At 40.2% G+C, this 112,803-nt stretch overlaps 2 protein-coding genes across 3 annotated transcripts; one reads left to right on the forward strand and one right to left on the reverse strand.

Moving 5' to 3' along the window:
• The first annotated feature begins 1,946 nt into the window (after positions 1–1,946).
• Positions 1,947–2,582, forward strand: cldng (claudin g). The gene has a single exon (XM_063009433.1). It carries the CDS (start codon positions 1,953–1,955, stop codon positions 2,580–2,582), a length of 630 nt encoding a protein of 209 aa, XP_062865503.1. The 5' UTR covers positions 1,947–1,952.
• Positions 2,583–7,836: 5,254 nt separating this feature from the next.
• htr1fb (5-hydroxytryptamine (serotonin) receptor 1Fb) lies at positions 7,837–61,664 on the reverse strand. Of its 2 annotated transcripts, none has more exons than XM_063009785.1 (2): positions 61,597–61,664; positions 7,837–9,292 (listed from the first exon to the last, which is right to left on the reverse strand). In XM_063009785.1, exon 2 carries the CDS (start codon positions 9,263–9,265, stop codon positions 8,162–8,164), a length of 1,104 nt encoding a protein of 367 aa, XP_062865855.1. In that variant the 5' UTR covers positions 9,266–9,292; positions 61,597–61,664; the 3' UTR covers positions 7,837–8,161. The 2 variants fall into 2 exon arrangements, with proteins under 2 accessions (XP_062865855.1, XP_062865856.1); XM_063009786.1 differs by lacking the exon at positions 61,597–61,664 and adding an exon at positions 11,441–11,484.
• Positions 61,665–112,803: the final 51,139 nt, after the last annotated feature.

Genomic DNA, 112,803 nt, shown 5'->3' on the forward strand with positions numbered 1-112,803 from the left:
CCCATGTGTTAGTAAAATTGCACAATCCCATGTATAAGACATGCAAAAATATAAATAAATACAAGGCAGAAATGCAAAAAGCAGCTGATTTATACGTTTCTGTATAATTGTGTATTTCTGCCTTGTACTTATTTATTTATTTGTAATTATATTTTGTGAATACTTTATGTTTACATGTATACATATACGCACATTTATTTTTTTCATTATATTTTGTATTTAAGCATTTTTGTCACATTTGCTTATTTATAAACTATATACATATTAGTGTACACACGGACGTCTAAATAAATATGTATTTAAATAAATACATTAATAAATACATGTGTACATAAAAAATACATTTAATACATAAATCCAAGAAAAAAAAGCGTGTAACAAAATTTTGTAATAGACACTGTGGCTTTATATACTTTTATTTATTTGTTGTTTGTATCTGTTATTTTGTCTTATTTATTTATTTATTTATTCATTACTGTTCCATACTTTTTTTTTTTGCTTATTTAGGCTAAACAAATTAGCACATTAGTTGCTTATTATATTAATGTATTTATTTATTATGAACATTTTGATATTTTTTGTCATGCCTCGTATTTGCTTATTTATTTAACATTTCTGTCGTGTTTTCTGTTTTTATATAAATGTATTAATTTATAGGTATACACCTAATCATTTCAAAGCAGCAAATTTATCTTTTGCATGTTTTTGGCAGACATGGGAAACGTATTCCAAACCTTTTTCAGACTGTCTGTTGGAACGGCTTGTGTTTAAATAAATAATGTATTGTAGAGTATCTATATATTACTTAAAATAAATTATTGCAAGGTAAATTTTTTCTTAAATTCTTGCACCCAGTGCTAACAACTTTTCTACTAACACTGATGTGTATAAGAGTCTGTCGTTTAACAATCAACCAATCACAGATCATATGACGTCAGCAACTGAGCTGCTATTGGCTGTTTATTGAGCCCATGTACTAATTGAGCCTATATAACAGGTGTGTAAGGACTCGAGGTGGTGAAAGGGTTTATTTTTTCATTATTAATGTACTGTGTAGTCATTATATAGTGTGTTTTTCAGTACTTCTATTCCCTTTAAGACTGGTTTTGTTTTTACTGCACCCCAGGTCTTTAAAAGCCTTTCGGTAAGTTTTAAACTTCAAATGACATTCATATTATTGCTTCATATTGTTTCTTGATTTATATGTACATGTTACTTTACTCTTGCACTAATACTAAGCATTGAATACTTTTTAAAGCTTGTCACTTTATGGTAATACCTTTTGAGCCTTAATTTCTGTGCTCAGTTCAGAATGTAGAAATGTACTCTAGAATTACTGCTTTATTGGTGGAACAATAATTCAGATTGCCTTCCTAAGGTTAAAAATACACATACAGCACACCTAACATTTGGTTATATGCCCGTTGCCTCATTTTACACCTCTTCTTGGCCACAAACAAGCTCCTGGCACATTGATTTGAATCTTTAATCACTTGGCCTGGGTTCTGGGGACCTGTGTTTACTCTTCTGTCTGATTATTAGAAAATATGCCTGAATTATCATATATATAATCCAAAAACCTTAAACTAGAAATGCCCTGAGGTAGAAGCTCTTTGAGCATGAATAACAATGTCCTGTCAAGTGAGTTTAGTGTTGCCATAGGCCTAAAGGCTGCTATGCAAGCAACAAGCCTTTGTTAATCAATTTAAGTGCCCACAGCCTTTTAAATGTTGCTGTTGCATTGTGACATGATGTACACAAATATGGCTGTTAAGTCTCTATGCTGCATACTTAGAAATATGGCTGGATTGGCTCATCTTTCTTCAAAATGCTGGAAATTCATGTTCCCATGCTGGATAAGATCTGCTTTAAAGTAGGCTTTGATTAAAGACATGCCACGTATACTACTCATAAACCCACTTATTCTATTCTTCTTTCAGGTCAAAGCTGCTATGTCTGCAGGGCTACAGATTCTCGGTACAGCACTGGGAGTGCTCGGGTGGCTGGGCACTATCGTCGCCTGTGCGCTCCCAGTATGGCGCGTGACCGCTTTTGTTGGCAGCAACATTGTGACTGCGCAGGTAGTCTGGGAGGGCCTGTGGATGAGCTGTGTGGTTCAGAGCACTGGCCAAATGCAGTGCAAGGTTTTCGACTCCATGTTGGCCCTACCTTCAGACCTACAGGCATCTCGGGCTATCCTCGTCATCGCCCTGCTGGTCGCGTTGATTGCCATATTTGCTAGCAGCGCGGGGGGCGAGTGCACAAATTGCCTGGACTCGGGCTCTGCCAAATCCAGAGTGGCTACAGCAGCTGGGGTCTTCTTCGTCGTCGCAGGGGTTCTGAGTCTTGTGCCACCCAGCTGGACGGCCAACGTGGTGATCGGGGACTTCTACAACCCATTGGTGGCCCAGGGGCAGAAGAGGGAGCTGGGTGCGTCTATTTTTATCTGCTGGGGTTCAGCCGTCCTCATGCTGATCGGCGGAGGGCTGCTGTGTACCTCTTGGCACAGAGGTGGGGAAAAACGAGCAGGCCATTATAAACCAGCATCTCAAACCAGTAGAGAGCGCTCTGCTTATGTCTAAGCTGTTCAGTGATCGCTTGTCTGGCTTTTAAATAATTATGATTTTTATTTCTGTAAATAAATGCTTTTTATTACATTGTGTTTGTGCTTTTATGCTGAACGTAGTAGTACTATGCAGTAGATGGGTGGAAATGGTTTAAAATTAAGGTAGCATGAGCTTTTGGAAATGCAATGACTGGGACAGTGTTTAAGTGAACCTACTTGACATCTGTAATTTCAGTAATGCCGAAACTCGCATACTAAAATGCATTTGAATGTGCCTTAACACATTTGGCTTTGAAAGGGGATGAGATGCTTGGTCTTAGCTTCTATCAAAGAAAAATGAAACCAATCTAGACCCAATACATTGCTAAGAATTTTTGGTGGGTGGTGGGTAGGTATCTTAATATCTGCTTTAGTGTGTGCAAGATGATCTTATCCATGCTATTACAAAACCGTGAAACACTAGTGTTCCCCACCCCATTTGTAGCTGTTGAGCCACCACACATCTGGGGAGGTTTTCCACAATTTAGTCATTTCCAGTTTCCTAATTGTACCTGCTATGGCCAGAGCTGCAGTCCATCACGTGGCTCCTCTGTTGTGTGCACTCCTAGTTCTTTTTACCTGTCAGCGGTAGAGCCTCACAGTCTTATCAGGTACAGTCATGCTTTGCCCTTCCATGACTCATGCACCCCTCTTGCATGTGCCTTGATCAGCCAGAAGAGGTCGTATTTGCATCAGTGACGAGCGCCTCTGTCGAGCATTTGTCAGGCACTGGATGTTAAAGGCCTGAGCTCTACAGTATATTGGACACAGAATTTTCCTCACACAAGCCATTAACAACCATGTCTTTGTTAGATGGTTTACAGCACTTCATATGATCTTTAAAATACTGCTTATGGTTAGACAAGTTTTTATTAGGTTTTTCCCCTTGGTTTAACTGTCCTACAGTCTTTTGGCCACAGGACAATTTTTGATCAATTTGAAACCCTGGAGCAGACGCTGCTTAATCTCTTATAGCAAATTATAAAATGTAATTTGAGTAAGTAGACATTCAGGTGGTAAAGTATGCTAGCCCACGACTGCTGAACTCTGAGGTTTGAATCTCAGCGGGGCATCCAAACTGCTGTGGCAACCCCTAAATATGGTCGCAGCCAACTAAGTTGTCCCCATAAATTCCTTAATTTTTCAATTACAGGCAATAAGACCCTCGAGTCTGATTCAGCTCAAATAAACTGCCAGTTGTAGCCTAGTGGTTAAGGTACTGGACTAGTAAGCAGAAGGTCACTGGTTCAAACCCCACCACTGCCAGGTTGCCACGGTTGGGCCCTTGAGCAAGGCCCTTAACCCTCAATTGCTCAGACTATGTAAGTCGCTTTGGATAAAAGCGTCTGCTAAATGCCAAAAATGTAAATAAACATTATGGAAAAAACTGGATGCATGATGGCGACGTAGTAGGTAGCACTGTTGCCTCACAGCAAGAAGGTCTGGGTGGCCGGTGTCCATTCTGTGTCCATGTGGGTTTCCTCAGGTGCTCAGGGTTTTTCTCCCACAGTCCAAAGACATGCAGTCAGGTTAATTGAAAATACCAACATTGCCCTAAGTGTGTGTGTGTGTGTGTGTTTGCACGGTGATGGAACGATGACCTGTCCAGGGTGTTTCTTTTTCATGCTGTTCTTCAATGGTCAGGACCCCCACAGGACCACCACAGAGAAGGTATTATTTAGGTGGTGGATCGTTCTCAGCACTGCAGTGACACTGACATGATGGTGGTGTGTTAGTGTGTGTTGTGCTGGTATCAGTGGATCAGACAGCTGCGCTGATGGAGTTTTTAAACACCCCACTCTCCCTCCTGGACTGAGAATAGTCCACCAACCAAAAATATATACAGCCAACAGCGCCCCATGGGCAGCGTCCTGTGACCACTGATGAAGGTCTTAAAGATGACCAACTCAAACAGCAGCAATAGATGAGCGATCGTCTCTGACTTTACATCTACAATGTGAACCAACTAGGTAGGAGTGTCTAACACACCACCACCATGCCATTGTCAGTGCAGTGCTGAGAATGATCCACCACCTAAATAATACCTGCTCTGTGGTGGTCCTGTGGGGGTCCTGACCATTAAAGAACAGGGTGAAGGCAAGTTAAAAAAGGTATGTAGAGAAACCGATGGACTACAGTCAGTAATTGTTGAACTACAAAGTGCTTCTATATGGTTAATGGAGCTGATAAAATAGACAGTAAGTGTAGAAACAATGAGGTGGTTTTAATGTTATGGCTGATATATTAAAAAGTAAAAGTATGTTCTTATTTATTGTCTTGAATATAATAATTGTACGCATTGCAAACTTATTTATTTCTGCTGTTTACGGTGATTAACATTTAACCTCCACTGGGTGGCGCTGAAGGTATGGACAGAAATATCAATTAAACAAAAAAAATGCGTTTTTATTAAATACCTAGCTGCATGATCATGGTTCAGTAGTCTCAGCAGAGAAAGCAGTGTTAGAACCAAAAACAGAATTTAAATCGCCACAGGGAAGGCCAAAAACAATGACATACTGCCAAACGGTTATTATAAATTATTTATATTTAACTCAGTGGCTCTAAAAATGTCTAATACACAGGATTTAAAAACTGACCAGTGACCTCAGGACCTGACGGAATCATTGCTCTAAAATTCACTGCCTTTGACGTGTAAAAATACAACTGTGAAGATTGATATTTATAACCTAGTTTGGTTCATGGCGCTCGAGTGGTGCTGTGGTCTATGACGCCAGCTCACCACAGCTGAGATCCGGGTCCAAATCCCAGTGGTGCTATCGCTGGCCGTCTACACAGACATGATTTGGTATGTCTTATTGGGGGAAAGGATGACAATGGCCAAAGCCCTGTCGTGGATTGGCGCCCTGTCCTGGCTATATCTGCCTTGCACCTATTTTTTACAATTAAAACAGACCCACTGAGACCATGACAAGGATACAGCCGTTGATACCATATGGTACCATATGGCCATCCTATAATAGCAGACTTGCCCTCTGACTGACAGTTATAAACAAATGGGAATTTAGTATCAGATTTGTGTGCATCACTTTATTTAATAGCATTCAGATCTGTCAAAATCAAATATATTGCCAAAATTATGTGGATACCTTTTAAAATGATCAATCAGGTTGTTCAGGTGTTTCAGCCACAATCACTGGTATATAAAATCAATGATATGAATTATAAGTCCAAGCGGTGCTCATTAGACACACGGCTATGTCTGAGGGAGGGAGGAGTCAGAGAGAGCTGCAACAGCGACTCCTGCTGTCTGATTGAGGCATGTCAGAAGGTTGAAAGGAGATGGCTCACTTAGATGCGGTCAGTGGCTTTATGCATGTTTGAGGTGGCTTATTTTAGTCTGCAGTCCTTCTGCAGCCAGCACATGAATATAAATAAATACAATGCTTCCAACCTTGTGGCAACGGTTTAGAAAAGGCAATTTGTGTATCACAAAGGTCCATGAAGACATGAAGAGTCTCCAGTGGTGCGCACAAAGCCCTGAACTTAACCCTACTCAACAAACACCTTTGGGATAAACTGAACATTTTTTAATGCAGTGGGGCAGTAGTAGCTTAGTAGTTAAGGAACTGGACAAGTGATCAGATGGCCGCTGAGGTTGCCAGTGTTGGGCCCCTGAGACATGCACATCACCCTCAATTGCAGTCATTTTATTTTTCATAGTTGTAGGTTGCTTCGGATAAAAGTGGCAGCTAAATTCCATTTATGTGTAAAGTTGTGGGAGAAGCCTTCCAGAAGAGTGAAGGCTATTAAAGAATGAGATGTACAACAGGCTTATGGTAGGGTGTCCACAAATTTTTGCCAAGTAGCATCGTTTACAATATTTGCCAAAAAGTTAATTCAGCAATATAGTGCCACATAGAATGTCACATAGTCAGTACAATAGTAGGGGACACATACCGTATGCAACCTCTGCAACTGTGCTTTCTCTGTGACTGAAAAATTATGTATTTAATATGCTGGGTCAAAAATATACATACAGCAACTCTTTATTGGATTATTTCTTTATTGGTGTATAGTTATGCTTTATTTTTATTTTTTTGCATGGTCTCTTAATTCTGCAGTTGTTAGTTATTATGATTATGACTACAGCTGGTGATTTCTCTGTGCCCATATCAATAGTGATAGGGATAGATTGACTGCACCCATTGAAATGGACATGGAATAGTGGTTTCTTGCCAAGAGCAGATGACATCACATTTTGCTGAGAGGAAATGCATCCGGATGGTCAGGGTGCTGGAGTAGGTGACACTGTCCACATGTTTACATTGCTGTGGGCTTAGAGGCTGATGCTTTAAAAACCCTGCTTTAAAATTAGCATTTTAACATGTAACTGAATTTTGGTGTTGATAGTTGCTAAGTGGGCGCAACTTCATATTGCCAGTGTTTGGTTTTGGACTAGGATGTCCAACGAGCACATTTAGGAAGCCACATATGTTTGACTTTTGATGTACTGTATAGTGTATTCCATTGTAACAAAAAGATGTTATGGCGGTACGATCAACACACACCAACTGGAGCAACTTGCATTAGTTACAGGCAGAAAATATCTGGACATGATTTTTGGAGTCTTAATAAACATTTTCTGGCAGTTTTCCTTAATAATATAACAAAAATGCCCCCAATTCTGCACTATAATGCTCAATGCTTGGGAAAAGTGTGAAGCCTGTAGCCCAAAGCGAACTTCATAAAGACGTAGTTTGACAGGTTTGGAGGTTGGGGTTGGAACTTTGGAGTGGAGAAACCTTTTGGATGAACTGGAATGTTGATTGAAAAGGCATGAATTCCCACAGAGTGACCCTTCAAAGTCGTGTAATATTCCTTCCCAGAAAAGAAAAGCCTGTTATAGCTGCTAAGTGGGTGCAACTTCATATTGCCAGCCTTTGATTTTGGACTAGGATGTCCAATGAGCACATTTAGGAAGCCACATACGTTTGACTTTTGACGTATAGTGTATTCCGTTATAACAAAAAGATGTTATGGAGGTACAATCAACACACACCAACTGGGGCAGCTTGCATTAGTTACAGGCAGAAAATATCGGGACATGATTTTTGGAGTCTTAATAAACGTTTTCTGGCAGTTCTTTTGATGATATGACAAAAATGGTCCCAATTCTGCACTATAAAGTTTGAAGTCTATATTCTACATTTCTTAATGATGGTTTTTGTAGCTAAATAGTTCTTTTACTTATAAATAAATTTGTCCTTTATTTTTTATTGTACAATCCAAGAGAAACTGAAATTGTCCAGCATTAAATGTCTCCACATAATTAATTCGTAATTAATTGAGTCGTAGTCTATCCAGATTCTAATGAAACACCTGGTACAAAATAAAATTTGAAATGTTCATGACATTTGTACAACATGAACCTCCACTGATAAACTGGTTTCCATTCCCAGTGGCACTAATAAGTCTTTTGAGCTGAGCGTTTAAGAATAAATTCCATTTACTCTTGGTCAGTTTGATCTCAAGTCTTCATAGGAAATCATTCACCCAAAAGAATCCAAATCATTCAGACCTACAAAAATGTCTTTATCGGTACTGGGTACAACAACATGGGAGAAGTTTCTTAAAGGCTTTTTTGAAGTCCTCATTAAAGATGGTGTATATGAGCGGGTTGATGAAGGAGTTCAGATAGCCCAGCCAGGTCAGCAAGTCCGCGAGGAAAGCTGGGGTATTGCAAGAAGAACACGTGTTCATGATCACCTCTTTTAGAAAGAACGGCAGCCAGCAGATCACGAAGGCCCCTAGAATGAGGCCGAGAGTAAGGGCCGCCCGCCTTTCCCTGGCGGCGGGATTTCGGCGGCTCCTGAACACCCTTCCGGTGGTGGGAGCGATCCTGACTCGTTCGCAATCCGTAGAAGGGTCAGAGAAGGACTTCTCGGTTGGGCTGAGCGTGTCCGGACTGAGAGGAGGAACTTCCCGTTCTGAACTTAACACCACACTGTTGACCGTCTGCTGCGTCAGGCGGCTGCTCCCTCGGCGGATGCGCAGCGTCTGCGCCACTCGGTAGATCTTATAGTAGAGCACCAGGATGAGCACCAGGGGGATGTAAAAGGCGCCGAAAGTGGAGTAAACGGTAAATGCGACATGGTCGTGCTCGATCAGGCAATGCGTAACTGCGACGTCCTGACTTGCATCGGGATGCTTCCTCCACACCAGAGGAGGCAGCGAGACGAGCACAGAGATTACCCAGAGTGCCGTGATGGTTATGAACGCTCTCTGAGAAGTGCGTTTCTGCGAATAGGCCACAGCGTCCGTGATGGCCCGGTAGCGATCGTGAGCTATGGCGGCTAGGTGCAAAATGGAGCAGGTGCAACAGGTGACGTCCAGACCCAGCCACAGGTGGCAGACGGCCTGTCCCAGTACCCACGCCTCCTCCACGATGTAGACGATGCCGACCGGCATCACCAGCGCGGCCACCAGGAGGTCGGTGACGGCCAGCGAGCAGATCAGGTAGTTGGCAGGTTGATGGAGTTTGCGAGTGACCAGGATGGCTGTGATCACCAGTGAGTTGATGATCGTAGTGGCCACAGCTAGGATGGAGAGCATGAGGCAGAGCATGACCTTGCTGCCACTGATCCCACCATCCGCAGCACCGTAGGGCTCCAGTGAGGAGCAGTTTACGTGATCCATGCTTTAGAATAAGTCAGCAGAGGTGACCTGAGGGAAAAATGAAAGAAAGAAATAATGCAGACGCACAAATGACCAGCATTTAAAATAGATACAAATTATTAGTATTTAATAGATTTAGTCCAATATTGGTGGTTGACTTTGGGGGAAATAAGTGTCTGTAAATCGTAATTCAGTATTAGCACATTATTTCATGATGAGCCCCAGACGTCCTCACAGGAGCTCTTTAATGCATATCGTTTTGTATGCCGCTGGCATTTATTGTGACAATGAAATGGGGTTTTTAATAGAATAAAAGCTTTTTTTGTCCTTTCACTCAGCCTTTCAGTGCATTTCGACCACTTTGAAAGAAGCACTGTTCACTTCACACAAATACATTTCTAATTATTTTTTGGACGCTTTCCAAACCTATTACTGTAAACTGTAAAAAATAAATGTAATATTTCCTTTGTCAGTACTTACAGGGGTTGGACAAAATAACTGAAACACCTGTCATTTTAGTGTGGGAGGTTTCATGGCTAAATTGGACCAGTCTGGTGGCCAATCTTCATTAATTGCACATTGCACCAGTAAGAGCAGAGTGTGAAGGTTCAATTAGCAGGGTAAGAGCACAGTTTTGCTCAAAATATTGCAATGCACACAACATTATGGGTGACATACCAGAGTTCAAAAGAGGACAAATTGTTGGTGCACGTCTTGCTGGCGCATCTGTGACCAAGACAGCAAGTCTTTGTGATGTATCAAGAGCCACGGTATCCAGGGTAATGTCAGCATACCACCAAGAAGGACAAACCACATCCAACAGGATTAACTGTGGACGCAAGAGGAAGCTGTCTGAAAGGGATGTTCGGGTGCTAACCCGGATTGTATCCAAAAAACATAAAACCACGGCTGCCCAAATCACGGCAGAATTAAATGTGCACCTCAACTCTCCTGTTTCCACCAGAACTGTCCGTCGGGAGCTCCACAGGGTCAATATACACGGCCGGGCTGCTATAGCCAAACCTTTGGTCACTTGTGCCGATGCCAAACGTCGGTTTCAATGGTGCAAGGAGCGCAAATCTTGGGCTGTGGACAATGTGAAACATGTATTGTTCTCTGATGAGTCCACCTTTACTGTTTTCCCCACATCCGGGAGAGTTACGGTGTGGAGAAGCCCCAAAGAAGCGTACCACCCAGACTGTTGCATGCCCAGAGTGAAGCATGGGGGTGGATCAGTGATGGTTTGGGCTGCCATATCATGGCATTCCCTTGGCCCAATACTTGTGCTAGATGGGCGCGTCACTGCCAAGGACTACCGAACCATTCTGGAGGACCATGTGCATCCAATGGCGGTGCCGTGTATCAGGATGACAATGCACCAATACACACAGCAAGACTGGTGAAAGATTGGTTTGATGAACATGAAAGTGTTCATCTCCCATGGCCTGCACAGTCACCAGATCTAAATATTATTGATCCACTTTGGGGTGTTTTGGAGAAGCGAGTCAGGAAACGTTTTCCTCCACCAGCATCACGTAGTGACCTGGCCACTATCCTGCAAGAAGAATGGCTTAAAATCCCTCTGACCACTGTGCAGGACTTGTATATGTCATTTCCAAGACGAATTGACGCTGTATTGGCCGCAAAAGGAGGCCCTACACCATACTAATAAATTATTGTGGTCTAAAACCAGGTGTTTCAGTTATTTTGTTCAACCCCTGTATATCAGCCTAGCGGGAGCAGCCGAAAGGAATCATCATCATCTTGCTACTTATATCAACTGGTGAGCTTCACAACATAAACTAACCACCCTTAGAATAAATAGAAAAGAATGCCTTTATTTGTCATATACACCAATCAGGCATAACATTAAAACCACCTCCTTGTTTCTACACTCACTGTCCATTTTATCAGCTCCAATTACCACATAGAAGCACTTTGTAGTTCTACAATTACTGACTGTAGTCCATCTGTTTCTCTACATACTTTTTTAACCTGCTTTCACCCCGTCCTTCAATGGTCAGGACCCCCACAGGACCACCACAAGGCAGGTATTATTTAGGTGGTGGATCATTCTCAGCACTGCAATGACACTGACATGGTGGTGGTGTGTTAGTGTGTGTTGTGCTGGTATGAGTGAATCAGAGTTTTTAAATACCGTGTCCACTCACTGTCCACTCTATTAGACACTCCTACCTAACTGGTCCACCTTGTAGATGTGAAGTCAGAGACGATCGCTCATCTATTGCTGCTGTTTGAGTTGATCATCTTCTAGACCTTCATCAGTAGTCACAGGACGCTGCCCATGGGGCGCTGTTGGCTGGATATTTTTGGTTGGTGGACTATTCTCAATCCAGCAGTGACAGTTGAGGTGTTTAAAAACTCCATCAGTGCTGCTGTGTCTAATCCACTCAAACCAGCACAACACACACTAACACACCACCACCATGTCAGTGTCACTGCAGTGCTGAGAATGATCCTCCACCTATATAATACCTGCTCTGTAGTGGTCCTGGGAGAGTCCTGACCATTGAAGAACAGCATGAAAGGGGGCTAAAAAGCATGCAGAGAAACAGATGGACTACAGTCAGTAATTGTAGAACTTCAAAGTGCTTCTATATGGTCAGTGGAGCTCATAAAATGGACAGTGAGTGTAGAAACAAGGTGGTTTTAATGTTATGGCTGATCAGTGTAAATGTAAATGCTTAAACCAGTACCACACCAACACCTTTACTGTCCATGTCTTCATCAACCACGTAAAAAATGGACCTGGAGGTCCATGGGCTTAGAGGCTCTTGCTCTAAAATGAACGTCGTAAGGCTTGAAGGTTTCTTGCTGTACAGACTGACAAAGAAAAAGCAAAAACATGGTTTTATTTTGCAGGACAGCTCTAAGCCCATGGCTACATAAAGCTTAATTGGCTGTGAACTGGCTCAGCTATTTTCTTGCTGCTTCTTCTTCATGGCAAACTTGTTTTATTTTTGTGGTTTTTAAATGACACCCTATCATCTGGAAAAAAAAAATCAGCACAAAACAAACAATACGGCTGAAAGTATTTGGACACCTGACCAACTGACAAACAATTGATATTAAAATACAGTGGTCGCTATGTGATCTTTTCAGCTATAACAACCGGCACTATTCTGAGAAGGCATCTCACAGGTCTTGCAAGTCTGTGGGAATTTGTGCCCATTCGATCAAAAGAGTTCTAGTTCATTCCAGAGCTGTTCAGCGGGGCTGAGGTCAGGACTCAGGACTGTGCAGGTCAGTGGAGTTTCTTTAAACCAAGATTTTCTTCATGTCTGATCAAAGTTTGTTTATTTTGATTTTAACATTGCTTTACGAGGATGAGAACAAAGAGAATAAAAGAAAAAAAAACTTAATCCCCTCCCCCTAAACCATATACAGTGTATCACAAAAGTGAGTACACCCCTCACATTTCTGCAGATATTTAAGTATATCTTTTCATGGGACAACACTGACAAAATGACACTTTGACACAATGAAAAGTAGTCTGTGTGCAGCTTATATAACAGTGTAAATTTATTCTTCCCTCAAAATAACTCAAAATACAGCCATTAATGTCTAAACCACCGGCAACAAAAGTGAGTACACCCCTAAGAGACTACACCCCTAAATGTCCAAATTGAGCACTGCTTGTCATTTTCCCTCCAAAATGTCATGTGATTTGTTAGTGTTACTAGGTCTCAGGTGTGCATAGGGAGCAGGTGTGTTCAATTTAGTAGTACTGCTCTCACACTCTCTCATACTGGTCACTGAAAGTTCCAACATGGCACCTCATGGCAAAGAACTCTCTGAGGATCTTAAAAGACGAATTGTTGCGCTACATGAAGATGGCCAAGGCTACAAGAAGATTGCCAACACCCTGAAACTGAGCTGCAGCACAGTGGCCAAGATCATCCAGCGTTTTAAAAGAGCAGGGTCCACTCACAAAAGACCTCGCGTTGGTCGTCCAAAGAAGCTGAGTGCACGTGCTCAGCGTCACATCCAACTGCTGTCTTTGAAAGATAGGCGCAGGAGTGCTGTCAGCATTGCTGCAGAGATTGAAAAGGTGGGGGGTCAGCCTGTCAGTGCTCAGACCATACGCCGCACACTACATCAAATTGGTCTGCATGGCTGTCACCCCAGAAGGAAGCCTCTTCTGAAGTCTCTACTCAAGAAAGCCCGCAAACAGTTTGCTGAAGACATGTCAACAAAGGACATGGATTACTGGAACCATGTCCTATGGTCTGATAAGACCAAGATTAATTTGTTTGGTTCAGATGGTCTCAAGCATGTGTGGCGGCAATCAGGTGAGGAGTACAAAGATAAGTGTGTCATGCCTACAGTCAAGCATGGTGGTGGGAATGCCATGGTCTGGGACTGCATGAGTGCAGCAGGTGTTGGGGAGTTACATTTCATTGAGGGACACATGAACTCCAATATGTACTGTGAAATACTGAAGCAGAGCATGATCCCCTCCCTCCGGAAACTGGGTCGCAGGGCAGTGTTCCAGCATGATAATGACCCCAAACACACCTCTAAGACGACCACTGCTTTATTGAAGAGGCTGAGGGTAAAGGTGATGGACTGGCCAAGCATGTCTCCAGACCTAAACCCAATAGAACATCTTTGGGGCATCCTCAAGCGGAAGGTGGAGGAGCGCAAAGTCTCGAATATCCGCCAGCTCCGTGATGTCGTCATGGAGGAGTGGAAAAGCATTCCAGTGGCAACCTGTGAAGCTCTGGTAAACTCCATGCCCAGGAGAGTTAAGGCAGTTCTGGGAAATAATGGTGGCCACACAAAATATTGACACTTTAGGAACTTTCACTAAGGGGTGTACTCACTTTTGTTGCCGGTGGTTTAGACATTAATGGCTGTATATTGAGTTATTTTGAGGGAAGAATAAATTTACACTGTTATATAAGCTGCACACAGACTACTTTTCATTGTGTCAAAGTGTCATTTTGTCAGTGTTGTCCCATGAAAAGATATACTTAAATATCTGCAGAAATGTGAGGGGTGTACTCACTTTTGTGATACACTGTATATATATATATATATATACATCAGAGATGGGGAAGCACATAAGTCGTACACACAGCGACTTCAGACTCGACTCTGACTTGTTTCAAATGACTCGGACTCGAAACAACAAGTCCCTAAACAAGACCCTAGTGTCAGAATGTGTTAACGCTCCGGCCGTCTTAACCCGCAACGCACGCAATGGGTAAACGTTACAGCCAGCTTCCGGGGAAGTGATGAAGTGTCGCTCCCTACTCCCTACACAGTTTGAAGTTCACTTAATTTGAACATTTTCGTTACCTTTGGATTGGAATCTTACTTAAAATGGTGAAATACCCTACGTAGTGCACTTTACAGGAACAACTGGGGTGAATGGAACGCTCCTACAGAATTGGCACTGATGGTTGAAAGACAGAAAGCTTTCTGAATCAATCAGACCTTCTGATTTTAATTGTTAGTAAGAAATGCTGTTATCTGCATTTATTCAGTTTGCGTCACACAGATGATGTTAATGAAACGCTTGATTGGCTTTCTAATGAGTTCGTGTTTTACTTCACAACCGGGAAAAGTTTAGAGGTTTTTAATTATAAGCACATTTACAAAATAAGGGATTATATTCCTAATGGGACACACGGTTATAAATTTAATAGCATCTGGAAGAACATAAGCTTAGGTAAGCAGTGGTTATGATTTTTTTCCCGTGTTTTGGATTTTGGCCGCTGTGCCGTGATTTATCGTGCACTTTGGTTTTGAAATGAAAACAAAACTTATCAGTTTGAGCTTTTAACTGGTACCTTCTTGTTACAGAAATTACATTCATTTGCACAATGACTAGGAAAGTAAAGGCACTAAGTAAAACGGCAAAATACAGTCGCTAATCTGTTGTTTTTTATCTGAACTTACATATTATTTGTTTATTTCTATGCTACATTTCCAATATACAGTATGTTTTGTGTATATTATATTGACTCGTGACTTGACTCTAGTCTAAAGACTTGTGCCTTGACTCGGACTCTAGCCTAAAGACTCGTGGCCTGACTCTGTCTCATATTTTGTGACTTGTGAACATCTCTGGCATACATAAACTTAATACAAAGCCAGGATATACTAGGGATGTTCAAAAAGTTTCCACACTTTTTTATTTTGGTAAGAAACAGTGAGGGTAAGAGGAGTAGTGATTGGTCGTGTCTGAGAGACTGAGAGAGAGCTTATAGTCTGAATTTAGCGGCATTTGATTTCCACCTTTTGGATTGCTCAAAGAAGCTTTAAGGGGAAGAAGATGTGATGATGTGAAAGCAGCGGTGCATCAGTGGCTACATGCTCAAGCAAAAACATTTTTTGCTGATGGCATTAAAATGGTATGACGCTGGAAGGTGAAGCAGTGTTAATTTCGTTGACGAATGATTTTCGTCATAGTTTTCGTCAACGAACCTTTTTTCATGACAAAAACGAGACGATAACTGAATAAAAACTACATAAAAGGATAAAAACTATGACGAAATGAATCGACACTTTCGTCAACGAATAAAAACGAGACGAAAATGTTTGGCAGGGACGACATCCAATCAGAACTGATTTAGTTTTGTGGAAGGTAGGGACGAGTTAGAAAGAGATCCAATCATAACTACTTTAGCGTATGTGGAGAGGCGGGACAAGCCGGGTAGCCATCCAATCAGTACTAATCTCTTTTGCAGTACCGCGGTAAGACCACACTTGCACAAATTTGATCTAAACCCGGGAAGACCAGACTAGCCTGTGAACTGTCTTTACTCATGGAACTAGGTTAACTCCACAATGTCAACAGGGAGAAAGAGGAGAGTCGATATCTGGACACATTTCTCATTTGACGTGAAACGAGAAACAAGACGATGTGTGTAAACCATGTGGGGCGACGATCTCGGTTAAAAACACAACAAATCTGAAACATCTGGCACTGCTGGCAGTATAATAGCAACATAATGGCACAGCTGCTTTTATGGTACCCAGTTTTATAAAGAATGTAATATGCAATTTGTTATAAACAATGCATATATTTTTTAGGCAGAGCAGGCCTAAGGTCATTTAAATAAAGATGTTTGAAATAAGTTGAATCTGTTTTTGTGTGTATTGTACATTCAAACATTAATAATATTCCATAACTGGTTAAAAATGTTTCATTTTGTGTAAGTGTATACAATGACTTAAATAATTTAAGGGAACTGATGACAAAGCATTTACGTTTTACACCCTTTATATTTTAGTCGACTGAATCGACTGTAGATTTAGTCTACTATATTATTATAATAATTAGTCGACTAAAACTAGACTAAAACTAAAACAATTAAGATGACTAAATTATGACTAAAACTAGAGATGGGACGATCGATCGGCTATGAATCGGTATCGGCCGATTTTTAATCAAAATATGCTATCGGCGATCGGCGATATTTCCTAAAAGTAGCCGATCCGATCGTGTGATATATAAAGACCATGTTAAGTTAACAGCTCAGTGGATTGATCCAGACTTTGAGCTACGAAGCACCAACCATCACATCACCATTCATCAACCATCGTACAGAAACCACGGTGAAAGCTCTTCATGACCTAAAATAACATCATTAACGTTGTGCATCATACATACGATGTAATTTTGCTGATTGTAATATTTACTTTAAAAAGATAATTCAACCCGGTCACATCTGAGTCGATTCTATCAGCACGTTATATGAACTCCTGGTTCACTTTGGTAAATCGTAAGCGGTTCTTACTTGTGATGTAGATGAGAACAGAAAACGTTACAGAGCCAATCAGAGGCAAAAGTTTCTTCATTACCAAATTCGTTAGTTCAGGATCATCTGCTGAACTTTTAGCTCCTTAGACGGAACGAGTCTGACTCGGTTACAGATCTGTGGTAATAGCAGTTTAATTAAGCTTTTTAATGAAGCTTTTTAATGTAAGAGTCACACAAAATGTTCTGTAGTAGTTGGTGTTTATTTAAAACCACGACATTTAATTAATAACAGTAAACACGGAGAGATAACTGAGAAGAGAAACTTACGCTTCGCGAAAAATGACTCGTGAATCAATGAATCACTTATAGCGATACAGTGAACAAAGCGTCTCTTCTAAAGGCACAAACACACACACACACACACACGCGCGCTGCTCCGGTTTATCTTCACTGTGAGGCTCTTTTTAAGTTTATTTATTTTATTTACTGCTAAACACCCCCCGGTCGCAATCGGCTATCGGCCGATGTCCCTGAAAGGAGATCGGAGATCGGAATCGGTGCCAAAAACCCCGATCGTCCCATCTCTAACTAAAACTAAATGACATTTTAGTCAAAAGACTATGACTAAAACTAAATCAAAATTTGCTGTCAAAATTAACACTGCTATGAAGAAAAGTGATGTAATTTGTTTTTGAATTTCTTAATAAATAGTTTAAAATGTGCGGAAACTTTCTGAAAAACCCTCAAAATAATTATATTGTCCTGCTGTTAGCCCCCATCTTTCTATTATATGCCAAAAAAAGGCTGTCAAAGATTTTCTTCATGTCTATATGGACGGTCTCCCTCCATCATACGAGCCAATCATTGTTCATGTTGGCGCCCACTGAGCGCAAACTCGTGATGTCAGCACTGGTTTGTTTGTTTATTTGGATTTTAACGTCATGTTTTACACTTTGGTTACATTCATGACATGAAACGGTTATTCGTTACACAAGGTTCATCAGTTCACAAGGTTATATCGAACACAGTCATGGACAATTTAGCGTCTCCAATTCACCTCACTTGCACGTCTTTGGACTGTGGGAGGAAACCGGAGCACCCGGAGGAAACCCACGCGGACACGGGGAGAACATGCAAACTCCACACAGAAAGGACCAGGGCCGCGCCACCTGGGGATCGAACCCAGGACCTTCTTGCTGTGAGGCAACAGTGCTACCCACTTAGCCATCGTGCTTCACTGCTGCACCAGATGAGCAGCCAAATTATACTTGGATTTCCCTAATTCCAAAGATTTTCTTACAATCATGTATTATTTACCTCATTACCTCACAAAAACGTAAAAAGATAGAAACATACTTTGGTTTAAAACACAATGTAATAAACAAATGACTCACGCTTGCCACTTCAGAATGTTAATATCTTATTATTTAAAAAAGTCACGCATTAACACACTGACTCACTCTGTCAAATGTACATGGCACTATTCGTTGGAATGCACAATACTTGACATGTGAATTCAACTGACTCACCATCTTCCACCCCCACACTAACCTTCACAAAGTGTTAAAAAAGTCTGTACGCACGATCGCTACTGCTAGCACGAGGCTTCGCTCTGCCAACCGAGATTGCAAACGTTTGCATCAGACCTGTGTGTTTAATTGTTGTTGTCTCGGTTTCTCAGTTTGCTGGAGCGTTTCAATGAATTGCATGAGGAGAAAAGAGCAAGATCTGGGGTGCACCCGGCACTCGATGTGAAACACTTGTTTAAAATTCGTTTCATCAAGTGTTTGTCACTTAGGGAAACTAGACAGTTTGTTTTTAATTACAGTCATTTACACGTGTCATTTTTTCAACCACCTCACCACTTGTGACCATCATTGGTTAACCATTTCAGAGCTGACAAACAAATGCAATGCATTTTGGGAATTCACAAGACGCCTTACAGATACGATTTTGGTTGAAGTCCAAAGCTTACACACGCTTGTTAATATTGTCATCATTTGTGCAACTGTTGTAACACATCCCACAATGCTGTAACACATGCCAGACGGGATGCCCATCCATCATAGGGCCTCGGCAAACACAGACATAGCCAGTCATGTCTCTATGTAGATGCCCGAGTTCGAACCCTGGATCTCTGCAATACCTGAATAGCACGATTGACAGCCGAGTCACATTTCTCTGTAATTAAACAACCAGGGAAGGGCAGCGTCTAAGCCCCCAGAGATGTGACGCTCATTCGACTGTGGACAGTGTCACCTGACAGTTCATACAAGACCTATTTTTGCTGGCTTATTTATTTTTGATTGGAGCTAATATTCAGGCATAACTGCTCTCAGGGGCGGCACAGTGGTTAAGTGGGTAGCACTGTCGCCTCACAGCGAGAAGGTCCTGGGTTCGATCCCCTTGCGGGGCGGTCCAGGTGCTTTCTCTGCGGAGGTTGCATGTTCTCCCGTGTCTGCGTGGGTTTCCTCCGGGGGCTCCGGTTTCCTCCAACAGTCCAAAAATATGCAGTCAGGTTAATTGGAGACACTGAATTGCCCTATAGGTGAATGAGTGTGTGTTTCTGCCCTGCGATGGACTGGCGCCCCGCCCCGTCCAGGGTGTTACTGTGTGCCTTGCGCACATCGAAAAACTGGGATAGGCTCCAGCACCCCCCGCGGCCCTGATTGGACAAGCGGTTCTCTCAGCGTGAGGTCAAGGTTTGCTGTGCAGCACCCTGAGCCGCCCTGCTGTCTTTATGTTGTGTGTTTTATTATCTAGTCTCAGAAAAAGAGCAGCTGGGCGCTCAGGTGGCACAGCCCACTGTAAACTGCGCTAGCCCACTATTGCTGGGATCCAGGGTTCGAATTCACAGCAGTGACATCAGCCGGTCGAGTGTCTACATACAGACATGACTGGCTGTTTCTAGGTTTGCTGAGGACCTACAATGGATGGGCATCCTGTCCGGCATGTGTTACTGCGTTGCGCCAAGTGAATCTAGGACAGCCGGACCCACCGCTGCCCGTTTCAGGATAAAGCGGTGAGAAAAGTTTTAAATCCAATTAAAACAAAGTGAAAGAAATGTGGAACTAATGAGGGAATTAATCAGAGATTCAACAAACATACCAAAAACAATGTGGAAGGACCTCAGCTGAGAAACTCCACAGAGCAGGGCTTCATGGAAGAGTGGTCAGAAGAAAAGCCCTTGTTGAAAAAAATAAGAAAACTGAAGTGGTCCTGACGGAAACCTGATTACCCACCTGATGCTGAAGCCTGCAGGTTGAGACTGCCATGCCAACAATGCATCTAATGCTAGATGTGATGGAAACCTGCCATGTCTGGCACTCACTTTTGACAAACCGGTCCGTGGTGCAAAAAAGGTTGGGGACCGCTGCTGTAACACCATGCACCAGCATTTCTGTTCCAAACTGGAAATCGAAACAGTCCTGAAAATTGCTCAATGAATAATAGTTCTCTGCTTTTTCTCAAATGTGAATAAAACCCTAAGCATTCCACATCGATCGGTGAAGTTCGTAAGAGTTCATCATTCACAGATGCCCACGTTAATCCGTCAATCTGTAGCCCGGCTGCACAGAAGTTTGGAAACTCATTAGATGACACCCTGCAGATACGACCTCACAGGCTAGAAAACGAAAGCGGTGAAGCGACGACAATAGATGCTGAAGCCTGTCACTGTTAATGCTACGCCATGTTAGTTTGTAGGATCATACCAGCGCACCTTCTGCTTTCACTCCCTCTCACCTGCCAATTAAAAAAATATCATTTCCGGAAAAGGCGGCACTATGGGTAGCACTGACGCCTCACAGCAAGAAGGTCCTGGGTTCGATTCCCAAGCGGGGCGGTCCGGGTCCGGGGGCCTATCCCAGCTTTTCAATGGGCGCAAGGCACACAGTAACACCCTGGACGGGGTGCCAGTCCACCGCAGGGCAGACACACACACACACACACATACCCATTAACCTATAGGGCAATTCAGTGTCTCCAGTTAACCTGACTGCATGTTTTTGGACTGTGGGAGGAAACCCACACAGACACGGGGAGAACGTGCAAACTCAGCACAGAAAGAACCCGGACCGCTCCACCTGGGGATCGAACCCAGGACCTTTTTGCTGTGAGGCGACAGTGCTACCCACCGAGCCACTGTTTTGTGGTTTTGATAGCAATTCAGCCAAGATGTTACATTTAAGCTAAACCTCACTTGTAATTAGGGATGTAACGATGCACCACAAGACAGTTAAAAATCGGTGCACATGGGCCACGATTCGAATCGGTTATTCATTTAAGATGAATTGATATTCACTTTAAACAGCAGAGGGCGCTGGTGCTATTTTTTTTTTTTTTTACACAGTGAAACCAGCATTATTTTGCATAGTTTGTACCTACCTCAGAAATAAAAAGGGCATTCATTATTTAAATAAATAAAAGATAAGCACAAATACAGTATTTTATTTTAGAGGGAAATAATAAGAGGAAACTTTGTCATAATTTGTTTTCAATTTCATTTTGTTCAAAAAATCGGAAAAAAATCGCATCGTGGGTAGAGTGTATCGTTACATCCCTACTTGCAATGCTTAAATTTATTTTGGTTTTGCAGGCTATATAAATGTGATTAATAATAATAATAACAATACATTTTATTTATACAGCATCTTTAATGCAGCAGCAATTCAAACTACTTGCCCAGAAACCCTTTCAAAAGCTCTTAACAAGCTAAAATAATATAATTACCGTTGTGCACATCATACATACAATGCAATTTTGCTGATTTAAATATTTACTTCAAAAAGATAATACAGCCCTACCTTATTCAATACGACTGCTAAGCCTGTTTCTGCGAGCACATTATAGAAACTGTGGTTCAATATCAATTACAGTTAGTCGTAGGGATGTAACGATACACTCTACCCACGATGCGATACGATACGATTCACGATACGATTTTTCCCCGATTTTTTAAAACTAAATGAAATTGAAGACAAATTATGACGTTTCCTTTTATTACTTCTATTTAAAATAAAATACTGTATTTGTGCTTAAATTTAATTCATTTAAATAATGAATGTCCTTTTATTTATTAGAATGGTGCAAACTATGCAAAATAATTGCTACACATTTCTCTTATTCTGTAATAAAATATATAGCGCCAGCGCCCTCTGCTGTGTAAAGTGAATATCGATTCATCTTAACCGATTCAAATCGTGGCTCATGCGCACCGATTTTTAACTGTCTTTCGGTGCACCGTTACATCCCTAGTTAGTCGTAAATCCTAAGCGGTACTTGCTTTTAATGTAGAGGCAAAAGTACATCAGTTGCTAATTTCGCCAGTTCACCAATTCAGGATACTCTGCTTTGACTGACAGCCAAAACTCTTGATGTATATCTAGTGGACACTAGTGACACTAGTGAAGTGGAGATTTATCTTCACTGTAAGCTCTGTGTGTAAGTTTTGCTAGCCACCGATCCATTTTTCAGACTGAGCTGGATAACATTAGAGGAATAGTGTGCGTGGTCAGCAAGACTAATCAAACATGCCTCCTGTGGGTGAAAAATGAATTGCTATAGTTTTAGAAGTAAAGAAATCTCGAGCAAAACCCCTGCTTTATAGGACAGAAAATTGCACAGATAAAAAGATAACCCCATACACAGAAATACTTTTGTGAGACCCTATATTCTCACAGATAACCTGTATATGATTTACCTCAGTTCTGAAGAAAAAAAAACTCCCTGTAGGAGGAAAACCAAATCCATGTTGGAGGAAAACTGCTATGTCTAAAACCCTAGACTTGTTTCAGAAGATGCTGATCTATCGTTAGTGTGTGTTGTGCTGGTATGAGTGGATCAGACACAGCAGCGCTGCTGGAATTTTTAAATACCGTGTCCACTCACTGTCCACTCTATTAGACACTCCTACCTGGTTGGTCCACCTTGTAGATGTAAAGTCAGAGACGATCGCTCATCTGTTGCTGCTGTTTGAGTTGGTCATCTTCTAGACCTTCATCAGTGGTCACAGGACGCTGCCCACAGGGTGCTTTTGGCTGGATGTTTTTGGTTGGTGGACTATTCTCAGTCCAGCAGTGACAGTGAGGTGTTTCAAAACTCCATCAGCATTGCTGTGTCTTATCCACTCATACCAGCACAACACACACTAACACACCACCACCATGTCAGTGTCACTGCAGTGCTGAGAATGATCCACCACCTAAATAATACCTGCTCTGTAGTGGTCCTGAGAGAGTCCTGACCATTGAAGAACAGCATGAAAGGGGGCTAACAAAGCATGCAGAGAAACAGATGGACTACAGTCAGTAACTGTAGATTGTAATTGTGGTTTTAATGTAATGGCTGATTGGTGTACATTGGGAATAGGCTTAACATTATACAACACAACAATAAAAGACATTTACACCATCTACTACATCTACACAACTGACCACATACAGTTGCACATCAGTTCATGAACTTGTTGGCCATCAAAATTCAAAATTATTTAATTAATATAAAGTTCCATCAACCTGTTTGGGAAAGTAACAGCCTTCATTTTTCTGGGATGGTTTTTCATGATTATTTAAAGTGTATTTGTAGGAATTCGATGAAAAAATCATAGGTCTGGCTCTAATTCTTAGTAAACACAATGAGATATAGGTCAGACATATACGAATGAATTAGAATGGCTGTTTGCTACGTCTCCGCTGCACTGAAACGTTACCACAGCAAGATCTTCTGAGTGTTTTTTTTCTTAGTTTTCTAACATCACACCTCATTTTCACCCGACATGTGTTTCACTCTGACAGCACAGAGTTATGTAATGGCTCTGCACTCCACAAAACACATGGCACTGTATTTTGCCGAGTTTCCGCTCAATCACTCCATTCATAATGGTCAGGGCCGCAGTGGGTTTGGAACTATGCAGGAACACTGAGCACTTGGAGTAGCCATATATATATATATATATATGGCTCCACTTACCATATAGAAGCACTTTGTAGTTCTACAATTACTGACTGTAGTCCATCTGTTTCTCTGAATGCTTTATTAGCTCCCTTTCATGCTTTTCCTCAATGGTCAGGACTCTCTCAGGACCACTACAGAGCAGGTATTATTTAGGTGGTGGATCATTCTCAGCACTGCAGTGACACTGACATGGTGGTGGTGTGTTAGTGTGTGTTGTGCTGGTATGAGTGGATAAGACACAGCAGCGCTGATGGAGTTTTGAAACACCTCACTGTCACTGCTGGACTGAGAATAGTCCACCAACCAAAAACATCCAGCCAAAAGCACCCTGTGGGCAGCGTCCTGTGACCACTGATGAAGATCTAGAAGATGACCAACTCAAACAGCAGCAACAGATGAGCGATCATCTCTGACTTTACATCTACAAGGTGGACCAACTAGGTAGGAGTGTCTAATAGAGTGGACAGTGAGTGGACACGGTATTTAAAAACTGCAGCGCTGCTGTGCCTGATCCACTCATACCAGTCCCTGTATGAACAACAAGCCAATCGTTGTTTATGTAGGCGCCCAGCCCAGCCGGATGGCAGAGCTGAGTTTTGAACCGATGAGTTCGAAATGTCAGCTCTGATGTGTTAGCATGTTTTACCACCACCTGAGCGCCTTATGCATGCTTTTAGAAAGTGGACGGATACGGAAATATAGTTGGCGCAGGAGGATATTCTGCTAGTGCACCAGAGCTGGGATTCTGAACTTGTCAAGTTCGAATTTTAGCTCTGCTACTGGTCGGCTGAGTGCCCCCCAGCAGGCACAACTGGCAGTGCAGGCAGCAGACAAATTCGGCCGCTAGTCTGCTGGGTCGGGAAAAAACAGACTAAAAAAGGTGGTGGGGTCTTTGACACTTTGTTCCCGGGATACTAACCGGAATAAAAAAGGAGTCTTCGACACTGTGTCCCTGGGCTACTGACCGGACAAAAAAGGGTGTGGAGTCTTAGATACTATGTTTCCAGGCTAGTAACCGGACTAAAAAGGGGGTGGGGTCTTAGATGCTGTGTTCCTGGGCTACTGACCGGGCTAAAAAGGGGGTGGAGTCTTCGACACTGTCCCCAGGTTGCCAACCAGTTTAATAAAGGAAAGGGGTTGTCCTTGGACTACTGACCAGACTAAAGAAGGGGTGGAGTCTTAGATACTGTGTTCCCAGGCTAGTAATCGGACTAAAGAGGGGGTGGGGTTTTAGATTCTGTGTTCCCAGGCTAGTAACTGAACTAAAGAGGGGGTGGGGTCTTAGATGCTGTGTTCCCAGGCTAGTAACTGAACTAAAGAGGGGATGGAGTTTTAGATTCTGTGTTCCTGGTTTAGTAACCAGACTTAAAAGGGGGTGGGGTCTAGGGCTGGGCGATTTTCACGATTAATTCGGTTAATTCGAATGAACGTTTTCACACGATGTTAGAAATGTGACAATCGCGATTGTTTACATACTATATATTAATGAAAATACCAACATGTCATGAGGCAGAAACTGACCAGACGCTCGCGGAATATAAATCAAATAAAGTTTAATACCAAAAGGGCGAAAACAGTGTACAAAATCAGGTTAGAGTACAAAAACAGTAAACGGAAGACAACAAGGATTATACACGGTAACGGTTAGATTCAGTTATAAGGAGCGCAAACACGATCGGCAAAACGAGACACAATCAGAAGAGTTGAATTAAGAGTGAATCAAACACCGCTGAACTGAATCAAAACTCCGGAGCCGATGAGCGCGATCAGGATTGGCTGACCGGGACATGCGATAGTCACGTGACAGTCCGGGGGAGCATGGGAATTGTAGTCCATATAGTTAGAAGCAGACCGTGCCCCCTCCATCCACCCCCCAGTCACAAGAGGACAAAATCAAAGCTGAGCTGAGTGATTACTTGATGCCCCCCAGTGTAGATACTGATACAGACTCACTCAGTGGTGGAAACAGCAGTACAGGCTCGTGTTCCTTTTAAGAAACCTGTAAAGAACTTTTTGTGGTTCTTTTCCTAATGTAAGGAGGTTCTGCTGAACATTATTTAAAATAAGAGATGTTTGTGAGCTATTCTTATAAAGGACATAGATAATTCAGATTTCTATTTTATTTTAATTATTGTTAATTATTGTGATTAGGGGTGGGTTTATAAAATCGATTTTTCGATTTTAATCGATCTTTATTTGAACGATCCGATATCGATTCATATAAATGCGAGATCGATTTTTTAAATACGCCCCTTTTGCACACGGAAATCTATTACTATTGTTACCCCCTTTAATTTCGCGTGACCAGCCACTGTTTTTTCATGCAACGAGATCTGATCTGCACATCAGTTTAGCATGGCAGAAGCTCAAGTTATGACCACTACACAACTTTTTGCACTGATTTTCGCTCGGCTCTGGATTCGGGAGGAACTCGGTGTTCGCTCTGCGATCAAAACTCGGCTCTCAATCAATGTGAGAAACAGCGAGGGGAAACACAGGGGAGAGGTTGGAAACAGGTGGTGGAGCGCAATATAGTTTCTATCAGAATACATCAGCACACGCGAGATCGTTCTCTACAAAACAAAATATTTATTAACCTCCAACTCACTACAGAACGATCCATGCTGCTCGTGTTGCCAAATCCACTCAGATTCATTTATTTCATCAGCGCACAAACTTTGATTGCTCGCTACTTGTTGATGTGCATGTTTGGACGTGGTATCATTAAACCTTTCATCACTTCTCACGTGTGTTTTCGTGACAAAACGTAGTTTTGGAGACCAGAGAAGCTCGCCTGTGATTCCCCATGGTGATGGATGGTGTAGTGTAAAACTCCCCATCGCCGATCAGTCGTGTAGTGTGAACATTACAGTGACCACGTGTTAATCAGAGTGTCGTGTAGTGTAAACTTGGCATAAGCTGTACAACAGCCAGGTGTATGTTTACATTACATTTACAATGTTGTAGCATGTCAGACAAATGAAAGAAAACAGTAACATTCATTTTTTATTATTATTTCATTTGTCTGACATGCTACAACATTGTAAATGTAATGTAAACATACACCTGGCTGTTGAATGTTACTGTTTTCTGTTTTGGATTAATTATTTATGTAAACAAAATACACAAATATTTTTAATAATAAATGTTCTTTGTACAATTATCACATTCGTTCTCTGAACATCTTTACATATTTAAACAAAACCTGTTAATGTAACTCAAATATGCCTAAATGTGTTGAATCGAAATTGAATCGAAAATCGAAGATCGAATCGAATCGGGACCTTGTGAATCGGAATCGAATCGATGCAGGAAATTAGTGGCGATACCCAGCCCTAATTGTGATATCGTTATTGTTATAAAGTTTGAGCCCCTTGAAAGGATAATTATAGGTGGTGCTGGTACTATTTTTGCACTTCTGCAGTCTTTTAAATTACAATGCAAAAAAGAAAAGAAATTTGAGTCTATTTCAATTGCATTATACAAAAAAAAAAAAAAAAAAAATCGAAATCATAATCGAGAATCGGTTATAATTTTAAAATAATCGAGATTTTTTTTGCTAAATCGCCCAGCACTAGTGGGGTCTTAGATACTGTGTTCCCAAACTAGTAATCGGACTAAAAAAGGGGGTGGGGTCTTAGATGGTGTGTTCCCGGGCTAGTAACCGGACTAAAAAGTGGGTGGAGTCTTCGACACTGTGTCCCCTGGTTACCCACCGGACTAATAAAGGGTGTGGGGTCTTTGACACTGTGTCCCCTGGTTACCCACCGGACTAATAAAGGGAATGGGTTTTCAAAGCTGTGTCCTCAGACTACTGACCAGACTAAAAAGGGGGTGGGGTCTTGACACTTTGTCCCCGGGTTACCAACTGGACTAATAAAGGGAAGGGGTTTTCAAAGCTGTGTCCTCAGACTACTGACCAGACTAAAAAGGGGGTGGGGTCTTGACACTTTGTCCCCGGGTTACCAACTGGACTAATAAAGGGAAGGGGTTTTCAAAGCTTTGAAGGCCCCACCCTCACCTGTACAGAAGTGAAGGAACGAGGAAATCAGTGTGTGACTCTTTGTGCACAAGATTATAAGAATAAGAATAGGTTGGTTAACGGCGCACATGTTGGATGGAGCATGTGTCAGGCAAATACACCCTTCCTAATGCAATTGTGGTCCCCAGCTAAAATTGGGGAAAAAAAGATTGAAAATGCTTAAATGAAATACTGTAGTACAAAAGAGCCCAAAACGTGACACTGTAACAGTGGTGTGTGGACGTTTTCTATCCACAGTAGCTGGAGCTTATAAAAGTCTAAGCAAGACTGAGAGCTTCAGAAAAGTGCAGTGTCACTGACCATGAAGTCTCCCAGAAGCCGGAAATTGTTCTTTATTCACGTTTGAATACCCAAGGTCTACCAAGGAACATTATGAATTCATATTCTAGGTATCAAGCTTGAGTTTTTCATTTAAAAGAAATGATAACCAAAGAATCATTTCCGCATCTCATCCAAAAAGCAGATGTACGATAATAACACGTTGCTGATTTCCTTATTCTCAGGGCTTCCAACTCCACATATCTCATCCCGATATGTTTCTCTCTCCTCGCTTTTAAAAGCCACATCTAATTTTCCCTTACGACTTTTAAATCTCCGGCCATGTAGTCTGTCAGACGCAGTCTCTTTGAAGAAGTCTGTGAGTCAGAATGAATAAATAAATTGGCTAAAGCTTGCACCTTCCCCCCCGACTCTCTTGCCGAGCAGAGTTATTTGTTCAATCAGAGAGCACTTATCATCCTGTGGTTTATTCATTGCTGCTTTTGTCCTCTGCCGTGAGCGCTCTGTGGGTTTGGATGTATCAAACATTTGGCCTTCATCACAAATAAATAAGAGTCTCACTTAAGAAAGAAGTAAAGGTGTGAGAAAAAGAAATACTTTTAATAAGGATGTGAAATTTTATGAAGAAATATCCTTCTAGGTGAACCTTGGAGGTTTTGTCAAATCAAACGGATCATTTTCTTCTTTTTCTCTTAATCTATGGAAGAAAAACATACGCCCGCCGAGATCACATTCGCAGCAACAAAGAGGAACCCTATCACCCACCCCCCTCAGACACAGCCAATTGTGCTTGTTGGACACCCGAACAGCTCGAGAGGTCAACATGTCAGTGGTAGTGAGCTACCCCATTAGACCACTGTGCAAACCTAGTGCCGATTTAAGTGAGATTTAAGATGTGCTTCAAGCCACTTTCTGGTGATTAGATTGGCATATTCGTACTAAAGCACCTTTCAACATGACCCTTAAACCATGTCCAATAATTATTTGTCATATTTAAAATGCTAAGACTGGCCTAGGAACATCTGTACCTTAATCATGTATATATAAACCGATCAGCCATAATAGTAAACCACCTCCTTGTTTCTACACTCACTGTCCATTTTATCAGCTCCACTTCCCATATAGAAGCACTTCGTAGTTCTACAATTACTGACTGTAGTCCATCTGTTTCTCTACATATTTTTATTTGATTCTCAGCACTGCAGTGACACCGACATGGTGGTGGTGTGTTAGTGTGTGTTGTGCTGGTATAAGTGGATCAGACACAGCAGCACTGCTGGACATTTTAAATACCCTGTCCACTCACTGTCCACTCTATTAGACACTCCTACCTAGTTGGTCCACCTTGTCGATGTAAAGTCAGAGACGATCGCTCATCTATTGCTGCTGTTTGAGTTGCTCATGAGTAGACCTTCATCAGTGGTCACAGGACGCTGCCCATGGAGCGCTGTTGGCTGTATGTTTTTGATTGGTGGACTATTCTCAGTCCAGCAGTGACAGTGAGGTGTTTAAAAACTCCAGCAATGCTGCTGTGTCTGATCCACTCATTCCAGCACAACACACACTAACACACCACCACCATGTCAGTGTTACGGCAGTGCTGAGAATGGTCCACCGCCTAAATAATATCTGCTCCTGTGGTGGTCCTGACCATTGAAGAACAGCATGAAAGCAGGTTAAAATGTATATAGAGAAACAGATGGACTACAGTCAGTAATTGTAGAACTACAAAGTGCTTTTATATGGTAAGTGGAGCTGATGAAATGGACAGTGAGTGTAGAAACAAGGAGGTGGTTTTAATGTTATGGCTGATCAGTATATTTTAAAACTACAACAATGTAACTTAGTTGGAAAAAGAAAGTGATTTACTCCTTAGAGTGAAATAAAGCCAAAATGTCCATATGTATTATAATGACTATATGTATTATTATTGTTGTTATATTATTATTATATCATTTTAATTATTATTCATTTGTTTACAGTATTAAATTATCAGTTTAGGTACTTGATTAGTAATCAGAAGGCTGCTGGTCCAAGCCCCACCACTGCCAAGATGACACGGTTGGGCCATTAAGACCCTTAGTTCTCAATTAATTGGATTGTATTTTCCACAATGGCAAGCGACTTTAGATAAAGGCATCTGCTAAATAGTGTCAATGTTTAATGCTGATTTAATGTTTGCTTGCTATCTCATCTTTGTTCATAGGGTTTTGTGACTACAAGTTTTAAATTGCGTTCATTCTTCTGTTCTAAATGACCAGGTCACCCATTAAAAATCTGCTTGTCCTTTGTTTTACAAACAGCCCTGTGCCCAAATCTTGCTAAAAGCTAAAAGCATTTTAAACAATAACCCATATTAAATGAATTTAGATTCTGTTGTATTTAATGAACGTAATTTGGGTATTGTGGATTTGTTTAACACTGATGTAAAAAACCTGCTGATTCTGATTGATTTGGCTGTGATGGGCTTTTGTGAGAACTACACAATGATTATTTTTTTGTTGTTTTATTATTGTTAGGTTTTTACAGTGTCAGTGCTATGTATTCAGAGACGTATGTATTTGGTGCCCCGTGTGAGGAATCTCACTATTAGTTATTTTACTTTAATTCTGCTAAAATTGGGGGCAGTTGCAGCCTAGTGGTTAAGATAATGGACTAGTAATAGAAAGGTCGCTGTTTCAAGTCCCATAACTACCCTTAACGCTTAATTGCTTAGACCAGTGGTGTCAAACTCATTTTCACCGAGGGCCACATCTGCATTATGGTGGCCCTCAAAGGGCCGATTGTAACGTGATTGCAGTCTGCCTTTTAAGTCTTGGACAATTTGTTGTTTTTCTTGGAGGCTAAATTCCGTGTTTAAGGTCAAAATGCCAAATTTATACTCTATATTTATAATGTATATCTACATTTATATTGTACTTCTTTACCACAGACATGGCCTCATAACACGAGAGACATACCGGTTTCTCTTCTTAAAGCACAAACTTGTATTCACTTTCCCATCTTTCATTAAATTACCTTCCTTCTGCTTAAATGTTCTCTTCTTGTACATTTTGGGGTTATTTGTAAGTATTTCTCAACATCACTTGTTGGAAAATTTCCTCAGTTAAATGCTGATGTGGAAACACTGCCATCTAGTGGCGAGATGCGGTCACTGTGCGGGTCACAAAATCGGCATGCATTGTGGGAGATGCCGTTTATGTACAGTTTTACAGTGTATTTTAAGACAATCATACATCTTTTAAGCTCTCATGGGTCACATAAAATTACGTGGCCTTGAGTTTGACACATGTGGCTTAGACAATATACATTTACATTTTCAGCATTTAGCAGACGCTTTTATCCAAAGCGACTTACATTACAGTTACAGTATACAGTGTGAGCAATTAAGGGTTAAGGGCCTTGCTCAAGGGCCCAACAGCAGCAACCTGGCAGTGGTGGGGCTTGAACCAGCGACCTTCTGATTACTAGTCCAGTACCTTAACCACTAGGCTACTGCTTGCCCACAGTCACAGTACTGTAAGTCGCTTTGGATAAAAGTGTCTGCTAATTGCTGAAAATGTACACAATTTAATTATGGAACATTAGATCACGTCAGATCATTTTACCTGCACACTGGTGTTACTGGTGTCCTGCTTTGCTCTTTCGTTTTAATGGCTAAAAGAACACTGACACTGTCAGATCATTCAAGGATGCACTAAATAATGTTACACTTGCAGGCACAATTATCATGCTGCATAAACAAAACAAAGAAAAACCTCATGCTTGATCAAGTTCAAGAGATTTATCTGAGATGTCTGAGGGGTGGGAGAGATAAAACATTCTAACGCACAAATAACACATCAGCGATCTTATGTAACACTACCCAAATAATTTTCTGCAAACTCCGGGAAGGAAACTGTGACTTTTGCACTTTATCTGAAAGTCTATTTCACCAACATAACAATCTATAGAAAGAGAATCAGCATTCAGGGTAAAGATCACATCCTGTACACTGGTCTTGATATTTTAGATCAAGTTTGATGTAAGCTATCATGACACTGAATGGTTTTATATCTTCAAGCAAACACACTTTATATAACAGGCTTATGAAGGTCGGGCGATTCTTTTTTGCCTGCTATCAGAGAAGAAAAACAACAAGCTGAAAAAGCAAAGCGTTTGGCCAGATGCACACTAAGGATCTGTCACGCTGAGCCCAGTGACCCTTTGGGTGTTGGGCTGGTGGAAAAGTCACATGCTTTCAGCAGCCTGACTGCAATGAAGTGAAGCTACTCTGAAAGGTTCGTTCCATTAGCCACATGTCAGCTTTTTTATCAGCGTGTGCGCATATACGTGAGTCTTGCCAGAAACCCATTAAACACAGACTTCAGCCGAGACCCTGGGGGGGCTTTGTCTTCACGGCTTCAAAAACGCGACTTAACAAGTTTTAAACAGTGTTATTCTAGCAAAGACACTTTAATTTTGTGAGGTAGTGATTAAAATTTGAATGGAAGACAGTGGGTCTGTCTGAAAACCTAATGAGCTGCCTTGCTGCCTATTGCCTACCTAGGCAGATGCCTAAGTAGAGAGAATTGTAATAAGATGTCGAACTTATGAGGCAGATTATACAGACGAACTACTTAGACAGTAATTACGCCACAGTTTTTGCTTACTAAGCTAACACTGTTCAAGTAAGAGCTGAGGCGGCACAACCCGCTAGCATGCCAGTTAACATCTTCCTCCGTGTACCGAAAAGGGTTAAATTGTCACAGACAGGTCCGAATTTGCAAAAAAATGACACTTGTGCACCTTTATACAAATTAAAAATCAATTCGAGTTTCATCCAACATATTTGTAATTTTTTGGGAGAAAAGTTGTGCCGCACTGAATGCTGGGATTGCCTTTACCGCTAAGGCAGCATTGGGTACACCTTCGTTATTCAGTCAGATTATCACTTAGAATTAAGGCACCTCGGCGCCCAGGTGGGGCAGCGGGATATTCCGCTTGCACACCAGCACCGAGTTTATGAACTCCTCGGTTGCCACTGGGCTGGGCGCAAGCTAGCGGGCATAACTGGCAGTGCCTGCAGCAGATACTAAAAGGACACCGTATCTGCAGGGTGGGTGTGTTCTTCATACACTGTGTAAGGTTGTGTCCTTCAGACACGCAAGTCTCAGCTCGCATCTCAGCATGTCTGCGAGATATCTCACAATGGATGTCGGCTCATCATCTAAAACTTAATCCCAGCAAGACAGAGATGGTGCTCATTCCTGGAGATCAGTCTCCAACCCAGGACCTAGTAATTTCTCTGGATGACTCCCAGATCAGACCATCTGATAAGGTAAGAAGTCTTGGTGTTGTCCTTGATAACCAGCTGACATTCTCTCCTCATATAGCCAACATGACAAGAGCGTGTCGGTTCCTCCTGTACAACATCAGGAAGATTCGTCCATTTCTCTCCAGGGAAGCTACCCAGATTCTGGTGCAATCACTTGTAATCTCACGGTTGGACTACTGCAACTCCCTTCTGGCTGGTGCTCCCATGTCCACGATTAAACCCTTACAGCTCATTCAAAATGCAGCTGCACGTCTGGTTTTTAACCAACCCAAACACTGCCACATCACCCCACTGCTACGTTCTCTTCACTGGCTTCCTGTAGCTGCACGCATTCAGTTTAAAACGCTGACGCTCGCCTACAAAGCCAAAAATGGACCAGCCCCAAGCTACCTTCGTGGCCTAATCAAACCCCGCTCTGTACCACGCAACCTCCGAGCCACTAGTCTCGCTCGACTTGAGCCCCCATCCAGGACTAAAGGAAGACAAGCATCAAGGCTGTTCTCTGTTCTAGCGCCGAAGTGGTGGAATGAACTTCCTCTGTCTGTCCGAACATCTGAGTCTCTTGCTGTCTTTAAAAAACGATTAAAAACCCACCTTACTAAACACTTAGGCTGACTTGTACTTATTTACTAACATTTTGTTCCATTCTTTTCCAAAAAAAAAGGCACTTTGGTTCTAACAGGTTTTAGCAGATTTGTGTTCTTTGACTGTTGTTTTCCTAAACTTGAGAAATGAAATGTTCACTATAGAAGCACTTCTGTAAGTCGCTCTGGATAAGAGCGTCTGCTAAATGCTGAAAATGTAAATGTAAATGTGTAAGGACCCTGATTGGCGGAAGAGACGCCTGTGCAGAATGCAGGGGCGAGAAGAGGAGGGCTGTGTGCGTGTCGGAAGAGGCGTGTACAGTGACGTGCTCTCCTTGGATGCAATCTGGTATCTCTCAGCAGCGGAAGACAAAAATTGAGTGTGCTAAATCGGGAGGAAAATGGGGAGAAAATGCAGAGAAGAATTAAGGCACCTCAGTAGGCAGCATTTAAAGGTGTCTAAGAATTTAGATATGCCTTCTAATCGAAAGTGCAAGAAGGATAAAGTGAAATGTTGGCTACGTAGAGAGCTCACTAGGTTTTCAGACAGACCCAGTGTATCGCCAAACATGGCAGTTGTAGTAGAGAGATTTTTAACCCTAAATAAAAAAAACAGCCTGTGCTGAGCAAAATTTATTCCTCTTTTTTTAATCCTGGTTCCTTTCAAGGTTTTTTCTTGCACCTCTAAAGGGTTTTTTTTCATGCCAGTGTCACCTATTCTTCTCCTTTCGGCTGTTCTCGTTAGGGGGGCGCCACAGCGACTAATTTGTCTCCATCTTACCCTGTCCTAGAGATCCTTGTTTGTCATACCAACCACCTGCTCACCACTCTCACCGCGTCCATCCCTTTCTCTCTCCTCACCACTGTGACCTCTAGCTTTCTGATTTTGGACTTAGACCTTAATCACTGTAAAGCTGATTTGTCTACTGTTTAAATCAGTGGTCCCCAACCTTTTTCACACCATGGACTGGTTTCATATAAGATATAATTTCATGGACCGGGAGGATTTAAAATAAAAATATACGACGAGCATAATAAAAAAAGTGCATAACAATACTACTCGCCAATGATGGGAAATCAGTCTGAACCCTGAGCTTTTTTTTGTTGCTCATTTTAGCTAGCTTCTGGGCTTCATTTTTTGGTATCACATGAAATAGGTACTTGTCAAACGTGTCCAAAGGAACAGAGAGATGTTATTAAAAGAGAATCCAGTTTTTCTAAATGAAACATCTTTCAGAGTGTAATTGACAATAATACATATAAACTGATACGCCATAACATTAAAACAACCTTCTTGTTTCTACACTCAATGTGCATTTAATCAGCTCCACTTACCATATAGAAGCACTTTGTAGTTCTACAATTACTGACTGTAGTCCATCTGTTTCTCTGCATGCTTTGTTAGCCCCCTTTTATGCTGTTCTTCAATGGTCAGAACTCTTACAGGACCACCACAGAGCAGGTATTATTTAGGTGGTGGATGATTCTCAGCACAGCAGTGACACTGACATGGTGGTGTGTTAGTGTGTGTTGTGCTGGTATGAGTGGATAAGACACATCAGTGCTAATGGAGTTTTTAAACACCTCACTGTCACTGCTAGACTGAGAATAGTCCACCAACCAAAAACATCCAGCCAACAACACCCCCCGGGCAGCGTCCTGTGACCACTGATGAAGGTCTAGAAGATGACCAACTCAAACAGCAGCAATAGATGAGCGATCGTCTCTGACTTTACATCTACAAGAGGGTGGCACGGTGGCTAAGTGGGTAGCACTGTCGCCTCACAGCAAGAAGGTCCTGGGTTCGATCCCCAGGTGGGGCGGTCTGGGTCCTTTCTGTGTGAAGTTTGCATGTTCTCCCCGTGTCTGCGTGGGGTTAATCCGGGAGCTCAGGTTTCCTCCCACAGTCCAAAAACATGCAAGTGAGGTGAATTGGAGACACTAAATTGTCCGCGACTGTGTTCGATATAACCTTGTGAACTGAAGAACCTTGTGTGAAGATAAACTACCGTTTCCTGTCATGAATGTAACCAAAAGTGTAAAACATGACGTTAAAATCCTAATAAACAAACAAACAAACATCTACAAGGTGGACCAACTAGGTAGGAGTGTCTAATAGGGTGGACAGTGAGTGGACACTGTATTTAAAAACTCCAGCAGCGCTGCTGTGTCTGATCCACTCATACCAGCACAACACACACTAACACACCACCACCATGTCAGTGTCACTGCAGTGCTGAGAATGATCCACCACCTAAATAATACCTGCTCTGTAGTGGTCCTGTGGGGGTCCTGACCATTGAAGAACAGGGTGAAAGTAAAAATGTATTTAGAGAAATAGATGGACTACAGTCAGTAATTGTAGAACTACAAAGTGCTTCTGGGGAAGTGGAGCTGATAAAATGGACAGTGAGTGTAGAAACAAGGAGGTGGTTTTAATGTTATGGATGATCGGTGTATATAAAAAACTGTTCGTTATCACTGCATTTTTCTTCTATACTTTGAAAAAATGCAGTAGCTGGCATTCGGGGGTGGAATCTCAGTAGAGTCATCAACCAGGTCTAGGGTCCAACAAACATAACTGGCTTAGTTCGTGGCAGCTGGAAAGTCTGCAATGGAGAAACTGTGATATACAGCAAAACTTCCACCTGGAGCAAATTAGTACTTACAAGGCTCAGGTGAATGTTAATTAAGAGAAACTGGCACATCAATTATCTGTGCCTCCATGCTGCCTCTGCCACCCAAATGGCAACACATGGACACTCTTACCGTAGCTTACTGCCGAACTACTTTCAAATTTAATTTATAGAAAATAATTACCAAAATTAAATTTTCAATTTACCAAATGCAAATGAGGTTTAATTAGACTATAATAATACTAGATACATCCAGGCTTGATTCTTGCCAGACCAGTTCAATCCTAACATAAATAATAAATAAAAAGTGTTTACTTCATATTACCTTAAAAAGTGTTTCTAAGCTTTTTCTAAAGCTCTGTGATTCCAGTAGACCACAGTGAGAGTCATTGTCTCTCCAGGACCCCGAAGCTGTGAGCCACCCACACCTGCTGCACCACCAGAACATTTTTACATAAAGACCAAAGTATGTAATGTTTGTTTTTTCACAACATGCATAATAATCTAATTCTGGCTTTAACCGACCAGACAAACATCTCAAAGCTATTACGCTACTTAACTGAACAGCTTTCAGAGGGCACAACCTAAGCTATCATGATGGCCGAAAATATCTACAACACTATCAAACCACCACGCACCCTCAACAAAGGCTATAAGGCCAGCATTTTGAGTTCCATCACATGTTGTTTTTTCAAAAATATTTATTATAGTTTTATTATGTATTCTGTATAAATCTGTGCCTCAGCAAGAGTACCAATGTGTTAAACCAGGGCCTGGGTCTGATTTCCCAGCCAGGCGGCCAGAGTCTTTTCTGTGTGGAGTTAGCATGTTCTCCCTGTGTCAGCTTGGGTTTCTTCCAGATGCTCCGGTCCAAATACGTGCAGACAGGCCAGCTGGATACAACAAATTACTACAAAGTGTAAGAGTATGTGTTAATGTGTGTGTGTGTTTGGGTCATGTGATAACCTGTTGACCCTTCCAGGCTGTTTCCTATTTTTCGCCCAATGAATCAGACCCACCGTGACCCTAAACCAAGATGAAACGGTGGTAAAACAGTCAATGAATGAATGAATGAATGAATGTATATATACACAGACGAGGCATAACATTATGACCACTGACAGGTGAAGTGAATAACACTGATTATATCTTCATCACGGCACCTGTTAGTGGGTGGGATATATTAGGCTGCAGGTGAACATTTTATCCTCAAAGTTGATGTGTTAGAAGCAGGAAAATTGGGCAAGTGTCAGAATTTGAGCGAGTTTGTCTAGCCCATGTCCAACAGACGAGCTACTGTGCAAATTGCTGAAGAAGTGAATGCTGGTCCTGATAGGAAGGTGTCAGAATACACAATGCATCGCAACTTGTTGTGTATGGGGCTGCACAGCCGCAGACCAGTCAGGGTGCCCATGCTGACCCTGTCCACTGCCGAAAGCGCCAACAATGGGAACGTGAGCATCGGAACTGAACCACGGAGCAATGGAAGAAGGTGGCCTGGTCTGAAAAATCACGTTTTCTTTTACGTCACGTGGATGGCCGGGTGCGTGTGCGTCGCATACCTGGGGAACACATGGCACCAGGATGCACTATGGGAAGAAGGCAAGCCGGAGAAGGCTGTGTTGATGCTTTGGGCAATGTTCTGCTGGGAAACCTTGGGTTCTGACATCCAATGGTTTGAGGAGCACAACAATGAGTTTGAGGTGTTGACTTGGCCTCCAAATTCCCCAGGTCTCAATCCAATCGAGCATCTGTGGGATGTGCTGGACAAACAAGTCTGATCCATGGAGGCCCCACCTCACAACTTACAGGAGTTAAAGGATCTGCTGCTAACAACTTGGTGCCAGATACCACAGCACACCTTCAGGGGACTGGTGGAGTCCGTGCCTCGACGAGTCAGCGCTGTTGTGGCAGCAAAAGGGGGACCAACACAATATCAGGAAGGTGGTCATAATGTTATGCCTAATTGGTATATACAGTGTATCACTATAGACATGAAACTTGGATATAACTTAGAGTAGTCAGTGTACAGCTTGTATAGCAGTGTAGATTTACTGTCTTCTGAAATAACTCAACACACAGCCATTAATGTCTAAATAGCTGGCAACATAAGTGAGTACACCCCACAGTGAACATGTCCAAATTGTGCCCAAATGTGTCGTTGTCCCTCCCTGGTGTCATGTGTCAAGATCCCAGGTGTAAATGGGGAGCAGGGCTGTTAAATTTGGTGTTTTGGGTACAATTCTCTCATACTGGCCACTGGATATTCAACATGGCACCTCATGGCAAAGAACTCTCTGAGGATGTGAGAAATAGAATTGTTGCTCTCCACAAAGATGGCCTGGGCTATAAGAAGATTGCTAACACCCTGAAACTGAGCTACAGCATGGTGGCCAAGGTCATACAGCGGTTTTCCAGGACAGGTTCCACTCGGAACAGGCTTCGCCAGGGTCGACCAAAGAAGTTGAGTCCACGTGTTCGGCGTCATATCCAGAGGTTGGCTTTAAAAAATAGACACATGAGTGCTGCCAGCATTGCTGCAGAGGTTGAAGACGTGGGAGGTCAGCCTGTCAGTGCTCAGACCATACGTCGCACACTGCATCAACTCGGTCTGCATGGTCGTCATCCCAGAAGGAAGCTGAGGCACAAGAAAGCCCGCAAACAGTTTGCTGAAGACAAGCAGTCCAAGAACATGGATTACTGGAATGTCCTGTGGTCTGACGAGACCCTGATGATCCCCTCCCTTCGAAAACTGGGCCTCATGGCAGTTTTCCAACAGGATAACGACCCCAAACACAACCTCCAAGATGACAACTGCCTTGCTGAGGAAGCTGAAGGTAAAGGTGATGGACTAAACCCAATTGAGCACCTGTGGCGCATCCTCAAGTGGAAGGTGGAGGAGTTCAAGGTGTCTAACATCCACCAGCTCCGTGATGTCATCATGGAGGAGTGGAAGAGGATTCCAGTAGCAACCTGTGCAGCTCTGGTGAATTCCATGCCCAGGAGGGTTAAGGCAGTGCTGGATAATAATGGTGGTCACACAAAATATTGACACTTTGGGCACAATTTGGACATGTTCACTGTGGGGTGTACTCACTTATGTTGCCAGCCATTTAGACATTAATGGCTGTGTGTTGAGTTATTTTCAGAAGACAGTAAATCTACACTGCTATACAAGTTGTACACTGACTACTCTAAGTTATATCCAAGTTTTATTTCTATAGTGCTGTCCCATGAAAAGATATAATAAAATATTTGCAGAAATGTGAGGGGTGTACTCACTTTTGTGATACACTGTATATATATATATATATATACAGTATATATACAAACGAAGGTTCTTCAAAAAGTTTCTGCACAATTTTAACTAATTTCAAAAACAAATGACATACATTTTCTGCATAGTCACCATCCATTGCAATGCATTTTTCCAAGCATTGTACCAACTTTTTAATGCTATCAGCAAAAAATGTTTTAGGTTAAGAGCCTAGGCACTGATGCACCGCTGCTGTCACATCATCATCAACTATTAGAGTTGCCATGGTGATGGTGGACGCTGGCGCATTTGGCTGCCGCTACCGTTACCGTATTTTACCGTATTTTATTGTATTTTTATCGTTTTTCGTTTTCATCTTTTTACACACCTTGTGGATCTATTTCTTTTATGTTACTTTTGATACTTTTATTTGTGCTTTTGATACTTTTTGTTCTTTCTACTGTACATCGCGTCTGCGGCCGGTGGTGAACGGTGGATGAGTTTTCCTGGGATCGGCACGATGTTGAACTATTCCGTTGACCAGCTGAGGAAGTTCAACAACTGCACTACTCCATCGTGTATTTCAGTCATCAAACAGCTTGGACTCCTTCGCCGGCCTCGTTATATTCACAGGGGCTCCCGGAGAAAGCTTGTTTATCTTCGAAACGGTAACGCTATTCCATCCTTCTGGTCAGCCGTGCGCACTGTCGCTCCGCAAACACGTCATCAGAGCGCTGCTGCCTTGCACACCAGTAGCGGTGTAGTCTCCATGACAACGCTGTCCACGGAGTGGGATGGGAAACGCGGAGTGGACTTAGCAAATCTCCGTTCTCTTCCTCGTTCCTCACAGCCAACTACACAACAATACCACTTGAAAATGGCATTGCTTAATGTTCGTTCACTCAACACAAAAAGTACTGTACTTAGTGAATTTATATCTGACAGTGAACTAGACTTTTTCTGTCTCACTGAAACTTGGCATAAACCCTTGGATTATTTTACGTTAAATCAGACCACGCCAATGGGATACTCGTATATTGATGAACCTCGTATGGAAGGGCGAGGTGGTGGTGTTGCTGCAGTCTATAGGGATGATATTAAAATAACCACTTTGTCTTTTCCTGCTGCTCTTTCTTTTGAACACCTGGCTTTCAAGTTGTCAGGGCCTACTCCTCTGGTCACTGCTGTAGTTTATCGTCCGCCAAAGCCAAACGCTTCCTTTCTCTCTGATTTTTCAGATTTTTTAACCCAGCTTAGTGCCCTCTCATCCTCTGTACTGCTTATGGGTGATTTTAACATCCATATTGATGACAACAACTGTAAATTTGCCAGGGAATTTTTGGAATTGTTACAGTGTTTTAATTTCACACAACATATACATTTTCCAACTCATAAAAAAGGTCATACTCTTGACCTTGTCTGCTCTACTGGTGTCCTAGTTCATCAGCCGTCCAGCCATGACCTTACTGTCTCTGATCATTTGACAATCATCATGGACATTGAGGTCACTAGGCCCATCACTAGAGCTAAACGTAAAATATCCTTCAGGAATCTTCAATATATCTCTCCCTCTGCTTTCTCAGATTCTCTTGTTAAAAAGATGTCTGTCTGTCCTGTACTGTCTAGTAATTCATCTGACCTTGTCGATTACTATAATGACATACTCGCCTCATGTCTTGATGAGCTGGCTCCTTTGAGAACCAAATTTGTTTCATTTAGTCATTCTGCACCATGGTACACAATTGAGCTTCACCAAATGAAATCCCGTAAACGCCAGCTTGAAAGACTTTATAAGAAAACCGGTCTAACAGTACATTATCAGATTTATTCTGATTATCTTCAACATTACAAAGACGCTCTTACGGCAGCCCGATCCACTTACTATTCCGAACTCATACATGCTGGATCAACAAATCCTAAGACTCTCTTTTCCACAATAAATAAACTTCTCAAACCAGTTGACAATACTACCAATTCCTTTACAGTTGACAAGTGTAACTCTTACCTCTCATTTTTTCAAACAAAAGTTGAGAATATCCACAATTTTCTGACAGTTTCCCCTGTCATCTCTGTTTCTCCGCCTATCTCATCTCAATTTATTACCCAGCCTCTGTCTCAGTTCTCACCTGTGTCTCTTTTGGACCTATCTGAGATCTTAACAGGGATGCGAAGCTCCACTTGTGTTTTGGATCCTGCTCCATCAAAACTTGTTAAGGGTTGTTTTCCAGTTATCTCATCACTTATCACAGAGATAATCAATTCCTCTCTTAGTTCTGGCTCAGTCCCTCAATCACTCAAATTGGCTGCTGTTACTCCCATACTTAAAAAACCTGGACTTGACTCTAACATTATGAGTAACTTTCGGCCCATTTCCAATCTTCCATTTCTGTCGAAAATACTGGAACGTGTTGTTGCCTCACAGCTCAAAGATCACCTAAATTCCAATAATCTATTTGAATCATTTCAGTCTGGTTTCTGCCCCCAGCACAGCACTGAGTCAGCCCTCCTCAAAGTCACAAATGACCTTCTTCTTTCCTCAGACTCTGGACAAATTAATATTCTCGTCCTCCTTGATCTTACTGCAGCTTTTGACACCATTAATCACTCCATTCTTCTGTCCCGCCTTGAATCCTCTGTCAACATCACTGGTACTGCCCTTTTGTGGTTAAGGTCATATCTCGTAAACAGACAACAGTTTGTTAATATCAACAATTGTAGTTCTGCCATTGCTCCACTGTCCCAAGGCGTTCCCCAAGGCTCAGTGTTAGGTCCCCTTTTGTTTATTCTTTATATGCTCCCCCTTGGTGACATCATACGTCGGCATGGTTTACATTTCCACTGCTATGCTGATGATATTCAGCTTTACATCTCCTCCAAATCCATTAATACTGAACTTCACTCCACTCTGACAAATTGCATCACTGAAATGAAATTGTGGATGAAAGCTAATTTCCTCAAATTAAACTGTGAAAAATCAGATATGATCATCGTAGGTCCTACAACCCTGGCAAAAACCACAAAAAATTTTCAAATAACCATTGATAATGACACTTTGTCTCCGTCTTCTAACATCCGAAATCTTGGTGTAATTTTTGATAGCAACCTCTCTTTTGACCGCCATGTAAATCACATCACCAAAACTGCTTTCTTTCATCTAAAAAACATAGCACGTCTACGTCCATCACTCTCCTTTTCTGCCGCCGAAACCTTGATTCATGCTTTTATTACATCCAGAATTGATTATTGCAATAGCATCCTTTATGGTACATCTAACAAAATCCTAAAAAAACTTCAGTATATCCAGAATTCAGCTGCTCGCCTCCTTACTCATACTCGCTCCCGTGATCATATTACACCTGTTCTACAAAAACTTCATTGGCTTCCCGTTGCTCAACGCATTCAATTCAAAATTCTTCTATTCACTCACAAAGCTCTCCATAATCAGGCCCCATCCTACCTCACCGACCTGCTCCATCAGCACATTCCCTCCCGTAGCCTTCGCTCTTCTGAGGCTAACCTACTGTCCATACCCTCTAGGACCAAGCACCGGACCTGGGGTGACAGGGCCTTTTCCATAGCTGCTCCATCTTTATGGAATGCTCTCCCCAAACACCTACGAGATTGTCCTGACCTGTCCAAATTCAAGTCACTTCTCAAAACTCATCTATTCAATATGGCATTTAACTTGTAACAACACGAAATAAATGCTTTTATTTTTGCTATTCTTTTTAATAGTTTTTATACTTAGATCACGACAGAAATGTGAAGTCCTAGATCCTAAAACTTGTAAAGTTTTCAGTTTCCTGATTGCATGTAAATCTGTCCTGTTTCTGTCTAATTTTAAGAAATTGTTCTATATTTGTTGTTCTCTCTCATAATTTAGCTAATTTTTAATGAACTGTCTTATGCTGCTCTCTTTGTTTTTATCTTAATTATTCTTGATGTTGATGTACTATTTTGATTTTGTACTATGATTTGATTTGTATGGTGTATGTACGTATTTGTTTTGATTATTTGTCTTATGTAAAGCGTCTTTGAGTATCTTGAAAAGCGCTATATAAATAAAATGTATTATTATTATTATCATCACATGAAAATCTTCTTTCCCTTAAAGCTTCTTTAAGTGGCCAAAAGTTGGAAATCAGATGCACTAAATCCGGACTATAAGCTATATATATATACGTATATATACTGTATATAAGCTTTGGGTATTAGCATTATTTGGAAATATTTTAAAACTGGGATTGGGATAGTCCTGCAGGTAAATCTGATTCACTGTTATTTTGTATTCATTTCACACAGCTATTAGACTGACAGGCTCATCTACCCCCCTTTAAAATTAGAATTTGATTAAATTGGCTCTTGACCTTCAACTTCAAAAAAATCGAAGACGCTTTGGTCATCACTATTATAAACACCACCTCTACTTAGCTGCAGTAACTCTCTAATAATGTCCAGTTTAAGTATGAGTTTGTGTTTAAAACTGTTGGAATCATTTATGGGCACTGACGTCACACAGATAACCATGTAAGGTACAGCTGTTTTGTAAAAACACTCTTTTACATGAAGCTGGCTTTGATGATGAGAAATAGTGTGCTAATAACATTTTAAAGGCAGATACTGACCGACTGCTGTTTGTCTTTTGGCATAATTGCAAATTCTAAATACACCGATCAGCCATAACATTAAAACCACCTCCTTGTTTCTACACTCACTGTCCATTTTATCAGCTCCACTTACCATATAGGAGCACTTTGTAGTTCTACAATTACTGACTGTAGTCCATCTGTTTCTCTGCATACCTTTTTAATCTGCTTTTACCCTGTTCTTCAATGGTCAGGACCCCCACAGGACCACCACAGAGCAGGTATTATTTAGGTGGTAGATCATTCTCAGTACTACAGTGACAATGACATGGTGGTGGTGTGTTTGTGTGTTGTGCTGGTATGAGTGGATTAGACACAGCAGCGCTGCTGGAGTTTTTAAATTCCGTGTCCACTCACTGTCCACTCTATTAGACACTCCTACCTAGTTGGTCCACCTTGTAGATGTAAAGTCAGAGACGATCGTTCATCTATTGTTGCTGTTTGAGTTGGTCATCTTTAAGACCTTCATCAGTGGTCACAGGACACTGCCCACAGGGCGCTGTCGGCTGGATGTTTTTGGTTGGTGGACTATTCTCAGTCCAGCAGTGACAGTGAGGTCACTCCATCAGCACTGCTGTGTCTGATCCACTCATACCAGCACAACACACTAACACACCACCACCATGTCAGTGGTGAGCGAATGATCCACCACCCAAATAATACCTACTCTGTAGTGGTCCTGTGGGGATCCTACAATTACAGTCAGTAATTGTAGAACTACAAAGTGCTTCTATATGGTAAGTGGAGCTGATAACATGGACAGTGAGTGTAGAAACAAGGAGGTGGTTTTAATGTCAAATGAAAATGTGGTTGCAGTTGTTTCTGTAAAGTTGGCACAGCCAGTAATTAGGTTTAGAAAGGCAATTAATGTTTTACCTGGGTAATGTAGGTGTTGCATGACCTTTTTAATTTTACTATAAATTATTATCTGTAACTAGTGTGACAAGGACACAAAAAAAAGAAAGTCAGAATGGTGCTTATATCTATTTACAGCACTGTATATGTAATGAGCATATATAAACTGCCCATGCATTCTCTAGCACTGTCCTTTCCCCAGCATTATAAATCTATAAAAAACAAAAACCACTACAGAATGCAGCAAATATTTAAAATAACTACTTAAGGATCAGATTATTTATCTTCACTCAGCAGTAGCTTGTTTCTTAAATCTTTAAATGAACTCAGTAAAACCATTAGCAAATCTTTTGTGGTTTCTAGGAAATTGCTCGTCTTTGTACGCATATCCACATCTCCCGTGAGCGTACCATGATGGATGCTTCGGAAAAGTCTAACATTTATTTGGTATGGATTGTATCACTGCTTTATCATACTGTCACTACTTAAGAGTTCATCTGAAAGCATCAGTCAAATAAGAATTTGATCCTGCGAGCAGAATAAATAACAGCCTCAGTTTCTATTCTTATAAGTAGCATTTCTATACAGAAATGCAAAATGAAATAATGTGGAACTTTTACCATGTGTGGGGAGTGGCAGTTTAGCAGATAAGGTACTAGACTAGTATTTAAAAGGTTGCTGGTTCAAGCCCCGATCAGATACTGCCAAGCTGCCATACACAATAGCTACGGTTAGATAGGCAAACACTGGACACTAGGAAGACCAATTTATCAGGGGGTTAAGCCACCCCCTCCCACAGATATAATCTATGCTCAATTAAGTAAATGACACATCAATCGTTAGACAGGGAAACACAGTATACATACATATACATCCACTTACCATATAGAAGCACTTTGTAGTTCTACAATTACTGACTGTAGTCCATCTATTCTCTAAATAAGTTTTTACTTTCACCCTGTTCTTGAATGGTCAGGACCCCCACAGGACCACCACAGAGCAGGTATCTTTTAGGTGGTGGATGATTCTCAGCACTGCAGTGACACTGACATGGTGGTGGTGTGTTTGTGTGAGTTGTGCTGGTATGAGTGGATCAGACACAGCAGCAATGTTGGAGTTTTTAAATACTATGTCCGCTCACTGTCCACTCTATTAGACACTCCTACCTAGTTGGTCCACCTTGTAGATGTAAAGTCAGAGACGATCGCTCATCTATTGCTGCTGTTTGAGTTGGTCATCTTCTAGACCTTCATCAGTGGTCACAGGACGTTGCCTATGGGGCGTTGTTGGCTGGATGTTTTTGGTTGGTGGACTATTCTCAGTCCAGCAGTGACAGTGAGAGGTGTTTAAAAACTCCATCAGCGCTGCTGTGTCTGATCCACTCATACCAGCGCAACACACACTAACACACCGCCACCATGTCAGTGTCACTGCAGTGCTGAGAATGATCCGCCACCTAAATAATACCTGCTCTGTGGTGGTCCTGTGGGGGTCCTGACCATTGAATAACAGCGTGAAAGCAGGTTTAAATAAGTATGTAGAGAAACATGTATGGAAACATGTAGATGGACCACAGTCAATAATTGTAGAACTTCAAAGTGCTTCTATATGGTAAGTGGAGCTGATAACATGGACAGTGAGTGTAGAAACAAGGAGGTGGTTTTAATGTTATGGCTGATCTAATCTATCTATTTATCTATTTAACTAACTAACTACCTAACTAACTAACACATTTCCCAACAACCTGAATGAGCAAACATTATGTCACAGCAATAATAGTGAATATTCTTGTGGATATGAGCTGAATTTTTCAGTTTCGTAACTGCAGGAAGAAAAACATCTGAACAGTCTGCAAAGTCTGTCTAAAAATGTAACTAGAGCTGCAGGGATCCGTTAGTGAAGTCTTTGCAGATCTGCACATACAGAGCAAACGTGTGGGCATGATAATTGTCTTAAGGCAGCGTTGGCGGCTACAGAGCAGAGCTGATCTGCCAATCAAAGATCAGACGACGAGGATGCAACTTGCCGTTGTTTTTGCCCTTTATACACCTGTCTCATTCTGTGAATTGCATTAGCCGCGTTGTAAAGCGGCTTATCTGAGTCAATGCTATTTATCATTGAGAAATCCAGCGCAGGAGATTCTTTTGCATCAGAAATAAATCACAATTGGGATATTATCAGATAAGTAGACGTCTACAGATATGTCATGCTGGGTACAGCCCAGGAGAGATTCTAATAACTCTGGATGCAGGGTGATGTATCACTGACATATCATGTTTACAAAGGGACATCAAAGAGTTGAGTCATGTTGTGCTACTGTAACCTTGAGAGATGAACTATGAAGACGTTTTGCCAGCGACCCTCCGGCGGATGGAGGCAAGCTAATTCATCATTCTGTGTAGCTCAAGGCTATTATCTGTCATCAGTAACAGAGTGTGTGCTACTAATGTTCAACTTAATGTGCTGCCCCAAACTGGTTCCTTTACCCATGGGGGAGCGCGCCACCGACCGTGCATAAATCACGTTTCTCGGAGTACCGCTGTTAATTTTTCAGACTGAAGATTAGAGCTTTACTGGAGATCGTGTCGACGGTTTCTGTAGTTATTTTAGAGATTGGGCCATCAATCTTCATACATAAATAGACTTGCTACTCAGCAAATTATAGCACAGCGTTAGGAGCCTGACCCACTAAATTTCCCATTTTGATTATGACACAATGAGCTGTGTAAGAAATTGTATAATTTGTTCATTCGTTCATATTGAGTAACCACTTTCTCATGATTGAAGTCATAGTAGACTAACCAGGGAGGCTGAGCACGAGGCTGGAATTTAATATAAACAGGGTGCTAATCCATCAATCACCTATCCAATCACTACACTAACATACTGCTATAATGATTTAAAAAGTCATTTCTGATTACCAGTTATTGCATACTTTATTAATTCATTTATTCATTCATTATCTGCTTTACCACCAGTTTATCCTGATCAGATTTGCAGTGGGGTTGATTGATTGGGTGAAAGGCAGTACACACCACAGACAGGTCGCCAGTCCATCACAGGGCAGACACACATTGACACACAGACTCACACTTAAGAGCAGCTTTAGCTCCAATTGGCCTGACTACACAGGGAGAACATGCAACATTCCTGGCCGTTCTTGTTGTGAAATCACAGTGCTACCCACTAAGCTGCCGTGGTTAATGCATGTTTGCTCTACTAAATTAATGTAGATCATAACTACATACACAGATCAACCATAACGTTAAAACCACCTCCTTGTTTCGACACTCACTGTCCATTTTATCAGCTCCACTTACCATATAGAAGCACTTTGTAGTTCTACAATTACTGACTGTAGTCCATCTGTTTCTCTGCATGCTTTGTTAGCCTGCTTTCATCCTGTTCTTCAATGGTCAGGACCCCCACAGGACCACCACAGAGCAGGTATTATTTGGGTGATGGATCATTCTCAGCACTGACATGGTGGTGGTGTGTTAGTGTGTGTTGTGCTGGTATGAGTGGATCAGACACAGCAGCGCTGCTGGAGTTTTTAAATCCCGTGTCCACTCTACATCTACAAGGTGATGTAGTGAAAGGCTAAAACACCTGAACTCAATCATCAGAAGCGGTATTTCCAAACATTGGTCATGTAGTATGTCAGAATCGTTTAATCTGTTAAACAATTTCACCCTTGGCTACTCAATTCTTTCTTAACCACATGTTGTCACTGTATCCATAATTCATCCAGCTATTAATATGCAGTTTATCTACTTTAAATCATTTCCCTTGATAATATAATCCACTTTTTTGTCATCTTGGTGACACCAGTGATTTATTTGCTACACTCTACTACACAGCAGTGGTCACTCACATGTTAAGCAACGGCTTCTTTTGTCGTGCAGCTGAAATGACAGACAGCTGTGTAAGACGTATTATGAACACAGTACGTGAGCACAATAAATGGTAAGATTTTACTACAGCAGATATACTGGGAGTCCTTCCTGTTTAAGTTATTATATTCTTAATGGGAAAACATGCCAGCCAACAGCAACTTAATTAACAACAACAGGGAAAATAATCATTTTAAAATTCAAAGCCAAAATGCAGATGGCATTCTCTAGGCAACTCTAATATGTTTGGTTTACAGCCATCGGTTTAATCCATACAGATGGCAGTGCCAACTCACTACAGTGTTATGTGAGACTACTTTAGTTCAAAACAAAAACATGGACAATGTGTGCTTATTATTTTGGACTGGAGAAAAGTAAGTGGACGCCTGAACATCACTGTCATATATCTCATGCTGAAACTATAAGCAATAAAAGGACTGACAGGAATTTACAAGAAGGCTTTTAAGCCAAAGTTCTAAATAAAACACACACACACACACATTTTGCTCTTCACTTGAGTGTTTTCTCTAAAGACACCACCCAAGCAAACAATTATTCAAACACGACTGACAAGCAAGTGGAATGCCTCCATGTACTGAGTGACTGTCCATCACAAAGTCCAATGGCAAAGTGCTTTACACCACTTTAGGCAGACATCCCAAGTCTCCCGGAAGTTCCGGGAGACTCTTGCATATACATAGCGGCACCCTGATGCCCGCAAGTCCGATAAAATCTCCCGGAATCTAGAACAAGCGTCCAAACACACACACACACACACTTTTTTCCCGATCGCGTATGTAATCCGGTATCTGATATACAATCTAGCGCACTGTGTAGGGAACATGTTTAATATACTGTCTAGTGCACTAAGTAGGGAACATGAATTCATATCTAAAATACTATCTAGTATGCACTATGTAGGGAACATAAATCCGTTAAATTAATGTGGTTGTGACGCGAACAGTTAGCTAAGTAGCTCAGTAAGCAGCTTCTAAAAGTTCTGTTATCACCCATGTCCTTTGATGTGTGCGAAAGCTTTTTTATCTTTTTTTAAAAATAATTTAAAAAGGGGGCATGGTCCGGGGTACCTCCCGGAAATGAGTTTTTGCAACTTGGAATGTCTGCTTTAGGTGACATCTGGCTTTTTACATTGCTTAGGTTCTACTTGGTCATGGAAACACAGCCCAAGAAGCTACTAATAAACTTATTTTGGTAGTAAGTTTCCACCAAAAAGAACCAATTTTCTTATATACTGTATATATACACCGATCAGCCATAACATTAAAACCACCTCCTTGTTTCTACACTCACTGTCTATTAGATCAGCTCCACTTACCATATAGAAGCACTTTGTAGTTCTACAATTACTGACTGTAGTCCATCTATTTGTCTACATACCTTTTAAGCCTGTTTTCACCCCGTTCTTCTATGGTCAGGACCCCCACAGGACCACCACAGTGCACGTATTATTTAGGTGGTGGATCATTCTTACCACTGCAGTGACACTGACATGGTGGTGGTGTGTTAGTGTGTGTTGTGCTGGTATGAGTGGATCAGACACAGCAGCGCTGCTGGAGTTTTTAAATACCGTGTCCACTCACTGTCCACTCTTTTAGACACTCCTACCTAGTTGGTCCACCTTGTAGATGTAAAGTCAGAGACGATCGCTCATCCGTTGCGGCTGTTTGAGTTGGTCATCTTCTAGACCTTCATCAGTGGTCACAGGACGCTGCTCACGGGGTGCCGTTGGCTGGATATTTTTGGTTGGTGGACTATTCTCAATACCAGCACAACACACACTAACACACCACCACCATGTCAGTGTCACTGCAGTGCTGAGAACGATCCACCACCCAAATAATACCTGTTCTGTAGTGTAAAGTGCTTTTATATGGTAAGTGGAGCTGATAAAATGGACAATGTGTGTAGAAACAAGGAGGTGGTTATAATGTTATGGCCGGTCGGTGTACTTATCTTTGTGGCCATGTTTGTCCTATTTTTGCAGCTCACCAGGCAGTTCTGGCAACACAGAAATGTAAAGTACTGAATTCACTGGTAAGGTGCTTCTGACAATGCAATGTAGAAAGTCACTGAGCTGTTCGGTATGCCCAATTTTATTGTCAATGTTTGATTTTATGCACCCGATAGCAATGAACATGGACTGAAATAGCCGAGTAGTGTACGCCACACAAACAACCACACAGCTTAACGTTAATAGCACAGTTTGTGCTTTACGTACCGCAATAAAGACACTCGCTCACAAAGGTACTGATTTATTCACTCATTCATCTTGAGCAGCTGCTTTTCTTTGAAAGATGGTTTTTCATGTAGCACAGCACAGATAGCAAATCCATATTTTAATGCTGCAATTGTTTACTTGTTTATTTGTTTATTTATCTTCACCATTTGAGGATGATTTGAGCTCAGCTGGAAAAGCCTAAACGATATTGAAATCACAGCCATTTTACACAACGTTTCTATCATTTCGTTAAGCATGAGTAATTAAACACATATTGCTGTTCTTTATTAAGCAAGAGACAGTTATAATCATCAGACGTAACATCCTAATTATCCAACAACTCAATCATCTATAATTATAATCACATGAATGCATTTTTCATTCCAGTTTAAATTGCAGTGCATTTAGAAATACACCAGCTTGGTTAGGACGCATTGCCTTACCCTATTTTTAGGTTTGTTATATATCATTAGAGAATAACATTTCTGTTACCTCAAGCTAATTTCTATATTGAGACAAAAATGACTGATCTGCAAGAAAGCTAATTCAATCTAGAATAATTACAAGAAATATGAGACATATTTTCATATCAGCAGCCGTGTACAGAGTCTGTAAGGCTGTAAAGTTTTATTAGTGCTATAGCTTACTCATCTATGTGTGTAAGAAGAAATATTTATAATGATAATTCATTATTGATGTTGATAACAGATATATTTGGGATCTTTAGATCGTTACCATACCACAATAATAAAATCACAATAGTAAAACTACTGTATTATAGTCACTTACAAGTCAAACCTGTTAAACCCATAAAATCCCATAGTAAACCTACTACTAATACACATATAGAGTACCATAGTAAAACCTATTAAAATCTTAGTTTCACAGTAAAACCTAATAAACATATAGAGCACTATAGTAAAACCTATTTAAACCTTAGAGTTTCACAGTAAAACAATATAAGCATACAGAGCGCTATAGTAAAAGCTATTAAGACCATAGAGTGATGCCTAATAATCCCTTAAAAAACCATAGTAAAACCTAATAAACCCACAAAGTACCATAGTAAAACCTACTAAACCCATGGAGTACCATAGTACAACCCAATAAACCCATAGAGTACCATAGTAAAACCTAATAAACCCATAGAGTACCATAGTAAAACCTCATGAACCTATAGAGTACCATATTAAAACACAATAAACCCATAGAGTAACATAGTAAAATCTAATAAACCCATAGAGTACCATAGTAAAACCTCATAAACCTATACAGTACCATATTAAAACACAATAAACCCATAGAGTAACATAGTAAAAATCTAATAAACCCATAGAGTACCACAGTAAAACCTAATAAACCCATAGAGTACCATAGTAAAACCTCATAAACCTATACAGTACCATATTAAAACACAATAAACCCATAGAGTAACATAGTAAAAATCTAATAAACCCATAGAGTACCACAGTAAAACCTAATAAACCCATAGAGTACCATAGTAAAACCTCATAAACCTATACAGTACCATATTAAAACACAATAAACCCATAGAGTAACATAGTAAAAATCTAATAAACCCATAGAGTACCACAGTAAAACCTAATAAACCCATAGAGTACCATAGTAAAACCTCATAAACCTATACAGTACCATATTAAAACACAATAAACCCATAGAGTAACATAGTAAAAATCTAATAAACCCATAGAGTACCACAGTAAAACCTAATAAACCCATAGAGTACCAAAGTAAAACCTAATAAACCCATACAGTACCAAAGTAAAACCTAATAAACCCTAATAAACATATCCAAAAAGTACCATAGTAAAACTCAATAAACCCACAGAGTACCATAGTAAAACCTAATAACCCCATAAAGTACCATAGTAAAACGTAATAAAGCCATCGACTACCATAGTAAAAACTAATAAATCCACTGCATACCATAGTAAAACTTAATAAACCCATAGAGTACTGTAGTAAAACCAAATAAACCAATAGAGTACTGTAGTAAAACCCAATAAACCCATCAAGTACCATAGTAAACTTAATAAACCCACAAAGTACCATAATAAAACCTAATAAACCCACAGGGTACCATAGTAAAACCTAATAAACCCATAGAAAGCCATAGTAAAAACAATGAACCCCATTAAGTACCATATTAGAACCTAATAAACACAAAGAATACCATAGCAAAACCTAATAAACCCATAGAGTACCATAGTAAAACCTAATAAAGCCATTGACTATCATAGTAAAAACTAATACATCCATTGAATACCATAGTAAAACTTAATAAACCCATAGAGTACCATAGTAAAACCTAATAAACCCATAGAGTACCACCATTAAATCCTCTAAAACCATTAAAGCCTAAAAATCCATAACATACCATAGTAACACCTAATAAACCGATAGACTAACACAGTAAAACCTATAAAGCCCACAGAGCACCATAGTAAAACCTATTTAGCCCATAGAGTCAAATAGTAAAACCTATTAAACCCAAAGATTAAAACCTAAAAAAACCCATTGTAACAGGGTCTCTATCATCACACCTCACAGCTGAGGCACCAGATGTAGCCCTGCACCTGCAGGAAATAAATATGAACCCAATTTGCAGAATGCTTAACCTGCAACAACCAAGAAAAAGAGTACAGAAAGGCTAACAAGACCAGGCACAAGAATAAATGAGCGGCACCCCACCAACTGGTGCAGCCCACGCTCAGCATGGATCCTAACACCCTAACAGTTCTATATTGCCAGTCAAAAAGTGGTAGGACAATGGCTTTTTCTGAGTTCCCAAAAAATAAAGAGTGCCGTGACCCGCACCAGTGGAACACCGGAATAGCATTATGGATACAACAGAGAAGGCAGGTTGTCAACCAAGGAGCCAGCAAATCAGTGAGGAAAAACCCATGATAAAAACAGGAGAGTAAAGACGACTGTCAGGCAATCGTCTGTGCCATCTTGACCCCCCTGTTGGCCATAAATGGCAATTTAAATGGCAAAACCAATTTAACCCACAAAGTACTATAGTAACACATTTTAAACCATGTATGTACAGGGGTTGGACAATTAAACTGAAACACCTGTCATTTTAGTGTGGGAGGTTTCATGGCTAAATTGGACCAGTCTGGTGGCCAATCTTCATTAATTGCACATTGCACCAGTAAGAGCAGAGTGTGAAGGTTCAATTAGCAGGGTAAGAGCACAGTTTTGCTCAAAATATTGCAATGCACACAACATTATGGGTGACATACCAGAGTTCAAAAGAGGACAAATTGTTGGTGCACGTCTTGCTGGCGCATCTGTGACCAAGACAGCAAGTCTTTGTGATGTATCAAGAGCCACGGTATCCAGGGTAATGTCAGCATACCACCAAGAAGGACAAACCACATCCAACAGGATTAACTGTGGACGCAAGAGGAAGCTGTCTGAAAGGGATGTTCGGGTGCTAACCCGGATTGTATCCAAAAAACATAAAACCACGGCTGCCCAAATCACGGCAGAATTAAATGTGCACCTCGACTCTCCTGTTTCCACCAGAACTGTCCGTCGGGAGCTCCACAGGGTCAATATACACGGCCGGGCTGCTATAGCCAAACCTTTGGTCACTCGTGCCAATGCCAAACGTCGGTTTCAATGGTGCAAGGAGCACAAATCTTGGGCTGTGGACAATGTGAAACATGTATTGTTCTCTGATGAGTCCACCTTTACTGTTTTCCCCACATCCGGGAGAGTTACGGTGTGGAGAAGCCCCAAAGAAGCGTACCACCCAGACTGTTGCATGCCCAGAGTGAAGCATGGGGGTGGATCAGTGATGGTTTGGGCTGCCATATCATGGCATTCCCTTGGCCCAATACTTGTGCTAGATGGGCGCGTCACTGCCAAGGACTACCGAACCATTCTGGAGGACCATGTGCATCCAATGGCGGTGCCGTGTATCAGGATGACAATGCACCAATACACACAGCAAGACTGGTGAAAGATTGGTTTGATGAACATGAAAGTGAAGTTGAACATCTCCTATGGCCTGCACAGTCACCAGATCTAAATATTATTGAGCCACTTTGGGGTGTTTTGGAGAAGCGAGTGAGGAAACGTTTTCCTCCACCAGCATCACGTAGTGACCTGGCCACTATCCTGCAAGAAGAATGGCTTAAAATCCCTCTGACCACTGTGCAGGACTTGTATATGTCATTTCCAAGACGAATTGACGCTGTATTGGCCGCAAAAGGAGGCCCTACACCATACTAATAAATTATTGTGGTCTAAAACCAGGTGTTTCAGTTTCATTGTCCAACCCCTGTATGTATATATGTATATAAATCAACTTTATATACATAAATTCATACATACATACATATATTTTTCCATATTCATGCTTCAAAGAATATGATTTCAGACACCCCTAATGTGGACCATACCATTTACAATCTCATCGGCCTGCCTTCACTCCCATTATTGGTTGCATCTTAATTAAGGTTGCACTGCGTAACCCTGTCTCGCTTGTTTAAAACACCTTATTGCTTCCTGAGTTTCTGGATTAAATTGTGTGTTAACTGCATATTGATGAATATTGATGAATGTTACAATTTAGATAACTAATGTCTAGGGATGCATCGATACCATTTTTTCCCAACCGAGTACGAGTACAAGTACATGTATTTTTGTACTTGCCGATACCGATACCTATTTAGAATACCGTTTTTTTTTAAAACAAAAACACACGTGAGAAGTGATGAGAAGTTTAATGATACCACGTCCAAAAATGCACATCAACAAGTAGCGAGTGATCAAAGTGTTTGTGCGCTGACGTGATGAAATCAAGGAGGAAAAATAAATAAATCTGAGTGGATTTGGCAACACGAATAGCATGGATTGTTCTGTAGTGAGTTGGAGGTTAATAAATATTTTTGCAATGTTGGTGTTTTGTTGTTATGTTTTGTAGAGAACGATCAGGTCAGAAATACTGTAAAACGTGTGTGTGTGCCGGTGTATTCTGATATAAACTATATTATCCCCGTCCCACCTGTTTACACTCCTCTCCTGCGTTTCCCCTCACACCGTATCCTGCGTTCTCATTGGCTGTTCGACATGTCACTCATTCCCAGTCGCACATCTCAGATCAGATATCTGACATGCTAGACGAGCGCTCGGCGAGCCGAGTTGCTCCCGAGCCGGCAAATCTAGCGCCGACCAGTCGCAGAGCGAAAATCAGGGCAAAAATCGTGTAGTGTGAACTAGGCATAACGCAGCAACATGCACTAGGCACACGGTATCGGATGTTTAGTATCGGAGCCTCGTTTGCGAGTACGAGTACGAGTTAATGAGCGCGGTATCGGGCCAATACCCGATACCAGTATCGGTACTCATGCATCTCTACTAATGACCTCAATGAACTGTTTTTTTTTACCTCGTATTGGGGGGTCCAGATAATAATTAGAAGGATCAGCCCCCCCCCCCCCGTAATATTACCCATTCAATAAAGTAAAATCTAATAAATCCAAAAATTTGCATAATAAAACCGAATAAACCCAAAGAGTGGCATGGTAAAACCGAATAAACCCAAAGAGTAGCATGGTAAAACCTAATAAACCCAAAGAGTAGCATGGTAAAACCTAATAAACCCAAAGAGTAGCATGGTAAAACCGAATAAACCCAAAGAGTAGCATGGTAAAACCTAATAAACCCAAAGAGTGGCATGGTAAAACCTAATAAACCCAAAGAGTAGCATGGTAAAACCTAATAAACCCAAAGAGTGGCATAATAAAACCTAATCAACACATAGAGAACCATGGTAAAACCTAATAAACCCAAAGAGTGGCATAGTAAAAACTAACAAACCCAAAGAGTGGCATGGTAAAACCGAATAAACCCAAAGAGTGGCATGGTAAAAACTAATAACCCCAAAGAGTAGCATAGTAAAACCTAATCAACACATAGAGAACCATAGTAAAACCTAATAAACCCAAAGAGTAGCATGGTAAAACCTAATAAACCCAAAGAGTGGCATAGTAAAAACTAACAAACCCAAAGAGTAGCATGGTAAAACCTAATAAACCCAAAGAGTGGCATAGTAAAAACTAACAAACCCAAAGAGTAGCATGGTAAAACCTAATAAACCCAAAGAGTGGCATAGTAAAAACTAACAAACCCAAAGAGTGGCATGGTACAACCTAATAAACCCAAAGAGTGGCATAGTAAAACCTAATAAACCCAAAGAGTGGCATGGTAAAACCTAATAAACCCAAAGAGTGGCATGGTAAAACCTAATAAACCCAAAGAGTGGCATAGTAAAACCTAAAAAACCCAAAGAGTGGCATGGTAAAACCTAATAAACCCAAAGAGTGGCATGGTAAAACCTAATAAACCCAAAGAGTGGCATAGTAAAACCTAATAAACCCAAAGAGTAGCATAGTAAAACCTAAAAAACCCAAAGAGTGGCATGGTAAAACCTAATAAACCCAAAGAGTGGCATAGTAAAACCTAATAAACCCAAAGAGTGGCATGGTAAAACCTAATAAACCCAAAGAGTGGCATGGTAAAACCTAATAAACCCAAAGAGTGGCATAGTAAAACCTAAAAAACCCAAAGAGTGGCATGGTAAAACCTAATAAACCCAAAGAGTGGCATGGTAAAACCTAATAAACCCAAAGAGTGGCATAGTAAAACCTAATAAACCCAAAGAGTAGCATAGTAAAACCTAAAAAACCCAAAGAGTGGCATGGTAAAACCTAATAAACCCAAAGAGTGGCATAGTAAAAGCTAAAAAACCCAAAGAGTGGCATAGTAAAACCTAAAAAACCCAAAGAGTGGCATAGTAAAACCTAAAAAACCCAAAGAGTGGCATGGTAAAACCTAATAAACCCAAAGAGTGGCATAGTAAAACCTAAAAAACCCAAAGAGTGGCATGGTAAAACCTAATAAACCCAAAGAGTGGCATAGTAAAACCTAAAAAACCCAAAGAGTGGCATGGTAAAACCTAATAAACCCAAAGAGTAGCATGGTAAAACCTAATAAACCCAAAGAGTAGCATGGTAAAACCTAATAAACCCAAAGAGTGGCATAGTAAAACCTAATAAACCCAAAGAGTGGCATAGTAAAACCTAATCAACACATAGAGAACCATAGTAAAACCTAATAAACCCACAGAGTACCACAGTACAACCTAATAAACACAAATAGTACCATAGTAAAACCTTATAATAGAAGAGCGGCAGAAAGGTTTGCATCAATATGCATTTTCTCAGTGTCCATGTGGGTTTCCTCCAGATGCTCCGGCTTCCTCCCACAAGACCGAAGACATGCAATGATGCCACTGGGGGGAGGGGGATATGCCGTGCTGAAGCCTATCCCAGCTTTTTAGTGGGCGCAAGGCACACAGTAACACCCTGGACAGGATGGACACACACACACTCATTTACCTATAGGGCAATTCAGTGTCTCCAATTAGAGAGATAGAGAGATATCCTTTATTTGTCATTTATACATATACAGGTGTACAGTATGTTTGGAAGCCGGGGTCAGAGCGCAGTGTCAGCCATCGTACGGCGCCCCTGGAGCAGACAGGGTTAAGAGCCTTGCTCAAGGACCCAACAGTGGCTGTATAGCAGAGCCTGGATTTGAACCAGCAATCTTCTGGTTGATAGCCCAAAGCTCTACCCACTAGGCTACCAAAGTCCCAATTAACCTGACTGCATGTTTTTGGACTGTGGTTAGAAACCGGAGCTCCTGGAAGAAACCCACGCGGACATATATGTGTGTGTGTGTGTGTGTGTGTGTAAAATTTTTGCTTAAATAGTCCAATAGACAGTGTCTGTAAGGCTGTAAAAAGTTTTATTGGTGCTATAGCTACCTAATTTTGTGTGTATATATACAGTGGGGGAAATAAGTATTTGATCCCCTGCTGATTTTGTAAGTTTACCCCCTTACAAAGACTTGAACAGTCTATAATTTTTATGGAAGGTTTATTTTAACAGAGAGCAAAAAATCCAGAAAAAAAACATTAAATAAAAGTTATAAATTAATTTGTATTTAATTAAGGGAAATAAGTATTTGATCCCCTACCAACCAGCAAGAGTTCTGACCCCCACAGACCGGTTATGTGCCCATGAGGCACACAAATTAGTCCTGTCCCTGTATAAAAGACTCCTGTCACAGAATCAGTTTCTTCCGTTCAAATCTCTCGACCACCATGGGCAAGACCAAAGGGCTATCAAAGGACGTCAGGGACAAGATTGTAGACCTGCACAAGGCTGGAATGGGCTACAAGACCATCAGCAAGAAGCTTGGTGAGAAAGAGACCACTGTTGGTGCGATAATTCGAAAATGGAAGAAATACAAGATCACAGTCAATCACCCTCACTCTGGAGCTCCATGCAAGATCTCACCTGGTGGGGTAAGAATGATTCTGAGAAAGGTGAGGTCAGAGAAAACCATTAGTAACACACTTCGCCGTAATGGATTGAGATCCTGCAGTGCCCGCAAAATCCCTCTGCTCAAGAAGGCTCATGTACATGCCCGTCTGAAGTTTGCCAATGAACACCTGAATGATTCAGAGAAAGCTTGGGAGAATGTGATATGGTCAGATGAGACCAAAATTGAGCTCTTTGGCATCAGCTCCACTAGCCGTGTTTGGAGGCAGAAAAATGCCCGGTGGGGATGGTGTTCTTGGGGTCATATCCAGCATTTATCTGCTCCCAGCTCCCTTGAGATCATTGACAAGCTCCTCCCGTGTAATTCTGGACTGACCTCACCTTTCTCAGAATCATTCTTACCCCACCAGGTGAGATCTTGCATGGAGCTCCAGAGTGAGGGTGATTGACTGTGATCTTGTATTTCTTCCATTTTCGAATGATCGCACCAACAGTGGTCTCTTTCTCACCAAGCTTCTTGCTGATGGTCTTGTAGCCCATTCCAGCCTTGTGCAGGTCTACAATCTTGTCCCTGACGTCCTTTGATAGCTCTTTGGTCTTGCCCATGGTGGTCGAGAGATTTGAACGGAAGAAACTGATTCTGTGACAGGAGTCTTTTATACAGGGACAGGACTAATTTGTGTGCCTCATGGGCACATAACCAGTCTGTGGGGGTCAGAACTCTTGCTGGTCGGTAGGGGATCAAATACTTATTTCCCTTAATTAAATACAAATTAATTTACAACTTTTATTTAATGTTTTTTTTTTTTTTTTTTTTTTGATATTCTGTCTCTCTCTGTTAAAATAAACCTTCCATAAAAATTATAGACTGTTCAAGTCTTTGTAAGGGGGTAAACTTACAAAATCAGCAGGGGATCAAATACTTATTTCCCCCACTGTGTGTATATATACTGTGTATATATATATATATATACAGTATGTGTGTGTGTGTGTGTGTGTGTTACATTTTTGCTTAAATAGACCAATAGACAGTGTCTGTAAGGCTGTATAAAGTTTTATTGGTGCTATAGCTACTAGAAATTGCCCTAATTTTACGTGTGTGTATATATATATATATATGTATGTGTGTGTGTGTGTGTGTGTGTGTGTGTGTGTGTGTGTGTGTGTGTGTGTGTGTTTAATTGTTGGTAAAATAGACCATGAATGAATGAGTGAATAATAGAGAAGTATAGGAATGCGGTTGAACACTATCTTAAGTTTTATTTTTGTAGGTATACTGACATACATTAAGAAAAAAACCACAATTAAACACCTAGTTGACATAAATGTTATTTTATATGCTGTGGACTATTTTATGAAAGGTCGTGTTGCTCGCGCTCTGACACAGGTATATTAAAAACGGTCTGGTCTCAGTGTGAATGATTTTTAAAAAATAACATTTTAGCCATAAATTATCAAAAACAACAACAATATCAAATCGTTTTTTATATAAAACAGTGTTTAAGATAAGGTATAAGACGGAGACTTACGTGTGCTGAGTCAGAGTGAGTAAATGAATGAAGGTAAATCCGTTAGAGCTCCTCCGCGCGCGTGAAAGATGAAGAGCGCGTGGACCGTGATCCAACGTCCGCGCGCTCCGGCTCACTGTAGCTGATGGTTGTTTTGGCGCGCAGACTGAGTGCGCGTGCAGAACTGAGAGGGAGGAGCGCTGGTGAGAGAGAACAGAGTATATTTTTTACCTTTATAATCCATGTCGTTTGACGTCGGTATGGCAGGCGAAATTCATCTTAATTAAAGGAGTAAACTCTCTGTGGTGATTCAAAAGCAGACAATGTAGTAGCCCAGAAGGTGTGGGTGCCACAAAGCTTCAGGGTACTGGAGACCTGGCTTGGATTATTGCCTCTGGTCCTTGTCTTTGAGGGGTTGGACATGTACTCTTCATTTCTTCATTCTGTGGTTGCTTACCACCTCAGGTGTTACTGAATGACTAACTGGATTTTCCCTACGATCATGGGCAAATTTCTACCAAGCTAACATGTTTACACTCACCCTTTAGACCCACTGTGACCCTGGTCAGAATGAAGTTATTATTTTTAAGTAATCAAATAAGTGCTTAGGATGAATTAATAAATGGATGGTTTTCAAATCAGTTTAACTAGATGTCTAGTTTGGGACAAGATGTTCCTATTCTTACTGTATACAGTGGTACCTTGAAACTCAACGTCAATTGGTTCTGGCAGTGGTGTTAAGTTTAAAAGAGGTTGAGTTTCATGGCCGCTCAGGTGGCACAGCGTAAAAACACATGCTGGAACCAGAGCTGGGATCTCTAATACATCGTATCGAATCTCTGCTCTGCCTGCCGGCTAAGGCTGAGCGGCCACATGAACAACGATTGGCCTGTTGTTCAGATATGGGCGGAACTAAGCCGGATGGGGTCTCTCTCCCATGACTGGTGCTGGCTGATTAATGGCGCCTGCACAGAGATGAGAAAAGAGTGCTCTCAGGGTGTGTCTCTCCGTACACAACGCTGAGCTGCACTGCTCATCAAAGTGCCGGTGATAAGATGCATACGGCATGCTGCCCACGTGTCGGAGGGGGCGTGGGTTAGCTTCGTTCTTCGTGCTCTTAATCAGAGCGGGGATCGGCATTGGTGGAGAGGAAGCATGACGCAATCGAGCAACTGGACGCCCTAACAAGGAAGAACAATAATAATAATAAAAAAAGAAGTTGAGTTTCCAGGTATTTTTCCCATAAGGATGTATGGGAAACCTGTTAATGTGTTCCATGGTCCCGTGAAACTGCATATATTTTAGGCTAATGTAAAATAATGGGGTTGTTTTTTACACTAATACACTGAAAAACACTGAACTACAAAAAATACAATAAAATCTGCACTTTACTTCTTTATTGTTTCCTTATGCTTCTTAATTGTAGAGATGCTTGATATTGGAATACCGTATTCCGTTCAGTAGAGGCACATTCACATGAGAAGCGGCACAATAGCTTTTGCGCTGACTGTGACGTTATTTCCTCTGGAGTGTGCCGGTGCACAAAGCTTAACGTGACTTATTGTACTAAAACGAGCAAGGAATTTCATTAGTGGAGAGAACTTATGAGCTGTAATAATTAACAGAAATGTAGTGTTCCTGTGTCGTTCTTTTAATACATTAAGTCACGTTAAGCTATTTTTTAACAATAAGCGTTTTAGACTCTCTCGAAAATGCTGATTCTCACAATTTCTCAGAACCCGAGCTGTAAAACACAAGTTTAAAAGTGAAACAGGAGGAAAATCCAGCTAAACACAGATACACATGGGCGCTTTAGGAGTGGATTTGATGGTTATTCCAAACAAATGTATATTCGTCTCATATTCGCACTTGATGACGTTTTACCGCACCGCTCAAGCCAGGCGCTGAGCAAAGCGGTTGTTCATTGTTAATTTGAAATTAAATAAATTATTTTTTTAAACAAACTGAACACGTTGAGTTTAAGGCTACATTTTCTCAACTAAGGGCATTGAGTTTCAAAGATTTTGAGTTTAGGGGACGTTGAGTTACAAGGTATCACTGTATTGCAACATGGAACTTCTCCAAGAAAGCTATCCAATCACTTTTGGAACAGGACTACTGGCATTTACATTTATTTCAATTAATCCAATGTGACCTACACTTGTTACTGAACACCATGCAAAGCAATTGATGGTTAAGAACCTTGCACTAGGGCCCAAATGTGACAACTTGGCGGTGGAGCTTTAAGCACAGGTCACAGCTTTTACCTAATATTCATGTCAAACTGTAAAATAGGTGTGGTCAAGTAGGAACTGGGAAATTTTAGCCATAAGCACTGTTGTAGTTGTACTGGCACTATTTAACATCAATGACAATGTGTGCTAGATGTACACAGTTGACAAAGTGGCATACAATCTGCAGATACTTTATGCCAAGTTCACACTACACGACTTTCCAAGTCGTCAGGTCGCTGTACAGTTCACACTACACAACTGGATCTCTTGTAATCAGCGATAGGGGGTTTTACACTACACGATCTATCACCAGCTGGAATCACAGGCAGGCTTCTCTGGTCTCCCAAACTACGTTTTGTCACGAAAACAAACTCGAAAAGTGAGGCAAGGTTTAATAATACCACATCCAAAAATGCACGTTAACAAGTAGCGAGCGATCAAAGTTTGTGCGCTGATGTGCAACGTCTCCCCTACGTTTCCCCTCACACCGTATCTTGAGTTCTCATTGACTGTTCGACATAGCACTCATTGGCAGTCGGGCAACTCAGATCCAGATATTTATCAAGCTAGATATATAACTTAATTGCTCGGCGAGCTGCTCGGATCGAGTTGTTGAGTAGTTCACACATTGCGATTGAGAGCCAAATTTCGATCGCCGACCGAACACCGAGCGAACACCGAGTTGCTCCCGAGCCGGCAAATCTAGCGCCGACCAGTCGGCGATCGAAAATCAGGGCAAAAATTGTGTAGTGTGAACTAGGCATTACTAACACTACTTAAATTGTGAAAATTGGGTTTTGCCTTTGTGGGTCAGACTGGAACATTGACCACTGGCTATCTCAGATATGTGGTTAAAGGTTGCATTAATGGTTGCCACATTTCTTTTCCAATTCTCAATAAAAGTTTCATAACGGAATCTTAAAAAAGGTGATTTCTTCCTCACAGGTTGTAGTTAATCTTTAAATCCAGGCAGTTCAAGGGGAAATTCAAGGAGAAACCAATCCACTGTGACAGTCACATCCTATGTGGGTTTCACAAAAATGGAAAATATAAAACAGCTTTATCAAATTGGACTTGCACTACTAATTGGATTGATAAATGTACAATCATTTATCTACTGCACTGAGAAGTTTAATAAATAAATAATGTTATTTTTATACGTTATTTATTGACCTGTTTACTTGCATGTTTTATTTTTTTTCTCGCTTAGCAAAGAAAAATGTGGTCAAAATAGTGGTTATGAGTTGTGTACAGTATCCAGTATGTAATCAGAATCCAGAACGATGTGTAACCTGGTTGAGTACCCGTGTCAATATCACAGTGCTGAAGTGTGTAGTGTGGAACAATTGACTGGCCTGCAAAGAGCCCTGAACTCAATCCCATCCAACACCTTTGAGATGAACTGGGAAGTCTGTGAGCCAGATCTTACTGCCCAACAACAGTGACCACATTATCTGAGGAAAATCATATTATTCTTTAAGAAATAGCAAAAAATTATTTTATCTTTCCATGTCTTACTGATTTTTAAAGCATTATGACCCATTTTGTGCACTTTGTTCAGCCAGGGTCGGCTTTCTGTTTATCTCTGAGAACACTCTGAGCTCAGCTAGTGGAGGATGTTTTTTTCAAAATAGCCATACACTTCAAAATAATGTTAAACCTTAAGTACTGAGGTTCGTTGTTTGTTAGATCCAGATTAAAAACCTATTTGCTATATATATATATATATATATATATATATATATATATATATATATATATATATACAGTATATATATATACTGTATATATACAGTATATATACACACACACACACTGATCAGCCATAACGTTAAAACCACCTCCTTGTTTCTACACTCACTGTTCATTTTATCAGCTCCACTTACCATATAGGAGCACTTTGTAGTTCTACAATTACTGACTGTAGTCCATCTGTTTCTCTGTATATCTGTTTAGCCTGCTTTCACCCTGTTCTTCAATGGTCAGGACCCCCACAGGACCACCACAGAGTAGATATTATTTAGGTGGTGGGTCATTCTCAGCACTGCAGTAACACTAACATGGTGGTGGTGTGTTAGTGTGTGTTGTGCTGGTATGAGTGGATCAGACACAGCACCGCTTAAGCCAGGCGCTGAGCAAAGCGGTTGTTCATTGTTAATTTGAAATTAAATAAATTATTTTTTTAAACAAACTGAACACGTTGAGTTTAAGGCTACATTTTCTCAACTAAGGGCATTGAGTTTCGAAGATTTTGAGTTTAGGGGACGTTGAGTTACAAGGTATCACTGTATTGCAACATGGAACTTCTCCAAGAAAGCTATCCAATCACTTTTGGAACTACTGGCATTTACATTTATTTCAATTTATCCAATGTGACCTACACTTGTTACTGAACACCATGCAAAGCAATTGATGGTTAAGAACCTTGCACTAGGGCCCAAACACTAACATGGTGGTGGTGTGTTAGTGTGTGTTGTGCTGGTATGAGTGGATCAGACACAGCAGCGCTGCTGGAGTTTTTAAATACTGTATCCACTCACTGTCTACTCTATTAGACACTCCTACCTAGTTGGTCCACTTTGTAGATGTAAAGTCAGAGACGATCGCTCATCTGTTGCTGCTGTTTGAGTTGTTCATCTTCTAGACCTTCATCAGTGGTTACAGGACACTGCCTACAGGGTATTCTCAGTCAGTGACAGTAAGGTGTTCAAAAGAATTATTACATCAGCTTCATTAATAGTCTAATTTAAAAGCTTAAGTATTTGGCCAAAGCAATTGAAGTAGCCTGTTTAATAGCATTCATACTGAAAGCCATAAGGCCACTTGAATTTATCATGGCATCTGGGTCCATTAGGGTGATCTTAAAGCCTCCCAGATGGTTTCAGTGATAAATGTGATTCACATTAGTGGCCAGAGAGAAGTTGGGCAGTATTTCTGTTACGTAAGTAATAAGTGAATGGCACATGCATCAGATTGTCCCTCAGCCTTGGACACAATGCACACGCACTGCCAGATATTGGCTCTGCAGCTGCTTAGATTGGATTTTTAGTCCAGCCACTGGCTCAGTATAAGCGCTTGGATTGTCATGGAGATCAAATCAAATTTGCAAATTCTGGTATTGTTTGCAATATTCAGCCCCCTAATTATTATTATTATTTAGTGTAATTATATGGTGTAATGGCGCTCAGTGGGTGAATATTTTGAATTTTGGGGTTGCGTCATACACTGACGAATATTCAAGATGTCAACGAGGTTTTGGATTTCGATCAAGGTTTTTAAAAAACTAGAGAAAATGTCCTTGTCAGTGTGTGTGACACTGAATAGTAAACAATTGAACAGGTTAGCTGGCACAGGAAGAAAGAGACGCAGTGGCACTGTCAGTGTCCTGGCAACCATGTGAAGCTCTTACGTAGGCTCTTACTTTCCTTCCTCACATTCAATCTTCCTTTGAGTCAAAGATTCATCACTAGAGCTTCTCTATCTACATGCAGGGACTCTTATTACACCGGGAACATTATTGTGTCTCTTTATTGTGTTTGTTTGGTTTTTTTTCAACTTTTTAGAGATAACGGTTTGCTGTCCTGCTATTTACGGCAGGATCTTTCATATTGGCTTCAAAGAATTGATCTACAGATGTTCTTCTTCAATAGTTTGGGCTGTGTGCACATTCTAGCATTAGATGCAATCATTCAGATGTGCTGCACAGCATAAATGGATGAAAATATATTCTTATAGATTTTTTATTATCTTTTTCCTATAAATCAAAAAGAAAATGTTGAATGTCGGTGCACCCCAGGCCAATGTTTAGAATAAGTTCATTTATTTATGCACTGTGTGTTATACCACCACTTTATCCTATTCAGGGTTGCGGTAGGTCTGATTCACTGGGTGAAAGCCAGGGAACACCCCAGAAAGGTCACCAATCCATCATAGAGCAAACACACCCACACACATACACTGATCAGTGTTTCTACACTCACATTTTATCAGCTCCACTTATCATATAGAAGCACTTTGTAGTTCTACAATTACTGACAGTAGTCTATCTGTTTCTCTGCATGCTTTGTTAGCCCCCTTTCATGCTGTTCTTCAATGGTCAGGACCACCACAGAGTAGGTATTATTTAGGTGGTGGATCATTCTCGGCACTGCAGTGACACTGACATGGTGGTGGTGTGTTAGTGTGTGTTGTGCTGGTATGCGTGGATCAAACACAGAAGCTGCTGGAGTTTTTAAATACTGTGTCCACTCCCTGTCCACTCTATTAGACACTCATACCTAGTTGGTCCACCTTGTAGATGTAAAGTCAGAGACGATCGCTCATCTATTGCTGCTGTTTGAGTTGGTCATCTTCTAGACCTTCATCGGTGGTCACAGGATGCTGCCCACGGGGTGCTATTGGTTGTATGTTTTTGGTTAGTGGACTATTCTCAGTCTCTTGTGTTATGAGGCCATGTCTGTGGTGAAGAAGTACAATATAAATGTACAATATAAATGTACAATATAAATGTGGATATACATTATAAATATACAGAATAAATTTGACATTTTTAAACCAAACAGAATTTATCCTCCAAAAAAAACAAGCAGGATATGTTACAATCGGCACTCTGTGAAAATGAGTTTGACACCCCTGGTGTAAGACAAGTTGTTATTTTGACAGTACCTGCACTATATGGTCAAAGGTATGTTCAATTTCAAAACCATGGATATTTATGTAGAGGGGAAGTTGCCCCACTTTTAAATTCAACTGCAACAATGTCCACTCTTTTATATTTTGAGCATGTCAATGGAAATCTGTGGCCATTAACAGAAGCCGACGCTAAACAAGAAGTCTTGGCCCACAATCACCATTCCAATGAATCCCAAGGGTGTTCAGTTGGGATAAAGTCAGGGCTGTGTGCAGTTCATTATAGTTCCTTCACACCAAACCTGTCAAACCGAGTCTATACGGACCATGTTTTCTAAAAATATACTAGGACAAAAACCTACAATCACTTTGTGAATAGATTTTCATGTGTACAAAGCTCTATAATGTCATTTAACTTTGTGGCTCGACCTCTTAATTCTCTATTAGTGATTATGATTGACAAGCTGGTGACTTCTCCCTGACCGGAAGAAATAAAAGTCACCTTATACCAGAGATGTTCACAAGTCACAAAATACGAGTCCGAGTCGAGTCACGAGTCTTTAGGCTAGAGTCCAAGTCAAGTCACGAGTCAATATAATCTACACAAAACATATATTGGAAATGTAGCGTAGAAACAAATAATATGTAAGTTCAGATAAAAACAACAGATAAGCAGCTATATTTCGCCGTTTTACTTAGTGCCTTTACTTTCCTAGGTACCAGTTAAAAGCTTAAACTGATACGTTTTGTTTTCATTGCAAAACAAAAGCGCACGATAAATCACAGCACAGCGGCCAAAATCCAAAACACAAAAAAAAAAAATCCATAACCACTGCTTACCTTAGCTTATGTTCCTCCAGATGCTATAACTGTGTGTCCCATTAGGAATATAATCTGTTATTTTGTAAACGTGCATATAATTAAAAACCTCCAAAATTTTTCCTGGTTGTGAAGTAAAACATTAACTCAAGTGTTTCACTGACACATCATCTGTGTGATGCTGCAAACTAAATAAATACAAATAACAGCATTTCTTACTAAAAATTAAAATCAGAAGGTCTAGTCGCTCAGGTGGCGCAGCGGTAAAGTACGCTAGTGCACCAGAGTTGGGTTTCTAGACACATTGTATCGAAACTCAGCTCTACCTTTCCGACTGGGTTGGGCGGCAGTATGAACAACGTTTGGCTGTTGTTCATGGGTTTAGCGGGTAGAGTCGGAGCATTGGTTCTCATAACTGGTGCAACTGCGGCCCCTGCTGGTTGACTGATGGCGCCTGCACAGGGCTGAGGAATAACATTGAGGGGAGTGTGACCCTCCGTGCGCAGTGTCTCTCGGTGTATGAACTCGGCTCGTGCGGGTGTAAAATGCAAGTCTGTACCGATTGCGTGCCGGAGGGGGCGCAATTCGGTTGAGTGGCGTCCTCAGTCAGCGGCAAGGGGTTGAACCAGTATAGAGGACATAATCAGGGTAATTGGATATGACTAGAATGGGGATAAAAATTGGGGGGAAAAAAGTGGGAAAAAAATAGATAATTAAAAAAAAAAAAAAAAAAAAAAAATCAGAAGGTCTGATTGGTTCAGATTGCTTCCAACCATTAGCGCCAATTCTGTAGGAGCGTTTCATTCACACCAGCTGTTCCAGTAAAGTGCACTACGTAGGGTATTCCACCACTTTAAGTGAGTGTACGCCGGAAGCTGGCTGGAACATTTACCCATTGAGTGCGTTGGGTGGTAAAACGACTGGAGCTTTATCAGAGTGCAGAAAATGCTACTGACTTTTGTTGTCTACAAGTCATTTTTTGCGAGTCACAAGTCGAGTCCTAGTCATTTGAAACGAGTCCGAGTCGCTGTGTGTGCGACTTACGTGCGACTCAGACTCGAGTCCCCATCTCTGCCTTATACTAAGAGAAAATGTCCATGTAGGGAAATGTAATCCAAGAGCATCCACAAATTAGATCTGAATGACACAGCCAGGTCAAAAGTAACAAGACCCATCACCATCAGCTTAGATGCTGTCACACCAGAAAGAATCCATAAATCTTACAGCTACCTTGTCCACATGTTTGAATCAGCATTGAGCTTTAAGGTGCTGATTTTGAAACAGGGGCTTCTTAATCTGTGCCAACCACTAATTAGATTAAAAAGAGAGTCAATGACAGGACAAGATCAGTTTAAGGTGACTGTATGGACAATTTTTAGATAAAGCCTTGTTGCTTCACAAGCAAATGCTGGATACCAAACATGACATGGCCTGTCAACTACAATTTGGAAAAGGAAAAACATGGAATGAAATTGATTTTATGCCTATCTGCTCTTTTAATATAGCCCTTAGCCACAAACAGCTCAGCATGCAGCCTGAATTGGATTCCGACTTAAATATGTCTTACTTAATTTAAGTAAAGAACTTTTATCTATCCAAAAAAGACATTAAGATTTTTTCCCCTGAGCTGTAACACTGGTCAATAATGGACTACATTAATACATTCTGGCTTTATACTGCTACTGCAGGAATACAGCACCTATTATTTTATTTTTTCAAATTAAGTGCATACACCGATCAGCCATAACATTAAAACATTTGTACACTTACTGTCCATTTTATCAGCTCCACTTACCATACAGGAGCACTTTGTAGTTCAATTACTGACTGTCCCTAGTGAAAAAAAGTGTACTTAAATGTACTTAAAATATACTAAGATTCGTCTAAGTATACTATGAATAAACTAGCAAATGTCTGTATTTATTTCAAACATGTTAAAAATATATTAATGTCATACTTTGAGCAAGTAAACTTTTATTATACTTTTCAAAAGTTATCAAAAAGTATATTTTTAATAAATACATTACCATGAAGTATACTTTTAGTTAAATTTAAGTTTCATTTAATTTAATATACTTCTCATATACTTGTTTTCAAATAGATATTTAGTATATTGTTGCAAATTATGTTAAACAACTGCTGTAGTAATTCACTTAAAGCAAACTTTTAATACATTATACAAAGGTTTACTTAAGTGTATTTTTTCATGAAGTTACTTCCATAGTGAAAATAAGTACTGAATACTTAAGTATACTGATCTTCAGTAGGCTACAGTGCACTAAACTGTATTATTGTCACACTAATGATCAATACACTTAGAGTGCTAATTATACTGTAATTGTACAAAAATAACACAAAAGAATTAAATATATTTGAATTGAATTAAATATACTTAAAATAGTCTCAATTTAGTACAGTTTAGTACACTTAATACAATTAAAGTTAATCTTTTGTGTTATTTTTGTACAACTAGAGTATATTAAGTACAAAAGTAGTTGTTCCATTTTAGCACTCTTTAAGTGTATTGATCATTAGAGTGACAATAATACACTTTAGTGCACTTTAGCATATTTAAGATTAGTATACATAAGTATACTTTTTTTTCACCAGGGTAGTCATAAGGAAAATAACACAAAAACTCAACTTTAATTGTATTAAATGTACTAAACTGTACTAAATTGAGACTATTTTAAGTATATTTAATTCAACTTAAGTATACTACTGCATGTGTATTTAATTCCATGTTTCACATACACTTCAAGTGAAATTAAAGCACACTTAATCAGTGTTTCAAGTGCACTTAGAGCACATTAAAAATAGACATTTTTTTTTTACGTTTTGAAGTGGTTTAGAGACGTTTAGCGAGGTTTAAACCCCCGACAAAGTCGATTCTTACTTGTTAGAGTGTTTTACCAGTGCGCCACCTGAGCGCTATAAATACGGGTGAAGTAATAGGTAGTGTAGTTGTACAAAAATAACACAAAAGCTCAACTTTAATTGTATGAAGTGTACTAAACTGTACTAAATTGAGACTATTTTAAGTATATTTAATTCAACTTAAGTATACTACTGCATGTGTATTTAATTCCATGTTTCACATACACTTGAAGTGAAATTGAAGCACACTTAATCAGTGTTTCAAGTGTACTTAGAGCACATTAAAAATAGAAAATTTCTTTATGTTTTGAAGTAGTTTAGAGACTTTTAGCAGATGCGAGGTTTGAACCCCCCCCTGACCTTGACAAGTTGATTCTTACATGTTAGAGTGTTTTACCACTATGCCACCTGACCGCCATGAACACAGGTGTAGTAATACCTACCTTATGGATTCCTCATTACTACAATGGTGCAAATAAAGGATACTTAAGTATACTAATCTTCAATATGCTAAAGTGCACTGAAGTGTATTATTGTCACTCTAATGATCAATACACTTAAAGAGTGCTAAAATGGAACAACTACTTTTTGTACTTAATATACTTTAGTTGTACAAAAATAACAGAAAAGCTCAACTTTAATTGTATTAAGTGTACTAAACTGTACTACATTGAGACTATGTTAAGTATATTTCATTCAGCTTAAGTATACTACTGCATGTGTATTTAATTCCATGTTCACATACAATAATGTATATACTGTATATATCTGCTATACTTATATACTTCACTTTATTTATTCTCATTCATTAGCCATTCATGGAGCCACTTTAGTCACCTTCATTACTCTGTAAACAGATTCGGGGTCGGCACACGGAGGGGGGCGCATGTCCAAAAAGGTTGAAAACCCCTGGTCTAGAAGATGACCGACTCAAACAGCAGCAGTAGATAAGCAACTGTCTCTGACTTTACATGTACAAGGTGGACCAACTAGGTAGGAGTGTCTAATAGAGTGGACAGTGAGTGGACATGGTATTTAAAAACTCTAGCAGCGCTGCTGTGTCTGATCCTCTCATACCAGCACAACACACACTAACACACCACCACCATGTCAGTGTCACTGCTGTGCTGAGAATCATCCACCACCTAACAATATCTGCTCTGTGGGTTATGTGGGGGTTCTTACCACTGACAAACAGGGTGAAAGCAGGCTAAAAAAGTATGTAGAGAAACAGATGGACTACAGTCAGTAATTTTAGAACTTCAAAGTGCTCCTATATGGTAAGTGAAGCTGATAAAATGGACAGTGAGTGTAAAAACAAGGAGGTGTGTTTTAATGTTATGACTGATCAGTGTATATTCACAGTATGCAAAAAATTCTGTTCTTTTGTACGTTTTGTTCATTAAATGACCCACATGCTTCCTAATAGATTTTACGTACTATACAATGTATAGTGCACTCAAACTGCAGATCCCAAGCCTTGTTAAAAAAGAAGGGTTGTGTCAGGCAGGGCATCCGGTGTAAAAACTGTATGCAGACCAGATCCACAGTGGCGACCTCTAAATATGGGATTAGCTTAGAAAACATCTGTAGAAATTGCTAAGTAATCCTAATGTTTGCAGCAGATCAGCCAACAATGTTTGGGCTTAATTATAATATAATTAAATGTTTGTCTTAGATTATAGGTGGTAAAGTGGTAAAATGCATTCCAGAAATAGCCATTGCAGATTATGTTACTTCCCCTTTTGTTAATTATTTGTGCATGGCTTTTTATAATTATTATACATTCATAATAAAATGTATTTGTAAGGAAATATGACAAAGCCCCAATAAGCAAAGCAAAACAAATAATGAATAACTCTTCTTGTGCCAGAATCCAGTAATGAGGACCAAAGTAGTATTGAGGCAAGCCAGCAAGCTGGTTCCGAGCTTAGGGGCCAATTTGTGCTTTTCTAACAGCTGGGCAGCAGTTGGAAAAACCTACTAGGCAAGTCCCTGATCACTGCTTATTACTGATCTACACGTTGTGAACATAACAGGTGTATTGTGCCAGGTAGCCCAGGTGTGGTCCAGGCTAGAATACTAAAGTGTAACAATAGCTAACGTATTCATCTGCATTGGTCATTGTTTATTCTTATGAAAGATTGTGTGGAATAGAACCAAATTAAATTATACTCATAAAATGTGATTCAATTTCTCCAAGATTGCTGAATCAATAATCATAACAACACGTTGCATGCCAAATGACAATCTGTGTTTTCACTCATTGCAGATTTTCCAAAAATGCTAATTATTGCCCACAGTAAGGGTCAAAACTGGAGCCTTTCCCAGCTTTTCAATGGGTGCAAGGCATACAGTAACACCCTGGATGGGGCGCCAGTAACACACACACACACACACACACACACACACCCATTCACCTATAGGGCAATTCAGTGTCTCCGATTAACCTGACTATGTTTTTGGACTGTGGGACGAAATCAAAGCTCTCGGAGGAAACCCACACGGACACGGGGAGAACATGCAATCTCCGCACAGAAAGGACCCGGACCACCCCGCCTGGGGATCGAACACAGGACCTTCTTGCTGTGAGGCGACAGTGTCTCAGCACTGCGGTGACACTGACATAGTGGTGGTGTGTTAGTTAGTTTGTGTGTTGTATGAGTGGATAAGACACAGCAGTGCTGATGGAGTGACCTCACTGTCACTGCTGGACTGAGAATAGTCCACCAACCAAAAATATCCAGCCAACAGCGCCTCGTAGGCAACGTCCTGTGACCACTGATGATGAAGATGACCAACTCAAACAGCAGCAATAGATGAGCGATTGTCTCTGACTTTACATCTACAAGGTGGACCAACTAGGTAGGAGTGTCTAATAGAGTGGACAGTGAGTGGACACAGTATTTAAAAACTCCAGCAGCGCTGCTGTGTCTGATCCACTCATACCAGCACAACACACACTAACACACCACCACCATGTCAGTGTCACTGCAGTGCCGAGAATGATCCACCACCTAAATAATACCTACTCTGTGGTGGTCCTGACCATTGAAGAACAGCATGAAAGGGGGCTAACAAAGCATGCAGAGAAACAGATGGAGTACAGTCAGTAATTGTAGAACTACACTGTAAGCCCGGATAAGTTCAATCTACTTAAAAAATTTGAGGAAACCGGTTGCCTTAAAAAAGTTAAGTAATGTATAATGAAAACTTGAGTCAGCATAACTTAAAACATTAAGTTAATACACCTAAAAGGCAAGTTGATTAAACTTTACTTTTTTGGTTATACCAACTGCTTTTCCCAATAATTCTACTTATTATCTTGAGCTCAATGGACAAAATTATTGATTTCTTCTTAGTTTTTATGTTAATTACGTTTTAAATATCAAAGAGAAATGTTTATAGAAAAACAGACAGAATTATAAAGTTATTTTTCTTTATTTCACTTCAGAAGTATTTACTTAAAATACAATATGTCAAGAAAACATCTTAAAAACTGTACAAACTGTATATAAAGTTCTGATGAAACAAGCTCTTCACAGTAACCATGAACCTGTACTCAGTTTCACACAGCAAGCTGATTTCTTAACGTTTTGCTGCAGCTCTCTAAAACAAAACAAAGAAACAAGAAACAGAAGTATTAATATCAGCATTAATACCATTCATTTCAGGATTAAAATAAAGCAGGCCAGCACACTCTTTGCTTCGTATGAAGGCTAGCATGTAGCCTAAACACGGCAAATAAAGCAGCGCTGTTTGATTATTTATTTAGTGTCAACATTAAGATCATTTATTTTAAACAAAATTGTTAAGTAAAGTTCAACACTTACCAAAACTGGACGGAAGATGAAAAAGTCCCATCTGACTGGTGTACATGCTACTCAAAAATAGCATAATGAGGAAGAAAATGTTTGTCCATTTAGTTTAACAAAGGTTCCACTTCACAAAAGACATGTTTACTTTTGCAAAAAGGCTTAAATGAAAAGTAAAAAGTAATTTGCAACAACAGGTTACAAAAGTTAAAACAAACGGCTACCCGAACACAAGAAAATCATTTTTGCCTGATTCACCAACAGCAAGCTGAAAAAAGGCGGACTTACACGTAAATGGGGGCGTTTTTCTGTTTAATTACCTTAACTTCACTTTTTTAAGTTAATCTGATAGAAAAGTATTTTTTTTTGTTTAGTAAACTTAAATCTTTTAGCACAGTGGTTCTCAAACTGGTGGTACGTGAAGCAGCATGAGGTGGTACGCCAGATAATCTCGGAAAAGTAATTACATGGACCGAAAAAATAAATCATTTAATAATTATAAATAAAAAATAATATGAAACAAAATGTGTAAATTACTAATAAAATCTGTTTCAAAGTTCTTATAATTCTGTTTTAATAAAATCAGTTTAATTAAAACAAGTTGTATTTAAACTAATGTGTTTTTAAAAATATTCGGGGCTACGCAGACACCGTACTTCATTAAGTCTATACTTCACGTTCGCAGTTTCCATCTCGAAATTTCCGAAACGTTATTAGTAAAGTTCTCAGTTAAGTTCTCAGTAACGTTATCAGTAGCTCTCTCGCTTTTGTCAGAGCAGATCTGTGTTTGAATCTCACTGATCTCGTTCCTGACATCACCAGGCTGCTCCGCTAAACACGCGCACTCACTCAAATCCGAAAACACTTTCAGTATCGCGGAGAATGAGCGAGCAACACACACACACACACGCACACACACACACACACACACATACAGAGAGAGAGAGAGAGAGAGAGAGCTAGTAGTATAATGACAAATAATTCAGAAATAAACTATAAACTTGTTTAATTAGGTTAAATCTGATTATTTTATTGTGCTTATGTTTTAAAGCAGAATCAAACTCAGTCACATCTTTGTACAAGAAAGGATTTTTCTAAAACTTAATGAAATGCAACCACAGTCTGTCTCTTCCCTGTAGTTTTTTGCCTTTTGAAATTAATCTTTCTTATTTAAGTGATGTTTGAATTAGGCCTACATTTAATGCAAATTTGATGTTAATATCGGAGATGTCTTATAGTTTACCTAGCAGCGCGAAGATTCACTTTTTGAATGGCTCTTTAAAAGGAACCAAGCCAAAATATCCGGCTCCTGTCAAGAAGCCATAATTCCCATCACTGCCTATATATATATATATATATATATATATATATATATATATATATATATATATATATATATATATATATATATATATATATATATACACACACCTAATTAATGTGTGCTATATGTGGTTCTGTGATGAGAGACATAGGTGGTACTTGGAAGTTTTGGTTTGACAATGGGTGGTACTCGGTCTAAAAAGTTTGAGAACCACTGTTTTAGCACATTTAAATGTGTAATCAAATGAGTACATTGTACTCCGCATTTTTTAGTAGAGCAAAAAAACTTAAATAATTTATGTAAGTTGTTGTACTAAAAATGTTTGATTAGATATAAAGTCCGGGCTAACAGTGTACATCTGTGCTTCTACTGTATATGGTAAGTGGAGCTGATAAAATGGACAGTGAGTGTAGAAACAAGGAGGTTTTAATGTTATGGCTATATATGGCTAATGTAATGTCAGAAACAATTACTGCATCAAGGACAATAAAGCATCTAAGATTGTCACTGTCAGTATATTAAAAGTGACAATAAACAAAACAGTCCAGAGAGAAGTTACCTTCTCTTTAATCACAATTAGGTAAATGCATAAATTATATTATCTACAAAATGTATGTTTCATAATCTACATTTTAAAATCCTTTATAGAACCAATTTTGCCATTACAAAAATATTGTAACTTGGTGACATTAAATCTTTCCTAATTATTTATATGAATAAAAACCCATTGCTGTAATACTGTTTTAAATTTTACATAAATGGACTGACATGGCCAAAATATCCATAAAACACTGGCTTACAAAGTCACAGCAAAATTAAAATACTTTGAAGAGAGCTGGTCTCCAGTGAGACTGTCTATCAGTGTTAAATGTACAGAACATGCTTTTTCATTTTCCCCTTACATGCCTTTTCTTTTTCTAAAGTCCTCTCAGTGTAGTTTAGATGAAGTTTTGAAGACACAGTGAGTCATTTCTTTCCTGTAACTCTCCAACAGCGATCCTGTGGGATTTTTCAGTTCTCTTACCATCCTCTAAATTGTGTGTGGGGGCAAAACAAACTTGGGTTCTTGGCCAGGAACGTTTGTCACAGTCCAGTTAATTTTTAATATTGTCCTAAATGTAGATTTTCAGATAAATGTTTCCCTGACCTATGATTGTCAACATACTTTTCCTTATTTGAATTGTTTGTTGGAATAATCCCATTATGTAGAATGGCTAAAATAATTTAATCTCTATGTCACCTCATAAATATACAAATATACCCCAGTAAAACAGGACACTCACTCACTCACTCACTCACTTTCTTAACCGCTTATCCAATTAGGGGGTTTATGCATTTTCTCCCCCTTTTTTGAACACGTCCAATTGCCTGATTGCGTCATGCTTCCACTCCACCAATGCCGATCCCCACTCTGATTGAGGAGAACGAATCTAATCCACGCCCTCTCCGACACGTGGGCAGCAGCCTTATGCATTTTGTCACTTACACTTTGACGAACGCAATGCAGATCAGCACTGTGTACGGAGAGACACACCCTGACAGCACTCTTTTCCCGTCTCTGTGCAGGCGCCATCAATCAGCCAGCAGAGGTTGCAATTGCATTAGTTATGAGAGAGAGAGACCCCATCAGGCTTTAAAATCCCACCCATATCTGAACAACGGGACAATCGTTGCTCATGTGGCTGCTCAGCCCAGTCGGCAGGCAGAGCTGAGACTCGATACAATGTATTCGAGATCCCAGCTCTGGTTCCAGCGTGTGTTTTTACCCATTCACCTATAGGTTTGCATGTTCTCCCATTGTCTGCGTGGGTTTCCTCTGGGAGCTCCGGTTTCCTCCCACAGTCCAAAAACATGCAGTCAGGTTAACTGGAGACACTGAATTGCCCTATAGGTGAATGGGGGTGTGTGTGTCTGCCCTGTGATGGACTGGAGCCCCGTCCAGGGTGTTACTGTGTGCCTTGCACTAATTGAAAGGCTGGGATAGGCTCCAGCCCCCCCAAGAAAGTGAGTAAGGGGGGTGAGTGTAAAGGAGAGCTGTGTGCAATCTATATAATGACATTCTGGCCGTGATACAGACCCAGATTTTCAAAACAAGACACAGATTCTTAACTTGGCTTGCAAAGCTGCTCAATAATAGATCAGACAAATCCTTTCAGCTCAAACAATATACAACTACTGCTAAATAACAGCACTACAGTTAGAACCTATTATTATTCACAATCAAGTGCAATAGGTTGCTGTGTGTAATGCACAAGGTTTTTACCTCTTTTTACATAGTGTGTGCAATCTGTATGCTCTGTACACTGTCTATTATGTAAATACCTACATTAAAATGTAAAAAAATTACCTACACCTGCATTAATTGCTTAAATTACTTAAAAACGAGGTCCGGTCTTTATCAAAGTCATAAAAACAAACACATTCTGCCTAAAGTAATTATACATGTTTATACAAGTGCATATTTAACACATTAGTTAATCATTCACACTCCAGGCGCAAACTATATGCAGCTCTGAGCTAATTAAATTTTTCAGAAGTCAGGTGGATGTAATAGTTAATCAGGAGAGATTGGAGGTGTGAATTTGCAGGTGGCCTCCCTATACAAAGAGTACAAATAGTCTGAGTCTGCTTGTAGCATCCAAGTTCCACCTCTCCTGTCACCCGTACCTGCACACACACTTGTTCCACATCACATTAGCATATACACTGATGTGCCAGAAAAACTGGTACAACAGGAGACTGTAGCGGCTCCATAATTGTATGCCGTTTGTTTAGCTGGCGTTCCATGGGACCCCTGGTACGTCTACAAACTCTCTGACAGGTGAACGCTGTGTGCGCCTCTTTTCTGACGAGTTATAGCCGTTCATGTCAAGTCAAGTCAAGTCAAATTTATTTGTATAGCGCTTTTACAATAGACATAGTCTCAAAGCAACTTTACAGAATCCAGGACCGACAGACCATAATGAACTCCCTTCATTACAGGAAGAATCCTTGAGAGGAACCAGACCAGAACCAGACCAGTCCTGCATTCATTCTGATGAGTTTGGCCTCCTCCAACAGAACGATGCACCACCACACTGCAAATAGTCACACTTTTTTCTACACACACTGTCCATTTTATCAGCTCCACTTACCATATAGAAGCACTTCTATAGTTCTACAGTTGCATTATCTAAAAAAGATAATTTATCTCAAACAAATCACGTTTTAAAATGCCACCTACATGAAGAATTTTATTTATTATTTTATTAGGATTTTTTTTTTTTTTTTTTTTTTATTATTATTATTTTTCTCCCGACTTTAGCGCGTCCAATTTTTACCCAATTGCGTTATGTTTTCTCTCCACTGGAGCTGACCCCCGCCCCGATTGAGGAGAGCGAGACTATCACACACTCCCTCCGACACGTGTGCAGTAGCAGACTGCATCTTTTTACCTGCACGAGGCGAGTTCATATGCCGGTCAGCTTTGTGCACGGAGAGCCACACCATGATCAGCATTATTCCTCGACTGTGTGCAGACACCATCAACCAGCCAGCATGAAGAGTCCCTATTTGGCTCATCATACCCTATGAACAACAGCCAATTGTTGTTCATGCAGCTGCCCAGCCCAGCTGGATGGCAGAGCTGGGATTTCGAATGCATCTATGTGCTAGCTTGTTTATAAGGATTTTAACGTCATATTTTACACACTTTCATGACAGGACAGGTAGTTACTGGTTACACAAGATTCATCAGTTCAAGTCTTTAATGTCAAACACAGTCATGGACAATTTTGTATGTTCAATTCACCTCACTTGCACGTCTTTGGACTGTAGGAGGAAACCCACACAGACACGGGGAGAACATGCAAACTCCACACAGAAAGGACCCAGACCGCTTCACCTGAGAATCTAACCCAGGACCTTCTTGCTGTGAGGTGACAGTACTACACACTATGCTTGTTTGATTTGTCGCGGGGGTCATATGTAATCCAAAAAGCACTGTGAATTAAAAGCTGCTAAAACATGTGTGACACTGTCCATAATCGAGCTAGTTTTACATTACCGTGGGCTCCTACTCTTATGCAAGAATACAAAGTCAAGTGAATAGGTTTCTTTGTGTAGGATGTATGCCCACTTGGAGCCTAGTGTTATTCAGTTGTCCCCAAACCACCCACAACTTTCATCAAGTGATTACTGAAAAAGACAATGACTGAATCGACAAACTGGCACGCGTTCTGGAGGAGGACGGCAATCCAGATAAAGCTTCTAGCTGTGTTTTGGGGGTAGATTTAAAAATATCGGTTTTAATTAAATCGATCGATTCATGTACGAGTGCAGTTTTCCATTCAGTTCCATTAAATAAGTGAAGACATTTATTTAACGTCTTTGATGTTTTGATGTGCTGCTAAGATGAAAGGAAAAAAGACATCTCATTTCAGACAGTAAAATAGAAATGCAGTTTAAAGAAGTGTAGCAATTATTCTATTAAAAAATATATAATTTTATTCACTGTATTAATGAGAAATATTTGAAGTGTAGCATTGGTGAAGAAATTCAGCTACAAACCTGGTCAGGCCTTTAATGTTTACATCTGCTTGAGCCAAACTAATTTCAGATGACCTTATAACAATATGCATATACACTGATCAACCATAACATTAAACCACCTCCTTGTTTCTACACTCCATATAGAAGCACTTTGTAGTTCTACAATTACTGACTGTAGTTCATCTGTTTCTCTGCATGCTTTGTTAGCCCCCTTTTATTATTTAGGTGGTGGATGATTCTTAGCACTGCAGTGACCCTGACATGGTGGTGGTGTGTTAGTGTGTGTTGTGCTGGTATGAGTGGATAAGACACAGCAGCGCTGATGGAGTTTTTAAACACCTCACTGTCCCTCCTGGACTGAGAATAGTCCACCAACCAAAAACAGCCAACAGCTCCCCCAGCCAACAGCGCCCCGTGGGCAGCATCCTATGCCCACTAATGAAGGTCTAGAAGATGACCAACTCAAACAGCAGCAATAGATGAGCGTCTCTGACTTTACATCTACAAGGTGGACCAATTAGGTAGGAGTGTCTAATAGAGTGGACAGTAAGTGGACACGGTATTTAAAAACTCCAGCAGCGCTGCTGTGTCTGATCCACTCATACCAGCACAACACACACTAACACACCACCACCATGTCAGTATCACTGCAGTGCTGAGAATGATCCACCACCTAAATAATACCTGCTCTGTGGTGGTCTTGAGAGAGTCCTGACCATTGCAGAACAGAGTGAAAGCAGGCTAAAAAAGTATGTAGAGAAACAGATGGACTACAGTCAGTAATTGTAGAACTACAAAGTGCTTCTATATGGTAAGTGGAGCTGATAAAATGGACAGTGAGTGTACAAACAAGGAGGTAGTTTTAATGTTATGGCTGATCAGTGTATACTGTAAGTCATCATATCTATACAACAAGACATAACTATTATTTACAACTAGGCAATTAATATGCAACTAGGGGAAAATGATGTGTTCCTATTATCAAGATTACATCAAGAGCACAAACCAAAATGCTGAAGGGGAAATGGTCACCAAAACCTCATCAAAACTCAGTAATCTCATTGGAGTAAAAGTCTGGCCCTGCGAGACTGTGATATTTTAAGAAAAGCACTTTCCTTTTCTAGCGTGACTGTTTCCATGTGCACATAATAAGGTCCATAAAGACAGCTTCGAAACTTTGAAATGAGTTATGAGTCAGACCTTACAAATACTCTTTAGACCGAATGGGTTCAAATCCCTTCAGACATGCTTCACACTTTTTCATTCAATCTTAATAAGTTACGCTGTATTTGGGAGCTTGATTCCTAAAGAGATTTAAATAAATATATCTAACAATGTTCCAGCAAATGTATTTTGTTTTAAATAATTTGAATGTGTCGGTTGTTTAAATTTACTTTTAAATTGGTCATATTACAACAAGAGTAAAAAAATGCTATTCAAGGGCATGTTGCATTTTCTGAGGAAAAGGTAGTAATGAGAGTTTTCTGACATGTAGTCGGGGTGGAAGATCAAAACAGATTCTTTCAAATTCAGCCTCAGCTTTGAACCTCTTCATGTCTTTTGGTTCCATTCTCTTTAATTTTTAAGGTAGAAAATGTTCCTCGTATTTATTATACACTGATCAGCCATAACATTAAAACCACCTCCTTGTTTCTACACTCACTGTCCATTTTATCAGCTCCACTTAACATATAGAAGCACTTTGTAGTTCTACAATTACTGACTGTTGTTCATCTGTTTATCTGCTTGCTTTGTTAGCCCCCTTCCATGCTGTTCTTTAATGGTCAGGACCCCCACAGGACCACTACAGAGCAGGTATTATTTGGGTGGCGGATCATTCTCAGCACTGCAGTGACACTGACATGGTGGTGGTGTGTTAGTGCGTGTTGTGCTGGTATGAGTGGATCAGACACAGACAGTTTTTAAACACCTCACTGTCACTGCTGGACTAAGAAAAGTCCACCAACCAAAAATATCCAGCCAACAGCACCCCATGGGCAGCATCCTGTGACCACTAATGAAGGTCTAGAAGATGACCAACTCAAACAGCAGTAATAGATGAGCGATCGCCTCTGACTTTACATCTACAAGGTAGACCAACTTGGTAGGAATGTCTAATAGAGTGGACAGTGAGTAGACACGGTATTTAAAAATCCACTCATACCAAAACAACACACACTAACACACCACCACCATGTCAGTGTCACTGCAGTGCTGAGAATGATCCACCACCTACAGTGTATCACAAAAGTGAGTACACCCCTCACATTTCTGCAGATATTTAAGTATATCTTTTCATGGGACAACACTGACAAAATGACACTTTGACACAATGAAAAGTAGTCTGTGTGCAGCTTATATAACAGTGTAAATTTATTCTTCCCTCAAAATAACTCAATATACAGCCATTAATGTCTAAACCACCGGCAACAAAAGTGAGTACACCCCTTAGTGAAAGTTCCTGAAGTGTCAATATTTTGTGTGGCCACCATTATTTCCCAGAACTGCCTTAACTCTCCTGGGCATGGAGTTTACCAGAGCTTCACAGGTTGCCACTGGAATGCTTTTCCACTCCTCCATGACGACATCACGGAGCTGGCGGATATTCGAGACTTTGCGCTCCTCCACCTTCTGCTTCAGGATGCTCCAAAGATGTTCTGTTGGGTTTAGGTCTGGAGACATGCTTGGCCAGTCCATCACCTTTACCCTCAGCCTCTTCAATAAAGCAGTGGTCGTCTTAGAGGTGTGTTTGGGGTCATTATCATGCTGGAACACTGCCCTGCGACCCAGTTTCCAGAGGGAGGGGATCATGCTCTGCTTCAGTATTTCACAGTACATATTGGAGTTCATGTGTCCCTCAATGAAATGTAACTCCCCAACACCTGCTGCACTCATGCAGCCCCAGACCATGGCATTCCCACCACCATGCTTGACTGTAGGCATGACACACTTATCTTTGTACTCCTCACCTGATTGCCGCCACACATGCTTGAGACCATCTGAACCAAACAAATTAATCTTGGTCTCATCAGACCATAGGACATGGTTCCAGTAATCCATGTCCTTTGTTGACATGTCTTCAGCAAACTGTTTGCGGGCTTTCTTGTGTAGAGACCTCAGAAGAGGCTTCCTTCTGGGGTGACAGCCATGCAGACCAATTTGATGTAGTGTGCGGCGTATGGTCTGAGCACTGACAGGCTGACCCTCCACCTTTTCAATCTCTGCAGCAATGCTGACAGCACTCCTGCGCCTATCTTTCAAAGACAGCAGTTGGATGTGACGCTGAGCACGTGCACTCAGCTTCTTTGGACGACCAACGCGAGGTCTGTTCTGAGTGGACCCTGCTCTTTTAAAACGCTGGATGATCTTGGCCGCTGTGCTGCAGCTCAGTTTCAGGGTGTTGGCAATCTTCTTGTAGCCTTGGCCATCTTCATGTAGCGCAAGATCCTCAGAGAGTTCTTTGCCATGAGGTGCCATGTTGGAACTTTCAGTGACCAGTATGAGAGAGTGTGAGAGCTGTACTACTAAATTGAACACACCTGCTCCCTATGCACACCTGAGACCTAGTAACACTAACGAGTCACATGACATTTTGGAGGGAAAATGACAAGCAGTGCTCAATTTGGACATTTAGGGGTGTAGTCTCTTAGGGGTGTACTCACTTTTGTTGCCGGTGGTTTAGACATTAATGGCTGTATATTGAGTTATTTTGAGGGAAGAATAAATTTACACTGTTATATAAGCTGCACACAGACTACTTTTCTTTGTGTCAAAGTGTCATTTTGTCAGTGTTGTCCCATGAAAAGATATACTTAAATATCTGCAGAAATGTGAGGGGTGTACTCACTTTTGTGATACACTGTAAATAATACCTGCTGTGTAGTGGTACTGTGGGGGTCCTGACCATTAAAGAACAGCATGAAAGGGGGCTAACAAAGCATGCAGAGAAACAGATGGACTACAGTCAGTAATTGTAGAACGGTAAGTGGAGCTGATAAAATGGACAGTAAGTGTAGAAACAAGGAGGTGGTTTTAATGTTATGGCTGATCAGTGTATGTCTATAGTATTAGACAGAAAGTTCAAAAAGTACAAATATTTTTGATCATGTAGTGTGGTGGATATATACGTTCTCTTAAGAAGCAGATATTCAGTGTGCACTGGTGGCAGGAGATAAAGAAAATTCAAATTCAGCCTCATACCTGTACAGATCTCATGCATATTGCAACCACTTCAGCCGTGACTTTCTGAAGTCCTGGGTTGACGCTGTAATGCTTTTGTTCTTGTGCATAGCTCTGTGTTTGATCATCTCACACTTTCCTAGTCATAAAGGACAGTGGGTGGATAAAGATATGTCTCAGTATTTATATTTTCTTTACTTTCTGTACATCCTCCAAGTTTATCAAGGCCAGAGAGAGAGAGAGAGAGTGGGCACAGTGTGAGATGGAAAAATAGGACACAACCCCACAGTCTTTTTCAATCTATGTTCTTACAGCTCAAAAAGTCAGTTAGCCCACTTTGCAATCCGAACTTCACTCGGCAGTACATTAACTGGCTTTTATTTTATGCTTTCCGGTCTATTTGGTTGCCCGTCTGGTTCCCTATCTCTTTCTTACACACACACACACACACACACACACAGGCACACAGACACACACACACACACACAAAACTGGTTTAAATAAATTCCAATAACGTGCCGTGTTGTATCTCATCAGGCTTTCAAATCCTGCGCATGGCAAACTGTGATAAGGATAGCAGAACACCAGACGTCCACTTATTTGAACACATGCAGCCAGATGTCTCGGAAGAGTCTTGGCTTTATCCCCTGAGACAAAACCATTGAAAGGTGAGGAGACGCAATAACTGATAAGCCTGTTGTTAATCTAGTGCTAAAAATAACACCATCACTGATTAAACCCCATACAAAAACAACCAAGAAGATAAAACATAATAACAAGACCATATAAAGAGGCCCTAAATTGTGTCAAACTAACCATCATTGTAGCATTTTCCCATTTAAAGCACAATTAATTTATTAAAAACAAACAAACAGCTGTGTTCAACTGCTATCAACATCTGCAAATCAAGACTATAATACTAAAATCCCACTTGTTTGTACCTGTAACCAATAAGACTAGTAAAAGCACTTCAAACTGGAGTAATAATGCTGTCTTAGTCCGGGTTCTATTAGTCCTGTGTAGTTAACATGCAACTTAGTACCATTGTATGCAGTTTTGTAAGCAGCCAGAATTCATTCATTTACTGTCTGTTTTACTACCAATTTGTTTTTTGGCTAATTCATTAGGTGAAAGGCAGGAAACACCCCAGATTGGTCATCAGTTTGTCACAGGACAGACACACACCCTGGAGAACAATGCAAACCTCAAACAGAAAAAATTGAATTGAGCCATTCTTGCTGTAAGACAACTGTGATACCCACCATGCCGCCCAGCCAAAATTTATAAATAAATTATAGATTGTGGTATTTTTTATTTAGTGTGAAGATGTTTCCAGACATATAAGTGTATATGCAGAATATGTAGTTTGTTTACATGTTTTTGAAAAAGTGGAAATATGTCTATATATATATACACTGCCCGGCCAAAAAAAAGGTCACACACTCTAATATTTCGTTGGACCGCCTTTAGCTTTGATTACGGCACACATTCGCTGTGGCATCGTTTCCAAAAGCTTCTGCAATGTCACAACATTTATTTCTGTCCAGAGTTGCATTAATTTTTCCCAAGATCTTGTATTGATGATGGGAGATTTGGACCACTGCGCAAAGTCTTCTCCAGCACATACCAAAGATCCTCAATGGGGTTCAGGTCTGGACTCTGTGGTGGCCAATCCATGTGTGAAAATGATGTCTCGTGCTCCCTGAACCACTCTTTCACAATTTGAGCCCGATGAATCCTGGCATTGATGCGCCCATCACTCTGGAACAGGGTAAATCTGGACTCATCAGACCACATTACCTTCTTCCATTGCTCCAGAGTCCAATCTTTATGCTCCCTAGCAAATTGAAGCCGTTTCTGCCGGTTAGCCTCACTGACAAGTGGTTTTCTTAAGGCTACACAGCTGTTTAGTCCCAATCCCTTGAGTTTCCTTCACATTGTGCGTGTGGAAATGCTCTTACTTTCACTATTAAACATATCCCTGAGTTCCACTGTAGTTTTTCTACCATTTGATTTCACCAAACGTTTAAGTGATCGCCAATCACGATCATTCAAGATTTTTTTCCGACCACATTCCTTCCTCGAAAATGATGTTTCCCCACTGTCCTTCCACTTTTTAATAATGCGTTGGACAGTTCTTAACCCGATTTTAGTAGTTTCAGCAATCTCCTGCCAATAATTTGACCCTTCTGAAACAGATTAACATAATGTGTCATTCCACATGGTTGTTTAACAAATGAGAAGCTACTCACTGCATCAGTTAGGGTTAAATAACTTGTTACCAGCTGAAACATAATCACCAATGCAGTAATTATCCAATGGGAGGCTCTTATCTATTTGCTTAAATAAATCCATGTGTTTATTTTAATTAATATTGATTTTAGGATTTGTTAATAACGATCATAATAATCATATTGCATTAATTTATATGGCATATGTAGAGAGTTCAAAGTCTATGCTGAATCTATGTAAAATGTCAAATGCAACTCAAGTGTATTGATTTTAGTAGAGAACTCATTATTTCTTATTCTTAGAAACAGCAGTAACACCTCTTCACCACTTTACACAAAGAGATATTGAATGGGAATGCTACAATGAATGAATACAAGCATGAGATTCTTTGACAGCTCAAAAATAATGATTATAATTATAAAACTTCTCAGTAAAGCCTAATATGCAGTTGATTCAGAACGTATTTAGACCCCTTTAACTTTTGTGGCACTTGATTGTGTTTGGAGGGCCACAGCAAAGGGTCTGAATACTCTTCTGTATAAAAGATTTCAGTTTTTGATTTATAATTCACACCCGCCACGCCCGTTTTACACCAATTTTTTACCCCATTCACTTCTATCCATTTTTCGAAAGGCAGGTTGATCTTCTAACTTCTTATTCTCTGAATAAGTGAATGTTGGTGAAAATATAGCTATTAGAAGTGAGCAAAATGAATGTCAAGGGTCTCTTGATGCATGCTCAATAATCCAGGTACACAAATCCACAAAGTTAAATCAGTTCATCTGGACACAGGTTTGTTGTAGCAATATGTTTCATCACTAATCCAAGTGACTTCTTCAGTCTGAGCTGGAGACGATTTGCACTGCCTATCACTGCCCATTGCATAACAATGAAACCAATGAAAATAAATGAATGTCAAGGGTCTAAATACTTTTTGAATCCACTGTATACAGTATATGTTTTTAAAATCCTCAAGTCCAGCAGGGTTAACTGATTTTGACGTGGTATTGTTAGCAAAACAGCCTTCGTCTTCTTCTTCTTATTATTATTATTATTATTAATAGGACAGAGTATTCAATATCTGGGCACCAGTGGGCTCTGCTGGATAACCTCAGTATCAGGCTTTCTTAGGTTTTCTTGGACTGCTGACATCCGAGTCATCATGACCCTGATAGGACGGTGGAATTGAGTATAGACAGCCTAACGGTGCTAGTAAAATCTGGTTCACAGGAGCAGGCTGAGAGGTTTAACTCAGACGTCTGTCTCCACATTCCCAGACCTACTGTGAGATATCTTACAATCTCTTTTCATCACTTGTGAACATGGTCATTAGGTAAAATATGTCATCTCCTTCACTAGAATGGTAGTGAAGGAGCCAATTTTTTTCCATTTGAGATGCCCTTAAATTTGGAGATGCTCGTTCTTATACCAGTAATATCACACTCAGCCAAATAACATTCAAAAACAGCTCCAATTCCTTACAACATCCATTCGTTTAGCCTCGATATCCTGTCAGTGAAAACCACACAGAGAGAAGCCAAACCTTGACAGAGTCTGACACCCACCTTTAATGAATCTTCAAGAAACATCAAGAATGCTTAGCATAGAGTATAAGCACCTGACCTGGCCTTTTGCATAATGATTTTGTCAATGTTTGATCAGTACTCACAACAAATCTTGGTCCGGCAAACAGAGAGTGGGGAGTAAACACACTCCAGTAAAGCTAACTAACAAGACTGACAAGATGGCTAATGGAATGGAATAAAGCTGCTACGCTAATGAAGGCAGTGAGTTAATGAATGAATATCTGAGTCACCTGCTCGTACAGAAATAGCAAAAAAAAAAGCCATTTTCACAATTCTGGCTGGGAAGACGTACCACAGAGAGTGCAATTTACTTGCTTTTACAAAGCAAGAACATTAATTATTCATCAAGCGTTTGGCCCCTTAGCTGCACTTGAAGGGATAAAAAATCTCAGAAATTAATTACATTTTTTCCCTGAAGGTGTTGCATCCTCACCAGTAGGTTTATTGTTTTGCTCATTTGTAATGAAATGTTTTGTTCCTTTTTTATTGCTTTTGGTAAGTGGCAACACACACGCACACACACAGACACATTTTACATACACTTTTAGTGCTAATGTTTAAGAGATAGACAGTGTTGTATAAAGTTCTTAAAACTCCTATTTAAATAAAAATTATAAAATTAACCAAGAAAACATGAAAAAGTTCCGTAAAAATAAATTATAAATGTATTTTTATTATTATTATTATTATTATTATTCTGCCATTCATTGTCTTTTTTGCCACCTATTCAGGGTCGCAGCAGGTATAATTCACAGAGCAAACTTTAATAAACACCTGGGACAGCTTGGCAGTCTATCACAGGGTAAACACACGCACACACATTCAAACTTAGGGCGATTTTGTATCTACAGTTAACCTGACTGCATGTCTTTGGACTGTGAGAGGACACTGGAACACCTAGAAGAAACCCATACAGACACAGGGAAAACATGCAAACTCCACACAGAAAGGACCCAGACTGCTACACCTGGGAATCGAACGCAGGACCTTCTTGCTGTGAGACTACAGTGCCAACAATATTAATAATAATAATTATTATTATTACAATTTTAGTACTAATTAATAATTTTATTATTGATTGTTAGTAATAAAAATTATTATTATTAATAATAATTCATTATTAAATTATTATGATTATTTTATTATTCTTATTATTAATATATTATTGTTATTATTATTTATTATTGTTATTATTATTATTATTATTATTATTATAGACAACCGTTGGACCTTCTTGCTGTGAGATGACAATGCTACCCATCAAGCCACCATGCTGCCCATAATTATTATTATTACTAATATTATTATTATTATTATTACAATTTTAGTATTAATATTAATTAACATTAATATCATTAATAATAGTTAATAATATATATTTTTTTATTATTGCTTATAAGTAATAACAATTATTATTAATAATAATTCATATTAAACTATTGTGATTGTTTTTATTATTATTAATTTATTGTTATTATTATTATTTATTGTTGTTGTTATTATTATTATTACAATTTTTGTATTATATTAATTTATATTAATATTATTAATAATAATTAATAATGTTAATTTTTTATTATTGCTTATTAGTAATAACAATTATTAATAATAATTACAATGATACTAATAATAATTTGTTATTCAATTATTGTGATTATTTATATTATTTTTATTATTATTATTAATGTATTGTTATTTTTATTATTTATTTGTATTATTATTATTATAGACAATGGTATTTTTAAAATAGCAAAAAAATAAAATTAAAAAGCTTTTTTGCAAACTGTAAATAGAGTGCAGTGTGCATTCTCTGTTCACTATACATACAAATGTAGTTACAATAATAAACCATAAACACTAAACTAATCAACACTTTGCTCTAACACACCCACAACAGTAAAACCCTTTCTAAACATATTTAAGTATAGTCCTGTCTTTTAAACTGGTTCTAAAGATCATCTGATTAAATATAAAAATAAATACATGACATGATGTGACTCCCAGTACTGATGCCAGATATCAGTGGCACATCTGGGAGCTCAGCCATATTGCATAATTACATTCACAATCAAGCCAAGATGCTAATGGACATTAATCAGTTCCCAAAAGGAATGACTTATTGTCTTCAAGCTCTGTTATGCAATATTATGTAAGAATATGAACCAGTTATATACAGAAGAAGCTATAAGCTAGAAAAGCTGATAAAAGATAGCTTTGATAACAGCCATAACTTTCTTGGAAAGCCTGTTAACTAGATTTTGCAATGTGACTAAAGATTTCTTCCATTATCATTATCAGGCTCAGATGTTGGGTATGTCTTATAATTCATGTTCCAGTTCATCCCAAAGGTGTTGAAAAGGTTTGTGACTAAAACTTTGTAGAGGTACAAGTTGTTTCACATCAAACATATTTGTTCTAGAAGGCCTTTATTTGTCATATATACATAGACACATGTACAGTACAATGAAATTCTTTTTTCGCATATCCCAGCTCGTTTGGAAGCTGGGGTCAGAGCTTAGTAAATAATAAAAGCACTTTGTAGTTCTACAATTACTGACTGTAGTCCATCTGTTTCTCTACATACTTTTTCAGCCTGCTTTCATCCTGTTCTTTAAATGTCAGGACCCCCACAGAGTAGGTATTATTTAGGTAGTTGATCATTCTCAGCACTACAGTGACAATGACATGGTGGTGGTGTGTTAGTGTGTGTTGTGCTGGTATGAGTGGATCAGACACAGCAGCGCTGCTGGAGTTTTTTTTTTTAATACCGTGTCCACTCACTGTCCACTCTATTAGACACTCCTACCTAGTTGGTCCACCTTGTAGATGTAAAGTCAGAGACGATCAGTCATCTATTGCTGCTGTTTGAGTTGGTCATCTTCTAGACCTTCATCAGTGGTCACAGGACGCTGCCCACGGGGCGCTGTTGGCTGGATATATTTTTGGTTGGTGGACTATTCTCAGTCCAGCAGTGACTGTGAGGTGTATAAAAACTCCATCAGCACTGCTGTGTCTTATCCACTCATACCAGCACAACACACACTAACACACCACCACCATGTCAGTGTCACTGCAGTGCTGAGAATGATCCACCACCTAAATAATACATTCTCTGTGGTGGTCCTGGGAGAGTCCTGACCATTGAAGAACAGCATGAAAGGGGGCTAACAACGCATGCAGAGAAACAGATGGACTACAGTCAGTAATTGTAGAACTACAAAGTGCTTCTATATGGTAAGTGGAGCTGATAAAATGGACAGTGAGTGTAGAAACAAGGCTGATCGGTGTATATGCTTCTGGTTGGAATGACAAGCTAAGAAGTCTGAAGATTGTCTCAAATGTATATTTTGTGTGTATTAAGATACGATTTGTTTGATTTATTGTCATGTTAGTAAGAATTAAAGAATTTACTGGAACTTTTATCTAATCATTTGCTAAGAAGAATGATGTAGAACTGAGAAACATCTATCATGTAAAAAAAAGTGTATTTAGGTTCAACCAGAGCACTAAAGAAGAAGGAACATTCTAGAAACTGTGGATAAATCTGTAGGCAAAGCCTGCACAACACATTAATGAGAAAGTTCTAGAAACTGTGGGAAACTAGCCTGTTGTTTCCAAACACAGGGTCATTTACTTTAATTAGGTTCCACACCCAAAAAGAATAACCAGGGGGCATTGTTTCCAATTTTCTGCATTTGTTTTTCATACCTGCATGTCAACTATGCCTTAGAATTCTGAATGTAGCCATGGCATCCGCTCAAGAAGACATAATCATAGGCATGAAATAATGCCACAGAAGTGGTTTTGGACCTTTGTATCCCCATGTCATCATTCAGACCTTCATCTCTTAATCATGAAGGGCTTTCATTGCTTCTTCCTGGCACGCAGATCTCTCTCATCTCTCCCCATGGCCTTTCAGTATAATTGGAGATAGACGATGCATCTATTCTCTGTGCCACTGATATGGGCCGGAAGGAGGCAAAATGCCAACAGCTGAGGCGAAGTCAATATCAGGCGTGGTTTAGATGTGTGCTATGAATATGCACTATGTGGCCGAATGTATGTGGACACCTGACCATGAGCTGATTTTATTTCAGCCATGGGTATTTATGAAGTTCCTTGCCATTCCCTTGCAGGTAGAACAACCTCCACTTTTCATTTTGGATTTTGAACTGTGCCCATTCGGTCAGCAGAGCATACATTTGATCAGCCATGGATATTTGACATTAACATTAACGGCATTTACCAGATGCTTTTATCCGAAGTGACTTACAGCAGTGGTCCCCACCACCGGGCCGCTGACCGGTACCGGTCCGTGGGTCATTTCTTACTGGACCACACAGAGAGAATAAATAATGAAAGATTGATACATCAGCAATGAAAACATTACTTTTAATGGGTGTTATTGTCTCTAATCACTCCTAGGTGGGAGCAGCGTCTCATTGCAGCAAAAAAGCTCATTTGTGAGCAGTGTAGTTTATTTAAAATTTCCCTGCCCCGCCGGTCCGTGAAATTATATCTTATATGAAACCGGTCCGTGGTTGGGGACCACTGACTTACAGTACAGGGCTCAACAATGGCAACCTGAGCCGCTCAGGTGGCGCAGCGGTAAAGTACGCTAGCACATCGTATCGAATCTCAGCTCTGCCTTCCGACTGGGCTGGGCCGCTGCATGAACAACTATTGGCTTTTGTTTATAGGGTTAGAGGGTTAAAAGTCGGATCATGGGTCCTCATAACTGGTGCAACTGCTCAACTGATGGCGCCTGCACAGGGCTGAGGAATAATGCTGATGGGGTGTGACCCTCCGTACACAGTGCAGGTGAAAAATGCAGTCTGTACTGACTGTACGTGCCGGAGGGGGCCTCAGTCAGCGGTGAAGGGTCAAATCAGTATAGAGGACGCAATCAGGGTAATTGGACACGACTAGATTAGGGGAGAAAATTAAGGGGGGGGGATTCAAAAAACAATGGCAACTTGGCAGTGGTGGGGTTTGAACCAGCAACCTTATGCTTACTAGTCTAGTACTTTAACCACTAGGCTACAACTGCCCTTAATCCCACCCTTAATATAACAGCCTGGCTTACAAATAATGTTCCAATTCATCCCAACAGTCATGCTAAAACAGGAAACTGACTACAAGGACAAACAACATGGTTAGAATAGACAGAAAGACAAACAATGTGCAGTACAGAGAGGTTTTGGATAGGAATCCGCTCCCCCTTAGCCAAAAATCTTTGAAAGAAAGTTTGTCTTCCAGCAAGTCATTGACTCAAGGCACACTGCCAAAGCAACACTTAGTTCTTAATTGGCCCAGTTAGACTTTCAATCTAAACCAAATCGACCATTTGAGCTGAGACCTCTTAATTGGTGTATACCACTGTTCCCTGACTATTTTGGTAGAAATCCGTTCAGCAGAATAGTGCAGAACTGTTCCATTATGTTGTTTAAAATTAAATAAGAGGTACTTAAAAAGACTGGTTGTAATAACAAGCAAATGTGGCCCAATTACGTGTTAAACAAGGGGGTTGAAATGGTTTTTTTCTTTTTTTACATACCCCTTTTTTGCGTTTAATAAAATCAAAAAAAGTTGGGACAGTATGAAAAATAAAAACACAGAGTTCCTTACATTTACTTTGACTTTTATTTCATTGCAGACAGGATGAACCTGAGATATTTCATGTTTTATCTGCTCAACTTCATTTCATTTATTAATAAACATCCATTCCTGCATTTCAGGTCTGCAACAATTAGGGCTAGTAATGAGGTAAAAAACTAAATAATTATGTGATTCCAAACAGGTGATTGTAATCATGGTTTGGTACAAAAGCAGCATCCAAGAAAGGCTGAGTCTTTGATGAGCAAAGATGATCAGATGATCTCCAGTCTGTCAACAAATGTGTGAGAAAATGATTGAAATGTTAAAAAAACAATGTACCTCAAAGAAAGATTGGAAGGGATTTGCATATTTCTCCCTCTACAGTGCATAATATCATTAAATGATTCAAGGAATACGGAGGAATTTCAGTGCGTAAAGGCCAAGGGTGCAAGCTTAAGCTGAACGCCTGTGATCTTCGATCCCTTAGATGGCACTGCATCAAGAACCGCCACTCAACAATAGCTGATATAACCACATGGGTGAGGGATTACTTTGGCAAACCTTTGTTACGCACTACAATACAGAGTTACATGCACAAATGCCACTTACAATTTTACTGTTGAAAAAAGAAGCCTTATGTTAACCATGTCCAGAAGCGGCGTTGACTTCTCTGGGCTCGGAGGCATCTAGGATGGACCATCACACAGTGGAAACGTGTATTGTGGTCAGATGAATTAGCATTCCAGGTCTTTTTTGGAAAAAATGGACGCCGTGTGATCCGGACCAAAGACAAAAAGGACCATCCAGACTGTTATCAGCAACACGTCCAAAAGCCAGGGTCTGTCATGGTATGGGGCTGTGTCAGTGCCCTTGGCAAAGGTCATTTACACTTCTGTGATGGAAGCATTAAGAAAAGTACATTGAGATCTTAGAGCAACATGTGCTGCCTTCAAGACATCATCTTTTCCAGGGACGTCCATGCATTTTTCAATGCAAAACCACATGTTGCACACATTACAAAGGCATGGCTGTGGAAGAGGAGAGTACGGGTACTGGACTGGCCTGCCTGCAGTCCTGACCTGTCCCCAGTAGAGAATGTATGGAGAAATTTAAAATGAAAAATGCAACAATGATGACCCTGTACTGTTGCACATCTTAAGACGTGTTTGCAGGAAGAATGGAACAAAATAAAAGCTGAAACACTAAATCACTTGGTCTCATCGGTGCCAAAACGTCTTTTAAGTGTGGTGAAAAGGAATGGCAACATTACAAAGTGGTAAATGCTTTACTGTCCCAACTTTTTTTGGAATGTGTTGCAGGTCTGAAGTTCAGGAATGGACGTTTATTAATAAATAAAATGAAGTTGAGCAGATAAATCATGAAATATCTTGGGTTCATTCGGTCTGCAATCAAATAAAAGTCAAAGTAAATGTAAGAAACTCTGTGTTTTTTTTATTATTTACATTTTCCATTCTGTCCCAACTTTTTCTGGTTTTTTTTTTTTTTTTTTATTATTTAAAAAGAAAAAAACAATCCAAATACTTCTTCAGGGTCTTTTAAATAAGATGGCTACAGATTTTAATACCTCTGTCGGATCACATTTGTATTCCCCTTATCAAAGCCATCTCAACCCTGCAGCACGTCTAAGCACTAATCTGATTAGGTTAAACGTTAATGGACTTGAAAAGCGTCAGGTTCAGGCACATCAGCCTGATTTGGGAGTCTATTCTCAGACAAATGTTAACACTAAATCTTTATGCAAGCCAGCTCTAGCAAAGGTAGCATTACCAAATGCTAGATTTCTAAGACATATTAATACTAATTTATATAGCTAGTCCCAGAGCAGTTGTTTATTATTCATTTATTCATATTCATTAGCTGGTTAATTCTCTTTAGGCCCACAGTGGATCCTGGTCCAAGAAACACTGGAAGCCAGGCAGAAACTGAGCATTGGAAGGCATCACACATAAGTACTTACCCATACATTTACATTTATATTTTTGGCATTTAGCAGACGCCTTTATCCAAAGTGACTTACAGTACACTGTCTAAGCAATTAAGGGTTAAGGGCCTTGCTCAAGAGCCCAACAGCCACAACCTGGCAGTGGTGGGGCTTGAACCAGTGACCTTCTGATTACTAGTCCAGTACCTCAACCACTAGGCTACAATACCAAGGGGAACACAGCTTACTTCTTCCATTCTTACTTGACATAACACTACAGCTGATCAACAGTGTGCAATATATGTTCTGCTACGTATGTTATGCTTCATGAGGTTAAACATTAAACATATTCCCTTTGTGCTATTATAAACTATATATATATATATATATATATATATATATATATATATTTATCATACCATTAAAACCACCTACTTGTTTCTACACACATTGTCCATTTTATCGGCTTCACTACTGACTGTAGTCCATCTGTTTCTCTGCATGCTTTGTTAGCCCCTTTTCATGCTGTTCTTCAATGGTCAGGACCCCCACAGAGCAGGTATTATTTGGGTGGTGGGTCACTCTCAGCACTGCAGTGACACTGACATGGTGGTGGTGTGTTAGTTTGTGTTGTGCTGGTATGAGTGGATCAGACACAGCAGCGTTGATGGAGTTTTAAACACCTCACTGTCACTGCTGGACTGAGAATCGTCCAACAACCAAAAACATCCAGCCAACAGCACCCCGTGGGCAGCGTCCTGTGACCACTGATGAAGCTCTAGAAGATGACCAACTCAAACAGCAGCAATAGATGGGCGATCGTCTCTGACTTTACATCTACAAGGTGGACCAACTAGGTAGAAGTGTTTAACAGAGTGGACAGTGAGTGGACACGGCATTTTAAAACTCCATCAGCATTGCTGTGTCTGATCCACTCATACCAGCACAACACACACCACCACCATGTCATTGTCACTGCAGTACTGAGAATGATCCACCACCCAAATAATACCTGGGGGGGTCCTGACCATTGAAGAACAGGGTGAAAGCAGGCTAAAAAGTATGTAGAGAAACAGATGGACTACAGTCAGTAATTGTAGAACTATAAAGTGCTTCTGTGGTAAGTGGAGCTGATAAAATGGACAGTGAGTGTAGAAACAAGGAGGTGATTTTAATGTTATGGCTGATCGGTATATACAGTGTATCACAAAAGTGAGTACACCCCTCACATTTCTGCAGATATTTAAGTATATCTTTTCATGGGACAACACTGACAAAATGACACTTTGACACAATGAAAAGTAGTCTGTGTGCAGCTTATATAACAGTGTAACTTTTTTCTTCCCTCAAAATAACTCAATATACAGCCATTAATGTCTAAACCACCGGCAACAAAAGTGAGTACACCCCTTAGTGAAAGTTCCTGAAGTGTCAATATTTTGTGTGGCCACCATTATTTCCCAGAACTGCCTTAACTCTCCTGGGCATGGGGTTTACCAGAGCTTCACAGGTTGCCACTGGAATGCTTTTCCACTCCTCCATGACGACATCACGGAGCTGGCGGATATTCGAGACTTTGCGCTCCTCCACCTTCCGCTTGAGGATGCCCCAAAGATGTTCTATTGGGTTTAGGTCTGGAGACATGCTTGGCCAGTCCATCACCTTTACCCTCAGCCTCTTCAATAAAGCAGTGGTCGTCTTAGAGGTGTGTTTGGGGTCATTATCATGCTGGAACACTACCCTGCGACCCAGTTTCCGGAGGGAGGGGATCATGCTCTGCTTCAGTATTTCACAGTACATATTGGAGTTCATGTGTCCCTCAATGAAATGTAACTCCCCAACACCTGCTGCACTCATGCAGCCCCAGACCATGGCATTCCCACCACCATGCTTGACTGTAGGCATGACCATCTGAACCAAACAAATTAATCTTGGTCTCATCAGACCATAGGACATGGTTCCAGTAATCCATGTCCTTTGTTGACATGTCTTCAGCAAACTGTTTGCAGGCTTTCTTGTGTAGAGACTTCAGAAGAGGCTTCCTTCTGGGGTGACAGCCATGCAGACCAATTTGATGTAGTGTGCGGCGTATGGTCTGAGCACTGACAGGCTGACCCCCCACCTTTTCAATCTCTGCAGCAATGCTGACAGCACTCCTCCGCCTATCTTTCAAAGACAGCAGTTGGATGTGACGCTGAGCACGTGCACTCAGCTTCTTCGGACGACCAACGCGAGGTCTGTTCTGAGTGGACCCTGCTCTTTTAAAACGCTGGATGATCTTGGCCACTGTGCTGCAGCTCAGTTTCAGGGTGTTGGCAATCTTCTTGTAGCCTTGGCCATCTTCATGTAGCGCAACAATTCGTCTTTTAAGATCCTCAGAGAGTTCTTTGCCATGAGGTGCCATGTTGGAACTTTCAGTGACCAGTATGAGATAGTGTGAGAGCTGTACTACTAAATTGAACACACCTGCTCCCTATGCACACCTGAGACCTAGTAACACTAACGAGTCACATGACATTTTGGAGGGAAAATGACAAGCAGTGCTCAATTTGGACATTTAGGGGTGTAGTCTCTTAGGGGTGTACTCACTTTTGTTGCCGGTGGTTTAGACATTAATGGCTGTATATTGAGTTATTTTGAGGGAAGAATAAATTTACACTGTTATATAAGCTGCACACAGACTACTTTTCATTGTGTCAAAGTGTCATTTTGTCAGTGTTGTCCCATGAAAAGATATACTTAAATATCTGCAGAAATGTGAGGGGTGTACTCACTTTTGTGATACACTGTATATATAATTTTATTGACAACTTGTCTGTTGTCCCTAATTTGCTTTGTTTTTCTCACTCTGGATGAACGGTAAATCCAACTTCCCATCATGCCTACTCCCCCATTAGGTCCATATATGTACTTTCTGTAATTACTGATATTCTGTGGCACTAAGAGCATAGACTTTCACAAAACACTATTGTGTACACCTATCTGCTAGGTACATTTATTGATTATTTTATAAACTAACCCTAAATTACAGATAAACTTTGTGGTTATACAATTACTGACTGCAGCCCATTTTTGTCTCTGTACACTTAGTCCTCCACTGTCAATCAAAATGGACAGTGAACTATTTCTGACCAGGTGAATTTTGGATGGGATGGTGGACCCATTCTTATCAGTGGAATGAAAGTAATGTGGTAATGACATGGTAGTGTGTGTTGTTCTGGTATCAGAGTATTAGATAAAGCAGTGTTGTTTGGATTTTTAAATACTGTTTAAGCTTACTGGCCTCTTTATTAGGAACACACACCATATTAGATCTCACTAGAACTATTTTCTTATTTCAGGCTTGTTGTGTGTTCATCATTTTGTAGTCTTTGATTAGTGGACACTTTCTGGTAACAGTATGTTCTTAGCTTTATAATTCTGGTTGGAATGGAGAAACAGATAGGCTTCAGTCAGTAGTTGTATACCAACAAAATTCATCTGTATGGTAGGTAGGGTGGCCACATTCATAGTCACAAAAAGGAGGACATTACACCCCAAAAGGAGGTCGTCATACCAATTTAAGCAAGAATTCTATAACAAATTACTGTTTTACTCACCATGTTGTGTCTACTTTTGATATTTAAGTCTGTTCCTCGCTGCCTCCAAAAGTTTACTAATTGACTCAAGTAGAGGTGTATGCAGAACAGAGCCAGTGGGCGAAATTCAACCACCCAATCACAGACTAGCATTTAGAGGCCGGACCTTCTGCGATTGGCCAGTGGTGGGTGAGCATTTGTTTTGATATGTACCTGAGCCAATGACAGATAATATTGATCAAAAATGTAACCAGTTCATTCCAAAAGGAGGATTTTTATGTGTCCGTCCTATGCGTTGCATGGGCAGAGGACTGGCAGCTGAAAAAACGGACTGTCCGAACTAAAGGTGGACGGCTGGCCACCCTAATGGTAGGTGGAGCTTGAAAATTAATCAATAAATGTACAGACCAGAATTTGTACCTAATAAAGTGCTCAATGCATGCTGTACTTGAATACAAGAATGTCTCATTAATAAAGTGCCCAAAATGCTTTCTGTTATTTTCTTAGCACACACCAAGGTCCAAATACCTGTAAGCTACAGATACATTCAATACAGATTAAATTGAAAAGAGCTGAACTATACATTTAATCATGTAGACGATTCTTAGCAGGCTCATTCTCCACATTCTCAACATTTATAACTTTGACAGTGAATGGGAGAACCAGGAGAGCCAAAAGTCAATTGATCGACACAAGTCTCAAACCATGATGCTTTAGGGACATTCGTGAGGTCTTTAATTCAACACCGTCCATTATTTGTCTAAAGCTATCCTGTCACTGTGTGCGAGGTGTGACCTGAATAGAAAACCTAACAATATATATGTGTATGCCTTTAAATGAAAGATTACCTCTGAGACCCAGCACTACACCACGCTTACACAGGATTGATGCTGTCTGAAAGAGCTGCGTGCTTTTTTAATTCTCGTCTGTGAAAAGAATATGAAAACACAACAGTGATGCATTTTCACTGACCTTCAAACGACACCCACAGTTAAAGTTCCAGAGCTTGAAGGAACTACATGTAGGATTTGTAGGTAATCCCTACAAATTGATTCCAAGAATTGACTGAGTGTCACTCGGTGAGAATTGTCGTCTGCTCTTCTGTTGTTTTGGAAGACGCAATGAACAGACAATAAAGGATGAGCAAGGTGGCTGGAGTGTTCACATTGATTTCATTATTTCGATCCTGCTTAATCCAAGAGTAGATTACACATGATTAATTTAAACAGCTTCGAAGACTATAAAGGAGACTTTGAGACACCTGTTCTCAATCTAACACCCTGTTTTTTTAGTTTCTAAAATATCGACCAGTCACCTCTAAAACCAGAGGCATTAATGTAAAGTAACTCCCTTCTTTACTTCTATAACAGTCCTGACTCCCTTGTACAGGCTGTTCACAAAAGCATTAGTAATGCTGAGCACTGATGCTAGGTGAAACCTGACTCACAGTCAATTTATCCCAAAGGTGTTGTATAGGGTTGAGTTCCAGGGCTTGTACAGCAGAGATGTTCACAAGTCACAAAATATGAGTCTGAGTCAAGTCATGAGTCTTTAGGCTAGAGTCAGTGTCAAGTCACGAGTCTTTAGGCTAGAGTCCGAGTCAAGTCACGAGTCTTTAGGCTGGAGTCTGAGTCAAGTCACGAGTCTTTAGGCTGGAGTCCGAGTTAAGTCACGAGTCTTTAGGCTGGAGTCCGAGTCAAGTCACGAGTCTTTAGGCTAGAGTCAGAATCAAGTCACGAGTCTTTAGGCTAGAGTCCAAGTCAAGTCACGAGTCAATATAATATACACAAAACATATATTGGAAATGTAGCATCAAAAGTTCAGATAAAAAACAACAGATTAGCAACTGTATTTTGCCGTTTTACTTAGTGCCTTTAATTTCCTAGTCATTGTGCAAATGAATGTAATTTCTGTAACAAGAAGGTACCAGTTAAAAGCTCAAATTGATACGTTTTGCTTTCATTTCAAAACAAAAGCGTGCAATAAATCACAGCACAGCGGCCAAATTCCAAAACACAGCAAAAAAAAAATCCTAACCACTGCTTACCTTAGCTTATGTACTTCCAGATGCTATTAAATTCATAACTGTGTGTTGTCTCATTAGGAATATAATCCGTTATCCGTAAAAGTGTGCTTATAATTAAAAACCTCCAAACTTTTCCCGGTTGTGAAGTAAAACAGTAACTCATTAGAAAGCCAATCAAGCGTTTAATTGACACATCATCTGTGTGACGCAAACTGAATAAATGCAAATAACAGCATTTCTTACTAACAAATAAAATCAGAAGGTCTGATTGGTTCTAATGGTCTTTTAACCATTAGCGCCAGTTCTGTAGGAGCGTTCCATTTAACCAGTGCACTACGTAGGGTATTCCACCATTTTAAGTGAGATTCCAATCCAAAGGTAAGGAAAATGTTCAAATGAAGTGAACTTCAGTTGGCTGTAACATTTACCCATTGCGTGTGTTGCGGGTTAAGACGGCCGAAGCGTTATTATAGAGCAGAATATTCATAATAATTATGTCACACGCAACTAATGTTAACACATGCTGACACTAGCGACTCTTGTTGCTCACGAGTCATTTTTTGCGAGTCATTAGAAACGAGTCCGAGTCGAGTCTGAAGTCGCTGTGTGTGCGACTTACGTGCGACTCGGACCCAAATCCCCATCTCTGCTCTACAGGGCCTCACAAAGCTCTTTATGCATGAGGGTATTGTAATGTTAAAAAGTTAAAGACTTCCCCCAAATCTTTGCCACAGAGTTGGATGTTTTCTTCCTCAGAAAAGATGCTCTTTCAAAGCCCAGTGGTGCCAGGATTTTAATTGCCACTTGAGAATGCATACATGTGCTTTGATGCAGGAAACACTCACACGCATTCATTCTATACATTATTAAAATGAAACGAGTTATCCTCTAAGAGTCACATCAGCACCAAAAGCTCATTAACGTCAGACGACAAATTCCTAAAAACTAGCAACAGGGTTTTAAGTATTTGAAGAAAACCTAATTAGTAAATATTATGCAGCTTAAGACCAAGATGATTTTTTTTTTATTTATGAATGCACAGTTAAAAAAAAAAATTTAAGGACCATGGTTTGACGATTTTGGTCTGGGAAGCCTCCAGTGGGATAAATCCAAATGAGGCATGTTTACCACTGTGTTACATCAGCTTCCCTAATGAGACTTTTTAATCTGTAGGGAACTGGTAGTGCTAATTGCTGCAGTTTTGTAAGTTGAATTGTTGCCCATTCTTGCTTGATATGAGACTAGCTGTTCAACACTTCATGCTTGCCATTGTCTGATTCTTCTCTTCATGATGTGACATACAGTTTTGAAATGAGACAGATCTCAAGCACAAAGACTCTGTGTCTACAAAGCCACATTGTTAAAGCACATTCAGAATGAGGTTTGATCTTGTCTTGCTGATGGCAGAATGTGTCTCTCTAAAATCCTGATATATGCGATGAGCTTTGATACACCCCGATATTATGACATGTTGGCTTTTGCACCTTTTGCTGATAATAGTTGGGTAGTCTTTTTATAAGTGAACGTTATCTTCATGATGTGAACACTGACTAAGCAGCTCATGGCTAAAGTGGTAAAAAGACACCACCAGTGGACTCTGGAGCAGCAGAAATGTCATATCTGACAGCAAAACCTGGGTTTGACGATTGCCAGAAAACTAAGTCAACTTCAGTCAATAGAGTTGGTAGTAGAAATTCATGACTGGCATATACAGTGTCCAAACTCACTGCACTGGCTAAATAGAAGTGAATCCCTACAATCATGTTCCACAATCTAATAAAAAGAGTAGAGGCTGTTTAAGTGGCAAACAGCCAATAATTCAACATCAATGCCCCCTGATGAGCTTTTGAAATGAAATGCTGGCTTGGTGTATGACAGCTGTACCTGATAAACTGGGAATGTGTTTTGATTTAGACAGCATTGTGCACAGCAACAGGGGTCCTGCAGAGCTAGGTTCACTCCTTGCCTCCAATCACTGCCTGTGAGAAGTTGGATGGTGATTGGCTGATTAAAGTGAATGATGTGATGTTTTGGGGCTGCAGCATACGGGCAACCATGAACTCTGTGAAGTACCTAGAGATTTGAAATGAAATCTGGCTCTCTGAGTCACGGCTGGATTTTGAGCATCCAAATCCACCCACAAATGGTTCAATAAGCACAGACCTGTAAAGTGAGCTGAAGAGGAAAGTTCACAGGAGATCATCTGGAGGGATTATGTACTGAGCGCTTTTCGATTTTCCAGTGTAATTATGCATTTCTTAAAAGTGCTATTAAGTTAGCGATAGGTGGTTGCATGTACAATTACATGCAGATGTGCCAATAATTGTGGGGTGGCTTCAAAATACACCTATCAGCCATAACATTAAAACCACCCCCTTGTTTCTACACTCACTGTCCATTTTATCAGCTCCACTTACCATATTTGTAGTTCTACAATTACTGACTGTAGTCCATCTGTTTCTCTGCATGCTTTGTTAGCCCCCTTTCATGCTGTTCTTTAATGGTCAGGACCCCCACAGGACCACCACAGAGCAGGTATTATTTGGGTGGTGGATCATTCTCAGCACTGCAGTGACAATGACATGGTGGTGGTGTGTTAGTGTGTGTTGTGCTGGTACGAGTGGATCAGACACAGCAGCGCTGCTGGGGACAGTGGTAGTCCCTTGGAAAGGGCTTTGGGCTATCAACCGTAAGATTGGCGGTTCAAATCCAGGCTCTGCTATGCAGCCACTGTTGGTCCCTTAACCCTGTCTCCTCCAGGGGTGCTGTAAAATGGCTGACCCTGCGCTCTGACCCCAGCTTCCAAACAAAAAGCTGGGATATGCGAAGAAAGAATTTAATTGTACTGTACACCTGTATATGTATATATGACAAATAAAGTATATCTTCTTCTTCTTCATCTATCTTCTTCGAATACCGTGTCCACTCACTGTCCACTCTATTAGACACTCCTATCTAGTTGGTCCACCTTGTAGATGTAAAGTCAGAGACGATCGCTCATCTATTGCTGCACAGTTTGAGTTGGTCATCTTTGAGATATTCATCAGGCACTGTTGGCTGGATATATTTGGTTGGTGGACTAGTGACAGTGAGGTGTTTAAAAACTCCATCAGCATTGCTGTGTCTTGTCCACTCATAACAGCACAACACACACTAACACACCACCACCATGTCAGTGTCACTGCAGTGATCTGAATGATCCACCACCCAAATAATACCTGCTCTGTAGTGGTCCTGGGAGAGTCCTGATCATTGAAGAACAGCATAAAAGGGGGCTAACAAAGCATGCAGAGTAACAGATGGACTACAGTCAGTAATTGTAGAACTACAAAGTGCTTTTATATGGTAAGTGGAGCTGATGTTGCTGAATGTTATGGCTGAGCGGTGTATATTTTAGTGCAGAATTAACAGAATTTATTACAAAAATATTTTTATGACTGTTTTAACCATCTTTATCACGGGTAATGCTGGATCTGTCTGTATTTAGAACATTGAGTGCTCGTTTCAGGTAAAAGGCATATAAAACACCATGCCTACACAGTGCCACCTGCTGCCATGACAAGGTTTAAGAGACTAGGAAAACGGGCTTACCTGTATTTTAAAACCATTACATGCTGTATAATGTGTTTAAAAAATCACAAAGACGAGACGTGAAGTGTTAAAAATGCACTTTATATATGACTAGCAAAAACAAAGCTCCATAATACAAGAATTGGTTCATCTTTAACCCTTAATCTTTACCTCAAAGTCTGATAAATATGGCTTTAAAAATTACAAACACACACAAGTATTTACACCCGTAAATGAGCAGTTTAGCTACTAGCAAAAATGTGGTTTAAGCATATCGTATTATTTATATTAATAGCATTTAGTGTTTATAACTATTGGGTGGCAGTTTAGATATACATATAAATATTTGACTCTGTAAATAGCTTGTGTTTTACTTTGTAATAAATACCTGTGTCTTAAATAAGGGTTCAGTGCTCCCTTATTACACTAATGTTTTTAGCCATCTGATAATATCAGAAGCGACTTACAGTTGTACTCATAATAAACCACAAAGGCCACCGTTTTGGCAGTGTTTTATAATTATATACAGGCAGAGGCGATTCAACCTGCCTGTGGGCCCAGGGGCTACGGCTGCTTATATATATAATTTTTTTTATATAGGTCTAGTAACGTTAAGCAAGTTACAAAGATTCCCAAAATCCCTTGCTGTGCACTCACTGTGTATTGTGATTACATGTATTTTGATATTTCATTGTCTTTTAGTTATTTTTATATTTTACTTTACAAAAATATTGTCGTGTTTTTACTTTCACTATCGCAGCACTTTACCGCTAGCATTAGCCAGATGCTACTGTAGAGGGTCGGCTCACCTAGCCGCTGTCCGGCGGGGATGCTACAGGTCTTTTGCTGTGCGGTGGTGGAGGTATGGGAATAAAAGCACACGACAGGGTAGAGTCACTTTAACTGTTTAGTCAGGACTTCAATGAGCGTTACAACACTTTATAGCGCCTAGTTTCAGAACCCGAACTTCATGCCGGGACCAACGCGAGTCTAACTAAACTAACTGCAGGACGTCCGAACGCACATATATATATACCTGGTGCTGCATTCTGATTGGCTGAGCGGAATGTCACTCACATCCTAGCTCTAACGTTCACGTTGCTTAACTGAAACCACCAATCAAGCTTCCCATTCTTATTAACCAAAATAACAAAATAAATAAAAAATAAAACAGCCAATCGGGGCCCTCAATTATTCGGGGCCCCTGGGCTGAAGCCCAGGTAAGCCCGTGCATTAAATCGCCCCTGTATACAGGGCTCTCAAGTTTTCAAGTTTGCTTGGAGTGAGATGGGGGGGGGGATGCAGGTGTGCGGTCCTTCCAAGTGTCCCATTAGCATAAACACAATTTGCCCCAAATGGGCCCCTTGAACAGCAGTGGTCATTGTCTCTTCACTTTACACTAAATTCTGTAATATTAAATAAATTGTTTTAGCTACGCCTTTCTAAACAAACAAACAAATAAAATAAAGAATAACAAACGGGCCCCTTGAACAGTGGTGGTTATTCTGTCCCTCTGTTGTGTGTTGTAAGTGTTTGTGGCAGATTTTGATGCCTTGATGACCGATATTGGGGGCTCCCATTTAAAGCACTGTGGTTCAATGTCAGCCATTTTCACGGTCATGATGGATGACAGAGTTCCATCCAGAGCCAACGCGTTCCTGGTTTTGGTTTTATTAAGCCCAACCATGGAAAAAACCCTCTCTGCATCTGCATTTGAGTGTGGCAGAACTAATACCAGTTTGGCAATCGTAGACAGCCTCGGAAATCTGCTCATACCAGTCACCTTTGAAAAAAAATGAACCAAGGAAGCCTAATTACACTCCTACATATTTTTTGTAGTTATTAAGTTGTTCATGTCAATGCTGAATATTTCTTACCCTATTCTTCAGTGAGGTCACATTCCCCCAGAAAGCCTCAATGTCAAACATGGCTGGGACTTGGAGCATAGGGATGTCTGGTAGTCCAGGAACTCCTCACCCAGCAACTAGAAATTCTATTTTCTGATTGGCTGAGAAATTCTATTTTCTGATTGGCCGATAGGTCGCTAATTAAAGACAGCTGTATGAGCAGTCTGCCTTTGACTCGTGTGTAGGATAGGTTATTAGTGATGGGAATTTCGGCTCCTTTTAGAGAGCCGGTTCTTTTGGCTCGGCTCACTAAAAAGAGCCGGCTCTTTCGGCTCCCAAGTGGCTCCTTAGATTTTTTTTGTTGCTTAAATTAATTTATTACCAAATTACATGTAAAATGAATTACTAAAGTAAAAAAACATTGTATCAAATGTTTATTATTTAAATTGCTTTATCTATATACTCAACATGGAACAGAGTGCTCCATCAATAAATTATAAAATACAAAAACAAAGACCCATCTCAATTAGACAAAAAGATCTGATTGTGTATATTATTTATACGTTTGCATCTAAAGTGGGATTCCCAGGTGAAGAGCCCGGGTCCTTTCTGTGTGGAGTTTGCATGTCTTTCCCGTGTCCGCGTGGGTTTCCTCCGGGTGCTCCGGTTTCCTCCCACAGTCCAAAGACATGCAAGTGAGGTGAATGTTCCTGTCATGAATGTAACCAAAGTGTAAAACGTGACGTTAAAATCCTAATAAACAAAACAAAATAAACAAGCATCTAGAGTGAAACAACACAACATCAACGAAGCATCACTCACACTCAACAAAATATAAATGAAAATGTGCAAAACAAAAAGAAAAAGCAGCATCCAGGTGACAGTATTTGTAAGTATTTAGTGAAGATTGGCATTCAGAAAAACCAAGGAGCTCATCTTTGATGGCTTGATCCTGTTTCTCCTTTCTGTTATGATCTGCCCTGTTAAAAAAGATTCTCTCTGAGGGGACAGATACACAGTCTATGTGCCATCACATGTATAAGATGTGGGTAGACTGAACACTTGGTCTCCCAGTGAACACTTGGTTCAGTGGATCTGCACTTCTCTGTAAAAGGGGCTTCTCGTGTCCAAACTTTACTATGTTTCCTCTCACTCATTTTCCTCACCTTTCCAGCGTGTAATGTCTGGCTGTGTACAGCACTAAGTTCTCTCTCCCTCTCCCTCCCTCCTGTTCGTGTGCACGCTGTCTCTCTGTGTGTGTTTTGACAGAAGAAAAAAACGAATCGGCTCCCAGTCAGGAGCCGGATACCGTCGTTCACTTTAAAGTCGTTCGCGACCGACCCATCACCAAGGACGGATTAAGGATAGTCTGGGCCCCTGGGCAAAGAGTTGTGGTACAGTTAAGCATGTTTAAATTAAAATGGTTAGCCTGTAAAAAAAAAAAAAAGTCTATATAAAATTATATTTAATGTGTTTGTTTTATGTCCAATATTGTTGGAGTATTTCAACATTGTTACCTGGGGGAGGGATGGTATTAACGAAAAAATACAAAAAAATGTTTTTTTTAATTAGCACCACTGATTTATATTTATTTTTTGTTATTTAATCTGTTTTTTTTATTTTTTTTCAGATGTCTGATGACAAAAAACCTCGTAGTCCCATACCTAAGTGGTATTTTGGAGTCTACTCCAGGGGCAAACTGGGTAAACACTAAAAACATTTGACTTGATTAGATTGCTGCTTATTAAAAAAAGCTTTGCATCTGTGTATTTAATGTATCGTCTGGATTCTTCTGACAGTTTTTTAGGAATTCTCCAGATTTTGACTTGTCGGATCCCAACATACCTGGAATGACGTACAACAACTTGCACGATCCACACCTGGAAGCATTCTTTCATCAGCCTGAGAGGAAACAACAGCTAATTAATCAGGGCCTCATTACACATGATAACAAAGTAGATAGTAGCACTGATATTAGGCACTTTTTTAAGGAACATGTTATTAACTTTGAACAATGTTTTACTCTTTTAGATTTAACATACAAAAGCTTGTTACAGTAGGAAACATCTATGATTTAAGCGTTTTAGCAAAAAACATATACATATAGTATAGTAAACATGCATACATAAGTCTGTTTTACTGTGCTAAAAATGTGTAGATTTTAGAAGTGTGGTAATACTGTATTTTGATTCAGCATAGTCTAAACTAGTTTTTCTTTTATTTCAGGTGCCATGCACTCTGGGAGAGTACAAGCGGTACAAAGAATATTTAAGGAATGTGGATATGAGCTGGGAAACGTGTTTCCACCAAGAACTGGTAATGTTAACAATAAGATGCATTTCATTTCAGTATGAGTTGTTTCAAAATGCATAATATTATACTGCAGAGTATGCAATAAATGAGTGGTGGGAAAACCGGAGTACCAGAAGAATTGTGCATTTGTCTCAGGTTTTTATTAAACAGGGCAACAGTTTAAAGAGTCACTTTAACACAAATTGATGAAGATAAGGAATCTCACTTTGGCTTAGAAAGCAAATATGTGCATAATTTAAAACATTTGCCAATACATGTAATGCAGGAATATTACTGTGACTATGTAGTGTATGTATGTACATTTAGCTTTAATGGGACAAATGGCATACACCATAATTTTTTTAATTCAATATAAATTCATTTTATATTGTATGCTTACTGAATCCCAGTTAAAGTTTGTCTCATGTCATTATATTGGCACCACTCTTGATGGATGTACTCACTCACGCAGCACTTGTATGCAGTCATGTCACACAATAATCTCTTGTTGTAGAGGGGTCTGCTGAAAGAGTTCATGGTCCTTAAACTGGCAGGTGAAATTCCTGAAAACACAACATGTCCAGATATGAGAGACTGGATTATGCGGAGGGGTGAAAAGGCCTTCAGAAGCATGTAGGTTTTTACATTTAGTACAGTGCTTAATGGGTATTTAGATGAACTGTTTTAGTAAAGAAATTACATTACATTGACATTATTTTTTTAAATTGTGAAGGCTTGAGAAAATCTTGGATCCCACCTGTAATTTGAATGTGGTATGTACTGTATATATCATTGCTTGAAAGTAACAAAAAGACATTAAACAATTAGGAAATTATGATCCATACTCTGATATACATTTCTACTTTTATTAAAGACATGGATAGAAAAGTATTACAGTTTTCGAAGTGTATATACACTTTCATTACTAAAGACAAAATACTTTATCTATGAGATTTGTTAAAACAGTGGCACTGAAACTATTAATAAGATTAATTTTTCTCTCAGGCATGGGAGGTGAGCCACCGAGATGTGCTGGAAAAGCTAGAACAGGAGACCATAAAAGAGCTCCAGCTAGAACAGCAGCACCAACTGAAATCAAAGGTTGTCTGCTAATCTCACTACTTCAGAACTGTGTGTGGCTCATAGATGCTTGTATTCTTGTAGAGTTTTTTTTTGTGTGATGGTACTATATTTTTAGTGCTTTAACATGAGCACTTTAAATGCCACATAATTATCTGAGAAGTTACCACTGTTTGTGTTTCTTCTTATTAAAATGAAACAGAATGAGATCCCAAACCAGAGCAGTGACCTGGTAAAGGAAGATTTGGAGTCATGCTTCATAATATCCGCTCGGCCTGGGCCATCTGACCCAATTTACTCCAGTGAAATATCTAAAAAGTAAGTTGTTAATAGTAAGCAGAAAAATAACATTAACAAAGTAGAACTTTGCATTAGTGTTGTTTTTCGCAGACTAAACTTGAGTAGATGGTATGTTTGTTTGTTAGGTGCATCATTGTGCCTTCTAAGGAAGCTGAAAGTGTTGAGTTTACTTCAGAAGTGGAGAAAACATCAGCTAGTAAGTAATTGTGAAATGCTACATGAATTATTGCTGCAAACTGTAAGTTCAGTGATCCTATATGCAAAAAGTATTGGGACACCTGACCATGACATTGTTGGACAATCTATTCCAAACCATAGGCGTTTATACTCATTTTTTGTAGCTTTTATATCAATCACTCTTATACTTTGGAATACTTTGAAGTGTGTCTATTGGAATGTGTGTCCATTCATTCAATGAAGTCAGTGATGTCAGGCCTGGTTAGCAATCCAAGTTTAATTCATGCCAAGTGTTCATTTGGGTTGAGAACAGAGCTCTGTATAGACAGCTACAGCTACCTTTAACACAACTAGTCAGGCCGTGTCTTTATAGATCTTCCTTTGTGCTCAGGTGCATAATCACGCTAAACGAGAAAAAGGACTTCGCAAAATGGTTGCCACAATGTTAAAAATTTATTTACCTTATTTAATTCTTATACACCTAGCAATGAATGTAACAGAAGTGACTAAATATTAAAAGTGGTGTCCACATAGTTTTGCCCTCATATGTGTATGTATAAATTATTTATTTCTGTGTTTCAAAGGCACCAAAA

This window comes from Trichomycterus rosablanca, chromosome 15 (genome assembly GCF_030014385.1).
Source record: "Trichomycterus rosablanca isolate fTriRos1 chromosome 15, fTriRos1.hap1, whole genome shotgun sequence".
NCBI lineage: Eukaryota > Metazoa > Chordata > Actinopteri > Siluriformes > Trichomycteridae > Trichomycterus > Trichomycterus rosablanca.

Excerpts from the sequence above, each read along its gene's own strand:
- cldng (XM_063009433.1), top strand. The coding sequence starts at position 1,953 with ATGTCTGCAGGGCTACAGATTCTCGGTACAGCACTGGGAGTGCTCGGG.
- htr1fb (XM_063009785.1), bottom strand. The coding sequence starts at position 9,265 with ATGGATCACGTAAACTGCTCCTCACTGGAGCCCTACGGTGCTGCGGAT.